Source organism: Lonchura striata, chromosome 15 (genome assembly GCF_046129695.1).
Source record: "Lonchura striata isolate bLonStr1 chromosome 15, bLonStr1.mat, whole genome shotgun sequence".
NCBI lineage: Eukaryota > Metazoa > Chordata > Aves > Passeriformes > Estrildidae > Lonchura > Lonchura striata.
Window position 1 is genome coordinate 5,073,189 of NC_134617.1, and position 140,708 is coordinate 5,213,896.

Sequence of the window (140,708 nt, forward strand, 5' to 3'; positions counted from 1 at the left end):
TTCTAGCAAGCTTCTAGGGAAGGCTGCTCCTCTTCACTCTCTGCCTTAAACTCCCCATGGAAAAGGGAAAATATCTTTGTTTCTTGGCTGCTCAGATCACTTCTTCCTACAGGTCCAGCCACTGCTCACTGTAAGTACACACAGAATCCAGTCCTGCAAAAGGAGCAAGGTCTCTGATTTCTGATTGCACAGGGATTGAGATGCCAACATGACACAAGCAAAATGAAATTGAGCCAATCAGCATTTCATGGTAAGTGCCCTGTCAGCAGGCAGAAGAGAGGTGGAGAGTATCAACTCATCCCCACAGCTCACAGGAAATCCTGACAGGCACCTCAGCCTGCTGAGCATGAAACACAATGCTTAAGATGCATCTTGGAATTTGAGATTTACTCTCAAGGGCAAAGTGTTTGAGTTCTGCTGAACCATGCCCAGCTTTAAACAGCGTGGAGAATAAGGAGCATCAGCTCAGCTGCTTTCTCCAGGAAAGATGCACAAGATCTGGGTCATCATCTGTCAGCAGCAAGCAGGGAACCTCCCCAGAGAAAATTAGGCAGAGGAGGACATTAGGAAGTGAAGGTAGAATAGTTTTGCAAAAAAAACTATTTTTGAGGAGGCACAAATAATCTCTCCAGAGCTCTGAATCATCCTACACATGAAGAAAATGGTGGATTTTAGTGGTACCGTGAGATGCTGAGTGGTCTTAACCCCTCTCCTAAATGTGGATCATTTTCTATCAGAACTTACAAATCTATTATTTCCATTTAAATACCTATTCTACAGGGGCAAAAACACAATTGGTAAGGTTTTATCCCTCAAACTCTCTCTCAAAGCACTGAAGAAAGGAGTTGACAGAAAGCAAATGACACACACAGAACCATGCCCATGCCTTGGAAACTCAGGTGTCCCCTGCTGAGGCTCTGTGCTGTGCCAAGCACTGCACACACAGCAGCAGAGGGAGTTGAGGATATCTCCATGGGGTTTGGTGCCTCCACAGCAGAGGCTCTCACCATGAAACCCTGGCAGTGACAGATCCTTTTCACACACAGCTCTTTCCTATTTATTACAGGGTCACAGAATGGCTGGGGTAGGAAGGGACCTTCAAAAGCCATCTAGTTCAAGCCCTCCCCACACCCAAATTCTTGAGATGAGCTTTCACCCTGGATATTCATTTCTACTAATGAGGCTCAGAGCCTGAAAAGCCCAAAGGCAGCAGAGGGAACACACAGACCCACAGCATCCACAAACACTTCCAGCAGCCAGGCTGGCATCCCGTGACCCCCTTGGGACAGGGAGAGCTCCAAAGAGAAAACCTCGACCCGGCAGCACTGACGTTATCAGGCCTCCAGCACAACATTAAATTAGAGGCTTTGCAGTCCCTCTAGGACCACATACTTTTATTTTTAATACAGCTGAGCTACACTTAAAATGAGGACTTGTAAAAGGAGTAGACTACTGTAAAAATAATTAATTTTCTGTACTCCGGATCAGAGCCGTAGCACTGAAGTGAGGCTTCTGGAAACAAATAACCAAAAAGCAATAAACTTATTAAAAATAAAATTCAGCTGCACAAAAAGGGTAAAATAGTGACCTGTCAAAAGTATGGTGCAGTTAAATTAACAGGTTTTCTGTTTTGCAAATCAAAGCAAATTTCCTTGAGAAATGGATATTTTTTGAACAAAGTTTTTTTTTAGGATGGGCACATTGGAACTGCAGCTTGACTTTTTGCATTAAGCAGACTTTTACTAAAGAAAGGAAGTTACAGATGTTGTTAGCCAGGAAAAAATTAAAGGATTATTTTCAGAATAGTTAGGCTTTCAAGACCTTGAGAGACATTGCCTGGCATGGAAAATGCTGTGGAGCTGCAGATTTCAGTGCATGGTGATGACCATGCCTTGAGCAGAGGCACAGACCCTGCTCAGAGGCGAGTGTCCCTTTTCCCAGCCTATTCTGTGCCACTGACAGCTGTGGTTTGCACCTCTGGCAGGTTGCAGCCAGGGCACATCCAGTTTATTCCAACCTCTGGCCCCTGCTTCCTGAATTTCATGACACAGACCAGCCATTTTCATGTCCTGTCATAGGAACCTCCATCAGGTTTCATCACCTATTCTCAGCCCCATTGTTCCAAAAATATGTGTACTTTGATTAAAATCCTAGGGTTTGATGGCCAGAAAGGTCTGGCTTTTCTCCCAGCCTGATGCAGACAGGTCAGAGATTCATCATACATCTATGCAGATGATGGGAAGAGTTTTGTACCTTTGAAAACAAACAAATCAGACATTTCCAAGCACTGCAATTCTTCAGAAAAACATCAGGCAAGAACTTAAAATTAAAAAGGCAGAACCAGCAATGGTTATGTGCACCCAAAACAGATCCATAATGGTGAGGGGGAAGCTGCCTCGCCCTCAGGCCTTGGAAAAATTCATCCAGTCCCTGGGGTTTTCCAAAGTGACAAGGTTTTATTTACCTAAAAGAGATGTATCCAGACTTTGATGAGCTCGTGCTGCTTTTTAATCTATCACTCAGGGAGCTGCTCTTGCAGGGAGCATTTGACACTGAGTGAGAGGCAGCAGAGCCTGGCAAAACCTGACTTGCCTGTTTTCACAGAGGCTGTGTTTGAGCATCCATCAGGTGTGCTGTGCACACAGCCCAGCCAGACTCTGCTCCCTGGCAAGTTTGGCAGACATCACAGCACTGTCTCTCACTCGGAGAGAGTGTTTTTTCTTCTCTCACTACACAGATGAAGGAGAAACTCGAGGAGACAGTCATCCTTCCTCCTCACACCACTTTTGCACTTCACAGTAACGGCGTTGCTGAGCTCTACAAAGTCTCCATCTTTTTCTTGCTCTGAATGTGGTAGGATGCAGCAATTTTATTCCACCTTTAATAACACACAAACTGGCATTTAATTTTTAATGCTAGCTTAAAACCCAGGAGGTTGCTGGGCTTTACAGGTGAAATCAATCTCCTCTTGGGTCATTTAAAGAGTTCAGGAGTCCAACACCACTGCTGGCAACTAATCCCTTCCTCCCCCTCTTCCTTCCTCTATCAAACACCCTTTGACTTTTGCTGGACTAAAGGCAGGGGTAAGGCCAGGCTCCTGGGGTACTGCAGGGGCCATAAACCAACAGGAATTAAAGCAGGATATCCATGCCAGGTTACTGAGCCCATTTCCTGGCCAGTGCAGTTTAGTAGCCCACAAGACACCCCCTTTATCTATAGCTCTTGAACAGAGCTTGCTGCTGTCCCTTTCTGGTCACTTGGACTTTGCAGCTCTTAGGATGACCTGCAGTCTGGTTTGATCCTACCTGCAGAGCTGTCTTGTCTAAGAAGAAAAAAAAAAATCTAATGTACAAAGGAATAGATAAGAACGTATTCCTGCAGAGATGAGTCCCTGAGGTTTTAGGGTTTCATGCACTACCAGCAAGTTCACTAGACTTGTGACACGGGTCCATACCTCCAGTGTTTTAAAACTTACTTTAGAGAACAGACTGCTTTTTCTACTCTTTGGATTTTCCAAAAGGAAAGATCAAGAGACTAGAATGGAAGAGGGGAGGGGAAAAAAGCCACAAATTGGATCAGCTCCAAGAAGATCAGCTACTTGTCAGCTCTGCAAAATAGCTGTTAATTTATAGAGGAGAAGTGTGCAGGTTCTTTCAGAGCCATACGTCAAAGCTTTCTCTCTATGATACCTGCCTTTATTTGGCCTTCATATTATGGACCAAAATGAATTTCTCTGGTTCTGGATAAACTGCACAAGGGTGATGTACACTGTGATTTATGGCTGCAAGTGCTTAAAACGCCTCCCACTAAATTTGTAGTGACCTTATCACACTATTAAAACCTGAAGTAAATAAGTGCACTGAGTAAAGGTTAACAACACCTCCAATAAAACAAACAGCAAACATAGGGGATAGGAGATTCTCAATCCCATTCCCAGCACAAACCAGGGAAGGAAATAGCTGGATGTCCTGGCAGCACCAGGGAGGATGCAGAGCCATGCAGAGATAGGGAATGTGGTTTAACACCTCAGCCCAGCAGCCCACTGAGCTTTGCTGTGACAAGTTTTCACCTCGGGGAGCCCCTGGATCAGGATCCATAATGAGCCCAGGCTGGGCAAACAGCAGCAGAGAGAACCTGCATCAAGCTTCAAAGCCCAGAAACCACTGAAGAGGACAGAGCAGTAACTTCTTATGGCTCTGCAGCCATAAGAAAATCCTTTTGAGAAAAAAAAACCAAAAAAAGCTTTATACTGTGGTCTGAAGAGAGAGTCATCACCAAATCCATCTCAGAGTCTCAATCAGAAGCTGAGTATTTTCCCTATAGTAACTGGTTTAGGTTTATTTTCTAAAAGACCATGCCCAGGTCATGCCTTCTATTGTCTCTGACAAAGATTTATAAGTTAGCAGATACCTAAATAAAATTAGTAACAGGAAGTAGAGGAGCACTTGAAGGTGAACAAATGCAGACACTGATCCAGAGAAAGAAAAGAAAGTTTTAAGCCACTGATTTGAACAGATTCTTTACTGGTTTGTAGAGGGAGACATTCTCATCTCCAGGTGCTCCTTGTTACAGCCAGATAACAGCAAAGTTTCCTGCAACTCAGAGCAACAGAATACACCTTGCCCACCAGAACTCTAAGAAAAACAATTTATTGAGGAGAAAAATATTTTTCACTAGAAATCCTCAAGAAAGGTGTTATAAGTTAAAAGCGAACCAATTTCTTAATGAAAGCTGAAGCAGGTTTTTCTATTTGGCTTCTGCAGTTAGAAATATTTTTTATTTAAAAATAAATTTATTTAAAAATAAATTCTCATTTCCCATGTCATGTAAATGTGAAATTCTGAAAGTTTCTCTCCATACATTAAAATGCTGGAATATAGCATTTAGTACTCCCAGCCTCCTTTTCTCTCTGATACATCAGCAAAGGTGAGTCAGATCATTAGAATTTCCTTCCTTTTTATTCCAACAGCAGTTGTGATCATAAATTCATTATTTTCATAATTGCTCCATTATAATTTAGTAACAGGTTCACATTAATTTCAAAAGTCCTACTATGAGGCATTATCCAAACAAAATAAGAAACAATTAAAAATAAATTTATCTAAACTCCTATTTAGAAAGCATTATCCAAACAAAACAAGCGATATGCAGCATGAAATTTATCTAACATCCTATTAAAAGTGATAACTTTGAGGCCAAAGAAAAAATTTTACATAAAAGCACACAAGATAATTGACTTTTTCTGCTGTGCTGTAGAAGCACAAAAGATAGCCAGTACTTAAATCAGACATGCTGAGAAGCCACAGGGGTTTTACACCCCCAGGGCAGATCCCAGCATCCCACCCAAGACCTCTCCTCCAGGCTGTCTCACCCTCCCCAGCAATTTTCCTTTAGAAATTCAGAGATTTATTACACCAGTAAGAAACTCACTTTTGCCAGGACTCCTTGGGAAGTTTCTTCCTGCTGCCTCCAAGTCTCCAGGTTAAGGAATTGCTCCTCTGGAGCTGCAGGGAAGCTCCAGGGGTGGTTCCTCCTGCCAGCCCCAGCAGGTAACCACAGCCTCACCTGGGCAGCTCCACAACCCCAAAGCCCCCAGCAACAGCTGTGGGGAGGAGCTCTGAGCACTCAACCACAAACCCTTTCCACCTGCTCTGACCTGGCTCCCTCACTCAGGAGCAGAGTTTTTCAAGGAGAAAATACTCTTAAAGCCAAGGCACCTGATGCTCCTGCCTGCTTTGTCCAGTGTTCCTGCACTCTCCTTGCAGAAAGCACAGCAGATTATTGTTTGTCCCCTAAGGCTCCCAGACCTTTGTCTCACCACCTACTATCTTGAATTTATTGCTTGCCACTTCAGGGAGCAGCACATAGCTGAGCCCTGCCTTGGGCTGCTCTTTTCACTGTCCCTCCATTGGGTTGTAGCCACTTTTAATTTAAAACCCTCATGATTTTTTTTTTTTTTTTTTTTTTTTTTTTTTTTTTGGTTTTAGCATGTGTTGAACTGTTCTTGCTGGAGAGATGCATTTTCCCAGCAGTAATGGAACTTGTATTGATGCAAAACCTTCTGTGTAACAAATGCATGGCAACCTTAACGTGTTTCTGTATGTCTCCAGAACTAGGTCATGTTCAGCATTGAGAAAAAAATGCTGCAGAACAGATTGCTGTCTGCCATGCCCCACAAGAGGAATCCACAGCATCATTTTACATGATTAACTTGATCTCAGTGTCCAGTTTTACATCTGAGGATGTGTGTCCGTGGTCAGAAACATATTAAAGCAAACACTTAACTCCACCCATCAGTTATCTCCTTCCTCAGCCTTCCTGAAATGAGTCATTAGCTGCATTTCATCTCTTCAGTTCCAAAATCCTCAAATTCAGCTGCAAAAATGGAACCCCTTTGATCTTAGATTGCCACTAATTCATAATTGATAACTCAGTCTGGAAGGAAAGGAAAAATTCGTCCCCATTAGTTGTTCCACTTAATATGTTCTGGTGCTTCAATTATGCAAAACCCAACTCTCAGGGCCTGACTGCTTTCCAGAATGTGAGCCAATGGAGGGAAGAGAAAAACCCAGATCGAATTATTCCAGCTGTAAATCTTTGTAATAGCATAGATGTCACGGGAGCAATACTCAACACTGAGCAATTCTGTTTGTTTTCCAAGCTGTTCCTTTGTTGAATTCCCAAGGCACCCATAAATGACTCCAGAGAGCTCAGTGGAGGACTCAGGACTTGGTTCTCCCTCCCTTATATTTTTTTGGTCAGGCCATTTGGCTGTGAGTTGTAATGACCCTTTTTGGCCCAAGGCATTAAAAGCCTTGGAGTAATATATGAGCTGGTAAGTGAGTAAGCGAAGAGGAATAATTAACACAAGTCATTATGCTCTTTATTTTGTAGAAGAGAAACTGTCACTTCTTTCTGAAGACCTTTGAATTATAAATGTTCAGAACATGAGCATGGTGAAGAAAACAGCAGTGCAGACATCACTGGGCCAAAGTGTGTTTTTTTACTGGGAGACTGACAGAAGCAGGACTACACAGCAGGGAACTCAGCTGAAAAGGCACAGATGCCTGCAGCACCTCATGAATAACCAGAAATCAAAGATATGGAAGTGTCTGTACCTGTGTTCTGTCACCCAGCAGGTTGCTGGGCTTAAAGAAGAATCTTTGGGCTTGCATTTCTCTCAGACAAAACTGTACAACCACGCAGCAAACTCCCAGGAATCAGGGGAAATTAAAGGCTGAAATTGCACAGGTGCTGGTCAAGATCAGGAGGATCACCTGTTCAGGACATTTGGTTCCATAGTTCTCCAGAATTCACCCACATTAGCAAAAAAATAAAAATAAAAAAATAATTAATTAATTTTCTACTGGCTTGTGTCAAGTTACTGATGGACTTATTGCTTTAGGAAGGTGGAAGAGTTCCTGGAGTGGGACCAGGAAAAGGTCTCTTTTCTGGAAGGCATCACAGCTTTTCTTTTTCAGGCACTTTCAGGATCTCCCCTCTTATGCTCACTGATTTTTGTACGTTTCAATCTCTTCCATACTTGTCCTTAAACCTGGTGAGCAGCTCTTGACACTGCTGGGAAGCCAGGGAGATTCAGAGTATGAGGCAAGAGCTTCCTTCCTGGAGTGAACTATGCTAAAGAAAAACACAATTATTTTGCAACAGAAATTCACATCTGCGCTTTTTTCTTATGTACAGTGAGTTTCCTACAGTGGCAGAGTAAAGTCAAAGGCTTAAGGCAAATGGAGGAAACATCTTCACATTGCATTTATTGGCAGAATGTGTCAAAGCCATCACATAAACCTCCTTGCATTTTCTGGTACATTTTAAGGGCTAAGCTATTAACCTCTTACAAGAACAAATCTATTGGGTTCTCCAGGCTTCCCTTGCTCTGTTATTACTTCCAAGTCTAAATCCTTTTGGTACTTGGAAATAGAGGGGTAGCCCGTGCCTTTTACAAGCAGACAGATGCCACTTGTCCTCACAGACCACCGCCTTGCCCCTCTTCCTTTGTCATGTGCTGCAACACACCTGCTCTTACCTTTGCACTCCTGGTATTTTCATTCTCACCCAAACTTCCTCTCATGTCTCAAGAGAAATGTATGTTCAGCCTTGCACAAGTCTGTGAGAGCAGGAGACTCTCAGCTGGCTTCCTTGGGCAGTGCAGACCCTTCCCCACCCTGTCCTGCAGAGCTCTGGCTTTGCTGGCACAATTTGGGATCCTGGCTTGTGGGACCATTGATCCAGGGCCAGTTCTTGCCTTACATTTTGCTTCTCCTGCTGTGTGTTTTCCTGTTGTTTTTATTTTTCACAGACACCTGGCAAAAGAAAAACAACCCTGCACCTCATAGACATTTTAATAATTCATATTCAACTTCAGTCAGTGGAAGTTTAATAAACAAGTACTTATTAGAATACAATACCTTCTTAAAGCAGGCAGTTTTTAGGAATGAAATCACAATAATTACCTGTAAGAATATGTATGAATAACAAACATTCAGTCCTCCTGTTTTCATTGTTTGGTTCATTTGCATGAAAGACTTTCCCACTGTTCCCCTTGCCTCAGTTTTAGCAAAGACTTTGCTTTTAATGGGACTGAATATTCAGCTGGGTTCAAACCCAAATTTTTATGTAAAGAAGCTACTCATAGCAACCAGCTCATCCTGGAATCCATTAAAAACAACAAGAGGGATTGGAATGAGATTATTTCAAGAGCTCTCTTGCATTCACAGGGAAACAGATTTATTGCACTTGCAGAGAAGCTCTCCCAGGCAAGGGAGATGCAGGTGATAACACTGAGTCCTCCTGGCTTTTCCTCTTGTCCGCAAAGCAAAACCATGAGGATTTCTGAGCTAATTTCATCCCTGGAAACCAGCTTGCCATGCACTGAGAGCCTGTTATCAGCACTGCCCGTTCCTGCAGCCTCCTTCCTTCAGCCCTCCCTCGGGATGCATTGCAGGTCCCTGTGAAATTCCACCTGGCACTAAATGGAAGCAAGGGAGAATACCACACAAAACTAAAATAAACCAGATGCTGCTAAGTGGCAACTACAATAAAAACACCTGCAAAAGCCAGGAAAGCAGGTTGAAAAGCTGACTGACAGCATGGTGCTGCTGCAAGGGGTGAGCACATCCTGACCACCCACCCTTGACCCAGCCACCTTCTCACAGGGCTTCAGTGAAATTTGGGCTCATCACATAAAAAACAGCGTGTTGACCTAAGAGCAGAGCACAGTCCAAATTGCAGCCTGCCACCTCAGCTGCCACCCCTCTGGGAGGATGCAGGCTGTGTTTTCATTCCAGGGGAGTTTTGTTTTTTTATTTCTCTCACTTAAAAATAGCTATTTTCATAAAAAGCATCTTTCCCGCACTCCCACTCACAGCAAGAAAATGGAAAGTGATCCAGAGACTTTAGGTTTCTCCTTCTAGCTCTTGACAGGGGAAATTTTCAGGAAGAAAAACCCTGCTTTAACAAGATAATTAATTGGTTTGGAGGACATATTTTGTGGAACTCTTGAATGGAAGAGAACACAGGGGCAGGAAAATGTTGACTTTCTTAACAGGGAAAATAAAACTTTTCTAAATCAGAGGCACACACACCCTGAGGCTGTAGCTGAATTTTTGAAGGGCAAGTCCTCAACTATGACTTCCTTCACTTGGCTGCCCTGCAGTGACCTCATGCAGCAGCCCCTGTAGAAGCCTTGAAGTCACCATCTCCAAAGGCACAGGCTCGGATGTGCCTCCTGAGCAGGAGCACATTTAACTCCAGGGCTGCAAACACAGGCCAGGTGAAGGAGCAGCATGTTCTCCTGTGCCGGGTAACACAAGGCCTTTCAAGCTGCTCTTCAAAGCAGAACATCTTCCTTCGGACCACAGAGCCACCGGCAGCTCCAGCTTCGGGGTCTGGGGAAAGGTTTGGGATAGAGGAGCCCTGATTAGAAGCCAAATGAAACAGGGTAAATTTGTAGAGGTTTTAAGAGCAAGTTTTAGTGTCTGCCATGTACCTTTAATTGCTGAAAGTCTGCTGATCCCAAAGGTCTGGGCTGCCAAACAAAAGTCACGGGAGTCAAGGAGGTTTTCTTTGAAGTCTTGCCTCTAGCTGCTGACAATTTGAATTCCTCAAACTAAATGAGCTGCAGTTTGGCTCTCTGTAGATAAAGGTCTCACATTTGCACCATACCCAAAGAGCTCCCAGAGCTCAGTCATTGCTCTGCACCATGCAGGTTCCTGCAGGAGCTCATCCCTCTGAAGCACAGTGGGGTCTTCTGGTGAAAGGCACAAAGTTCCATGTTTTCCTGCAGATCCCACACCTCAAGTTTGTTGGGGTTTTTTCTCTAAGAGCAAACTAAAATAAACTGAACATTAGCGGGGCTTAGTTCTGTAGCAGATCTTTAGCTGATATAAATGAACAGAGCTCTGACCCATATTCTTCATTCACACTTCTTGCCAACCCAGGCACAGGGAGTGAAACACAACCAGGAGGAAGACAGTTAACAACAAGAGCCTTGGCTTCAACAAGGTCAAGGACTCATCTTTCACTTTCATTTTGATAACCCTCATGCCAAATCCAGAAGATGAAAGAGGCATTTATTTCATTGTCCTGGAGTTCATTCACTCTTTGTTTTATAAGAGCCTGTGTTTTAACTTGGTGTTTTCTGCCAGCTCATTTTCCCTGGTGCACTGGCAGAGAAGCAGACCAGGCAAACACAGAAATCCCAAAAAAAATACTGACCATGTTTGGATCTAACCTACTTTGGGAATCTGGGATGCAGAGGAAGTTGAACTGGCTACCCAGTTCCAGCTGTTAAGAGTGCCCTGGCTTCTTTTAAAGCTTATTTATGTACAGATCAAACAAACAGACTTCCAAGCGCGTTCATTTAACTTTGATGCCAAACTTTGATGTCTTCACCATTTACAGTAATCATTTTTATGTGCATTTAATATTATTTTTTTTAGTCCAAAATACTATACATAAAAAGACCAACTTCATTTAAAATATGCAGCATTTTTGCTATTTGAAAACTCTGCATTTTTAATTTGTTTCTTATCAGCAGAGTACTTCTGGGGCAAGGAGAACATCAAGTTTTTAATGCCTTTCAGTTGATTTAAATTAATATTTTATGTTTTTATTCAAAAGAGCTGACTGATAGAAGGGTGCTGACATTTTTTTTAACACTCTTTCTCTGGCATGTGTTATATGCAAAGTAATGGTGATTTCTTAAATGTTTGCTGCTTCATTCCATGATGAGTACCCAGAATATAACATTTCCACACAGTTTAATGCACTTGGATCACTGCTCAAATGGCCAGGCTGGATAGGAAAGGGTTCTCAGTGTCTCAAGATTTGTATCTCAATATATCAAACATTTGTTTTAGAGGCAAACACTACCTTTGTGTGCTTGGAAGCCCCATCCCCTCAAAACAACAAAGCAGTGTTTCCCTCCTTGGCTCTGTGTCTCTGCTGAGCTCTTTTTGAAAAACATAAAAAGCCAGAAAGAGAAGAGTGAAACTTTTAATCAAAAAGGCACTGAATAATTTCCATTGCATTTAATAACCACTTTATCACTGTCTCTGGATGAAATGCTGTATTGGATTCCACAGCTGACAGGAGGCAGAGGACAGTCTTCAATTGGGAAGCTGCACCCCTCTCCTTTTAAAATCAATGGAGGAGGAGTACCTGAAGTTACCTTTTCAGTGCTGAATGCTTCCCCTTCCTTTACCCCAGGTAGCTCAGAGGCTGGTAGAAATCTGGTACCTGCAGGATGGAGCTCCGAGAGGATTCACTGGGGATGCAAACTCAGATTATCCCTGCTACAGAAATATCTGGAAAACAGGGAACTTAGAGGAGGACTGTAATCACACAGCCAAGTCCCACACAGCACAGGTTACGGTGGTATTAGCACCACATTTTTACAGGAAGAAAATATTATTGCCATTATCCATGAGGGCAAAGTACAGGGGAGAAAGTTTTTCTCTCTAGGGCAGATGGAGGAGGAGGAGAACAGTGAGAAGAAATCATTAGTAAAATAATTGGCTGTCTGCTTTGCACAGTTGCCACAAAATGTTTATGCTGTCAGTGCCATGAGGGTATTGACTTGCCAAAGTCACAGCTGTGCCAAGGAACTGTCAACCATGGGGGCTGCTGTTGCTTTTCACCTTGTGGGTATATGAAGCACCCCTGGGTCATCACTCCCATTGCCCTGCTTTCCCAAGAATCATATCAGAAAGATTTATTATCAGCCTCCTTCTGAAACCTAGGGTTTTGGCCTGCACGATTGCAATCAGGAACAACCATAACATCTGAAAATATCTCTGAAAAATAAAGATAGGATGCTGTGTGATAAAGGATCTGAATTAAGTTTGTGGAGGTTTGTTTTTTTTTTAAGTGAGCAATAAGTTGGAAGCTTCTGTGTCAGAGAACAAAAGACCTGTTGTTTTCTCCTGCTGTAGACAGAAAGAAATGTTAATATCCTACATTCAGGCAAAATGAGTTTATTCCAGGAGCGTGCTGGAGTAGGGCAGAAATGTCACTTTATTAAAGCAGGTTTTTTTTTGCTTTTCCACCTCATTTTCCAACTAACTTTAACAAAACACAACTTGAAGAAGGAAGGATGCCTTTGTTTTGTATCAAAGCAGATGGACGTAAAAAAGAACTCCTAAGATACCCAGAAGTGGTTAACTGAACACAGGCAATCATTGCAAAAATTCCATTGAGAAGCCTCCCTTATCAGCAAGAAATCATATTAAAGAAGGGCATGGTCTGGGAAGGAAAGATGTGCACCACACATAACTTACTCATACATTCCATGTGTAAAGAAAGCTTCTGAGAGCACCACCCTGAGAGCAGCTGCAGCTCCCTGCAAGTCCCTGCTGCTCTGGGGGGTGAGCACACTCAGCACACACCAGGGTTTGCCTCTCATGGCTATCTCAGCCCAAAGCCAAACTATTAAATTAATAAAATCCCTGTATACTAGATCAGGACACGAGAAGATTACCCGTGTTGCTGAGAGATTATCAAGTGAATAAATCTAGCATGTGATAGATAAAACAAATATCCATTAAAAATACAAATCTCTCAACACTAGGAAGAGAAATGCATTCCCAGCACAGACTCTGAAAGCCTTCAAAAAGACAGGCATATCCAGCATCAGAACAGATGGAGAAGATGAACAATAATTGCTTTCCAAGCATCCATCCCCACAAAAGCAGTGAGTACAGGCCCCCTAAAGAGACAGATAATAAGAGTAAAAGGAAAATAAAGAGTATCTCTGAAACACCTTGGACTTGATGAGAACAGCTGGGAATTTCTGCGATGAAGTGCGACATACTAGAGACAAATGCAGACACTTCTGGCTACTCAGCCAATATTTGAGTTGGTTTTGCCTTGATCTCAGAAATTTCCACTGACTTTTGGAGGTAAGAGAGGTGTAACTGCACCAAACTTCTGATTCTTGCTCTTGACTCCAATCAGCCCAAAGTAAATAATTTTGCCCCTTCCCTTCACTGACTTTGGAGTCCACCTTCCCCTCCTAAGGGCACCTAGTTCTGGTTGTTTCACACTCAAATTTTTCTAGATTCACCTTGGTCTAGAAAATTAAAATTGTCTTGCCATATTCACCTGTCAAGAGAGAGGGCAGCAGCACGAGACTTATTATTAATTATTTAATCAGCCACTTGTGGGGGTTTCTGGGCTCATGCCAGCTCTCCCTTCAGAGTTTTTGGACAAACAGTGTGAGGGGAAGGACTCCTGTGCACTCTCCCAAGCTGTTTCATTACACCTGATTTATAGCATGACACTCCTTGTTCTAGCCCATAACCTTGAGCTTGTAAACTACACAGGGGAAAATTTACTAACTACTGAGTTCATCTTAATGCACTGTTGGGAATCTTAAGTGGGGAAAAAAGAAGGGAAGGAATTGGGCATCAAGAGGAGCTGGTTTGGAACAGCAATCCTGTACTGGCCCAGTGTAGTGCATCTCACTCTGCTTCCATTTAAATAAAGTTTTCATTTACACAGCCAGCATACAGTAAGGACCAATGTTTATCTTGCTCTGAAGGTAATAATCAATAGGAGAGTTGTAGACACATTTCCCAGCTTATTAGCTGCACACATGAATGGAGTTTCCCACAACATCATGTACAAATGCCTTTACTCCACTCTTAGCTGGCATCAGAATTTGATTAATAACAGAAGACAGAAAACTGGTTTGCACTTTTCTATTAGGATAGAAAATTGTCACCCACATAGTAGACAAACTCTTAGCAGTAAAGGAGCGTAAACAGAAAAGCCCTGAGAGCTGGATCATGGGTGCCACAGGTCCTTTACCACACAACCCTTGGTGGCTGCACTGCTGTGCAATACACACAAGCACCACCCCAAATCCAGAAGTTATTCAGATGCTCTGCCCCACATTTTGTCATTGTTTTCAAGTGTAGACTTTTAGGTTCATTTCCTCAGTTAATACTCTTGAGGTGAGTGTCTAATCTGCCCAAGGTAGAGTTAGGCTCTCCTTCAATGGCAGCCTGCCCTCTGTACTGATTTACAACTTCCTTGAAACAAGCAGAGAGGGTTGATGTTACAGAGTAAATACAAAATAAATTCTGCATTTACTGACTATTCCCAAGAGATATCTTGCTCCTTACTTCAGTCTAAGTACTCAAAAGTCATTCCCTGAAACTTTCTCCTCAAGTCATTTTTGTTATGTAAGGCTCCAGCAAACAACTTGTGTGATAATTTCTGCCATTACAGGCTCTTACTTTGTTCAACTTTTAAATATTTTAAATTAAATGGCTGAAGTGCTGCTGGATAGATGTCACTCAGCAATAAAGGCTTGTTCTTTGAAGAGCCTGAACTAGGGGCCTTTCCAGCAGGACTGCAGCTCATGTGCTGGGGAATGTCACACTCTGTTTCTGTAGTTCACTGAGGACATTAGGAGCAACCTTATTTCTATTCAAAGCAGAATAGTGTTTGCAAATTACTTTCCAGCATCCCAGCAGTGGATTCTCAGAGGGACTGGCAGGAAGCAGTGATTCCTGTTGTTCCTTCACTCCAGTGACTGAAGGATTTCCCAAGTGACAGCACAGCGCAGAGACAGGACTGTCACACAGCTCCTGTTTGTGCCAACAGGGGATCACAGGATTTGTACTGCACAACCTTGCTGGAGCCAAGTTCACACCAGGTACACAACACAGCTGAAGCACTGTCAGCAGAACACACCTGTCAGTGCCCAGGTACCAGCTGAGCCCCAATGCAACCCTCCAGAGCAGTGCCCAGCACACACCTGGCCAAAACCAGCAGTACCCAACTGTCCAGTCACCAACTACACACTCTCATTTATCTTTCATGTTTAAAAAGGATGATGATCATTTTTTAACTACAATCGTGAGCACTTCTTACTCTACTTTTGATGAACCACTTCATTAACAACTGCCCAGAAGTCTTAAAAAGGAAAAAACAACCAACCACACACATCCATAAAGATATCAGGCTGCCTGACTAAAGTACTACTTTCTCACTGGATACTTCAAAATGTTTATGAACAAGCCCAACAGCAGGTTTACAAGTTTCTCCTCAGTTAAATCTCACATTGCTGAGCAGAGCTCACAGTTCTGCTCCCTTCAGATTTCCCTGAAGCCTCACTAACACCTTCACAAGAATTTGCTCCTTCTGCTGTTTCTGTACCACCAGCACAAACACACACCAGTGGTGAGTTTACAGTGCCCCCAGATGTTACTCATGAAATCAGCACCAAGTAGAGGCCTCATTGCCTCTCCATCCCTTCTGCTGACATTTTAAAACATTTGTTTATAATAAATGATCTGCTAAAGGCTTATTGCAGTTAGCATGGAATTTTGTGTCTGAATCTGTATCACACACCTGAAGTGCAGATGTACTATAATTACCATGAAAGCACAGTAGAATCAAACCTCTAAAATTTATAAAGATACAATTACATATAGAAATTACCAGCATAAAGCTGCGTCACTAGATCTCACTGAAATGGAAAAGGTTCAGGTTCCCAGCATTCTGATGGACCAACCACAGAAACCACTCGACATTCTTACCACCCTACCACAGAAAGGCTTGGTCCCTGCCTCCTCAACTCCCCCAATCTCCCATCACTCCTGTCACAGACACAGCTGTGGAGCTTCCTTAGCCAGAACCATAAAGATCAACTCTGGGTTATGCATGTTGAAGACAGCAGAAAATGTTACCAAGGCACAGAATACTAAAAACATGCCAAAAATTAGTTTTCCCACTTACTGTCTTGAGGAAGAAAACAAGAACAAGCAACAACCTTGCTTTTAAGCTGAAAAACTTTTAAAGCCCAGGTCTGTTTGTTTAAAGGACTTTCAGGGCCACCTGCAAATCATAAAGAAGCTGGAAAATTCATCAGTCACATTCTCACTTCTGTCTGTGGATTCATAACCAGAGTAATGATATCTCTAAGGATACAGCCTTCTCTGGAGGTCCAGAAAAGATCTGAAGCAAAATCTACAGCATGCAGGAGAAATAGGTACTGGAATAAAATATCTAGGAGGCAGGTTTTAGATATTTACATGTGTCTAAGTGTAATATATGTGAGTGCTTATTAAATTTGGATTATTTTGCAATTCTTTAGTCTTCTCCCAGATCAGTGATCCCCAAAAAGATTATAAACAATTTAAGTTTGCTAGAACTTGTAAGAGATTCACTGTGACAGAGGAGTGTAAGGGCAGCTGGCAGAGCCCAGCACAGCTGTTTATCACAGTACAACAGAAACAGTTCTTCAAACACACATCAGGGACTGCAGAGATAGAGGGTTTTATCAGAACACACCTTTCAGGCAAGTTACTAAATCGTGGCTTTACAGCAAGAAATGTGTTTGAAAGTGCACTGCAGAGAACCAGATTGCAAATATTCTCCCATTAATACTACTGAGCTCTCAATGTGCTTCTTGTGTAACTTCACTGTCCCCTAATACTCTAAACATCATGAAACCCTTTCTTCAGTAGCCAAAAGAAATCACTCTGTACCAACCTTTGTAAAGACAATAAAAATAACTTGTTTCCTTACAGGAACTGTCCCTTCCCCATCGTCCAATACTGATCAAAATAAACACATGTAAGAAAAGCTACCATGAGTTGTTGCAGTAAAAGGACCCAAGTGAGGTAAGCAAGCTATCTCCCACTCCAATGTTCCCAGAATAGAAAAGAAAGGTCTAAATATCAGACATTTGCATGTACAAGCAGCTGCTCATTCTGTTTTTATGCTGATGTTTGACTCTGACCATCTTGATTTGAAAATCTGACTGAGCAAAATGAGATTCCCCCTATCGATCTGTCTTCTTCTCTTCAGAGAAGTAATGATAAAAAATCAGATTGTTTTCAAAGAACTGAAAGCCTGATTTGTATATGCAACAAGCCATTCTATATTAAATCCACTTTCCTCAATGTTACACAAGCGATTTGTTCCCAGACAATGCAGAATTAGTTCACTCTTCACCAAAACAGCTTTTCTCCATATTTTACCTGTTACCTACAATGAATTTCCAGAGAGAACAGCCTGAACTCCATGCCTATATCAGATTATGAATGCCACAGGCAAAATCCAAGAACTTGACCATTCTGGAAGTTTTCACTGCTACCTCCTCTTTGACAAACTAAATATTGCCACCTACTGACTGCCAAAGCCTGAACTTCAAAGGATTTTTTTATTTCCCTCTCCCAGACACAATGTCCAAGACACACAAGGGTTGTTACAGCCCAGACAAACCAAAAATTGATGTCTGATATTATGAAATATTATTGTTACTCAGTTTTGTTCACTGTTACTTGTTTACTTCCAATGTTCTAACTACTTTAAGATGTCAAATTTTAGTCTGAGGTTTGATCTTGCAGCATAACTATCAAGCACATAGTTTTACAATAAAAGGCCCACCATACATAGCAGAGACACCAAGCTTTATAACAGCACCATGTGTTTGAGATTAGACAGTCCAGAGCCAAGCTTGAATGCTGTGGTCCAAGTAACTCAGAAAAGGTAACATCTGCTGCTCCAAGATTTTTCCATACTCCTGACTTGACAAATAGGGAAAAACCCATGATTTTTCTCACATCATCCAGCTCCAGCAATACCAAAGATATAACCAAACCATGACTTTAATTATTCCTTTATACAATTACACTGCCCAACACGAGATAGCTATACAGCCACTAAAGCATGTCACAGTGTGTGAACAAGGGTTCTGTTTCGCAGCTGCTGCACATACTCCTTTGCTTGCTCAAAGCCAGTCTTTGGTGGCTCTGGGGGAGGAGGAGGACCTTCCACCAGCTTCACAAAGTAGTGGCACCTGCTGATCCTCATCATGCCAAACATGCCCTTGCCGTGGCACCGCAGCCGCTTCACGTAACGGCCCCTGCCCGTCTGCGACTCCGCTGAAGGAAAAAGGACAGGGGAGAGAAGATTACTCAGTCAAGAACAAACTGCTTCAGCTGCAATAAAACACCTGTCTTGCCAGGGTGTTTTTCATGGCTGCTTCTAGAAAGTTAATTCTACTTGGGATTCTCCCCTCCATCTTTCTTCTGTTACATTTAGCCGATCACTGCTACAGAGGAACCCGTGAGCTGCATTAACGCTCTTCAGGAGCACCAAAAAGGAGAATTTAGAAAGCAGGCACACAAAGATAAATATGTGGTGAAGGACAAATCACACTGAGCACTTACTAGATTATACAGCTCTTCTGAAGGTGGTATTTATTTCACTGCCTTTCAGTAGTTTGTCTCATGAATTCCTGTAAGGCTTTACAGACTTCATTTTCCCTCCTTTCTCCCTTTATTGCATTCATCACAGGTATTTTCATTATCTGCACATCCAGTCCTGCACTACAGCTGAGCCTGCTTGTAGCAGAGGCCTGGAAGGCTCCAAAGAATTCTAATCAAATTTCTCTACAGTCCAGGTGACTTTAAGCTTATGAGGTCAGTTGAGTAAAATTTATCCCCTGTTAGACAAAATGGTAATTTATTTCTTTGGGCCTCAAAACACCTAAGAGTAAATATTTCTCTAACATTTTCTAGGCTAAAAAGCACTTTAGTTATTACAAGCTAATCCTGCAAACAATCTACAGACAAGTCTTTTTTATTAAGAAGTTTGCTGTCATTACCCATTTACTTTTATACTGTGTCTGATGGAAATTTAACTTTGATCCTGCAAATCAAGTTGTACCAGTCACAGACAAAGCTTCCAGCATCTCTGTCTGGCAACATTAAAAACTAGACACCATTTGTTTCCTATTGTTCAATCTTCCAGATTTGTGTAAAGGATCTTCCTCTTCAGGATGTTCTGTTCAACAGGGAGCAGAAATTCCACTCTGAGATGGATATATCTGTCTTAGAAATGCTGCAAATACGTGCCTTTAATTTTTTGGTAAAGTTAAATTTAGCAGAGACTGTCCTCTATTCACTTCTGGTGATTTCAAGCATCAAAATCTTATTAAATATAACACATTTCCACAGGTAGGATGACACTTTTCTAATGCACTAAATTTAAAAAACGTACCTATGTGTAAGTTTGATTTGAATTCCACATTGTGCTTTCTTACAGCCATTTCCTGTGCTTCTAACAGAACCTGTAAAAAAAGTTAAAGAAATGGAAATACTGAGGAGGAATTTAAAGAATGCTATTTCTTATCTCTAGATAACATGAAAGAAATTGCAAGTTTAAGTCAGTTACAGAAAAAGTATTTTATAAAGATAAAAACTGTTAAAAGACAAGCATCTTTTACATAAGGAAGCTTCCTGCATAGAATGAAAAAGCTTCAGGATGATTTTATTACATTTTTGGAGAGGAAAGGGAGTGGAAAAGATGTTTTCCACCAGCATTTGTCAGCCTTCTCTCCAGAGACCTTTGTGTAATTAGACATTTGACTAGACATAAATTCCAAAATGAACTTGGTCTATTCAATATTTTCAGCTAATACAGGACATTTCTTTGCCATAATTATACCAGAAATCAATGGTTCAGCCAAGAAAATGAGTAATTTGAGAATTCAAACTACCACAGTGTATTCAAAGCTTTTGTGCCTTTACAGAATTTAGTCGTCTCCTTAATAACGTCCTCCATCTCTTACAGTTTAAGAACCAAAGCACACAGATGTAGCAGCCATTAGTGACCAGGATTCTGCACCTTTTACCAGGAACTTAACACCAAGCACTGCTAGAGAGGACACCCACATGGAATTCATCACCATGACAAGTTAGAATAGCCAGCACAGGTGACCCCAACATATTCATAAGTCACAGCATCACCTGACTGCAACAAAACTGTGTTGTTAGAATGTGCTCCCAACAGGCTTCCTTGAAACACAAAAAGCCACAGAAGTAGAAGCACCTCCAAACTTATGGTAACAGATATTGATTTTCAAGTTTTCTGGAAACCAGGAGTGGTAAAGAATACTATTATTTACCTCTTTGATCACCTTTGCTCCCTTTTTGTCGCTGAATTCCAGCTGAGCAAGAGCCTGATCAATGGACATTCCTTTTATCTGCAATCAAAGTGGTAAAATTAACTTCTGCATTTACAAGTATTTCCTTTCTCTGATTCAGAAGACAATGCTTAAATTATACTGCCATTACAAAAACAAAAATACTGTCATTTCCTTAATTACCATTTCTTCAGTGTAATACCTGCTAAAGCAAAGTACAAACAGCCATTCCCTGTCCAGATCCATGCTCATCCCCAGGACTCTGCTATAAAGATGCTGATTAAACTGTGATTGAATGAGGCTCTTAAGACAAATACAGCAATTAAATTTTGCATTCTCTCAAGTAGAGCACAAAGTACTCTTTGCTTACCAGTTTTGCCAGATACCACATCTTATCTTTGCTGTATTTTATTTCCCTCCGACAGTGATATATTTCCTAGGGGCAAAAGGAAGTTAAAGGATGAGTAATTTTGCTGTGGAAACAGGAATGGAGCATCCATGTCTGCTCCACAATCTATTTTCTTACTAGGAATAAAATAAGAATGGCTCTGCCTACTATGAGAACAGCACATCAGGCATAGCTTTGATATTTGAAACTAATTGCACTAAAAAAAGGTATGGACACACAGGAAATTTTAATTTAATCTTATAACAGTTTATAAGCAGAAGTCCCTGAAAATGATAATCAAAAGGTTTATCACCATCTTTTCCTCTCATTCTCCCCACTTTAGAAGCAAAGCCTTCATTCAGCCTTAAAAATATTACCCTGCTGTCAACTCAACTTACTGGGAGAGCAAATTAACAATATTACCAGAATGAACTTAATTAGCTCTCGAGAAGTGAAGAGGGTTTCAAGTTTGATTAGCACAAAGAGCTGCCTCCACAGACCCATTTAACATTACTGCTAGCAGGGACCAGCACCAGCTGGTAGAATCCAACATCAATGCAAATGTGAAAGAGATGGAACTCTTGATAATCGGGTAAAACACTGATTTAATAAACAAGTCTGTCAATAGCTGCATTTTCACACACACTGCATCACTCCACAGCAGGGATTTCTATGTCCTAGGCCACAATGTTCACAAAAGCAATCAATAAATGCTCATGGCTCACAAAATACATGCCTAAAAAACCTCATTTCTTTTCAGATATAAATACTTTTACTTTGCTGAGCAGTGTGTCTAACGGAAGACACAACACATCCATTCCTAATGAAGAAAAATGCTAACAGTGGAATTCCAGAATATCAGCTCTTGACAGTACAATTTAGACCTCCTTGTAGTTCAGAAACTTCTACAGACAGAGGATGGGCCCCTCACAGCTTGAACCACACACTGAGAAGGTGATCAGCTCCCAGGAACTCAAGGCTCCAATGCAATTTAGAGATGGAGAGCATTCCAAGTGGTATCAACTTGTACAACACAGCCAAACTGATAAAATAAAATCCCAAATAATGAGCAAACAAGCTTTCAAACTAGTGCCATGTTCAGTCACCCTGTGCAGACAGTGACAATCTGCTCAACATTCTCAGGTGAGGGCATTCACAGGTGCATCCTTACAGCTGGTCTGCGAGGCTCTCCAGGCAGCTGGGGAGGGTAAACAATCCTGTTCTTCTTCTCCCACTTCCCAATTTTCTGCAGAGATGTGCTGGTGTGGATGCATGACAGAGGAAAGAGACTTCCCGATGCCAGCCACCTGCAAGGCAAGACCACAGTCTCAGCTGCTGAACACAAGGGTTCTTTGTCCCTGCCCAGTTTATCTGGAAAACTGTGAACTTGCTGTCTTGAAAAAGAGAACCAGCACATTTGTATACTCAAAAAATCAAACTATTAAATCCTTTATAGTTTATGCTGGAAAGGCTTTTTAATTCAGCAAGAAGACTCAAGCTTCTTAAAGGAAACCATGAATGTTGGTGTGAGATTCCACATGAAGTGTCCTCAGACTGTCACACAAAGTCACAGCCACCTCTGTTCTGATGCTCTTGTGGGGTTCAGAACTCTCACAAACCATTTTTACCTTTCCCAAGGTACTTTCCATACTTATTTAACTTTTACCAACAACATATTTAGCAGTGAAAATTTCTAGCTTTTCACAGGGCTCTGTATCTCAGAGCATTAGAGGTTTATAAACATTGTGACATTTGAGAAGAGAGGTGTTCTAAACTACTTCCGAAGCACAATTACGTCAATCCAAAAACCAGGGAGCTGATAGCAATAAATCAATTTTCAGGCAGTTTGCTCAGCTCAGATTCTGAAAAACCGAGCTACATTTTGCCCCCTGCTGCCTGGACAAAGCAGCAGTGGGCAGCCACTGGTGACTACAAGAAACAGAAGAGTTCCAGACTAAACACTGTGAGTTTTACTGAGCCTTGAATGTCTTGGTGTGTGTGGCCGTGTGCAAAGCATCTTAAAAACAACAGGCAAACAGAGTATGCCAAAAGGGCAGTGTACAGCATTGTTCACAATAATATGTGAGCAGAAATTAGCACAACACACATATTTCAATGTCATGGAATATTTCTTCAGGTATTTGCAGGGATGCAGCTGGCAATTCCAGTGCTCCTACAGCACAACTATGGGGTTCCTCCAGAATGAGGGGAAACTTCAGCAAGTGAGGAAAGCAGTGACTGGGAACAGCACAGATATCACATTACTGTGACCTGAACTATGGAGTCAGAGAAAATAGGGATGTCCAACAGAAAGAAGCGAGGAGAGAGACGCCTCCATCGTGGCACAAGCTCTGAATACACAGAAACATGGCACAGGGACAGAGTTCCTACAGCTCCAGGGCTGGGTGGGATGGCCAAGCCAGGGGACCCCAGAGCCCAGCCCCAAGCAGGGCAATGCCAGTCCCACTGCCAGGGTGACAGAGCCAGACTCACCTCTCTGGCCGTGCCCAGCTGAGGAGACCTCGTGCCCAGGCAGCACCTGAAGGGAAGGGAAAGTGAAGGAGGCATGAACAGAATGGTAAAACCACAGTATGGTTTGGGCTGGAAGAGACCTTGAAGACCACCCAGTTGCACCCCGTGCCATGGCAGGGACAGCTCTCCCATCCAGCCTGGCCCTGGGCACTTGGAGAGTTCCAGGGGCAGCCCCAGCTGCTCTGGGAAACCCGTGCCAGGGCCTCAGCACCCTCACAGGGAACAATTTGTTCATAATATCTAACCTAAACCTACTCGCTGCCAGTTTGAAGCCATCCCCCTCATCCCGTCACCCCAGGCGCTGTAAATATCCCACTCCATCACTCCTGCACGCTCCCTTCACACACTGTAAGGCTGCAACTTGGTCACCCCCAAGCCTCTCTTCTCCAAGCTGAACAACCCCAATTCTCCCAGCCTTTCCTCACACGAAAGCTGCTCCATCCCTCCGCTCAACCCGGCGGCCTCGTCTGCAGCGAGACCGTCCCGGAGCGGCGCCGCGTCCCCTCCGCCTCACCCGCGCCCAGCGCCCAGCGCGCCGCCATCTCCCCGGCCTCGCTTGGCGGCAGGGGCGCGGCTTGCGACACTTTGCGGCGGCGTGCGCGGCGCTTGGCGGCAGCGCCCGGAGCACGAGGGGCGGCCGGAGGGGAGCGGGGCCCATGGCGGCGGGGACGGGGACGGGGACGGGGATGGGAGTGCGGGCGCTCCCCGCCTCCCCCAACTGGTACAGCAGCCGCTGCAGCGATGCCAGCAGTGACGGCCGCCTCTTCGGCTTCGCGGCGAGGCACCGCGTCTGCCTGCTGGATGTGGCCGCCGCCGCCGCGCCCGCGTTCCACGGTACCGTCACAGCCTCCCCGGGCCCCGCGCCCGCAGGGGCTGCGGGGCCTCCCCGCCAGCGGGAACCGGGGTGGGCGGGCGGGATGCGGGAGTGTGGGCAGGCCCCGGGTGCCCCGTGACGATTGCTCCTCGCCCTCGCTGCCAGGGGAGCTCATCGGGCACACGGACAGGATCTCCGGCTTCGCCTTCTGCCACTGCCCCGGGCAGAGCAGCCTCTGCGCCAGCAGCTCGGATGACGGCAGCGTCAAGGTCTGGGACAGCGGGACCCTGTCGCCGGTGCTGGAGTACAGCCTGCACCAGGTGGGGACACGGGACACGGGCACGGGGACAGAGGACACGGGCACGGGGATACAGGACACGGGACACAAGACATGGGGACACGGGCACGGGGACAGAGGACACGGGACACAGGACACGGGCACGGGGATACAGGACACGGGACACAGGACACGGGCACGGGGATACAGGACACGGGCACGGGGACAGAGGACACGGGACACAGGACACGGGCACGGGGATACAGGACACGGGACACAAGACATGGGGACACGGGCACGGGGACAGAGGACACGGGACACAGGACACGGGACACAGGGCTCGCACTCGGAGCACGGCGAGGCTGCTTTGCCCAGAAGGGAGCTTCACGCAGGTGTGATGGAACCTGTTTGGCGCTCCTGGCCGCCTCTTTGTTCGTAGCCTGCGGCGCTGCTCATCCCCGTCGTTCGCTGCTGCTTGCCAGCACAGCTCGTGCTTTGGGCTCACTGCCTTTTAACCCTGTGGGGATTCTGAAAATTCCCACAAATTGTACTGGTTTTGGACAAGTTGCAAAAGTCAGGCCTCAGAGGCAGCAGAGCTGCGATTTTAGCTAAGCAGTAGACATAAGATTTGTCAGCAGAAAAATTATACAAGAAGTAGAAAGTAGGGACAAATAGAACAATGGTAAGTGTATTAACACTTGACTAGAATAACTCCCTAAGTTATAGAAAAGTATATTTAACGGGATATTAGGAAGTTCTAAGCTTAATAATGGAGCTCTGTGCATTGTATCTTAAGGCTTACAAGTAGGTATTGTATTCGAAATAAGCAAGCATTGTTTTAACCAATGGTATGTGTGCTTATAGTGGTTGTATAGAACTACTGTCAGTATGCTTTTGCTCTGTGTGAGTGGTCAAAAGGCTTTTAAATTAAGTTGTAATATTGAGTTCTTGGTCTGCTGCCTGGGATGTGAGCTGCTGGCATCTTCCCATTGTCATATCCATGTAATGAAGCTGATGCTGGAAAATAAACAGCTCGAGGTGCATTTGTTAGCAGTCCCAGCTCACCTAAAGTGATCTCAGTAAATTGCTGCGGCCACAGGACAGACTAAATGTGTATTTAAAGAGCTCCTGCAGCTCAGGGGTGCCCATCAGCAGCTACATCCATCTCTAAAACCTGGAAGAACAGAGGCACTCAGGGACACAGCACAGTGCTGCTGGGCACTACTCACAGATGACGTCCTGCCTGTTTCTCTGTGTTCGGTGAAGTAAAACACCTTTAAACCTTCCCAATGCTCTTTCTTCAGAATGCCATCTCAGCACTTCACTGGTCCCCTCTTGTGAAAGATCTGATTGTGTCTGGTGATGAGAAAGGTGTCATTGTTTGTTACTGGTACAACAGAAGTGACAGCCAGCAGTTCTTCCCAGAGCCCAGGACAGTTTTCTGCCTCACCTGTTCTCCTCATCATGAAAACCTGGTGGCCATTGGGTAAATGCTCATTACTTAATGTTTTTTTTTCCCTTATGTCTTGTTTTCTACTCTTCTGCAAGAATTTAATTGTGAGGTTTTGCTACGTGGCTGAAAGGTAAATTTTAAGAGGTCTTGGTGGATGTTCTTTTAGTTTTGGAGTAAAACAAATTAGAAATAACTTTTAGATTAAAAAACCTGCAAAGGCAAAGAAATCTGTGAAAATGTAATGGTCCAGCCTGGCTTCTCTGTAATAGGGTGATAGTGACCCTGGAAAGAGCCTGAAAATCACCTTGGATATTATTCCACAAGCATCCAAGAATCTCTTTATTAATTTACATCTCTGCTTTCAGCTACAAGGATGGCATGGTGGTGATAATTGATATCAGCAGGAAGAGAGAAGTTGTGCACCGGCTGAGGGGCCATGAGGATGAAATCCATTGTCTGGCCTGGTGCCCTGTGCCTGGGGAAGAGAGGTTACCTGCTTGGCAGAATGAGCTTCAGGGTATGTGAACATGATTAACAACTTGTGGAGTATTTTTTAGTTCATGTAAGTGTCCTTCTAGAGGACTGAATTTTTTACAGAATGTTAGTAATTAGCTAAGCAACTGATAAGTTCAATAAAATATGTTCTGATATAAATCAATGTAATTTTCAGCTCATTTTTATGACACTTTGATTTTTAAAGCATAATGACATGACTTCAATGCTATTCAGCAGTTCCTTCAGAAGAAGGCAAGGTTCCAAATGGGGAGCTGACACAGGACACAGCCACGAGGAAAGGTTGTTACCTGGCCTCTGGAAGCAAGGATCAAACCATACGAATATGGAGCTCTACCAGAGGCAGGAGTAAGTAAGAGATAAACACTAACAAGATGTGGAATAGCTCCTGAACTACAAATTGCCTTTGGCCAGATTCTAAGCATGGAAGACTGTGGTCCAGAATACCAATATTTTATGAGGTTAATGCATTATCATGGAAATTATTTGATAACCACTGGTAAGATAGATAATAAGGATATCAGCTGTCACAGGTAGGATTGGGAGCACCATCTGGCTGCCTCCCATATTCCCATGATAAGATCTTGCTTTTCTTTTCCTTGCTTTATAATGTTGTTGAACTCAAGACAGTTTAGGCTGAAATTTTCCATGTCAAGTGTCTGCCTAAAGCTGATTATTTTGGAAAACTCACTTCAACCTTTGTTTGTGCTGAAAGCATGGGGAATGCAATTAAAGCTGCATGCTCCCAGGACTCCTCTGTCTGTTTGAGAATTTGGATGTGGTGCCTCCTGGTCCTGCAGGTGTGATGACTCTGAAGCTGCCACCCACCAAGAGGAGAGGTGGAGCCGTGGACCCGGCGGTCAAGGAGCGCATCTGGCTCACTGTCCACTGGCCTGTTGGCCACCCCTCAGACATCGTGTCCAGTGGCTTTGGGTAAGTGGGGCAGCCAGCAGCAGCTGCAGACTCAGTTGTTCCTACTGAAGGAAGAGCTGAGTACTAAAGACATCCCCTTCTTCCTTCCTTTCCAGCGTTAGAGGAGAAAACAGGCCAAGAGTTAGAGTTCAGATGTGGAGAAAATCACTATTTGTCCCATAATTTGTCTAACAATCTGAGTATTGACTGCCAATAGCACTAATTGTGGTTTTGCCCATCTACTGGGAAAAAATGGCAGTTTTCAGGTGGAGTTTGAGTGTGTAGCTTTTAGAATTTATTACTCCTGTATACTTGCAGTATATAGTTTATATAGGGCCTGTGTTGTTCTTCTGAAGTGAAAAATTTAAATAAATTTCAATTTTGCAGAGGAGAGCTGCTCTTTTGGAATTTGACCCAGCCTGGCAAACGCAAGTGGACTCTTCTGGGATCTTCAGAAGGACAAAACCACTCCAGAATTGTGTTCAATCTCAGTTCTGTGAAGCACCAAGACAGAGAGCTCCTTTTTTCCATTTCAATGGACAGAGATGTAAGAGCCATTTAAAAATTAGCATAGGAATGCCTCTACAATGCAGCTTGAGTGAGTGAGACTAACCCTTTTAGGGCCAGTTTTTCTCTAGAAGTGGGTTTATTTTAGCACTTTATAACATCACTTCTTGCCGTTTGTTCTGAGCACAGGTTGGGTATGTTTCTGTTAGTTTATAAACTTAATCTCTTACTATGTGAGTGAATGCTTATGACATTCTGGACTTGAATTGTAAGCATTTAATGAATGGAGTTTTACACTTCTTTTCTTCTGTATTTCACTTTTAAAAGGCCTGGTTTTCCTTCTTAAATTCATTTAATTGTATAAATTAATGCACTTATTTTTTAATGGGCCTTTTTTAAAAATCTTTGGTTTTTTACAGGCAGCAGAGTGTTTCCTATTTTGAAATTGGAAGAGAAACTTAGTAAAATATATTCATTATGTCCATTCCAGTCTTGCAGCTACTGCAGCCCTGTGCCATGGAATCCTCTGGGTGCAGATCACATCCTGCCAAGCCTTGCATTTGACTCTTTGATTTCCGTGTCTTGTCAATCACTCTGTATTTAACAGAACATTCCTTGTTCCTCAAATATTCTTCAGGTGAAATGTTGGGATCTATCAACTCTGGACTGCAGCTGGACCATGCCCTCCCTTGGAGGGTTTGTCTACAGCCTTGCTTTCTCCCCCGTGGACACGGGCAGCCTCGCCATCGGGGTTGGGGACAGCATGATCCGAGTGTGGAACACTTTGTCCATCAACAACATTTATGATGTTAAAACCTTCTGGCAAAGCATAAAGTCCAAGGTTACAGCGGTAAGTGTGCCTTGGATTCCTTTTTTTTTGTCCCCTTATCTCTTTTTTTCACTCCATTTTTTTTCAAGTATGTTTTTCTCTCTCTTTCACTCTAAAGGTTTGTCCCATCTAAAATGAGATAAAGCCACCTTGTTCATTTTATACTCAATTCTTTCTGTATACAATACATTTTAGGATCTGGCAACAAGTTTTTAGACCTATTTACAATCCTAGAAGCTTGCATTTAGGTCTAGTGGAAATAAGCTGAAGCCCAGCTGGCTGTTATGTTACTTTCTCACTTTTATCCTCCTTCATGATTCTTCCTTGCTTCACCCATGGTTGCCCTTGCTCTTCTAGGAAGTTTGACAAATACAAAAAGCCAATACAACCAACATAGTTGCCTTCAGTTGGGGTCTAACCACTGGTTGGTCAAAAGCTACTGCCTGGTAAAATAGCGGGCAGCTAATTCTGTTTTGTAAAGTAGGTATAAAATAGCATTTTAATCATTTTAGTCCCTTGCATCTTATCCCATCATAACTGGAAGGGAGAAAGCCTTTGATACTCAGAGCAGAGTGATCAAATCAAGTGGCTGTGGCTGGAAGGGTGGTGTAAGGTCCTTGCTCATCAGTTTCAGTGTTTTCCTTTTGTTTATTATTTAGCAATAAAGTCTTTGTAGCTTAGGTCATTTTGTGTCTCTTTATGTTTTTCTTGCAGTTATCCTGGCATCCAACTAAGGAAGGCTGCTTGGCTTTTGGAACAGATGATGGAAAAGTTGGCATATTTGACACTTTGTCCAGCAGGTGAAAAAGTAGCTTTCAAATGCATTAGTGTCAGATCCTGCTGGTGTGTTACCACTCTGGGGTGCTGTGGTCTTTCCTAAGGGATATCTTTACTGATAGGAGTGAGATTAAATTCCAATTAGTCAAACAATTGGCTTTTCAGTGCATTTTTTCATTTTCATCATGTCTGTGAACTTCAAAGGTGCGCTTGCTTTAAGGTAAATTTAAAATGGCATGACCAGAGATCAGACTTTACCCAGGAAGACATTTTCTGGGAAGGAGGAGCAGCAGGGAGAACAATTATGTTAGAATTTTAGTAGTGTCCTACAGGAGATGTTAAAGAAAGCTTGGTTGAGCCGTGGCTTTAGAATGTTAGAGCACCTGTTGTTCCAAGTCTCTTGCTTTGATTTTATCTTCTTTTACTTTCCATTTGCTGAAATGTGACTGCCCTTGCTTCCTTATCTTCCTGCCCAGTGCTAAGAACAAGCCACCTCAGATCTCCAGCACTTACCACATGAAGACAGTGTACACATTAGCCTGGGGTCCTCCAACTCCTCCTCTGATTTCTGGTGAGTCTTGCAGCACCTTGTGACAAAGCAAGATGTCCATGCAGAGCACACAGATGCCAGGAAGCTGCTGTCCCCTCCCTTCTTAGGAAAAGGAGCTCTATTTGCTAGTGGCAATCCTTTCCAGCAGCTAAGAATGTGTTCTGCTTGAGGAGCTGTTAACAGTTTTGCAAGGGCACAAACTCTTGTGGTTTTTAAATTCTGGTACTTTCAGCAAATAGGTTTGAGTAGTGCCCCACACCTCTGGGATTGCTTCAGGGAATTACAGGCCAGGAATTTCACAGACTTCCTGTAGCAATTGCACCAAATCAAATACTGGTTCCAGAGTTTCTGCCGTTTGAACATTAGCCTTTCTTACACAACTTGGATTTTTTTCTTTTAAGGACCAAAACTTAAAGGGGATTTTATTGGTTTTGTGCTATGAGGGATTTGTTGGTAGGAATGAGAGCTCCTTTTAGAGGGTTGTACTGTGAGAATTTCCTGCTGCTGAACCACAGGCAATTGAAGGATGTATATTGCTTTTTGAAATAATGCTTTGATTTATATTGGAAGATATTAGTTCTGTGAAGAGGGATGAAGAACAGAATGTAATTAGCACTTTTTCTCTGTCGGATAGGAGAAGAAAGTGAACAGCCCTCTGTAACTTTATATAGTTGTGCTGGAGAAGGAATTGTTTTTCAGCACAATCCCTGGAAGCTTAATGGAGAAGCACATGACATCAACAAAGTCATCAGAGACACCAATTCAATCAAAGTGAGTATGAATTTGAGGGGTTTTATGGATTCATGGTAACCATGCCACAGTTTCCATGGCCTTGTAGTTGTAAGTTTCTGATTTTGCCTTTTTGATGTATCTGTAACAAAAAAACTTTGTCCACAGTCCTCAGTGTCCACAGGTGAACTTCGGTGACACTGACTCAAACTATTTAAAGAGTTTATATATTTGTGTCTGAAGAGGGTGGTTGGTATTTTTTTTTCTCCTGTGTCAATAAGGCACATCTTTTTCTGGAATCAGTTGCTTAATTTTCTACACTGTGATTTACTTGGGAAAGGTAAATGGAGGGTAGAGTTTGTGCTTAGAATTGTGTACGGCTGTTTAAAATAATAAGAGATTTCCAGATTCAAAACACTTGAAATTTTATCCTGAATATATCCTGGCTTAGACCATGTGGTAGGCATGCATGAGTTATTTACCTCAATTCCTTTAATTCCCTTGCTTTGACCATGAACTTTTTAAAACAAACTTTTCATTAAAAAAAACCATGTTTTTGCAGGAGGCTGTTCCATTGATACTGCAGCCAGTGCAGAGTGGCTGGTGATCACCGAGTACCTTCTCAAGTGTGATCAGTCATTTCTTAGTTGAAAGTATAAAATAAGTGAAGTGGGTTGGATCTTCAGTTCATTCAAGTCAGCTGAAGTCAGTCCAAGGGTATTGATTTGTATCACTTGGGTTTTGGCTTCTTCCTTGAGTTAAGACTCTCTGGGGTTTAAGAGTAATGTCAGAGGCGTTGAATGATCATACTGAGGCATCTGAGTTTTAAATTGTAAGTTGCTTTTCTCTGAATTCAAATGAATAGGGATAATTATATGTAAACTTTGATTTCTTTTGAAGTGTGAAAGAATTTGCTTGCAATGTCTGGTGCTTTCTAAGGAGTGTAAGGACATGAAACATCAATGCCCTACTGTAATCCAGACAAAACTTCAAAATATTTCTCAGAACTAAACCAAGCATTGGTTCTTGCGTCAGTTATTTCAGTCTTAATTGCTCAGGTTTATGTCACTGTTACAAAAGCAATGGACACTTTTATGACTCTTCATTTTGCAGACTAATTGCAGCTCTGTCCAGTTGCCAGCTGGATTTGAGATTTAAGACTTTTAGGCAATAATTGTGTCTTCTTTCTGCAGCACAAGCTGCCTGCCCGTACAGAGGTCAGCTGGAAACCAGATGGCAAACTCCTGGCTCTTGGCAATGAGGATGGGTATGTCCCACTTGTGGGTAAAGGTGCTGGCTGTGCTGATCTTGACTGCAGTCACTGTGGTGAAGCAAAAGTACTTTTTGTTGCCCTGGTTTGTCTCTGTTCTTTCACTGCTGATGTATTTGAATCATGATAATATAGAATTCCCTTCTGTTATTTATTGTAGCTGCTCTTGGCATAGAGGATCCTCATTATCACATTAAATTCTATTTCAAGGATCCACTCATGGTAGACATGCACTTTTGCTGATCAGTGAAACCAGGGTTTAAGCTGAATCCAGAAAGCACAAACTCAGTTACTCTTAATTCGCATGCTCCAATTCTGCTCATGCTAGATAACAAAAATGTTCCCATTTTCACCAACTACTGAAATTCTTACACTGTTGTTCTTATATTTCAGCTCAATTGAAATATTTCAGGCACCAAACTTGAAGTTGCTCTGCACTATCCAGCAGCATCACAAACTGATCAATGCCATTCGTTGGCACCATGAGCATGGGACCCAGCCAGAGCTGAGTTACTTGATAGCTTCAGGCTCCATCAATGCCACCATTTATGTGCATAATCTGAAGAGTGTTGTAGGTAACAGTTTGCAGATTATATTCCAAATCTTGGCATCTTTTTTTGTTTGTTTGTTTATTTCTGTTTTGTCTTTCTGGCCGTCCTTAATAATTTTTATTTTTTCTTTCAGAGAACTCTTCAGAAAATCCTCTGACAATAACAGAGCCTTTTCGAACTCTGGCTGGGCACACAGCTAAAATCACAAGTCTTTCTTGGAGCCCCCACCATGAGGGAAGATTGGTGTCTGCTTGCTATGATGGCACTGCACAGGTATTTGTTCAGAGCACCTCAGAATTGTATTTCAAATCATCCATTCCACAGCTGATCAAAGAGCAAAACTTGGTTTGTGTTGACGCGCTTCAAGTTTATCCTTGCTAACCATCTGCTCATTCTGGATACGTGATATGCAGATTATTGTGATTTGTGAATTGATTTGTAAGTCTAGTCATTAAGGTTTTCCTATTAGCATTTTTGGATCCTTAGAAAAGAAAGATGTTTTGCAGCTGTATCAGCGCAGATAAAGGAAGTGCATGTTGGTGTTTGAAATGCCCCTGCAAAATCCAAAAAGAGAAGTTCCCACCTGTGCAAATCATGAGAAAATGCAGAGTATTAGGTGCAGAAGTGACTTTGAGTGATTGCATTTCCTTCTTGTTGCCAAGGTGTGGGATGTGATGAAGGAAGAGCCACTCTGCAACTACCGAGGGCACCAGGGCCGCCTGCTGAGTGTGCAATGGTCACCAGTGGATCCAGATTGTGTTTATACAGGAGCAGATGATTTTTCTGTTCACAAATGGCACATCTCCAAGCAGGAACACACACGGCCTCCTCAGGGTGAGTGTATTCTAACAGAAGATCTTCCCTGAAGGTAATGTTGGAGCTGGGACGTGGGGAGTTGCCGTGTTGAAATGATGCAAATTCTTGTGCTGAGTTCCAAACCTACCTCTTCCTCTTCAGGAATAAACTGTGTCTAGGTTTAAATTGAGTGTCCTTACTTGGAAACTAAACATTGATCCTGAAATATGGGCAGTTAATACACTAAAACTTGCACCTTTTACAGGCAAAAAGAGTATAGAATTAGAGAAGAAAAGAAGTATACAGCCAAAAGTCAAAGCCAAGAAGAAGAAAAAGCCTGTAGGCAAGAGCCCAGGCAAGCAGGATGCAAATGATGCCATGAATGGAGATGACAGCATGAAGGAAATGCTGCTGGAGGAAAATGGAGTGTCAGACCACGAAGGAGACAAAGAAGTTCAGGAGGCAGAGTTGGCTGATAAAGTCTCTGTGACTGGTAATAATCAGATCATGTTAATTCAGTGTTTCCCAGACTGTTCAGCACTCAGAGCATCACCAAGTTTAATTTTAATGCAGATTTTCACATTGTTTGCTTTTACTGAAATTGTCCACTGAAGGAAAAAGGCTCTAGAATGCCTTTTATAATTTTCTAAACTAGTCTGGGACTTAACTGTCTTCAGATAACAAGATTTTGGCCTCATGGACAGAATTACTATGTTTGGCTTGAAACAATGTCATTTTTGATCAGCATTGATAGATCTTATAATACTGATGGATCCTCATTAGTGTCTCTTGACATTTAGCCTTCTAAAAAAACAGTTCTTTGTTTTCTTCATATTTCCTTTCCCTAAAAAGCTGTTAAGTTCTATGGCAGAGCAAAGCTTGGTTTCTGTGTATTTCAAAATTATGTAACAGAATGTGAATGTGTATGCATTTCCATTCATTGCTTTGCCTTTTTTTTAAATCACAGTGTCCAGGGATAAATCTTCATCTGCATGTGATTATTCTTCATTCAGCTTGCCAAAGCCTTTTGTGACCCAGAAAGCTGCTCCTGTGAAAAAGGATACACCAAAAGAGAAACCAAGTTAGTATGTTTCAGGCATTTTTAACAGTCCTATATCAAGGCAGAGTTCCCCATTCTAGACGTGTTTGACTGCAGCTTCCCTTCCTATTTGACACCTAATTAATGCCAGAGAAAGAAAAGGGTGCTTTTGAAATAATTTGAGGGGTTCTGCTGTAACTGCAGCAGCAGTGACTAAAATGTGTCTGATTTTTCAGCTCCTGATGCCTCTCTGAAGAAGAGGAAGCCTCGTTCTATTCTGCCCTTCAGCACATTAATGGATCACAGATCAAAAGAAGAATTGCATCAGGACTGCTTGAGGCTGGCTGCATGTCTGAAAACTAAAGGTATCAGTATAAAATTTAAAATACTTAAGAGTCAGGTAATCAAAATCAAGTGTCCAGGGACTTGACTTCAACCACAGCACATTTTTTTAAATCCTCACCTTTATCAAAGAGTGTGACTTGGTGTGGTATCAACATTAGATCTGAGTGTTGACCAGCAAATTATTAAATCTGCTGTACAGGAGAGAAAGACAGAAGTATTTACCAGCACTTGAGTGGTGCAGTGACTTGGCACATTCTAGTTCCCAGTTTTGTGTCAAATCCTAAATATTCATTCTTCTTATCTGGTTTAGATAATAACAAAGATGTGTCCCCTGACCTCAAGGATTGCATCCACCTGGGGCTGTTCACAGACAGGGATTCTCTGCACAAGATGATTGATATGGAAGGTAAGTAGCATAAAGAATATGTCCACTCTAACTGTTATATTCAAGTAGAAAACAAATTGGGGAAGATGCTTGAGTTTTCTTTACTGTGGATTACAGTCTAGGATTAAGAATGCAGCTCTCTGTGAGAAGAATATACATCTTTTTCCCAGATGGTTTTTAAACCTTTCAGATGCAAACCTGCTTCATCTGAAGCTTGAATGATTTCCCTTTTGCCAAGCTATTTTTGTGTGACAAATGATGCTATTGCACTCATGCTGATGGGAAGTGTGTTTGCTTCCAACAGGAAAGCACCACTTGGAGAATGGGCACGCAGAGCTCTTCCAGCAGCTCATGCTATGGAAAGGAGACATGAAGAGTGTCCTGCAGGCAGCTGCTGAGAGGGGGGAGCTCACAGACCAGCTCGTAGCCATGTCACCCATGGGTATGTTTGCTCTTGCACCACATGAACTGGTGGAATAGGCTGCCAAGGGTCCCCTCATTCTGGTGATTCTGGACAGAAACTCAGGAATTAGTCCTTTGTGAGATGATTAGCAGTCCTTACAGCATGCTACAGTTAAGTTACTTTACTGGCTGTGAAGTCCTGCAGTCATATTCAAGTCTTAGTTTTGCCCTGCTTCATTGATTTGTGTTATGATGGTTAAGAAATAGAAACTAACCTGGGGCAGAGAGATACATGTTGAAGAAACCAGTGATGGTATCACACAGGAATTCTGCAGTCATAAAACTGTTTCCAATAGTGTTGCCTTCTCTTTTGCAGTTGGCTACCAGGCCTGGGTTTGGACAGTGGAAGCCTTTGCCAAGCAGCTGTGTTTTCAGGAGCAATATGTGAAGGCTGCCTCCCATCTCCTGTCCATCCATAAAGTCTATGAGGCTATCGAGCTCCTGAAAGTGAACAATTTTTACAGGTTGCTGTATATTTATGTTTAACATTCTATCTGGGTTTTGGTGGGTTTTTTTTTGTTTTTTGTTTTTTGGGGTTTTTTTTGTGGGGTAGATTGAGCATTTTGATTCTCTCTTTGCACACAGATTAACTTTTCTGTCTGGTTTCCCTATGTGCATTAGGGAAGCAATTGTAATGGCTAAGGCCAGGCTGCGACCGGAAGATCCAGTTCTGAAGGACCTCTACACCAGCTGGGCAGCTCTGCTGGAGAAAGATGGTCATTATTCCATGGCTGCCAAATGGTGAGTGCTGCTGGGGAGAAGACAGAATTGGTTCCATGCCTCAAACAAATTGGATTCTTGGTTTTGTAGCAGTTGGAATCTGTTAACTGGCCTGGTCATTGGTTGTCTGAGCTGCTTTCTGAGCCTGATCTCACTAAATTTCCACTAATGTAGGTAGGAAGGAGAAGCTCCAGAGAGCAGATCAAAGCAGAAAGTCCAAATGCCATGTTACATGTAGAGCCATCACTTTCCACAGACATTACTGGCAGTTTTTGAAAGCTAGTTTAGCAAGTCTAAGATTAGGTTGTCTACAAAAAGCCTTTGTGAGATTTCCAACTTTTCCACTGGAATCATGCAGTGCAGCAGTCCATCTTGAGCTTCTTGAAGCCTTAGCTAATATTCTGGTCATTGGGTTATCTTGCTCCAGCTGGAGTGTTTTAACTTTGTGACTACCAAAATTACTAATACCTCATTAAATATTTTGAATGGAGTAGTGTCCTCTGCTTGATGCTGATTTCAGTTCTGGCATTTTTGTGGGTATCACACTTCTGAAAGGATTTGAATGAAACCTAGTAGGGGTTTGTTTCCCACTAGGGACAAACAGCTGCATATAACTTTTGTCTCCTGAATCTGTTTCTTTTTATTGCTCATCCAAGCCACTTGTGGCATGCAGACCACCAGAGATTTCAGTCCTGACTTTAAGGCTGTGTGACTTCCCCTTTGTGGCTTTGTATCAGATTGTTCACCATATGTCTGTAGTAAACTTTGATAAGAAAAAGTGGTGAGAGCTCTGAGAACCTGTGGAAAATCCAGGCTCATCCTCATCTGTGTATTTGTGCTACTGTGTTGCAATACAATTCAAAAACTATTTTAGTACCAATCAACTTGTTTTGCTTTTATCTTTTTCAGTTATTTGGGAGCTTCCTCACCCTATGATGCAGTCAAAGTGTTGTCAAAAAAGGGGGATGTGGCATCTCTTAAAACTGCTGCTGAGCTTGCTCAGATATCTGGGGAGGAGGAGTTGTCAGCAACTTTGTCTTTGAGATGTGCCCAAGACCTGCTATTATCCAGGAACTGGGTGGGAGCTCAGGAAGTCCTTCAGCAGCATAAAACTTTATTTGTGAGTTTGGTCCTTTCCTTTCCTTTCCTTTCCACCTTCTTCAGTGTTGTCTCTCTCCAGATTGACATAATTTGGCACCACTTCCCATTTTTTAATAGTCCGCAGGTGCTCCTTTAGGCTGGTTTTGCCTCAAAATATTTTTCTAGGAGTACATTGGGTGGCCCTATGGCATGGCCATGGTAGGGATGCATGTAGACTCTGTGCTTGTGATATGGGAGGTTGTAGAGAAAAGTGGGATTCTTCTTTTAATTGTAATACTGATCATAAGAAGAAAGAAGTACTTGCTTTTTGCATTAAAGGAACAAACGAGCCAACTGGAAGTCCAGCTGCTGGAGGCTTAAATTTGAAATGTTTTTGTGGACTGAGAAGCACATGGATACCTTGGTTTGCTCTGAGGTTTCCTTCTGATTTCCCTTAGGCTCTATCACCAAGAATCTGCCACCAGGCATGATGTTCTGAGTCACTCTACCTGCTGTGGTCAGCAGGGGATTGTTTTTCTTGTTGCAACAGCTCAGTGCTTGTTTATTTTCCTCCTTGTTAAAGGGACAAAGACTGGTTTTCTGCCTGAACGAAGTGCTCTGCAGCTGCCTCAGTGAGAGGAATCCCTGTGAGCGAAAGAGTGCCGTGCCCCCCTCTTACCACAGCTGGGAGCTCAACAGAGAGGCCCCATTTTTTGACATGGTGACAGAAGTGTGGCAGAATGTGCTGGGCATGGACACCACTGAGAAAGCCACATGTGCACAGGAGCAGCTTCGCAGGATTGAGCATCCTCCTTCAACCAGCAACACACACCCAAAGCAGGTAAATGGATTTTGATATGTGCAGGCACAAAACATTACTTGGAGATGGGCAGTAAAGCCAGCCACTCTGTGGTGTTGCAGCAGCCATTCCCAGGGAAGTGATGTCTGCACCCTGCTGCAGGATGGAGTTTTAGTCTGGGAGAGAGATGATCAGCCTATGGGACAACTTTGTGTAGCCACCAGTTTCTGTGTAGGGTAAGAACTGACATAGGGTGTTTGGGGTCAGCACTGAGGTCACTGAGATGTGATGGACAGAGTAGTCTCAGCAATGACTCAGAGTTTGTGTTGGAGGTAGGGCTGCTTGTTGTCAAATTAGTTGGCAAGGTCTGTCCATAGACTTGTTCTCCTGCAGCTCTTCTCTGTGACCACAGTGAGTCACTGCTCCCACTTCTCATCTGTTTACTAAGACACAGGCAAACACAGTGGCTGATTTTACAGCTCCAGGTGATGTAGAAATGCTCTATCTCCTGCTGAAGGAGATTTTATAAATTGCATTGTCACTAAAATTGCTTTTGGTGAAGTCATGTGCTTCTGGGCTCTTCCACAGTTGTCATAAGCTCACACTTTGCAATGAAACTATTAACTCTCTGTTGCTCCCTTTAGGTGCTTTTCCATATCTCCCATGACCTGGCCCTCGCAGCCCTGAGCTGTCACTTGGGTACGTGGGATGAGGCAGTGAAAAGTATTCTTGGGGCTGTGACCCGCAGTTTTGATGCTGGGAATTTCACTCTGATGCAAGAGATTTGCAGTATCATCCTTCCTGAGGGTGAGTCTCTCCTTCTGGCTCTTCTGGCACTGACAGGGCTCTTTCCTGCCAGCACAGCTGTGTACATTAATGTTCCTAGGCTAAATAATGTCTGGAAGCAGCAAGACATAGGCATATCTGTGGAAGCTTGTGGAATTTGGCAAGTGCAAAGGCCACTGGGCAATGAAAATTCCTGACTGTGGAAGGAAGCTCAGCTGTGTCACTTGGTGTGAGTGATGTAGGAAACAGTGAATTCTCTTCTGTGAGGGAGACATAAGAACGCTGTTTTCATTTCACATCACAGCAACACATACACCAGCTTGTCCTCTATTCTCTTTAGGTTATGCAGTGCATTTAGTTTGTGGCTTGTGATTATGTGACTCTTGTGCTTTACAGCTTGAGGCCAAGGAAATTTGTTTTAGCTGATAAGAACATTTTAGCTAGAACAGAGTATTGTGTTCACAAAGACGCCAAAGATGTTTTTGTTTTCATAGTTTGTGCACTGCTCTGCCAGCATCTTGAGTAAATCCCTGATTAGGGTTTCCAGGTTCATTTACCAGATTCTGCTCATTGTCTTTGGAAAGTTCCATGAATTATTTGTAATCCTTTTCTGATTATTAGGCTGTGATGACCTGAAAAACAAACTGGACAGCACAAATTCTCAGAGTATGGATGCCTGCAGGAGTCTGGAGGGCTTTGTGGCTTACAGACTGCTCTATGACCTGTGGTGGCACCCACCCAAAGACTCCCTTGGCCTGCAGAAGGCTGTGTTGGGTGCTGTGCTATGTCCCAGTGAACAGACAGCTCTTGAGAAGAGCTGTATTTCAGGTGACCAGTCCCCTGAAGAAACAGTTCAAAGTGCAGCTGAGATGGGTGAAAATCTCTGCAGTACAGCTGAAGTTCCTAAGAGTGAGACACAGAGTGACTCAAGAACTGATTTAGTCCATGTGGCAGACAGACAGTCAAAACTGAAGGGTTGCCAAGTGCTCCTTTCAGGAGAGATGGCTGCTTTGCAGAACACCCAGAGAGACATAGCTGAGGTCCAGGAGACTTTAGCAGAAATGATCCGCCAGCATCAGCAGCAGAGGAACAATCTCCAGGAAAACACAAATGGAAACACCCAAGGAAGCAACCTGGAACAGAGTTCAGAGACTGAATCAGACAAACCATGCTCTGACAGCAACGAGATGAATTGGTAAGACTCAGCACAGGGATGAGTGTGTCAAAAAGTGTTGCTCTTTTGTGTGTTTGTGCGAGAAATTTCTTGTTTTGCCTGGACTGCCTCTAATCTCTGGCCCATCATCCAGGAACACTTGAATATACAGCTCAGAAATCCTGCATTTCCCCTGGGCTGAACCACCACATGCATAAGCTCAGTGCAGCTGAGTATTTCTGTGATGCATGAGGTGTTACAGAAATAAACAGGGCAGCTTGAAAAAGGGAGGGTAATGAAAAGACTAAGCATGATCTAAGAACATTGGTTTGGGACTTTGGCAAGAACAAGCTAGAGCATAAAACACTCAGCCAGTTCTCCTCTGTGCTCCTTGTCCAGGGGGGAGGCTACAGTTACCTAACAAAAGAGTTACTCATGACACCTGCTCTTCTCTTGGCAGCAAAGATGAAGCAAAGCAACCGGTCACACTCCCTGAGCTCACAAAGCAGCTTCTGAAAGCGAAGCAGAAATTAGCTGAATTCCCAGACAATTTAAAGGTAAGTTTTCAGAAGAGCCATTGCAGTTCTGAAAAAAGTCATTCTGTAAGGGCAGCCTTACCACAGAATCCCTTTCAAACAGAAAGGATCAGTGGCATTCCTTGTGATCCAGTGGCAGTTTTGAGGGAGAACTGACACATGGCAGCAGGGTGTGTTTTTCTTTCAAGTATCATTTTCCCCATGCAATTGGAAAGCACAGCTAAAGCTACTGTGTGGCAGAACTCAATGACATATCCTGTATGGATCATCCCATGCATTTTAAGAGTAATCCCTTGCTACTCATGTACGAAAAAAAAATTATGAACAATGAAATCAAACATTTAAGCTATAAAATGACCTCTATAGATTAGGAACTGTAGAAAGTACACATCACACTTTCAAACACATGTAACCATGGTGATTGGGCAAGAGGGGGCAAACGTGGATAAATGTGAATAGAAAACGCACCTGTTCTGAGAATGCTACAAAGCAGTATCTTTACAGAGCTGCCTGATTATGTTGAACAGCTGTAATATAAACTGCAGACATCACCTCATGATCCTTTTTTTGCAGGTCTTCCCATTCCCTGACGTGCTGGAGTGCTGCCTTGTGCTCCTGCACCTTGGATCCCAGTGTCCTCCTGAGCTGCAGGAAGAGGCTCTGGCTCTCCTTAGGAAACACGGTGGTGCTGGTGTTTACAAAAAGGGTGGCAGGAGCTTCCTGACATGACATTTGGAGACCAACCTGTCTCCCTTGAGCTGCCTCCAGCTACTTAACACTAAGGCTGCTCTTTCTTCAAGTGAAGGCTTCTTTTGATGGCTGTGGCTGTTACTGATACAAACTGTCAACTTTATACACATCCACATGTGCTCATACTTATTTAAGGAGACTGTTAGAAAACTGAAAAGCAGTAGAGCGAACTGTTATAACTGATTTTTGTATAGTTTTTTATTTGTTGGACACTATGCTAATGAAAGCTCTTGCTATTTACATGCAAGAGAAGGTTTTGAGCAGCTGTGTAGTCTTTCAGCAGAGGAGGAAAAGTAGCTGCCCTCAGGAAAATCAATGGTTTCTGTAAGCAAACTGACCCTTAGGCCAGTATTGTCCTAAAAAGCATTGTGAGTTTATTTTCTCTCCTTTAAATAAAGTCTTCTACCACCATGAATTGGTATTTAATTTAATGTATAGAAATGAGTTCTCTAGAATGGTACTATTCCAGAAAGTGCCAAAACCAATCCTGGATTTTGCAGTCTTGAACATGCAGTATTTTGACCAGTCATACAGCTTACTTAGAGGCTTTGTTAGAAAAAGTAACTTCTATGAAAGGCACAAGTGTGCATAAGCTTCATTGAACACAGCATCTGTCTTAGTAATTTTTAAAGCAAGGTTTTAAATGTATGGGTATGCTTCATGAATTTAGAAAGATTCAAGTACAGTAAAGATTATTGTTTAAGAATTAAAAGTATGGATTTTTTAGATCAAAAGCTGTTCCACATTCTTCCAGCCAAAATGCAAACTCAATCCTGACAGATTTCCTGCTTCAAGCTGAGTAAACCCTCAGAACAACTTCAAGAGCAGCAGGTGAAAGCCAGGGGTTAGACTGAAACAAGATCCTGCTGTAGATGCGTTGCCACCAATTTGCATTTGCTAAATTCTGTACAAAGCTCCTGAAAACCAGGCGGGGGAGCCAGTGCTTAACCAAAATGCCTTCCTGCACTTAGAGCAGCAACCACTGCAGTTTAGATGGAGCAGAAAACTTGACACACGTTTGTCCCTTTAAGTGGCCACTCTGCAGTGCAGGAATACTGCACCAGACTGAGCTGTGCTGAGAGAGCAGCAGGGAGAGAATAAAACTCAGCTCTTCAGGTCAGCTTTCCTCAGCTACTGCACAATAAGCTCAAAGACATTTTACTAAGAGCTACCCCAGGAGCACATCATAAATGATAAAGGAAACAAACGAGCACCTTCAGGCATGTATCTCCCAAATTAAGATTCCAAAGCCTCAACTGTGGAAATTCTAGTGCTCAATGGAAAATCCAAAACAAAGCCTGATTTACAAAAATTTATTTTACAAAAAATAAAAACTAGTCTATACAAACATTTCAAATACCAGCTCTAAACTCAACTCTTTAATATTGGATTAAGCTTGTTCAAAATGCCAGATGAAGCTTTGAAATTTTCTGACAGGTCCAAAGTGGTTTGTTCTTTTAAGAAATGTCATTACAGAGCTTTTAAAAAAAATACTATAGAATGTGTTTCAAAGTCAGAATCCCAAGTTCTTCATCCTCTTAACTGCTTTTCGGGTGTTTACAATGCAAAAAACCCAGAAACTCAGGGAAAAAAATCAGAAACTGTTTTACCTGTTAAGTATATTGTAAAATTAGGGGCTGGAGAAGCAGGGGGGAGAAGAGGAACAAATATTTGTCCATGGTGACGTAGTTATGTTGCATGAGAAGAATAAAATTTGTAGGTTTAAGATGAAGAAAACTGAACTTACAATATTGGTTCAATCCCTGTCAAAGGTGAACTTTGGGGCCTCTGAATGTATTTCCAGAACGGTTCCTTAATACCCGTAAGAACAAAGCTGAAGCTTAGCATGGGTCAAAGCAGTAACACAGAGAATTAGAAACTAAGGAGTGCTGATCAAATCAGCTCCATTAATCTCCATTCCCTCTGTTGTTAAAGCAAATCTCTTGAGTATTTTTAGCTGCAAGGATCATTTTTAATGTCATCTGTACCCAAACCTCTGCAGTGATCAAAGGGAGCAATTTCCACAGACAAGAGATAAAATAAGCAACACTTGAGGTGAAGCTGTCACCCTCACAACATGCAGAAGTTTTAAAACAAGCTTTATAAAACACAAATGGTAAATCTGTGTGCGTGTCTGCGTCCATTTTCACTGCATTTCCCAACCTTCAGCTCGACCCGATATTCTACAGGTAAATCTTCCTTGCAGATTCTGTACAGTAAAAAGAGGAAAAAAACAGAGGTATACACAATAGATTCTGTCCTTTGCCCTTGGTATTAAAAATATAGCAAACCACAAATGCTGGCTTTAGGAATTCAGTCAACTCTTCTGGGTTTCAAAGGAAAATGCAGCTCTTCAGCAAAACTGCAAGGCTTGGTGCAGCCTGTGTACTGGAGATACTTTTTGTTTGAGACACTGTTTAGGGAAAATGGTTGAGGACAGCAGCTGCCAATATGGTAAACATGTTCTGCTGAGGGGCACCGCTCATCACGGCTGCATGTTGTTGATAATGGCCAAAATGCTCATTTTCTCTTGGGCTGAGTCCACATCTTCATTTTGTTTCTGAGCCACTCCTGTGCCAAGGCCATACAGTCGTCCGCAATACTTTGCATCATCAATTGTATCCTCAAAAAATAACTGCAGATTAAAAAAAAAAAGAGAGAGAAACAGGTATTGTTTAATTGTGGCTCTAAATCAGAAAACATCCAATGTTAATTAATAGCTCATTTGAAATCTGTCACCTCTAACCAAGATGGAGTCCACAAATTAAAATAAGCACATGAAAGGCAAGTAAACAGATTAAGTCTGTGCCAATATCAGCAATTCCTATTCCTGATAGTTTGAGGTGTGATGGCTTCAAAAATCCCAAACCAAAACAAATAACACGTTATACATGTTGACATTTATGGACAGAAAGTGGAGAAGGAAGAACACTGCAGTACCTCTTTCATTCTGAAAAATGCCATTCCTGTGAGAAGAGAGTCTGATCCTGCCTGGTGTTGTCGTCCAATTCGTTGCAAATCCAGCTGATCTGCCACTTCCTGAAGGCCACCCTGCAAAGAGAACAAGAGATTTTATTTTAGAATATTTATCTCTTACCAAAATTGCCACGTTTCTCCAAAACACAAGGGCAAACAGTATAATGAACCAATGCAGATCCCAGTAGTACACACACTCCAGTTGTGAGTGAAACACACTGGGAAATGGTGTTCAAGAGTGCACAAATAACTCTTCTCAAATTTAGGTGCCTTCTTTTCTTGTAACAGATACTTGAGATAACTGTGGGTACATTCATAGGTTGCACATGCTGGGCCTTTCCCTCCCTTTACTCAAGGCTGTGATTCAGTAGATAAATTACTTTCAACTCTCTTACCAGTTAATCAAGTCACAGAGTATTTCACGTAAAAGAAATACCCTTGCACAGGAAACATAAATATGCTGAATTATAATTAGCATCTGATACACAAGAAGGCTGTGGCAATGTCCTCTTTACAATAAACACATTGCTAAGTCTGAAACTGGGGAGGGCAGTATCCATTAGACACAAACTGTGTCTCAGGTGTTTCTGTGTCACTACTGACTTTTGTACACATTCCATTTTAAGACAACGTACGTAGCAGTTCTGCCACTTGTATTCCTGCACATGCACAGTGCTGATACCCATCATCTGCTTGCTGGGGAGATAAAAGTACCTTGAGGTTTTTGCAGCTCTTCATTAAGTACTTCACATCATAGATGGATGGGAAGAAAAGGTTTAAGATATGAAAAAATTCCTGTTCCTCTTCTGGTAACCTGGAATCTGTCAACAACTTCACCATGTAGCCAAAGTCATAACCACTGAAAACAAAACCACAGAGAAACCAGGTAAGCAGGCAGGACCTATAACCCAATGTACTAGTACCTTCTTTTTCAACAGAATTTTACTTACTGTGCCTTTCAAGCCTTAACATTTTCTGACATTCATAAAACTCTAGATCTCAGCCAGAACTCATCCTGATTTTCTATGTCAACATAGGACTTTGGGATGCTCCCCAGGTGCCCTCACTAGCCTTTTGTGGAACAGCTAAACCATTGGGAAGAATAGACAATCCTTCCCACCTGCGTATATTTCTGCAGCTAAGGGCAACACAAAAAAGCAGGAAACCCTGCAAGTATCTGTTGAAATAGAAGGAGGTGGTGGCAAGTCCTTTCGTTTGTGATGCCATGTTGGACCAGAGGTTTCCTGATCAAGTTGGTTGAAATGCTACAACGAGAATGCTTAACCACACAGGTGGAAGTTCAGAGCACCACCAACTTTGTAAGGAAGAAGAAACAAAATCTTCTACAATACATTTACTAAGTGCAGAAATAACATTTCAACTTCTTCAAGAGAGGGAGACTAACAGCAAAAATATTCACAAGCAGTCAGGAAGTCAGACCATGAAGTGTCCTTACTTCTTAAACTTGGCCTTCATATCTTGAAGCTTATTTTAAGAACTGCAAGACTGCTCATTTTTCTCCTTAAAATCTGTCAATCTCCATAGAAAATGCAGAAAATTAAGAGGAGATTTAGCAGGGTCAGTAAGCATCCAGACCCACCTGTGGAAGGACAGCCATTTCACACTGTCACTGAGGACGACACCCGACGTCATCAGCAACTCGGCAAAATGCAGGGTATCAATCCCTTCTTCCTCATGCTTCTGGAACTGCAGCCCAGAACTGGCAAGGAGGTCTATGGAATCCTGAGAGTACATGTCTTCCCTGAAGGAAAAAAAACAAGCAAGTTTGCACTCAGGGTGCTGCCAAGACAAGCTCATTTTAGAAAAATTCTCCCCACACTATGTCAAGAATTGGAGTAACCAGTAGGATAACTCCCGGTTCCAGTTTGTCTCTCTAGAAATTTCAAACTGGCTCAGTTTCAATACCACTACTGCAGACTCCTACATCCATAATAAGCAGTTCTGTGATCAGTCTAACTAGTTAACTCGTTAACACTACCATTGCTAGTGCAAATTCTAAAGATTCCACCTCCATAGGACTGAAACTGACTGTTTCGAACAATGTCCCTTCTGCAAGGTAAAGGGAAGCACCACAGATGAGGCCCAGAGGAAAGGGGAGTTCTCCCAAACAGGAAGATGTGCAGCTCTAAAGCATTGGCCAGCATTCCAGTCTACATTTTTCCTTTTCACTCCACAGCATGTACCACCTTATCAGCACTTCGCTTCCATCTCTGGGAGTAAACAGAATTGCATCATCCTTGACTCAAGAAGGACAAGAATCATGTGTTTGGTGGAGAGCTGAGCAGGAACCTGACTTCTTTACTGGTTTGTGTCATTTGAGGGAGAGAAAACACATAGAGCCAAGTTCTATCAATATGATAACTCATATTCATTTATGACAACTCATAAATTAAGTGATCACAGAGCCACTTCACTCTGATTTCAATACTTGTAAGAAGCTCACAATTTGCGGAGTAAATAGTGCAACTTTTGGGGTCAAGAACTGGATGATCTGCACATAGCTACAAATTTTTGTAATTCTTTCCAATAACAGTTTCATAAAAATAGATTGATTTCCTCTACGTATGTGGTTTTGCCAGATAAACCCTTTCTTTATTTCCAGACAGCTTCAGTGGTAATTATGCTGAGTTTATCTCTATAATTACAGGGGAAGGGATAATGAAACTTGTTTCAGCTGCAGCCCAGGATATTACAGTATGGAGGAGACAAGAACTGCCACACTCCATTTAACAAGATTCATTCTCCTGAACAGATGTGATGATTACACCAACATGTTTTTAGATCCCAGCTTATACTTAAGCATGGATCTGTAAAGACGTCTTTTTCTTTTTGATGAGACTAGCACATCCATTTATTTTTAGCAGAAAGAGATGGAGTTTTACATAGATATATATATAAATGAAGTTTCAAACATTGTTCCAGGAAAAAAAGGCACACAAAATTATTAAGAGAAAAGATAATGAGGATAGAATTTTAGCATGGCTTTGACTTCCAGATACACTGTTAACTCCTGGCACTCCAAACTAGGTTCCCACACAGTCTGTACTAGAATCTGAATCCTTATTGCTCAGAAGCAGCCAGCAGTGATGAGCACATGGACACTGGTATTTGCCAAAGGAAAGCATCACTCCAGCAGAAAGAACAGGAAATTAATGCCAAGCCCAAAGACTCACGTGAGGTTGAATTTGAAGTTGAACTGCCAGGTGTTAATGCCAGAAGGGTATTCCCCCTTCTCATTTGTGAAAGTCAGGCCCAGCTGGATGATTTTCAGCAGGTCAACGTTACAGCGAAGGAGCTGGTACTGATAATCTATGGAGCTGCGGAATTCACCGATTGGCCTGACAACGACTCCAGGGAACTCCGTGTCCTGGCAGAGAAGGGAAAACTGAGTTTCACCATGGATTCTGTCAGCAGTCATTATTACCACTCTGTGAGGGCAGCCCAGACAGTGAAAACCTTCACAGCTTCTGAGGAACAGTCAATGCCCACATTAACAAAAACTGCTGTCAGTCAAACACACCTCAACAACAGCAGCCACCTATCAGATAAAAACCATCTGTTAGGTGAAAAACCTCTTACCCAGCCAGTGACTGTGTGCAGTCTGTGCTGAACACCAAACTGCCGCTGTTCCTACCCTCAGACTGGGTCACTGAGCTTCTGCTGACTACACACAAAATCTTTCACAATGAAGCCAGTGCTGTGCACCTGACATAATCTCTCCCTTGCCCAAGAAGTTTATCTGTCTACTCATACAGCACAGTCACTCAAACAAACCCTAAGAACACCTCCAGTGAGACTGAAAAGAAGCAAAAAGTTCATTTCCCATTGACAAATGTTAACAAAAAAATCATACTCACTTCCACAGCTGAATTTGACACCAAAATCCCCCACACTCTGCAAAGGCACCTGTCTTTTGCCACATTTTAATGAGGACTTTTCAGATTTTGAGGTTCAGTGCTCCTAAGCAAAGCTGGCAGAACTTACAGTACCACAGCTAAAACCAGTTCTTTATCTAACACACTGGGGTGCTGCCAAGCAGATACAGACTTGTAAGAGCAGGAGGAGATTCCTCCCACCTAGGGGAGATTATGCTCTTCTTAAATAAAGCTTTCTGAACATATTGTCTTATCTACAGCCAGAATATTTTTCTTCCCTAAGAATCAACATCTGCCTTCATTTGAAAGGAGGCAGCCCAGCTGCTAGCAGTGACTTGCAAGCCTTTTGACCACCACTCCCATAGCATCATCTATAATCAAATGAAGAAAAACATTCAAAGGACAAACACACTGGTGGAAAAATAAGGATTTAAACCCAATTGTTACTTGTTTAATTTTCCTGCTGCACAAATGAATACACTCTGAATAGCTAAATATTAAATAAATTCACGTTTTTAAGTTAGTCTCCTTCTTCCCCTTCTTTCAATCAACCCATACTCATCACCGCTTGTATTAAATTCTGAAAAGCTACCAAACAGCTTTTTATTTTTTCACCTCTTTTAGTTCAAATTTTCAGGGGGTAGGAAGAAACATTTCTCACTCAAGAATCAACTTAGTCCACAACCCCAAAAAATCCCTTGACTAAGGCAATTAGGTCAAGTATAAAACATTTACCATGGCAATGTAGCTGTAACTCAGAACAATCTCCCGAATTTTCCTCATCTCTTCCTCCAGGTTGTTGGCCCATACTTCACAGATAACCTGGCTGTTTTCTGCAAGGGCTGCTGGCATCTTGCAGGGACCAGAAAAAAGGCAGCTGATGCTGAACTCAAATGACAGTGCAGGATCACAAGCTGTGCAATCTTATCAGTGTGCTGCATTAAAGAGATAAATAAATAATGCTTTAAGTGAAGGAAGAATAACATGTGAATAAATGAGCTGTAGGAGTCAGTCACACTACCATTTTCACCTTCAAACAACCTGTTTAAAGTTTACACCAAGTTTTCCTGCTTTATCACTTTCTGTGAACATGCTGAATGAAATCAAGAGCATTTGTTCACAATATAAAAGTAGATGCACAATCAACAGTCCAGTAGAATCATTACTCCTATCTTCCTTTTCCTGGCATAAGCTTTGACACTTAGGGCACAAGACGTACAGGCAGGGAATCCTCATCTGTAACTCTCAACCCTCACTCCAGGGATATTTCTCCATCCCTGGAAGTGTTCAGGGCCAGGCTGGATGGAGCTCTGAGCACCCTGGTCTAGTGGAAGGTGTCCCTGCCCACAGCTGGGGGGAGGAATGAGATGATCTTGAAGGTCCTCTCCAATCCAAACCCCACTGTGATTCTATGATGAAGACAATTGTTTAAACACAGTAACAGAATGCATTAGAGAGAATACTCATTGGATGGAGTTTCAAGGGGTAGAAATATCTAAAGGGGGTGCTAAGAAGATGGAGCCGGGCTCATCTTCGTGATGCCAAGCGACAGAACAAGAGTCAATGGGCAGCAAGTCATGCACAGAAGTTTCCTCTGAACATGAGGAAGAATATGAGCAAAAACTGTGCAGGGACCGGGCACGGGAACAGCTTGCCCAGAGAGGTTTTGGAGGCTGCCTCAATGGAGATTTTCCAGAATGGCCTGGACACAATCCTGTACCACATACTCTGGGATGACCACACTTGAGCAGGGAGGTTGAACCAGGTAACCCACTGCGGTCCCTCCCAACCCATTCTGGGCTTCTTCCCCCTGGGCTGTGACTCGGGGCACACTGCGGCGGGCTGTTCCGGCTGGAACCACCGGCAGCGCCAGCAGCGCCCCAGCTCGGGCGAGCCACCGGCTGGTGCCGCTTTCCCGTAATAAAAACCCCGGCGAACCGCCGCCAGGCGTCTGCGAGCGGCCTGCGCCAGCGCAGGGACGAGCGCACCGCCGCGGCGCGGCCCGGGTCGCCTCAGGGCCCCTCACAGCCCGCGGGCGGCCGGACGCGGCTCAGCGCGGCCGGCAAGCGGGAGGGCCGCCGCCCGCCGAAGCCCAGCGCCAGGCGCGGCCCCGCAGCCGCGGTGGCGGTGCCGGTGGCGGTGCCGGTGGCAGTGCCGGTGGCAGTGCCGGTGCCGGTGGCAGTGCCGGTGCCCGCCCCGCTCCCCGGTACCTCCCGGCAGCCGCGGCCGGGACGCGCCGCTCCCGCCCCGCGCCGGCTCCGAGTGCCCCGCCGCGAGGGGCGGCGCTTCCGCCGCTCGCGCCGCTTTGCCTCTCGCGAGACGTGGCGGAGCGCGCGACGGGGCGGGTACATCTGCCCAGCCCACACCGGCTGGTGCTTCCCCCCCCTCCCCCCGCTCCCGCAGTGGGCTCGCCCGGGCTCCCCGCGCTGAGAATGGCGGGCGAGTCCAAACTCCGCGGGCGGAGGGGGGAGGGATGAAGGAGCTGGGTGTCTCCGCTCCCTGAGGGAGGCGTCGCCATAACGCCCGCCGGGGCTGCGGTGGGCTTCCAGCATGGGGAGCCCCCGGCACCCCGATCCCTTGGGACAGGGGCTGCGCCGGGCCCCGGCTGAGCGTCCCCGAAAGAAGCAGCGGCCGCCCCTCCCTGAGCAAGGGGAGGTGAGGGGGTCCCGGTCGGGGTGAGGCCCGAGCCCCCCCGGGCTCCCAGGCCGCGGGCGCGCAGGGTGGGAGCGGGATGAGGGTTTGTGTTCCAAGGGGATTTCCTGAAGCTGCTGGCCTGGCACGCGTTGCTCCTACGGTGTAGTGCGTATTAAGCTTATTAATGGAGCAAGTTCTGCTTCTTCCTGCAGGGGCTTAGAAGTCATTTAAGTCCCTACTACTACACCTGCAGACTTATAGGCTTCTGTTCCAGGAGTGGAATTTACATTACGTTAGCAACAGAAGGTTGTAGCTGGTAAAGCAGATACTGGTTGTGTAACACGGCTTTGCTGGCTGATGCTGATGGTACATAGGCAATTCATTTGGAAGCTCGTCTACTAATTAAACTTAGATCGTATTTCCTTTATTTTAGACTGCCGTCCTTCTGGACGGGGTTGCATCTTTTGTAAAATATATATTAAAATATAAATAAAATATATAATCAATAAATTATATACCTAGATTATAGATATAGCTGTATATCTAGATAATATATAGATATATATAACCTATATATCTAGATATATAGATTATATATCTATATATATATAGATTATAATCTGCATCTATAAAATATCTCTAAAATATGTGCCTCTATAAATATATATGTTCTGGTACTGGATTGTCTGCCCACCATATGGGAGTCTTTCCCTGAATCTCGGCTACTTGCCCAGCATTTTGATCAAAGTATCTGGAAAAGCAGATATTGGTATCTTTCACACATCAGACACCATTCAATGTCTCAGGTTTTATGTTCATGCCTCAGCAGAAATGTTGCCGTTAGAAAAGAAGAGGGTTTTTCAAGAGTTGCTGTGTTGAGTGACCTTGCTGCTGTCAGCATCTTGGTACATTCCCTTTATTGCGCATTATTTTGATTCAGAGTTTTATCTTCAGGGATGATAGAAAGTTACTGTTTTGCCTTATCTCTGCAGTCTCTGGTGTTGTGCAATTTATGCAACATGCAATATGCTACACTGCCAGAAAGTAACCACCTTTCTTCCTGTGGTCATTTGAGTCTGGGGTTTTGTACAAGGAAATCTGTGTTGTTAGCAGGTAAATTCAGCAGGCTGGATTACAGCACCCTGTAAATATAAGATGAAATTTTTATTTCCCAGAAGAGTTCAGAGACATTTTTCTTGCTCGTAAACCTGGTGCTTGAAGGGATGTTGAATCGAGGGGAAAAGGGAGGATGCATCTCCTCAGGCCACTGTAAATATCTGTGCCTTGGTACTGTAATAAAAAATGTTGCAGGCAATAATCACCTGTGATAAATTACATTTGTAGTGTGTAAAAATTTGTCTGTAAAACAAAGCTGTTCAGAGATGTTTGCAAGCACTGGAGACACAGTTTGCTCGAAGAAATCAGAATTTTTTTCAAACATGACATGGCTAATAAAGATTCAGAATAGCTGGAAGAGGCACCCTGCTCTTTAAAAAGTCCCATCATTTCTGTATTTGGAGGTTACCAAGGTTGCTTCCAGCTCCAGCACTCCAAAGCAAGTCTTGAAGAGTCCTCACATCTACATACGAGTGTAGAGCTGCATTATAAGGTGGAATAAAGGTCTTTAGCTCAATGTTTTCACACTGGGCAGCTGGAGCTGCATGTCCTGTTGTGCCTTTTCTTTAGAGCTTACTCACAGCACCACAAGAAACCTTCCTTGTGGGAACCCTGAAAGGTGAATTTATGTTTTCCTCAGCCTTCTGTTGTTCCACAAGTGCTCCCAAAGCACTGCAGTGCTAGGTGGTGGCACACGTGCCCTGGCAGAGGGTGAGAGATCTGGTTCAGAATGCAGGGAATTAGGCAGTGGGTGATGTGTGCCAAGTTCAGATTCCTCTTCAGCCTTTTGAGGAACTATCAGTATGGGCTTGTCCAGTCCCCTGAAAGATACTTCATAGATTTCCCCCTGATGTTCCTCTCAAACAGTGAAACAACCAGTGCTTATTACAAAAACTCTGGGGAGTGAACAAAGTTGTGTTAGGAAGTGTCTGATCAAAAAGCTTTTTTTGCTGAGAAGGAATCAGACTTCTTGCATGGCTCAGCAAAGATTGCAGCAGCATTGGAGTGTCTGTGGCAGAGACACCAGCGCAGGGCAGCCAGCAGGCAGAAGCAGCAGTTTGATCAGTGACAACCTGTGCTAGACACACAATTGCAGCAGAAGTTCAATGGCACTTACAACCCTATGACTAATGTGCTGAGTTGTCCCTATGGGTATGAATATTTCAGAGATCACCCATGCTGGAATTGAGCAGTGGTTCACAAGGAACACTGAGGTCTGAAATTCACTATTGGCTGTTGGTTGAACAGCCCTCCCCCTGCAAGCTCACATCCAAAGATCAGTGAGGACGTTATCCTTATGGCACCCCTCTCTTGAGATGCTCATTTCCACTTCCTCCTCTTCGTGAGTAAATAGTTTGAAGGAATCACATTCCTCTCTGTTGAGCCTGCTCTGTGTGATAAATACCAATTAGTAGCAACAGCTAAGAACTACAGTTTCTGTCCCTACCAGGGAATAGTTGGAACTAGGCAAGAAAAAGTGATGATGGAAGCAGTAACAGTGTTAAACACTGTTCACTCTTGCAGAGCTCTCTGCAGTTCCAGCTCTGCTGGAACTAGGTGTTACTGAGAAAAAGCATGTGTTGCTTCACCTGAGAAGGGCAAACAAGGATAACTGGGAGGCAGAGGTAGTATTCCCTGTTTTTCCTCCTGTGAAAAATAGATCTGGAGAGTTATGATAGTAACACGCTCAGTTCTCAGAGCTTAGTTTGCAATAGGGCACTATTTATGGGCTGAGTAACAGATTGGGGCCACATTTGCATAAGAAAGATCGATGCCGCTGTAAATTACATCTTGCTCTCTGCAATACCATAATTACACACTTTATGGTCTGTAAACAACATGCTTAAAGACAACTGAGCCCAAGTACATGCTAACCTATGTGTGTCTTCATCTTAGCCATGCAAGCAAAGCCTGTTACTGGTTGAGGGCACTGTGTAGCAACAGAGTTGGAGTAATTTTTAGATTTAGTACAACAGGATTAAATCTGGACTGCTGGGTTTTTGCCAAATTCCACAGTAACCCTTACTGATTTTAACAAATACCTTTGACCCATTCAGTTGCACTGGCAGTAGCTATTTTGTGCTCCAGCCATGAGTTGGTGAATTATAAAAACTACTTACTTTTAGGGGTGTTGGTGGATTTTTTGTTCTCAGGTACAACGATGAAAAACTTACCTGCAGAATCAGTGTATTCCACGTGCTTAACTGAGTAACAGCATGCACATAGACATGGGGAACAGTGCCAGCACTAACAGTGACATGGCACTGGCTTCACATGACTTGTCTGGGAGGGGACAGGCAGCTCCTGCTTGGAAACACACCCCTATTGCCCTTGCCTAAACCCTCATAAAGTTTCGACAGGAGATGTGAAAAGTGAGGAGCTGAACTCTGCTCTGAACAGACAAAAAGGACCTCTCCTAGGCTACCATCAGGCAGGTGGTGAGAAAGAACAGGCAGCCAGAGTTCAAGGGTGCTTGAAAAGATATGATAGAGACTTTGAGGAAGTCATTAAAAGGCAGTGTCATGTCTGTGTGAAGTCCATTGTCAGCTTTTCTAGGAACAGGGGTTCCCCTAAAACTGTGCAGTGCTTGGTAGGACATCAAACACCACTTCTGGTCCTGTGTCTCTCTACACAGAAATGCGGCTGTTCAGGTGACCAGGTAAGTGGTCCTGTGTTTTTTGTTCTGTATGTTCTGTACTTCTGTGGATAGTCACAGCCTTTGTTCTCCCAGGAACAATTTTCCACTGTCTGTGCCATATAAAGGTTGATTTCAGTGAAGTAAGACCTACACCAGAGACTTCAGGAGGAAGGCACAGGGAATCCCAGGGAGCTGGGGTGGGCAGCCAGTCCATCACCTCAGATGGAGCTGTTCTGAGCTGTGTCTGCCGTGCACAGAAGGACGCAGTGCAGTGGGTGCAGTACAGGGAAGGGGCACCTGTGCTGCCTCAGCTTGAGGCTTTCTGGGCACCAGAAGGAAAACAGAACTGCAGGCATGGGGCATAAATAATAATTTACATGTAAACAAAAAAAAAGTAACAAATACAGCAGGGTTTTTTTCAGATTCTACTCAGATTGTATTGAGCATTATACTATGTATTATATTGAGCATTTTAAAACATGACTTAGACAAGCTAGCTTTTTTACAGTACCAAAAGTGAAAAATTCAGTGAAAACAAGATCTATGACTTAATGAACAGTTTTTGGGCAAATTAAGTTACACATGGAAATAATAATATTAAAAAATGTATTACAATTCTTGATTGACTAGTGTATGTTTCCCCTTTAATGTCAAAAGACTGATTAGAAAGGCAATTACTTTTACTCCAGGGTTGAGAATTTGCTTTGGATCAAATTTTGTGTTAACTAATTCAAAATAACGGGAAAGGAACTTTTTTTAAAGCAGTAGTAGTTATAGCTGATATTTGGAAATAGCTACAGGCAGCTGAGAGCTTCAGTGGTTGATTTGGGGCTGTAAAATATGCCAACATGAGAGCAGTGCCAAGCAGCTGAATGGCTTTTTTGTTTGCTGAAACAGCCATGGTTACATGAATGTTTTTTTAATGTATTTGGTGCATTCTGAATGAGGAGAGACATTACACAATAAAAAAAGAGTAGGTAATGAGATGTTGGGGAAAACCTACTCCAATTTTTTTCTGGGTTTAATGTAAATGTAAAATTTTATCCTGAAAAGTGGCTTAATAAAGGCAATCTTCTGAAACAGAGGGTAAGCAGATGTGGCAGCTCTGCTTTGAACTGGAAATCTTTGCCCAAGCCAGCCTTCTGTCATAAATTGATAATTTTAAAAAGGGTACTAGAAATGTGATTGTAATTCTGACTCTTTACTAAATGCAAGAATATGTAACTCAATCAAGTAATAGCTCCTTCTTCTAAAAACTTAAAGCAGTCACGTTTTCTACAGTGCTCTGCTCTGGAGCTCTTCACATGCAAAGGTTCAGCAGGTTTGAGTCAGCTCTGCTGGATGGAGGAACCTCTGGAGCATCAGCCTTCCAGCTCAGTGAGGTTCCCCTTTCACATCTGCCTCTCCTCATCTAATGTTGTCTGCTACAAAGTCATCAGAGCAGAATAATCTCTTTAACCACAGAAAACTATGGCCAGCACTATTTACTTTACTGTCCCAGCAGAATAATTGGATATTGCTCTTCTCAGCTCCCTGCTGGGTGGTTGTAAAGATAGGGATGTGCACAGCCTAAGAGCAAATAATAGGAGTTATAATCAAAAAAATTCCAAGTGGAAAAAACTGACAGTGAAGGTTGTCAAATACTGGAACTGATTTCCCAGAGAAGCTGTGAAATCTCCCTCTGTGCAGACACTCAACTGTTCAAAGCTCTGAACAACCTGTTAAGAAAGCTGGAATGGAGCAAAGCCTCAAAGGAATGGATTATTCAAGCCTGACATATTTCAAGCTTTAGTAGTGTTTTCGTGGAGGCAGTGGGCACACCTGCCCTGAGAGGACCTGTGTGACAAGATGGACACATAGTGATGTTATGTAACAGATGTGATTAGAAGCTCTTTTAAAAATTAAGATCTATTTAAATTTGGCCTGTGGCCTGGTATTTATGCTGTTCTCTTCAGGCTAGCAGATTATTTTTGGTTGTTTCTTATGGGCATTCTTCATCAGATATATTAGAGCTCAGGTGTATTTTATCAATAAAGATGTGGTTGGCAAGCAATATATGAGAGGAAAAGCAAATCCCACAGACTGGCTGTGGTAGCTCATGAAGTGCAGTAGTGAGGAGCTCTGTGTCTGGGGAAGGACAGAAAGCCCTGGGACCCTGAAGGTTCCCCAATACATTCTCATTTTAAGCAATAGCACCTTAGGGCACCTCTCACACTACCTTTTTTGGCCAAGGGAGACAAAGTGAAATTGGATTTGGTTTCTTTTTAAGACTGCTACCAAAACTTAGCATTTCCCTTAGGAGTACATCCAGCCCTAGTGTTGAAATATAGAGTTGGGAGTTGCCCTCAGGGTTTCAAGTTTCAAATCCCTTTTGGCCTTATTTTTCTTTTTTCCTTGTCAGAACTGTCTAACATCAGTTTTTTCCACTAAAGTGTGTGGTATGGTGGGCTGGCCTTGCTCTTTTGCTGTGAGTAAGCAGGAAGGTGTCTAATTTTACTACCTCATTCCCTTTGACCTGCATATTAATAGGTAATGTAACAGAGCTTGGAACACCTGTAAATAAAGAGTTGTATTTGTAAAAACATACCCAGAAGGCTATAATTTCAAATCTAAACCTCCTGACTAATACAGGATTTCTTTTTGACAGTTTATTCCTCCTTTCTGAAACGCTGCAAGCCTCCCAAGAAGCTTCCCTCCATTATCAAGGTAATAGAATATCATCTTCCTAATGAGTAATTTTCAAACTGTTTATACCCCAGACAAGAACATTTGAACCTTCTCTGTGCCTTTGTATTTTAGGTAACAGTTTGCCTATGCTTGAATATTCTGCTGAGTAGGGAAAGCAAAATGGATGAAGTTCTGCAATCCTCAGTAATCTGTCTGTCATATTATTAGAAGTTGTGTGTTTGTTCTTAAAGACCATGTGAAACCAATAAAATATTAAGGAATATTTTGTTAACTTTTGCTAATTATATTTGATTATAGGACTGCAGAAATATAAAAACAACTATGCAATAATCCCTAAGACAGCCAGAACATAGCCTCAAATACAGAACCCTTCATGGCTATGGCCAGCAGTGAAGTCCCAGCAGCTACTCAAACCTTGGGTTTGCTATATTTTTAAAATTTCTTTTAACAAAACCATCAACAAAGGGTCAAGGCAGAGCCAAATGCAGGGAGATTCATTATGAGATGGCCACATGCCCACTTAGGACTTTAACTCTCTAAGTGTCCATAGTAGGACTTGAAGCAAAGATTATTTTCTTATTTAACATGTTCTTAAACTGTAACTCAGTTTGAGAGAAGGCTGTGGGGTTCTATTGTGTTAACTCTCTGTGGCCCAAACTCATTTTGTTTTCATCCCTGTTTGTTTAATTGCATGTTGCCATTATGGAAGAACATATATCCCACATTATAATTTCCTTACAGCTTGGGAAGGGCTGGAGTAGCTGCCGGGTGCTGCAGTGTATTCCTGGGCCAGATCAAATGAGGAAGTCTTACCACAACACACCAGTGACACAAGCAAAAGCTTTGGTTTTGGCTGTTCTCCCATTTTCCTTGTTATCCTTGTATTTCTGTTAATCTTCTGGGACACTACTAACTCCTCAAGGAATAAGGGCATTTTTCTTCTCAAGAACTCAGCTTTGCTCCATGGCCAACACGTGAAGGATGGAGGAGGACAGGACATGGCACAGAGAGTAAATATTTTACACTTTTAGCACTGAACTGCAAGTGGATGTGATTTGCTGTTGTCTGCATCATATTTTGCCATTATCCAGCTGGCCAAGGTTCACTTACTTACATCACCTTTTATTTCAGATGGAAACAGACTCTGGATATTCCTCCACAGCTGAGCTGCAGAAGCAGGTAAAGGCTCAAGCTCATCGTTTGTCATGCAGGTGCCTTGGAAGGCTGAATGTGTTGAATCATCTTCTAAGAGATGTGACAGACACATCCTCATTCCGAACATTTTTGCATAATTAGGAGCTCATCTCTTATCTCTAAAGCAAAACTACCCTGGCATTTTTCCCTTCCAGTGGACTGCAGCTCCAGCAGCAAGTGGGGAAGGACCTGTTATCTATGCATTCCTGGCAAGAACCCACCACAGTCCCCCATAAACAGAAGCTGTGCCAGCTCACAGAGTGGTCCTCAGAGTGGTCCTGCTAAACTCTTATGGCCAGCTGATGTGCCCCAGTCTCCTTACCTTGCCAGCAGCAACCCTGTTCTGCACTTAAGGAATTTGCCAACTTCTACAAGGACTTTAAGAGCAAGAATCCATGAATTAGTTTGGAAACTACTGTGCTGTAGCTGTTGGCATGAGGAGAAACAGGGTATTAAGCACTTGGACTTGATGAACAAGATTTTTTTTCTATGTAAACTTCTCTACTTCTACATTTCATGTAATTATAGTATGTGGGATTCATGTAATCACTTCATCATATGCAATAAAAACATAGCCTCAAAACAAGACACTTTCTAGCCAAAGGGCTGTTAAAATACCTGAAGTGCTGAACTTTAGCTCCTCTCTCTCCTGTCTCAAAGCAGGACATGCTGTGACTACTAGGGGTTACAAAGGTTTGAAATTCTTGAGCTGAAGGATGTTAAAGCAACTAAAACCTTATTTGGGCTAACTGGAAATTCTAACACTTGTAAGACAATTTTTGTTTGGTATGCTCTTCATCCCAGGAGAAAAAGGATTTATAAGATACGAGTCTGTTAAAAAGCTCAAAGCTTTCTACAACTTCTTTAACCTTTATTTTTCTAAAGAATATGTAAGTGATGGTCCAGGGTCTAAAGATTAAGAAAGTCTTACATCAGCATACATGGGGCATAACATGGATGCAACTGGAATTATGAAACTGCTAAGACAGCAGATCTCTAGTCCAGGATCCAGCAGGCACTATCTGATGCTGGAGGAGAGGCTTTTGCCAGCCTGGCATTTGCACTTCAGTACCCCCAGTAATAACTGTGGCAGCTGATTGCACTGCTCTCATATAAACCCATAGGGTTCACAAATATCAAACTGTAGGGCAAAAGTCCTGTCAGTTTCTTCCTCCCCTATTTGCTTTTTAGATTAAAAAAAAAAAAAAAAAAAGAAAAAAAAGGAGGTGAGAGGTGATGGGAAGAAATGGTTTGTTTGTTTTAATAGTGAATGTTTCAGTGCTAAAGCAAAGTTCTGTCCTGGGACAAATAAATATTGCTTGTAAGTCCTAGGCCACATTTGATGTTCTATGACTGTTACAGAATATAAAAGCCATGTAAAGGGGATTCCTTTATATTGCATTACCCTAAATCACCTGCATTTGGCATTTCTCAGAGCTGCCTCTCTTGTTTGTCCTCTCTGACAGGAGGTGAGCAGGACAGCAGCTATGAATCACACTGTTTTCACTCCAGTCTGTTTGTGCAGCACAACACCATAGTTAAAAAACAGGAAGGAAGAGGAATGAAGAAGACAATAGCTGGTTATTATACTATTGCATTGATTTTTTAAAAAACATTTACATTGCAGATAGATATAATTCATATTCACTCATGAAAATCAAATTAATTGCACTTCAGAACCAATTCCAACTTGGACTACTATAAAAGACAGAATGTTAATTATAAATTTGTTGTGTATTTGCTAAACAACTTTGTTTGGAATATTTAAATATTCAAATATATTGAATACTGCTTTTTGAATATACTTATTCCTGTTAACCAGGTCATCTGAGCACAGCAGTTCTTGACTGCTGTGGGGAGAAAACTCTGCAACCTGGGAGGGAGAAAATACTGAGGGAGGGAGGGAGGTGCTGAGATGGAGCACCATTCCTTATTGCTCAGTGTTCCTTTCCCACTGCTCTGAGTTATCCAGAACCTATAGCTACAGCCCTCCAGGTACTGAGCAGTATGCCAAATAAAGAGGGAAAAGAAATTAGTGGTCCTTTCTCTGCCTTTGGTTATTCCAGCAAAATTCCACATCAGTCATGCACCAGATCTCTGTAAGCATGACAGATGGATGATTATACACAATATCCCACAACAGCTTTGTTATTGTGTTCTTCAGAGTGTGTGTGAAACAAAACAGGCCATCACAGGACTGCCTTCATCATTTCAAATACCAAAAGTGCCAGGGCAGGACGCAGCAGCACGTGCTTACTCTTGTTGCTTCTCACAGGGAAAGAAGCTCTCGGATGCCTTGAGGATCAGTGCCTACGTCTTCAGTACAGGCCTGCTCAGCTTCACTGCCTTAGTGAACATTGCTTCTTGGTAAGAATGTTCAAGCAAAGCAGCTTGAAGAGAAAATTTTCTGTGGAAAGGGGGAAAAGTGGATGAATACATGGGCAATCAACCACTTGTTATTCCCACAGGTTTATGCAATATATAACTTTAGGCAATTTCTGGCAAACAGCATGGTTGGAGTTCTATGACCATATGGAGGGAGATGAGTGGACAATCTTCCTCGTTGGTGAGTTTTAACAATGCTTCTCAGGAGAAATCATCCATGTGTTACATATAAAAGGGAGACATGGACAAGCTTCCCAAACTCACTAATTCTCCCTCTGACAAGCACTGGCTTGGAAGGTACCCACAGGTGATGTGGTGCAGCTGTTCTGCTTTTGGATATGGTCACCATCAGGACCCTGTGCAGATTGAAAATCTGATCTTTTTGCTGCTAATGAAGTGGCTTCCCTGTGAAGACACTTTGCTCCTGTGGCAACTGAATGACTCAGTAGAACTAATTACTAAAAATGTAAGTAAGTTTAGTGAATTCTACTCTTGTAGTACTTACAAAACTCTTTCCTGTGATTAGCAGCTGGTGAACAGAGCTGGAAGAACCTTGCCAGGTTCTAGAGCAAGTCAACCTTATCCTACTTGGGTTTAAAAGCAACAGAGGCCTCCCAGCCGCCTAGAAAAGCCTTTTCTTAGCTTCAGTTATGTCAAGTTTCAACCTCTGAAACATTAGTCTGCTCTGACCTCCTTGCCATTCTTTGGTCTTACCTGGATGTCAGAATTTACCAATATTCCATTTCAAAGCATCTTGGGGCAGGGGACACACACTTGGCACATCCGGGTCCCAGCGAGGTCCTCTGGGTACTGTGCCAGTGTATTTTGTTTCTGATTTGCCATAGTTCCCAATTCATTCACACATCTCTGCCCTTTCCTCATGCCACAGGGGCTGCATTGGTGCCTGCACTTGCTTTCTGGGGCTTCAATGGAATCCTTCTGGTGGCTGATGTAACGGGAAAGCCAACTTTCATTACTCGCTATCGCATTCAGCTGGGCAAGAATGATCCTGTAAGTACTTCTCACTCTGCCTTTCTTCTGGCTAAACACTTCCTGCAGTCTCTTAGGCCAGGAATGGGGAGAAGAACCTGTTAATGCTCTTCTCATGCAACCAGATAGGATTCCAGGAGGATCAAGTCAAATCTTGTATACCCACTGCAGGGAGAAAGGCAGATCCTGTTATGAGGCTACTGATTGTCTGCTTGTTAAAGAGCTGATCCCAAAACTAACTACCTACCTACAAATCTTAAAGCTTTTCACCCTTCCAACTAAAACTTCTTTCCTTTTGTCAAGTCCTGACTTCTCTTTTGCAGGTGGACAGAAAAAAACTGTGGAAAGCCATCTACACAGCCCTGGGTAATCAGCTCTTTGTCTCCTTTCCCATGCTTGTGCCCATGTTCTACATCATGAAATGGTGGGAAAACACCTTCAGCAAGGAATTACCAACATTCCAATGGTTTCTTGTGGAGCTAAGCATTTTTACTGTAATAGAGGAAATTCTCTTCTATTATACACACAGGTGAGCTGAGCACAGGAACAGGTGCTTGATTTTCCTCCATGCCTTTAAATTTATATTCATACCCTACAACAGCAATAATCCTCATCCCTCTGTTCCACCAATCTTGTATTTATTTAGGAAATCTTACAGGTCCTGAAATCCACCCTCACAACATGAGGCCTTGGTGCTGCCAGTAACTGTAGTAAACAAAAATGAGTAGAATTTTAAAGGTGGAACAGCTTAAAAGCTAAGGAAGAAACAGAACAGGCAGTTTTCCACAGAAGCTGTAACCCAGCATTCTTTAAAAAGAACAAGACTGACCATCCTGAAAGACAAAAATCTCAAGGGTCAGTGTCTGTTCCCTTGTGCAGCACCTACAAATCAGAGCCTGACTTCCAACACTGCAGGATTTCCAAACACTGACACCAACATTAGAGGACAGAACTAAAGCAAGGAAGACAAAAGAAGCAAGAAGCAACCACAGTAGAAGCAGAAACAAACACAGTACTCTCAGAAATCTGTAGGTTTCCCTTTAGGACAAATTCACCCAAAAAATGTGAATGCCATTTTTTACCAAGAACCCATGGAACTGAAAATTCTGATTCTTTGACAGTTGCCAGTAGAAAAAGTCAAAACAATGAAAGCATAAAGTGAGTCTTCCCCTAATAGTACTCTAATATTTTAGTAAATAAGTAATTCAGGGACTTTGATTTATGGGATTTATCTGGCCTGAGTTTATCATAAGCCAGCAACCACATTAATTGAATAAGGGCTCAATACAAAGAGAGCAAAGGAAGCAAGGTGTTCTACACTCTTATTGCCAGCTGCTCTGGAATCTTAATGTTAGAGGAGACACAAGCAAGTCCCCTGCAGAAATTCTATGTTCTGTTAGTACTTTTCTGCAGAGTTCAAAACCTGCCTTTCTGTTTACTCTGCCTAGGCTTGTTCACCACCCAGTGCTGTATAAGCACATTCACAAGAAGCACCACGAGTGGACAGCCCCCATCGGTGTGGTCTCCATTTATGCTCACCCAATAGAGCACATAGTAAGTGGATTCTCCCATGGTCACCCTCCAGTTGCTGTGTGGAGTGTGATTTCCATGGGATGAGGTGGAGTGGGAAGAGAAGAAAATATGCCCTTAGAGGCTTCTTCTTTAGGAAGAGGAAGCTGAGCTGCATTGCCAAGAAGCTTGGCTCTTGGAGGCTTGCAGTAATTGTTTATACTGGACTCCAGTAGCTTTCAGAGCACAGATCCAAGGGCCTCCAGTAGATAAGGAACTGACTAGACAGGGCTTCCCATGAGCCCCAAGAGGACTGGGAGCACAGACAGTGCTTTCAGCAATAGATATGAGACAGCCTGAATGATCCTGTGGACTTGGAAATCTGTCAGGATTTTTGTGGTTGTTGCTGGGATCAGTGCTTGCAAGGAATGTATTCCAACACCCCTCCAGCTGAGGCTTCTCAGGAAAACACATCCCACCTTCAAAAGATTACACTTAAAAATTCTATTTCCTGTTCCCAATAGTCCTGACCTGCTCTGAGGGTCTCCCCAGCTGACAGTCTTTGGACAGCATAATGATTGAGGAGCCCAGCTGAGCTGTGCTGGGACATGCAGCTGGGTCTGGGCAGCAGAGCCTTTTGTGCCACGGGCAGAGCACAGTGAAGAGATGCAGCAGGGTTTGTCACATTGCTGTGTGTGTCTGCAGGCCATGCCCTTTTGCAGTGAGGTTTCCCAAGAGCAGATTCAGCATTATTTCAAGGTGAAGCTGAAATTCACACCTCAGAGTCCAGGGTGATTTACTGGAATCATGCTGTACTCACCCAGGGTTTGGAGTCATGTCTGACTTCTACTGCAGGCTTATGGAGTTTGGGCTATGACAATGGTTTGCTGTAGTAGATAGAACTCGCTTATCTCTATTATTACGTTTTGAATGATTATGTAACTTTAATTAAGGTGTTGGCAGAGAGATCTTCCCTTTATATTGTTTGCACAAAACAAACCGGTGTGATGGATCACCAGGTGACAATTCAGCTCTTGGAGGAGAGTTTGCTGGTAGTGGACCCATTAATGAAGTACTTACTTCTCATTTCCAGGTCTCCAACACTCTGCCTGTCATGACTGGCCCAATGATCATGGGATCTCATATTGTTTCAGTCTCAGCATGGTTCTCCATTGCTCTTGTAACAACAAGCATTTCTCACTGTGGCTACCACCTGCCCCTCCTGCCATCTCCAGAGTTCCATGATTTCCACCACCTCAAGTATGTCTGGGCACTGCTCAGCTTTCCATTCTCCTGCCTCTCTGCTGGCACCACTGGCTGGGGAAGCTCCTTTCTGAGGGTCAAGTGGGTTTGCCTAACTCGTGCACCAGCAGAGCAGTTCTCCAGTTCACCTGAGAGCAGGCTGAGTGCTGCCAGTTCTTAGAGCAGTTAAACTGGAATTGCAGGGGATTCCAGCCCTGTTAAGGACAGTTAGGTTCTTCCTAGAAGTTCAGAATACAGTTCATGTGATCTAAAGACAGAGCTAGGACAAGTCACACAGGTAAAATAAATGAGCCTGCCTGTCTGTCCCTCTCCTCCCATACACTGGGATTACTAACACTGATCAGATTACACTTTCCCCAGACAATCACCATTAACCCCTCCTGACAGATATTCTCAGCCTCCTGTGCTGAAGAGAGAGCAGTTGCAGGAGACTGTTCAAGGATACATACCTGAGCAGTGGAGAAGCATTCCCATCTCCCAGTGTGCACTACATTCAGACATGCTGCCCAGAAATGTCTGCCCCTGCTGCAGAACCAGCCCAGGGACACTTCAGTCACCACATGCCAGGACACAGATCACTGCAGAGCTGAGACACTGTGGGTGCAACAGCTGTGCCAGCTGGAAGCACATCTGCTCCATATCCCAGGACAGCCAGGTCTTGAGAGCACGTGGGGCATGGTAACGTGGGTGTCCAGTGCTCCCCCAGCTCTGAGCTGCCCAGGACAAACAGCTGCTGCTCAGTGCCACCATTTCTGGGCAATGATGGCACCAGAGAGAAGCTGCACAAAACTCACCCAGGCTTTGACAGAGCTGCCAGGAAGACTGGTGCAGCTATGGACATTAAATCCTATAGACATTATCTGGGCTCAGAAAGGAATGGAAAGGGCAAGGTAACCTCAGTAACTTCAGTGATGTTTATCTGTGTTTGGTTCTCAGGTTCAATCAGTGCTACGGAGTGCTGGGAGTGCTGGATTTTCTGCACGGCACGGACAAAATGTTCAGACAGACCAAAGCCTTTGAGAGACACAAGGTCCTGCTCAGCTTCACACCACTCTCTGTAAGCATCCCAGACCCACCCAAGAAAGATGAGTGAACCAGCCCAGCAGCTCTTGCTCAGCCTGGTGATGAGCAGAGTGAGAGACAATGATTTATGCCAAATAGTATTTTAATCAGGAAACAAATTCTTGTCCACACATAATAAATTATGAAGCTGAAGTTAAATATGCTGCTTTGGAATGACTGCACTTTGGCTGCCATTGTTTTCTACAACATTCACAAAAGAACCTGTTCTAGAAATCTATTTTTAAAATGTAATGGTTTGTTTCTCTGTTACTTGTACTGTCCCTTGATTCCAGCTGCCTGTGTATGAGCCAGATCTGTTCTGGACCACATGGTTCAGGGGTTTTCATTATTAAGGTTTTAGCACCAGACTCCACAGCTGACGATTTGGCCTCTCTTGTTGGCACTCACTCTATAGAAACATCAAAGTCACTCCATCTACGTGTGATACAATTAAACGAGCTTTTGTGACTCAGAGTCACTGGGGCCACTTTAGGAACACCCCCCTGCACATGCAACAAGGGCCTGACCCTGTGAGCAGTTATGCACGGGAGGTGGTACAGGGCTGAACTGGGGCTGCCACAGGCTCATCGCTGCTCCACACAGCGGCACACAAAGGGAGTTTCCCCTCGTGGGACATGGAAGGAGAGCTGGGAGCTGATGTGCTTCATGGCATCAACTCCTCCTGCTGAGTCTCCCCTTGCTCTGAGACACAATCAAAATTCTGATAAATTCCAGAGATTTTCCAAGGAAAGCAGAGTCCCTGCTGTCCTAAGCCATGTGGAGATTAAGGAACCCCTGTAAGAAAGGACCCAAGAAAGCAGCCCCCAGAACAGTATGCACAAGTACCCACAGACCATCTGAGACACACTGAATTCTCTCAAGGATCTCCCTAAATCTCAGTCCTGCCTGGGGGCGTGGAACAAAAGCACATTTGTCCCCAGTGCTAGAGCAGCTCCTCGAGGAACAGGCACACAGGGCTGACCTGTGCTGCACTGACCATTGGGTCAGCCCAGCTCTACCTGTGGAGCCAAAGTCACTTCCCCTGCTCCCCTCTGGTCCCCACAGCTGCACCAGGATGAACCCAGCCCAGCCACTAGCCACAGTTCCCTGGGGAGGGCAAGTCAGCAGAACAGAAAACCCAGGCACCACTGTCTTTTGAACTTTTTATTTTTATACATTTTTTTTGTATTAAAAAGGAAAAAGCATAATTACCACAAATTACAAAGGACTAAAGCATTACTAGAATAATGAATCACATCAGCCTAGAAAGCAGATACTCTGAATAATATTAATGTTATAATACAAGCTCTCATTCAAGTATTTTACATTTTTCTCTTTTCCTTTTATACGTGATCATGATCCTAGCACATGGGTCAAAGATTATGTACTATCGACAGAGATGGATCATGTACAGCAGGCCGTATTAACAAGATTTTCCTCCCAAGTGATATATGGTCTCTGATGAGTCATTTTAAGTTTGTTTCTACTATAAATGCAGCTGAAGAAGGTAGCACACACTCTCTAGTTTTGGGAAACAGAAGGCTGAGGTTGGACACATAGGGTTTGAGAAGGGCCAGCACATCGAACCATCACCCTTTAGCTCCAGGCGAGCAAGCAGAAGGCTGCACTCGCTGGGCTGCAGCTCAGTGGGTGTCTCTGAGCCACAGATCCAAAGGTTTCCAAGCCCAGTGGGACCAGGACAGGCTGGGGGGGAAGACAGGGAGCAAGGCTGCACCAGGGAGGCTCGAGGGACCAAGTGGTGCCTCGAGAGCACCACTGGCACAAGCCACGCTGGTGCAGGGCTGACACCTGGGGAGAGCAGGAGGACAGCATGGGGAGGAACCCCAGCACACTCCATAGGGGCTGGCTGGCACCCAGGGCACTCCCTGCTCCTCTGGAGCTTCCCAGCAAGGGATGTGCTTGTCACAGGTACATCGGTCCTATGTTCAAGTGTCTGCAGAAAGTGAAACTGTAAACTACTGGAAATGCTGCCCTCCAGCCACCCGCTCCACACCACCGAGATGAACGTTTGCTTAGAGAATGAAAAATGAAAGAAATTCTTTTATCTGTTACCTGTATTGGAATCTTTTAAAAAAGTCACTGAGGCATTTAACATCAAGTGTAACAACCCTCTCAAGAAGAGCCCAGCATCCATTTCAAACAGTGAGTGACAAGTGACATAACCAGCCTCAGAGGCAGGAGACAATAAGCACTGCAAACACAGCTTGCTACATTTACAGTTTTCCTTTTTTTTTTTTCTTTTTTTACTTTTGATAAAATATCTGGGAAGGCATTAACAGCTAGAAGGCCCCCTCTGCACTGCCATGTGGAACGTGGCAGGACGCTGAGGTTGAACACATCAGTTTGTTACAGTACAGCAATCAGTCCCCAGCAGATGCTGAAACTCAGGGACCCCAAGGGCTACAGTGAGAAGGTGCCACCAGAGGTGCCAGGGGGGCATCAGAAGAGATGGATAGGCAAAACTAGAGCAGCAGCATCATTATGTTTTAATTTTTTTTCCCCAAATGAGCACAGCAAAGCAACAAAACCTCATCAAAAACACACCTTCCACCTCCACTCTGACCTCACGCCACAGCTCTGTACCTGCTGCAGCCATCTGCATTCTCAAGACAAGTTAACCTCGGCAAGGAGGACCTCCTGAGAAGAGGGGCAGGATGAGGAATGCTCTCCTGCCTCAGCCTCCCTCAGCCTTTCCAAAAACAGCTGGGGCTGCCCCAGGCTCTGCCAGTGGCTGGACACCAGCACCAAGCAGCCCCCGTGGGCTGTGGGACAGTCAGCACTCACAGGAGCACGTGTGCAACCACTCAGTCCTCTAAAATTCAAAAAAGCACAACACATGGTGGAGGCGAGGCATCCAAACTAAAAGCAAGGCCCAACTCCCTCTGCAGAAGGGCAAGAGCTCCCTCAAACGCAACCCCCCTCTGGACAGATGTCCCTTTATCCAGTGGGGACACGAGCCTTGCTGCAGCCACTCGTGACCCAGCTGGGCACAGACCACGCACCTGGGGAGCTCCCTGCCCTCTGCCAGCACCCACCCTGGCACGGAGCAGGAGGGAGCAGCTCTGTGCTCCCTTCCCTGCAGGAACACAGGTGTGAGCCAGCAGCAGCTGCCTCGGACTGTCACATCCATCTTTGCTCTGTCCTGCCACTGCTGTCCCATGGACAGCTAAACAAGGCACACGGTCCACAAACCGGGAGGGCACTGGGACCACTGGGATTGCTCTTCTGACCCACCTTCCCCTGGGTGCACACACTAGTGTGACAAACCATTGACTTGGCAGAGGGGGAAGGGAAAACACTTCTATGCCAAGACTAGAGCCTCAGGATCAGAAATTAAAAATTATTTAAAATCAGTATTTTCAGAAATTCTCTGGGAAATGTCTTACCTCTTCCACAACCCAAACAATTCCAGTCTGCTCTACAAGCAACAACTCCATAGCAGCAGCTCATCCCTCCCCATTTCCTATGAATTTGTTGCTGAAACACAGACAATTGGCTTCAAGAGAGCCACGCACACACACCAACGAAAGGAGCGCAGACAGAGCAGCAATGATCACCTGTGGCACATCCAGACCTGCCTCCACTTGCAAACAACCAGCAACACATCTACAATGTCCTTGATTGACTCTCCAGCCTCCTCCTTCCCAAATGTGGGACAAACCCGCCTATTATAAATGTAACCTCAGAGATCTGACTCCAGCTCACAAGAGGGGAAATCCAGAGATAACAGTCACGGCCACAGCACTGTACAAGTGTTACTTTTGCCCATCTTGCCCAGTTCCCACAACCCCAGAGCACTGCTGCCGTAACGGAGATCCACGGCCTTGGATGGGCTCGCCTGCTGCAATCAGGCCTGTGAGTGGTACCAGCTGCAGGTGACATGGCAGGGGTGGAAGGACCAGGGCAGGATCACACCACCAGGAAACAGCCAAGCAACAGCTCCCCAGCCTCTCAAACCCAGCTGTGCTTTCAATTCTAGCAGCAATTCATGAAGCCTCTCCAGTCGGACCAGCCCACCTGCCCCACAAAGGTGGCATCCTGGAGGCAGGGTCACTTTGGGACGTGATGGCCTCAGCCAGAACCCCACAAACACCCACAGCCACTGCTGATGGACAGCTCAGCCATGCTTCCCCTCTTGCTCCTGCTCTCAGTTCCTGGCTGCTCCCACCCACCCTGCAGCCACACAGGGACAGCCCTGGAGAGATGACTCCTCCCAGCTCTGGATCAGCTGGATCCCTTGGGAAAACACTGTTCAGTACCAGCTTGTGACTTGGGAGAAAGGGCAACCCAAGGAGCTGCTCCCTTTGAGCGGTGCATCACGTGCCCACTGCACACAGGAGGACAGATCTGGAGCTCACAGGGACAGAGCCACAGCCAAGCCTGGTATCTCAGGGATCCAGCAGAAGGAGCATGGTGGCAGCAAGGCAAGCAGGTCTGACTGGAAAGGAACACAGCTTCCCAGTGCTACCTCTGGAGCACCTCCAGAGGTAGCACTGAACATCTCAGAGATCTCACACCTGACACATGCCCCTCACAAAGGACCCAGCTCACAGCCTGGGGAGGGTTTGCCTGCCAAAGTCCACCTGGTGCTGGGTGTAAGGATGAATCAAGTAAATGCCACAGCAGCTCTGCAGTCAACCCCTGCCTCAGCTGAGTAAGGAGCTACACACGGTGTCAACTTGGCCCTTGGAAATGCACAGGGACTGAGCCCTGAGTGGGAGACTCCATGCAGGTGCCTGCCACAACACAACACACAAGGAAACCCAGACAAGAGCTCTCCTGTGCCAGGCAGCTCCTGCTCACCCCTGCACAAGTCCCACCAGCAGCCCTGAGCCAGTGACTGCTGTGGACAGCTTTCCCAGGGCTGCCTCACTCCCTGTCAGGCTACAGCAGAAGCAGCCCTCGCTCCCAGCCAGGAGCAGCCCCCCAGCTGCTGTGACAATCCCCCTGCTCACTCCCCAGCCAGCTGGAAGCACAGACAGGAGCAGAGCCACCTCCTGCCCAGGGAGGACTGGGGGTGCGAGCAAGGCCACGACAGAACAGCCGCTGTGGTGGGGACAAGGCTGCCACAGAACCAACACAGGGCTGCGACTACGGCGTGACACCGAGCCTGGGCTGTGACTCGGCCCCTGCCCAGGAGGCTCCAAGCGAGCTGCGGGGGCAGAGGAAAGGCCGCAGGGAAGATCAGCTCGGCAGCAATGCCGTGAGGAGTCTCTGGGCCTGGGGGGAGCCGAGCCCAGTGCACCCCAGGGTGCAGGATGCCAACAAGCCTCCCCGCTCCAGCTCCACCATAAGGCAACTTTTTTTTGTGTATTTTTGGGGTTTTTTGTTTGTTTTTTTTTTTCTTTTTTTTTCTTCAGTAATATTTCCAAGGAAGAAAGCAAAGGGGGATGTGTCTTTTTTTTAAAGAGTTTTTCTGTTGTTTTAGAGGGGTTTGTGGGATTTTTTTTCGTTATGTCATTTTTTCCAAGGGAAAAGGAAGAGAAAAGCTCCTTCAGCAAAGTCCTGTCTTTGCAAGCGATGGGCATTCCTGGGGCAGCGGGTGCACCGTCCACACAGGCTTGAGTCCAGGTGCCTGCCAGCCTCCCAACCAGCCATCCTCGCAGGAAGGAGTCAGAACGAGCCTATCCTTGGCAAAGGTCCTTTGGTTGACTTCCAAATTGTCCGTGACAGAAGGGAGAGGTGGACAGAGGGAGAGCCAGACCCCCGGGAAGGTGAGGACGCTGGGGAGAAGGGAGCGGGAGAACGAACAGGGCGATGCTCCTGTCAGAGGTCGGTGTTGGAGAGGCACCGCCGCACGTGGGATGGGAGACGCCAGCCGGGTCATGGAGATCAGAGGCTCCGCAGCATCGTCACACGCTGTGGCTTCGGTCCCCCACTGGGGAACCTCGCTCCTCCAAGCTTCCTGAGCGGCTGCCCCGCGATCCGAGGGGGACACAGAGGGGACTCGTTGGGGCCACACAGAGCAGACTTGTTTTGGTAAATCCAGACGAACTTCTAGCAATAATTTAAAACTTGATATATATATATAATAATAAAAAAATCTCCCCTTTCCAACCCAGCCAGAACACATTTCTTTTGAAGAGACACTAAGACATGAGTGTGTGCACGGGAGGAGAGAGAAGGGAAAGCTTGGGTCTGCTGGGAGCGGGTCTGGCTCTGGTCAGGGTAGTAATAGCAAAACGGTGTTTTGGATGCAGATCGTCTTTGCTTTCCAGCCACAAGAGAAGAAAATCGTGTGCGTTGAAGTTTCTCCCAAGCAGCCTATTCCTGGGAACCCACCTTGCAGCTCCTTTCCTGTCCCACCCCCTCATGTCTGCTCTTCTGAGCCATTCCCCACCAACCCACCCCACCCCTGGCAGGAAGCGGACGCTGCAGCCTCTCTACTTCCCCACTGTCTGCGACTCTGCAGCTGATGGGGCAGGGGATTGCTGGCTCAGGTTTTTGGCATCCTCTTGTGCAGGCTGGCTGGGTGAGGCGTGGGCTTGGCTGGATGGGCACTGGCTGACCGTTTTGCTGGAAGACTGGGATGGGTAGCGCTTCCTGCCATCTCCCCCGGACGTCGTAGGGTATCTCTTGTGTCCACCTTCTTCCCCCATGGGTGGCTGGAAGAGAAGCACCCCAGTATCAGCACAGACTCCTGCAAATGTAGGTGCCCACCCCAGGATCAGGAAACAGCCTTCCTGCAAGCCTGGCCCACAAGGAACACACACATTCACTCCAAGCACTCAGATTCCCTGTCCAAATTTCCTGCTGCCAGATTGGACAGAAAAACTGACTGACTCCCACAAACTGACCACAGTGGTGACAACTTGCTCTTGTCACCTGCTTTCCACACAGAGGCACAGTCCAGAAGTTTGGGAGCCAAAGCTCCACACAATGCACCACTCAAACCATCAAAGCTCTCTTTCCTCCTCCTTCCTCACCTCACCAGGGAGGACAGGCTCACCCAGCTCCCTCACCCCACACATTCCAATCCCGCAGTTTGTTCCCTGGCTGCAATGACTGGCAGTGACAGTAGATGTCACTGCCCCCCCTCCTGCCACCTGGGGACCCCCAAAATCCTCCATCCTCGGAGGACTCTTTGCAGGGGCCGTCAGTGTGGCGCAGGAATTGTGTCTACTCACATCTACTCGGAAGTCCTCGAGGCGCTTGAACTTGCTGAGGTATTCTTGCAGTTTGCTGTTAATGTCCAGATTTTTGGCTTTGGAATATTTTAAGAAGGCCCAGAACTTTTCCAGCCCATAGAGCTGCCCTGGAGGGGAAAAAAAAAATCCAGATGTCAGCAAGACAAAAACCAAACGTGACATTTTCCCTCCAGGCTTCCCCACAAACCCTATTGTCCTGCTGGTGGGCACAGCCTAGGCAAAATGGGACACCTGGAGGGAAGCAACCTACATCAGTCCTGGGCAGCCCCAACTTGGGATGTCCCCAGGCTCAGCTGGCTTGGTGGTGACAAGGCTCAGCCACTGCAGGGCACTGAGAAATCCCACAGGAAATGGTGCCTCTACAGGAATGCTCTGGCAAAACTGCAGCCTCCCACTGCCCTCCTCCAAGCCCCAGTAATCTTTACGATGGTGATAGTCAACCCTCTCCTGTGAAATGAGCAACAGGACATCCCAGTCCTCTACCTACAGCACTAGGTGGTTTCATCAAAATGATGAGTACAGAGGCTCAGAAGGACCATGCAGCTGAGCTATATCCATGCCAACCCCAGGGAGCCAAAGGAGGCACCTACCAGCTTCATAATCCTTGATGGTCTCTTCTTGGAAGTCCTTAAATATGTCTGGCCGGAATTTCTTCTCCAGCCCGTAGCTGTAGTATCTGAAAAGGCACTCCAGACCGTACCTGGGAAGGGAGCAGCACATGCAGCTCAGACACTGCTGCACACAACACAGGGCAGCAGCAGGAGATAGAACAACCCCACACCCACCTTCAAGCAAGACAGAGGCACTGCCTTAATTTGCTGTGAGCCCTGCAAAAGGCCAAACCCTTAGAAAAGGCCCATACTCTTATCACTTTCCTCTTACCTGTATCCCTCCTTCCCATCCTCCACAGCAAGTTGCTTGAACTCCTCATACATTTTCTTGTTGAAGTGATCTCGGAGGAAGAAGGACCAGAAGCGGAAAAGCGTGTTCATCTCCTGGGACTGACCAATGCCCAGTCGTTTTCGCTCTGTTTGGGGAAGAGGGAATAATTACAAAGCCAATCCTGCCCCAGGGAGCCAGGGGCTCACGTGCAGGAGGGCCCTGTGATGACACCCAGCCCCAGCAGAGGACACCATGAGCACAGCCCATGCTCCCCACAAACCATGGGGATACAGCAGCTACCAGCAGGGCTGTCCTGTAGAACCCTGTCTGTGTCCATCCCTGCCATGCTCCTGTCCCCAGCAGACACCCTGTGCCACCCCTCAGTGCAGGGTCCCTACCGTTAAGGCAGCGCCGCCGGTACTTGTGGTAGACGTGTTGTGTGAAGCCGTTCTCCTTGAGCAGCTCGTGCGAGGGATGCTGGAACTTGGGCAGGGACTGCGGGGTGCAGCCATAGCTCCCGACGGCCGGGGTCCCCTCCGAGGGGCTGGAGCTGGGTGTGAGAGACTCCTGTCAGCACCCTTCCTTGGCATCACCCAGGAGAGGGGGGGGGGGTCACACTCTACCCCACCTGTCTGTTGGTCCCACCCTTGCCCTGTCACTATCCTGGGTTTGGGACATGAGCCATGGAGCAGTCTACTAGGAAGGTGACCAATGTTTCTAATCAAGTCTCATCTTGCTACTCTCCAAGGCCACAGATTTCCCCCAAGCCTTTCCAGGAAGGGTAGGTTTGACTCCTGTCCTTTCTGCAGTCACCTAACAGGAGACCTCCCCTGCAAGACCGGATGCTGCTTTCCCCTTCCTTCCCACACTCCTTCCCTCTCCCATTTCTGCCTCCTGCATGCCTGTCTCTGGTACCTGATGGAGGCAGTCCGGGGCCTGTGCTCCCTGGAGTCCATCACCCAGCCCACGTGGCACTCCATCGGAGGGTTCGAACTGTGCCTCGTCTTCCTCTTGCGCGGAGTCTGCAAGACACAGCGCATCACAGATGTGTTCCCCTCCTCCTCAGGCCCCAGCTGGGAGCCCCCGCTCCCGTCCCCCAGCCCAGCCTGCTCCCACCTTGGCATCTATCGTCCTGCCCTCTTTCACCACTGGGTAGAACCGGGGCGTCTGCGTCGGGTCCTTGAGCTGCGGCGTGCGCGGCGTGCGGGGGGTCCTGGCGTTGCGGTAGTTGGGCGATTCTGGGACGGTCGTGGGCAGAGAGCGGGCGATGGTGGAGGGCTCAGGGACTCCGAAGAGCTTGTTGGCCAAAGCGTCTGTAGGTACTGCAGGGAAGAAAAAGAAAACCCCCCCGTGTCACGCTGGGCTCCGGGCACCAAGCGTCACCACCAGCAGCAGATGGGAAGCAGCAGGGGCAGAAATGCAGGGACGCATCCCAGCTCTCCCACACGAGCAGCCTGAATTCCAGTTTGGCCAGAAAGCCCAAATGCAAGCAGCAGATGCAAAGAGCTCCCCACAAGGTATCTGCTTCCTAGTGGTTAACAGCAGCAACAAATCCCTCTCCCCAAGGACGCAGCCCTGGTGTCACACAGGAAAACGATGTCCAGTAGGCAGCTGCCTTCCAAGTACTCGGAGAGGCTCCAAGAGGAAAGCCAAATCCCAGGAACTACACCCAAGTCTGCCACGGTTTCCTCACCACACTGGGACACCCCTGCTTTTGGGCTCCTCTTCCAGAGCCCTACAGCATTCAGCTGGGAGCATTAATCTGGGAAAGATGCAACTCGGTATATTCTGTGAACTAGATAATCCATCACACTTGTGGCCCCAGCTCCTTCTCCCCAACTGCTATCCAGCCTCCATGAACCTGTCAGCATGAGAAACCTGCACAAAGTCGGTCCCATCATTCATGCCCCATCTCTTACCTTGCTGGAACCTGGGGGGACCAGGAGGGACTTCCTGGTTTGGATCCACGGGGGGCTCTGGGGTCAGGGTGTCAAACTGCTCCCTGCTGATCATATTCACCTTCTTGAAGTTCTCCACCTCTTGCTGCATTGGAGGAGGAAGATGGTGAAGAAACTACTCACAACCATGGCTCTGCCTGAGCAACAGCCACAACACTGGGCCCCAAGGGCAGTCAAAGGGCCCGGGTGCCCAGAGGGCACTGGCTGCACAGGGGTAGAAAGGGGAGATGCAGCAGACAGAACACTGGGCACTGCACAGGCCACATCTGAGCCACCAATGCTGCCAAGCTTTCAGGGATCCCACAGGCAGCTTCACTAACCAGCACCTGCTTCTTTCAGGCTTTTACCAGCCAGGTCAGAGCCAGTGCAGTAAAGCTCAACATGAGCTCAGTGACCCATTTTTGGCCAGGACCCCCTGCCACCCTCCTGTGTTGCTAGAGCACCCCTCCCCACATCCTCACAGCCATGCTGGAACCGGGCACAGTGCTCCCATGGATCTGAAGGATCCACATCCCAACACACATTGTCCCTGTCACCCTCCAATTCTGTTACCCTAGACAGCAGCACTGCTTCAGCAATGGGCCGGGTATCAAACTTGGAAGCACTGAGCCCAGCTGGGAGCTCCAATAAGTCATCCCACCTCACAGCCATGATTTCTGTCACTGAATGAGTCTAGGCAAGTCCCCAAAAGTGAGAGTCACCAAGTTAGGACCCAAACATTTCAAAACAGCAGATGGGCTTTCTATAAAAAGCCCATGTCTATGCAAACTGACACCAAAATGAAGAGCACAGGCCAAGTGCAGCCCAGCCATCTATGAACCTGTCCCCAACACACGTAGTCTCCAACAGTCTGTGCCCAAAGCACAGGGCACTATGGGCAGTGCAGAGACGCCCAGTTCCCCTCACAGACCTGGCCCTGCCAGCTGAGATCCTGGCAGCCAGCTGAACAATGGGCCCCATGTTCCAGGTCACCTCACTACTGGCACTTTGTTTACGTGGCTGTAGCCTCACGTCTGGTAACAGCGCTGTGTTTATCCCCGGTATGGACAAACACGATGCTGGGAGCCAAGAATCCCAAACACTGCAAGAGGACTAATCCCAGCTTAGCTCTTCCCCACGAGGAGGCTGTAACCCACTGCACTGCCCTTTTCACCCCAGCCCAATTGCTGCACACAAGGCTCCCCACAGGCCACACGGATCCCTCCCATCCTCGGATCAGCCGTTCTCACCTTGATCTGAGAATACTCTGGCTCAAACTGCTCTGTCCACAGGTCCTGCTCATAGTAGTACAGCCCATCGTTGATCACCTTGGCCAGCTCCGAGCTCATTTTAGCCCTGGAGGTGTGGTTGCCAGTCCGGTCCCCGCCGGGATGGCGGCGCAGGTACGGAGGGGTCTGCGTCACGATGAGGATCTTGTTCACGTCGCGATCGTCGATCTCGTAATCCGAGTCCTCGTCTGACCAGTCGGTGAAGGTGTTCTTGCGGCCATCCATCTGCTCCATCTCCTCGTCGAAGAGGAAGTCGAGCTCCTCGGGTTCATCTTGGTCCTTTTGCTTCTGCTGCTGTGGTGTCTTTGACTCCTCTGGTTTCTACAGGTAGGGGAGCAAGGGTGACACAGGGTAAAGACCACACAGCGAGACAAGACCCACCTCTTGCCCCTTATTTCTTTACCCCAGCCCATCTGGGGAGAACACATCATTTACACCACTGAGGAGCAGCTCCAAAGGGGCTCAGATGGACACAGGAGAGACTGGGACATCACTCCCAACAGACCCTACTTGACTGAAGCTGCCCATGTATGATCCAAGTCACCCCAGTCACTGGGAGACTCCCAGTCCAACAGCTCCTACATCACTTACCTTGGGCCTGGCTGGGGAAGGGCGGGGTCTCTTCTTCACTTCAATCCATGTCTCTGAATCCAAGTCTGGCAGACTTGTAGACAGGCCCTTGGGCATTGTCTTCAGGTTACTGACCTCCTCTGTTTTGGTGGGGACTGGGCTGGCAGCACGTGGGGAGCCTGGAGCAGACTCTGGAACCAACAAGAGCCACAAACTGCTTTAGAGGGAGGGAGGGAACCCAGGGGTGCAGTTACAAATTACCCAACCATGCTGGCACCATGGCACAGCCTGCAGGACTAACTGGCATACAGTGACCACAGTTAACCAGCACAGTGTCCACAAGTGCTAGAGTGGGAATCTCCAGTTAAAGCTATGATGGCAGGGGTGGCCACACAGCTTTGCAGGTGACAGCATCCCAGACACACAAAGCCCTAAAGGTGCTCCGCTGCTCTCTGGGAAACCTTTCCAGGAGAGTCTGGACCCAGATCTTCTGTCAAAACTATTACGAAGCACCAGGATCCTTCATGTGGGCTCTCAGGCCCAGCCCTGGGCTCCTGCCAGCCCCTGTGGGATGAGGTGACAAGAGCATGGGAAGCCCATGAAGGACAGAAGACCCTTCTGCAGCACTTGGTTGATGGCTTCACATCTGCTGCCCACTTTGTGCCCAGTATCTCCTCACAAGGATTCACAAGCATCCTCTGCTCTGCCCAGCAGCTGTAGACTATTTCCAGGCATGCCAAGAAACTTTCAGCAGGACTGACTCTCTCTGAATCCCTTCAGCCCTAACGGAGGACAAGCTACATGCAGTCTCTCACATCACCCCATGTCTGAAGGCAGCAGCAAGTCCTCTCTCTCCAAGGACAGAGCCCACACCAGCTCCCACCACCAAGCAGAAAGCCACTGGCAGAGCCCTGCCCTAGGAACACTTCTGACTCTCAGAGTCTCAGTTGTGCTGCAGTCCCAAACCTCCCTCCACATTCCCCCAGTGCTCACCAGTCTCTTTCTGGAAGCTCTGCCGGGGCACAAACTCAGGGCAATTGATGAACTGTGAGAAGTCTGTCTGTGTGTAGTCTGCCATAGGAGGGCCAGGCAGAGCCCATTTTTCTGGCTGCTCTTTTCTCCTTATCTTCTCATCTACGATTTCCACCACCTTGCTGTCCTTCAGAGCCTGGAACCAAGCAGTATTTGGTTAACTTAGGGTCTTGCTTTGGCATACTGAGGGGGGTCAGCCCAAGCCATTCCTCCCTGGGAGAACTAATAGGAGGCAGGAGCAAGTCAAGGACAAGGGAAGGCTCCACTTGCACCTCATCCAGAGTGAGCAGGCATTGCACAGGGGCGATGAGAAGCAGAACAAGGAGGAAAGGTCACCTCTCCTTGCCCTCACCTTGATGATGAGGCTGATGTCAGTGGTCAGCGCCTGCACGCGGTGGAAGCTGGCGATCAGCGTGATGGGCAGGAAGCCGTCCGAGTCCATCTTGCGGCGCAGGAAGAAGTCCCGCTCCAGGTTGTCCACGCTGAAGTAATATTCTCTGCATGGACAACGTGCCAGTGAGAGGAAGCCCCAAACCACCGTTCTCTGGGCACCCCCAAGGAAATAATCCCCCCACACACACACTGAGGGGAGCAAGCCTGGGGAGCACAGACATGCCTGCTGCTGGAAGCAAAGCACAGTCAATGGCTCAGCTCCAACCCTTCCCTTGGGATTGGCTGCACAGTCCCCACCACCCAACAAGGACAGGAGGTGGTGCTCACATCTGCCTCTTGATGTAGTCCTTGAGCAGCTCCTGGTCCACGCTGTAGAGCTCGGCACTGCTGATGTTGTCGAAGTAGTAGGTGATGTTGCTGGCGTACTTCTGGGTGCGGGAGCCGTCCGAGCCCTCGAATTTCCGGTATCCATACTGGTAGTCAAAGTGCCCTGGGGGACACCAGGGTCAGCACAGAGCCCCTGGGGTCTGCACCCTGCCAGACTGGGGTGGACTCCTGCACAAATACTTCCCTCTTCCTGGGGACCCCTTGGAAGCCCGCAGTGGAGCACCCACATCCCTCATCCTGCTCTCTGCCTGTGCCATAGAAGAGGCCAGGAGCCCTCTTACCCAAGGGTAACTGGGCAGCCCAGCTGACACATGAAGGTCCTACACTGAAGCTGCATAGTGTTAGCACAGACACTGCCCAGTCAAATGCCAGGGCAGGTGCTCTTTCTCACCCAAGCCATGACCCCTGCTTGGCTCTCAAATGGCATAAAGTCCTCACAGACTATCAACATGCTTCAATTCCTGCTCACAGAGCTAGTGCAACAGGCAGAAAACATGAAAATGAGCTTGGCCTGAGTAGCAAAAAGACATCTGCTTTTATGAAAATACTAGTATGAATTACTTGTTTTGTTAACAGCAGATCAACTTACCAGCTGGAATGACCTGCCACAATATTCCCCTGTATCTCTGGAGTGCTCTGTCCTCCCCAGCCCACTTTAGAGCCCCAGATCTCTCAGGCACACAGACACAGAGCTCTGCCTGCTGTGTCACTCTCCCTGCAGCCACACGAGCACACACACGGTGATCACCTCCTCTGCCACGGCCACGGCCCCTGCCCCGGCCACGGCCTCGGCCCCGGAAGGTTCCTCGCACGGCTCCTCCCTCGCTCTTCACGCTGGAGGTCTCGTCGTGGTCCTGCCAGCTGCGCTCGTGCTTGTTGTCGGGGTGCCAGCCTGCAGCAGGGGGAAGGAGAGGCAGGAGGGGAGTTAGGGCATGACAGCACCTCCCTGGAGCAAGCCCACTGCTCGCAGGGAGCTTGCAGAGCCCTCTGAATGCAGGGCAGCTGGGCACCAGGGCTTGCTCTGCCCCGGGCCGGGCCAGGAGCGGCTCCCCAGCCCGAGCCCCCACCTTTGAGCTCGCTGCGGTTGTTGGAGGGGTGCCTGTGCTGCTCGTTCTGCCGGTTGTTCCGAGAGGCCGTTTTGTCCCTAGGCACCTCTGACTTCATGTCTATCTGCAGAGGGACCCACTTGTGTTTGTTGCCTGCAAAAGGACAGGGTTTGGGTGTGACACAGGTTGAGAGTGCATCTGCTTCCTCCCCCATAGCCCCCACACATGGAGGGGAGAAAGCAGCAGGGCCTTTTGGACGGACCCTGTCCTCTGACATCCCTCCAGGCCTCATTGCATGCAGAAAAGCTCTGACCAGGACTCTGAGACAAGGAGGGACATGAGTCAGAACTTGCCTGTGGCAACTGTCACAGCACTTGTCCTTCCTCTGCCCCTTTCTGCCTGCCCAGGCTCAGGCCAGACTAAGCCCATGTGTCAACCACAACTGATGCAGCCCAAGGTGAGGGGCTGTTCTGTGACACTGTGGAACACACAGGAAGGCAGGCTCCTGCCCTGCCCCCACCAAAATGACACCTGAAGCCTGCCAACACCTTTTCCCACAGCTGTCCCTGCACTGGGATCATGTCCTGAAGCAAGGCTCCCAGGGAAAGCAGAGGACGCTTCCAGCTGTCTGAGGGCTGGAAAGGGGAGGACAAGCTGAGCCTGGGGGACTATCCCCACCAGCTCCTGCCTTACCTTTTTTCTTCTGGGCTGACTTCTGGTTGTCATCATCACCATTCTTCTCCTCCCCAGACTCATCCGATTTGGTTTTCAGGCTCTCTTTGCCATCACTCCCATCCCCCTTTTCCTGCTCTTTCATGTCTTTCTTGACAGGCAGCTTCCGAAGGGACGGTGCTTTGTGTGGCTGCTGGAGACACACCAGTGCAGCAAAATGTGAGAGGTGGGAATAGTGAGGAGCTGGAGGCAGAGCACAGCTGTCCCAGCTGAACAGGAAGACTCTGCCCTAGGCTGGGTGCATCCCTGCTCTGAACCTCCCAGAGCTGTCCTGCTCCTAGGGAAGGGCCCATGGCTGAGCAGGGCAAGGGCTCATTGAGACACCAAGATGGGCTGACAGGGAGACCTCGTGCTCATGGATGGGTTTGTCCTCTAAAGGACCAGACTGCCTCAGTGACAAAAGGGCGAGTGACCACCTTGCTCTGACAGACAGGCAGGAGCTAGCAGAGCAGCATCCAAAAATAGAAAGGTTTCAATGACACCCATGTCCTCAGCAGGGAGGAAGGGCTGAGCCCCTTCAGCACACCAAACGTTTCTCATGCATTTTCAGTTCCTCCTGTGGAGCTCCTGACTTTGGCCTGGTCCCTTCCTGCACAGAGCAGCCCCGAGGAGAGCAGGTCTGGGAGCTGGCCTACCTGCTTCAGCCAGCCCTGGGTTTAGAATGGGCTCCAGCTTCCCAGAATAGCACTGAGGGAGGGAGGCAGCCCTAAAAGGAAATTCCCTGCACACTATTCCTGGCTGCCTCCGAACTGACACTCAGCACCCCAAATGACCTGGCTCAGCCAGTGCTTCCAGAGGGATAGGGAGGTCTGCAAGGGCCACATCCTGCCCATCACAATGGTTCTGTGTTCTCACCTGGACGCTCTTGTGGGCTATTTCTCCAGGTGTTGGCCAATTTGTGGCATCACCAAAATCGCCAACCTTGTTCCAAAGAGAAAGGTCCTGTTAGTGCACGAAGCTGCAGGTGTTCCCTGCAGCAGGAAGAACACTTTCCACCCATTGCTGTCCCAAAACCAGGAGGCTGGAGGGGGACACCCACACTGCACATATACCACCCCTCTCCCCACCAAAGCAGGAACCCTGAACTAATTCCAAATAGCTGCAGCCAAACTTACGTCCATCAGACATTGTCCTGCAAGGTCCCAGGCTCTCACTAAATATTCTGCCCTAGCAGCAGCAGCGTTTGGCAGGAAGCTGCCCAGGATAATTCACTCAATTACAGGCACCATCCCTTGGACAGGGAAAGCACTCAGCTTATGGCACTCTAAATACACCTGATGCAACTGCATTCCACTGAAGAAGCTCTTCCAGCTAGTGGCAGCCACAGCCAGGCACAGCCCCAGTCAAGTGCCCAACTAAAACCACCATGTGCTGCCAACAAAGCGAGGGCATGGTTTCAGAGTGGCTGAGAAAATTCAAGCAGGTGAAGGGAACTCCCTCATTCCAGTCACCCCATGGGCACACAGGGGAACATCAATGACTTCTCTGCTGAATAAATGACCTGCTCACTACCATCATTTCTATCTCTTTCGGGTTTCAGAGGACCTGCAGAACACAGGAAAGAAGCCAAACAGCTGCCCAGGCACCAAAAGAATCACAGCTGGTCACCGAGTTCATCTGGGCACAGAAACTCCTCCTTGCCCTTGTGAGATTGCTATTTCTGAATTAATTTGGAATCAAAGATTTTTATCCCTCAGGAGATTGCATCTTTACATGCAGGTGCCATGCTCCTCTGCCCAGGAGGCAAGTTTCCTGGGAAAACCAATTCCAGTGCAGGGCCATGCCTGTTTCACAGAGAGGAGCACCATCCATCCCAGGGCCTTCCTCTCTCCAAAATGGAACAGAGAAGTAAAGTCCTATCAAGTTGCAGATACATCTCTACTGGCTGCTGGGAGCCAACACCAACAGCTCCTGTCCCCAGCTGTGCCCCAGAATAAACTGTCCCTCCATCATCACCCATTCCCTGGAACAAATTGCCCTGGTTCCTCCAGAGGAGTTGCTTTGTCTGACATCCATTTCCCTGGCTCTCTGTGTGCCAGGGAGGAACAGACTGCACAAGGAAGGACAGAGCTGCAGACACACCACTGTCACACCCTGCCTGCACTGCAGGGCTGGGCACGGGCTGGGCCCACAAGGAATTTGGGGTGTCCTCACAGCAGATGAGAGGTTTTCCACATCCAGGACTCCTCCAGGTCCCTCCCTGTTAGAGGGGAGATAATAAGGTCTCCCCTGACCTAGCTGGGCAGAAAACCAGTCACAGCAGCATGCAAGACCCTAAAATGCTGAAGGGGAGATAGAGAACAGGGCCAGCACATCAGCCTCTCCACAACCAAGCTTGTGAAAGGAGAGCTCTGCTCCCCAGACCCTCGAGAGGCTCATGCAGCACTGACAACTGCACCAGAAACTGGGGGCCAGCGAGAGGAGAGCAGGCACAGCCTTTACCTTGCTTCCTTTCCTCTGTCTCGGGTTGGCAGCCCTCACCACTTTCGCTGGAGTTGTAAGTTCTGCAAGAGAAGGACAACAAAATGTTAAAACACAGCTGAGGGCTGTGAGTGGGAGTGTTGGCTCTGGAGAGAAGTGGGTAGGAAGCAAAGCAGCTCCCCCTTGAGCAAAGGAGGGCTACCAGGAAAAGGTAAACAGAAAACATAGCCAGCTCCTGACTTGAGTCTCAGAACTGCCCCATGAAGATCAGAAAACTCCTGACCAATCCAGGTGGCCCAGAGATGGACTTTTAACCCATCCTGCTGCAGCATGGCAGTCCCTGCCTTAGCTCTGCCCTCCCCAGCCAGGGAGCAGAGGGGCAAGGAGCTCAGCTCATGCTGCAAAGCACAGAACAGCAAAACAAACGTGCCCTTGAAAAGCCAAGACCCATCACAGCACCGTGAGGCCACTGCTCCCCAGGGAGCAGAGCAGGGCTCTGACAGAGAGATGCAAAAGTCCGTGGCTGCTGAATCCTGGTTTGAAGTCAGGCATCCCAGCAAGCACAGTAAGTTCAAGAGAGGAAATGTACAGAGAGAATGAGCCAGACACATCAAGCTCCTAATCTGCTACTGAATTTAGGCACTGAAGCACCTGTGGGGTGTTTTAACACATCAGAGTGAGGCTGTTGGGGTTCACACTACCGCAGACTTCACAGCAAGTCAAGTTCTCAACCTCATCATGGCCCAGCTTGGCTCCAGCTCACACACCACCTTCTCACAAGCAGAAACAAGAATTCACCTTGCTTTGTCCCTCTGGTCTGGCTGCAAGGTCTCTGATCAGGCTCACACAGGGCACAGAGTCTGAGCAACAGAGCAGCACAACTCTGCCCAACACAAACCAGCCCCACAGGGATGAGGGTCTCCTCCAGGATGCTGGTGCTCCACAGGGGGAGGAGAGCCCAGCAGCCTGTGCCAGGTGCCAGCCTCCTGCAGCAAGGATTTCTGCTGACTCACTGGCTTTGTTTAGAGGAAAAGCAGCCCTGACTGGGGTAGGAGGTGAGGCTATCTGGGGATGCCCCGGGAAACACCCTGAGTAGCCTATTCAGCTCTGCTCAAAGCTGCCTTTGATCTCCTTCACAAGGCTGGACAACTTTGCCTGGATGATCAAAACCGGTCCCCTTCTGAGCCTCGAAACCAGTGATTCATCCTGGCCTTGCTCAGAGCTGGAGGCTTTGAAGTGTCAATAAAGCACAGTCAGACATGGCAGGACAGAGCCATGTGCACTCTCCTTCCCCAATTCCCATCTCTATGGCTCCTGCATGGGGATTTCAAATCCAGAAGAGTCCAAGCTCTCAGCTGGATCCCTGAACCCTCCCCTTTTCCCCCGGCACCTCCCCAACCCACCTGCAGTGCCTCCCTTCATGAGCAGCAGCAGTCCCACGTGTCCCTCATTCATTCCATGTGCACTTCATTGAGAATCCTGGCTCCACAGGCACAAAGCTTGCCACAGGGCTTTTAAACCTCCCTGCTAGTGTAGGAAGAGCCAGCGCTTTCAAAACAGCCCCCAAAATCCTCCACTCAACACCCACAGATGTCACCAACTAAATATAGCTTCAAAAGGCACCAGGAGCTACAGCACAAACCCACAGCCAGCCCGGTTTTCCAAGACACAGAGCACCCAGCCTGCTCCAACAGCACTGATGGAACTGGCACAGCTGATCAGGCTGATCTCCGGGGCTGGGGGACAGCAGGGACAGCTCCTCTCCCTGCAAGGATCCCACCCAGGTGCCTGCTCCCTGCACAGCACAGCCCCAGCGCTCACAGCAATGGCATCCAGCCCTTTCCTCCAGCTGCTTCACCTCCGGAGCCCTCAAGGCCATAGATATTCTTGTGCTTTTTTTTTTGGGAACCTGTCAAAGAGAGGGGCCTCACAAGCAGCAGTGAAAGAGGACGAGGGGCACAGGCTGCAGGGGCAGGTGCCACAGACTTCATCATCTCTGCGGGGGAGGGAGGAGATTGTTTGAAACAAGTTCTGCTGCTTTCCTTATCTGCAAGATATGAACAGGGATCCCTTATCTCGCTGAGGTGCTGAGAAGACTAATTAGCATTTGCAGAGCGCTGTGGAACACAAAACATAAAGCAAAGGGCTGCAGTCCAGCAGGCAGGGAAGCTGTGAGCATGGATGGAGCAGAGATCCAGCAATTCATGGTGGAGACCATACTAGGAGATGGAGAGGGTAGGACTGTGCTGGTGGACACATGGCCAGACACAGCATTTGCTGAGCCAAGATCATGGCTAGCAGAGGCCATGCACGCCTGGCACCCTCCAGGGCACAGCAACATAACCAAGGGCACCAGCAACACATCTTGTGGCCTTCAGCTGAGAAGAGAGAAGACCCCTTGCAGGAAAACCTCATGGCATCAGCCTGGGAAGTGGAGAGCAAGTGAGTGCTGCTCATCCCATGCAGGAGCTCAGCACGAGCAGTGGGGGACACTGGATACTGCCTTGGTTCACAGCCGAGCCTTTAAAAGCTGCTGACAGATGTCTCAGACCTCTGGGTGTCTCACAACTCTCCCTCTGCATCTGTTTGGTGGCAGTAAGTAATTTCAGCTGCACTAGCAGTGCCTGAGCACCTCCTGAGAAACAGGGCCTCTCTGTGTGAAGGGGACAGACAAAACAGCTGCAGCAGGAGCCAGGGCTTTAGTGGTGTGAGGCTGGCACGGGGACAGCGGGCAGGGAAGCAAGGAGCAGCTCTGCCTGCGGCCACAGGGCAGATGCTGGCACAGCCAAGAAGAGAAAAGCAGGTCTTGAGTTTTGATCTGCTGCCTGCAGCCACAACCTGATCATTTGTCCAGGCAAGGGGTTGCCCAGCCACGAGGAGATTATTCCTTAGCAACCAAGAGGATGAGGCATAGGTGGGAGCACCCACAGCAGCTATCCCAGCCAAACCCTTCCCGAGGCTGTGCCACAGCCACAGCATTCCCTGGCTTTGGACACTCACTCCCAAATGCACCTGACAAACACCAAGGGCAAAGCTGTGCAGACACCTCGTGCCTTCCAGCTGGCTGGGACATAGAGCCCTGGGGTGGGAGGCTCACAGGGGCATCCAGGTGAGCAAATGCCTCTTAGCCTTGCACCAGAACCAGACAGCCAGAGTGACAGTAGATCCATAGCTAAATGTCCTTCCACCTCAACAGGGACATCTGATGTAGGACCACTGAACTCAGCCAAGGAGACATATCTACTACCTTATCTGGGAAAATGAAATCAAACACCCAGCAACTGGTTTTCTGCCTTTCCTTGCATCCAATGGAAATTCTAATGAAATTTTAGGCAAGGTAAATGAAGAGAGGGACTATATCTGCAGTGCTGAGCAGAGACCTGGCATTACTGGAGAAATATCTGTACATATAGCAAGAATGCTGTAATGTCTGCTCCAGGTGTACCACTCATGTGCAATGCAGACAAGGGCTCCAGCAGCAGCTGGGACAGCCTCAGAGGGCAGCCCAGGCTCCCAGCAGGAATGCAGTCCTCAGCTCTGGCACACTGTCCCTGACACAGCATCCCCTCCTTACCCAGCAGCCAGGTCGACAGAATGGAGCCATCCTGCTCCCTGCTCCACAGCCTGGCACCTACCAGAAACTGCTGATAAAGGTGGTTCCAAGCCAAGAGCCTGGACTTTGTGCTGAAGAGGCTGAGGCAGGGGCGCATGCTCTGTGATGTAGGTCCTGATGGGGCTGCAGGAACCAAACCAGTATCCCCAGTTTCCCCAGAGCCCTGGCAGGAGCTTGAGGGTGCTGTATGAGACAGACAGCCACATGCCCAGCGGTCCACCAGGGTCCACTTCACTCTTCTGTCTCCAAGCAATCCTCCCTCCTTCCCACACTCCACAGAACACTGGTGGCACATGTGAAGACTAAAGTCATAACCAACACAACAGGACACCCGCTCTGGCATCAAGGTTTTTAGGTGAGAAAGAGCAAATGCAGCTTGGGCAAAGGTGAGCTGAGAAAAATGTTTAAAAATGTTTCTGTGTGGGATTATCTGTTTTCCCAGGAGATAGGTAGCTCCTTCAGAGTCATTTTGTGAGGGCAGAAGAATCCCTCCTAGGGTGCTGACACACAGGAAAGATGTGGTGAAACGGCACCAACCCTCAAAGAAATTCCCTTAAGACAGCCCCAGCAGGCAACCCGCCACAGGCAGGCAGACCAGGACACCACTGTGGCTGCAGGAATCCCCTTCCTGGCAAAAAAAAAAACAACTTAGGGAGCCAACAGAAAACAGCTCCAAAGGTGCATTCCCCACCTTCTCAACATGGGAAACTCAGGCCATCAATCCTGTCCCTGTCCTTGCTCCAGGCCTCAAGGAATCTCTCTCAGGGTGACCTGATCTGCACAGCTGCAGGGGCATGACATGGATTTGGAGACTCTCCTGTGGCACTGACCACTGTCCATTAACTCAGTGCAGCACTTGCAGTCTGAGCCTGACCAAGCCATCCGAGGACACAGCTGGTGAACTTCCATGTCCACCAACAGCACACAGGGACATTTTTAGGACCAGTCCTGCAGGCCAGATATGACCCAACAGTCCCTGCTCCCACCAGCAGCCTGCCTCTTGCAGAGAGTGACAAAGCTCTTTTCTTTTTGAGTCCATCCCAAAGAGGACCCCCTGAAGTTACAAGCAGAGAAATCTTGGGGGATGAGCAAACACTTCATGCCCCTTTTGTGGGTGCTGCACCTATTTCTGCATCAGCAAGAGGCTGTGGTGGGCAACACACTCTTACTGTGAAGGGGCTGGGAAGCAACAGCAGATGGGAGGGGACCTCAGCCTCCCCAGGGAGCCATCTGGTAGCACCCCTGTGTGCAGAGAGGTGCAGATATAGAAACCAATCAGCAGATCCACCCTGCCCTGCCTCCCAAGGAGCTGCTCCCAGCACAGCCTCAGCCTGGTGCCAGAGCTGAGATGGGAAACGCTGCTGCAGCTCCACACACAATCAGAAAAGCCTGGGATTTATAGCACTGACTGCTTGGCATGCTCTCGCATTTTGCTGAAGGCATCACAAGGCACACAAAGCCAGAAAGGTCCAGGACAAGCTCAGCCCACAGACTGCACCTCCTCTAGGAGGTTTGCAATGTTTTACAGCTCTACCTCCCCCCGAATCTCAGTGGCACATGAGTGAGCAGAGGGGGAAACAAGGGAGCACTGGATGGAGTTCTCCAACAGCTTTAAATGAGATGTTATCACAAGGACATCTTCCAGCACAAATGCCTCCACAACAGGGGCTCCCACCTGCTCTTGGGGACTGCAGAGAACTACAGCCAGCCCCAGCACTCACAGCATGTAGTCTCACAGCTCCCACTGGGCAGTGCTTGGCTTTGCTTACTAAGGTAGGAGGAGTATCTGCAGCACCCCAGCAATATCACAAGTTTCCTGTATGTGCAAGAAAAACTGCAGAAGAATGGCCAAGGTCAGGACCAAGCAGAAGACTGGATCCTTAATGTGGATGGCTGAGCAGGATTCAGGTTTGTAAAGCACAGGGGAAGCCTGCTCAGCTGGAGCAGGAGATAAGCTGCAGGTACCATGGCTCAAAGCTTTCCAAGCAATTTTCCACAGCTCCTCAGCAGAAGCTCCACTGTACAAGCCCTACTGTAACAGCAATGGAAGCAAGGAGCTGCCTACACCTCTCTGCAATGTAAGCTCTGCAACTGCTGCAAAGATCACTCTCTAAAAATAACTTCAAAAAGGGCATCTGACAGCTCCACGGAGAGAACAAGAACACTCCCACCTGGGTGTCCTAGGCAGCTCCAGGAGCTCAGGAGTTTGACCTGGGAAAGTGCAGGGAGGTAGAGCAGGACAGCACTGCCACAGGCTGAGTGTGGGCATCTGAGTTATAATCCCAGCTCTCCAAGACCTCACATCCCTCAGCTGATAGTCCTGAAAGCCCCGGAAGAGGAGGAGCAGCTCAAGACATGTGCAGAGCCCACCTCTGCTGAAGCACAAATGGGCACAGATCCTCACAGAGAGCAGGGGCTCCAGTCAGACCACAGCCCTCCTCAGGGAGCTGAGGAACAGCAATGTTCCTTTTAACACATAAACTGCTACAAGCTCTACACACATGCATTATCTACAGGGTCTGACATTTATTTTCAGAGCAAATGAGGGGCAGGGAGGGACTGAACTTACCAAAAGTGCATGATCATCTTCACGGCAGCCTCTCAGTCCAAGACAGAAACGCTTCAACTTCTGAGCAGCTACACTCCAGAGGAGCGGGTTAGGAAACGTCGACAAGCATTTCTAACATTAACACTGTCAGTGAGGGCAGCCTGGATTCTTCCTGGCACAGACAGCTACTATTAAAGGTAGCAAATGAACTCCTTCTTAAGGGCGAGTGACATCTTTCCACTGCCTTTTCAAGCAAACCTCTTCCCTGAAGAGGATTTCTAGGAAACTCCTGACATACAATCCATGCTCACAGCCCTGCACACGATCCCTGAGATGCCAGGCACACACAGAATGAGACGCACATGAACCACCTCCCACCCAGTTTTCTACAAAAAAAATGAATCCTAAACTAAGGATTCAATCCAGGGAAAACCAAAGGGTTCCCAGAACCAAGAAGCATGGCACAGGGGACACAGCCAAGGTCACCCAGCTGACCAGACTTCAGAAACTGTCAAAATGAGGAAGCTGGGCTGGCTCAGGCCCCCACAGCTGCTGAGCCACTCTGTTCTCTCTGAGCACGGAAAAGGTACCCACCACCTCTGCAGGAAAAGCTACTCCAGAACCAGTGCCTGACCCAGTACATCTGGTGCAAACACATCTCCAGCTGGAGGAGCATGTCACCAGCAATTCCTCTGCCAGCATGGAAGGCAGAAAAGCCTTCAAGGACAGCTGCAAACACTGTCAGGTTAAATGGTTCAGGGACAGGGGCTGGAAAAGCCGGCAGCGCTGCAGGGAAAACACCGTGTCAGTCTGGGCCCCTGAGAAAAGGCAGGAGTTGATCCAGCTGCTGCTCTGGGCACGAGGCACAGCAAGGACACCTCAGTGCTAGGACTGGAGGCCACCTGAGGCAAGGCTGCAGCAGCCCAGGGTATGCAAGTGAGCCAAATCGTGGAGGAGATGGAGGGTCAGGCCCTCTTCCCAGCCATCTCAGAGACCAACTGATAGTTCACACCTTAAAATCTAAAATCAGTGGTGGGGGAGAGGGAGGGCTGACATGGACAGGAACTACAGAGCAGCACAGGCAGACACTAGGCAGGACTCACAACTCCTTATAAAACAATAAACCAACCCAGCCCACTCACCTTTGGGGACAAATGATTTGCAAATTAAAAGGGGGTGTCCACCCTCCAGGAGGGATCAGGAACAGATTCCCAGTTTCCTCTGCTCCCGTTCACCTCTGCTGCACGGTTCTGCCTGTTCTGCCAGGCTCTAATGAAAAGCTAGTTAACAGTTAATTATTACCCATTCAGACACACGATCCCCTACTCTGCCGGCTGGGAGGGATAAGACAGTCACGTGATGCAAAAATCCCGACCTTATGAAAGCACAGGCGACTATATTTAGTTGGAAAAACGATGACCTAGCGAGCCTGCTCCTCCCTGGCCCCCCCTCGGAGGGGCCAACCTGCCACATCCCAGTATCCTACCTCCACGGCACCTGGAAGATCTCATCCAGCAGGAGCTGCAATACACAAAACAGGGACACCTGGCACGGCAGCAGGCCCTGTGTGAACGTCCAGGCTATCCCGGGTGGAGGGGCCAGGCCAGCACACAGCCCCAGCTGGGGGACCCTCCCTCCCCATCCTCAGCGCTCTGCAGCAGGTCACCTTGTCAGCAGCAGAAGCTGATAAGCACCAAGAGCAACAAACAGGGGCCTAGCCCAAGGTCCTGGACCTTATCTTGAAAGCAGGAGGCACACAGGGAACCTGACCAGTGTGACCAAGCATAGGAGAGCATTCTGCAGCAACGCTCCAGCTGCTGGCTCCTCCATGCCCAGGGCTGGTGATGCCCAGAGCTGGTGACAGGAGTTTGACCCTCTGGATCAGTCTACCCCTCACTCCTCAGGGCTGGGTGACCAAGACAGACACTGGTGTGCTGAGAAGGGAACAAGAGCCAAGCAGCACCACTGCTGCAGAGAGATGGCCCTAGAAAAAAGATGCAACAACAAAATCCAAGAGCATCGCCTGCTCCGTCTGCAGTGAAAGAGCTTCAAAGCAGAAGAAAAACAAAAAGCCTGAGGAACAGACATCATTAATCTCTTGACATCAGCAGAAGGGTGCTCTCTGCCTGGATCCTGCTGCGGCCGGCGAGCCAGCGCAGCGCCCGAGGCACGAGCGAGAGGAGGTCACTGCACCGCTGCCGAACCCGTGCTGACACCATCCCTTTCATGGCTGTCAGCCTCTTCTGCAGCTGCATCTGGGGACTTGGAAGCTGACAAAACCCTTCTTAGGAAGCATCTGGTACATCTCACTGTAAATATTTAACAACAAAAAGACAGGAATTGAGAGCCAAGCGCCTGCAGAGACCCTCCAGCTCCAAGCATTCACACTGTCTAGGAGGAGACTGTGCAGCTCCTACAGTGCCAGTGGAGGGGGAGACGGGTTGTACAAGGCAAAAGTGTGAACTCTGCACAAAATATGCCTCTGGAAAACCTGTCATCTCAAAGAACAGAATGGGTTTCCAGAAAGGAGACTGTGATGTAATTCAAACAGCATCATTCTGAGTTCCTCCCGCTGTGATTCCTTGACCTTCCTGGCTACTTTGGCAGAGGCATCCCTGCAGGACCAGAGTGTCCCCTGAGAAGTGGCCACTTGCTAAGTGACCACTTAACCTCGCCCTCAGCCTGCACAGCTGCAAACCTGCCTCCTTGACTGCACAGAACAAGAAGAGACTGAACAGCAGCTCAGCTTGTGAGGTCAAGGAACACAAAGCCAGCACCGCATAGAAATCCAGCTCCATCTCCTGGGGCAGGTGAAAGTAATAGTGATTTGGTGGTAGGAGCAGGTGCAGCGAACTTCCCCAGGAATTTAGGGAAGTCATAGCTACACTAAGCAGGATGTCTCTGTAAATGTGTTGAAGTAATCTTACAGTCTCATAACAACCTGGATTAAACTGAGCACAGGTATTGGGGCTTCCTCCTCTTGGTGAATCCAGAGCATTAAAATCATGACAAGGCACTCAAATATCCCTGTGATCTTTGAGAGCAAGCAGAAGGGCAGCTTTTTGTTCTACTTCAGGATTACTGCACCTCAGCTGAGCTGATTTCAAGGCATCCTTTTACACGCAGAAGATGCACCATCCTCACTTATGCCTCCCACATGAAGCAAGATGCAGAGACATTCCAGGTTTTTCTAAATAACTGATATAGCAAGTCTGAACTTCCTGGGTTCACAATCACATTAATCCTGCTGCATAAACCACTCTCTCTAATAAAGCTAATTCCTGTGCTACAGGTGCCTGCCTCCCATGTCAATACACAGCATAAAAGAATACAACACCCTAATCAGACTAAGTCTTCCCAAAGGAGTCAGGAATAACCAATTACAGAAGAGTGCAACCTAGCAGTTTCCTAATTTAAAAATCCATCTCCCCTCCTTTTATTTCTAAAGGATTAAAAACCAGTTCCTTGCAGTGGTAGTATCACCCTCATCTCTTTATGGAAAACTTCACAGTGTTTAATTCAAAGAGGCATTTATGAACTCAAGAAAGATATCTCAGACACTGCTGACAGTTGTACAAAATGATCAGGTCAGGGTGCAACAGATGAAAAAAAGTCATCAGGAGTGTGAAACCAAGACAGAGCATCACTTGCTGCTCTGTTGAACACCAGCGCATCCACAACTGCACCCTGCAGTCAGCTCTGGTCTCTGGAATTCAACAAGGGCACAGGGCTGTTACAGCTGCTCAAAGAAAAGCAATTAAACCATCCAGAGGCAGCTCCTTGAGAGGTGAGACTAAAAAGGCTGGCTTCCTCCACCACGGAGAGGAGGAGGGCTGGCTGCAGCATGTAGGAGGCCAGGAGGGCACAGCACACTAAGCTAACAGGAGAGCCACTTGAAGTGGCAGAAGTATTCCCTTCCAGAGGAGGCAGAAAATTGCACATAGTAGCAAGTCCTTGGAGCTGAGCAGCATCGGCTGCTTGGCAGAAGAGTTTGGTGTTCAGAGTAAAGTCCTCCACAGACATCCAGCTGCAAATGTGCCCTCCCAGTCCTCCTCTGCAGCAGTGGGAATGTGAGAGTGTGTCCCTCAGCTCACCAAGCCCAACTTTGCATCTCTCAGGGGTGTTGAAGTCTCTCAGCTTTCCACCTGAACTCCAGATCACATGGTTTGCAATGGCTCCTTCTGAAAAGCACCCTACAGCTGCCAAATCCTGGATGTGGGAGAGGAGGGGACTGAGGCACTGCTGTGCCAGACAGAAGGAAAGTGAGGCCTCTCTTCAACAACTGCCTTATTTGCAAACACTGTTAGGTAACTGGGATGCAAACACTGCCATGCCTCCACCTCCACGGTGCTCCCACGTGACATGGGGATGATCCAGCTGAGGATCCAGGCTGAGGGCAGGCTGCCACAGGCATCCCTATGCTAACAAGCAGGAACATGCTCTGGGGCACACTATAGCTACTGTGCCTACAAAAGGGCTGAATTTTGGCTCAGGCACCCCTCACCTATGCAATTCCCAACCCTGATACTGCAACTCAGCATCTTCCATCACTCTGCTAACCATCTCCTTGAGAGAGGACCAACAGACTTCTCATCTAGAGAGGAAACCAGCCATGCAGACACACCTGACTTCAGAAGACAGCTTAAAAAACAGACCCCTGATTACATGTGTGGGAGTTCTGGTGACCAGAGTAAATTAACTCATTCAATAACCGCAGCAGTGAAAAGGAGGTGAGGGAGTCAAACCCAAGCCTCAGGAACGCAGAACAGCTCTGGTGGTAGGAGCAGTGCCACTCTGCCTTTGCCTGCTGCCTTCACACTTCACTGTGTTTGGAGATACCATGGCTTCCAGATAAGCTTAGTGCATGGGAAGAAAAAGCATGGCACCAACTTTAAGGCTTTTCTGGAGAAAGGTATGAGAAAGACTGCAGTGTCCTGTGCAGCTACCATTTAGAGGAATCCTGTTTCAGCTTTAACTTATCTTCTAAATAACAGAATCGTAAGAAAAGCCCCAAGCTCTGTAGGTAATGTTTTCTACAACACTGCTGACATATAACAAACACTTTCTGAAGCGCTATCATCTGCTGCAGACACACACTCATGCCCCACCCTGGAGGCAGCTGTGCAAGGTCCCCAACCAGCTGGAGAACAGAGGATGGAGTAGTGCCAAACAAAGGACGTGTCTGAGTTCACAGCACAGGCAGACAAAACCCAACACCCAAAGAAGATAGATCTTCAGCAAGGTGGAGAAAAGCCTCCTACAAACTCAACAGATGGGAATGCTCTTCAAAACCCTAGTATTTCACTCTTACATGTTAAGATAGCAAGAAAATCATGAGGGACTTACAAATAGGGAATCAAAGCCTTAATCCAGTGCATCTAGTTCTACACCACGGCTTTGGTAGCTGGCTAGAGCTCTGGAAATGCATCCACAACTTCCATCCCTCTGTTCAGTTCAGCAGCCTGAATTACTTCAATGTTGCACCAGACATGTTACACCAGACCACTCTAAACCAGCGAGTTATTTTCCCTGAAATCAACTTTAAGACACCAGAGCTGATTTCCATACTTCCAATGCCTCCACCATCAACAGTGATTTATCCTCACACCATCCATGAACTGGTGAAATGGGATCCCATGCAAAACCAAAGATGGACATCAGAGTTGGACACGGTGACGTGCCTGGGGTGACACAAGCCTCAGTCAGGCACTGACTTCCATTCCCAGTGCCTTTGCTATGGCACATCCCCACATGGCAATACAGCTTTGAAACATCAGGCTCTCACTGACTGATCACTGCTTAAAACACAAACATTTCCTTCAGTCTTGGCACTTCCACAACATCAGCCTGGATGAAGAGCTTCTGGCAATTTGGGAAAGGCAGGAATTGAGATTATGCATATTTGCTTCTGAAAACTACATTACTTCCTGATTTGAAACCTCCATCCAGAGCAACCTCGCTATCCCAGCAAGGCTGCACACACCACTGGGGCCAGGAAGTTTTTTCTTTGCACTGATGGCAACACAGTGAGCAATTTGGTTGTCCTTAACAGCAGTACTCAACAGCAACACACAGACTACAAGCCATGGGGGAGGTCTGTGTCTTCCCAAAATACTGCAAATTCAAATATATATCCTCAGGTTCACAGACACATCCATCTGTATACAGGTAACATATAAACAACAACAATCTGAGTTATATTTGCATCTTGACACATCAGTGTTTTCAATTATGTGTGATGAGCAAGACCTACAAGCTCCCAAACTCCTTCACCCTGGACATCCAAATTTGCTATGCTACAATGGATGGGAGCAAAGAACCTTCCAGCTGTTTAGTCATCACTACATGAAAGCATAAAAGATGTCACTGCTATACAGGAATGACCAAATAGTAGAGGTTTGTTTAGGAAGTTCTTTTGCTTTGGTTTTCGGGTGGGGTTTTTTCGGGGTTTTGTTTGTGGTTCGGTTTTGGTTTTTTTTACATTAATGTCCATTGCATATTCCAGACTGTACATTGCATGTACCAGTCTTGTACATCTAGTTAGCTCTGACTCTGAAGTAAGAGAAATGCAGAGAAGGAAAGGGAGAAGGAAGTTTGAAGAGCTCCATTTTTTTTTTAAATACATACCAGACTGGCCATCAGTTGGAAATATATCTGTAAAAGAAAAAAAAAAAAAAAAATCAGTATTGGTTGCAGCTGGAGTGCAAATCATATTTAAAAGGTCTTTTCTCTCAATTTGTTTGCTTTAGCTAAACAGAGGAAGTATTTTCTTAGAATCTCAAGTTAAACATCAATCCAGCTTGGAACCCACCTCAATTCAACCACTTGTTGTGAGAAAGATTTTGAAGGAGTCTGTTTACCCGAATGTGCTGCTCTCATAAATAACCTTCTGGATTGGTTTCTAGCAGACAGCAGTGAGCAAAAAAAAAGGTTGTTGAGATGTACAAAGACCCACACAATGAGCTACTTTGGTGGCAGCACACACTCCTCCTGAGCAGCAACATCAGATGGAAATCTACAGAGAACATCTAACAGGGAGCACAGGTGGAAGCCAAGGCAAAAGCCAAGTGAACATTCTTCTCATTGTCCTTGGTTTTGCAGCCATGGGGGACATCAGCAGCTGTGCCTGGCTCTAACACAGCAGCTACACCAGACACACACCCCCATCACCAAATGGACACCCAGGGCCCTGGCACATCACCCATCACACCAGGAGAACCCCTTCCCTTTCCCAGCTCAGGAATCAGCAGGCACAGGCCACTGCACAGGACAGACTGAGTCTGGAGGGTTCAGACCCCAAAACAGATTATGTAACCTCCCCAGTCCCCCAGGCTCTTTCCAGTTGGAGGTACAGGAGGGCCTTCTCTTGGAGGGCCTTATGTATTTCTGAGATGTTTATTTAAGTAGTTGGAAGGACCAGACCTAATTTAAGGAGCACACAGGACAGTGTGTGTGGAAACCCCCGTTGATAAGGCTTCTCCGGAAGATATGAAAATTACTTTTGAGAGAGCAATACATTATGTTTTCTTCAAGGATCCTGGAAGAGGAGGGGGAAGGAAGGCTGCCAGCAAGGCAAGGTCCTCCTGGGACAGGGGCAGGCCCCTGACTTCTGCTTATCAGCTACCCAAAACACACAATCAGCTGGAAAGTCACAAGAGTTTCAGCAAGGACTACCCCTCAAGCAGGGCAATGCTCTCTGGCCTGGACTCGGCTCATGCAGAAACAGCAAAAACACTCCCCTGCCAAAATAACTTATATTTCTCTTCCTTTTACTTGCACCACGTTCAAAGCATTCTCAGGCAGGGATGCTTTCATCCCACATAGGAATGGGAAGAGCCAAGCGGAGCAAAAATACCCAGAAGTTAAATCAAGACTCTCTCTACCATTATTACATAGTTATGGTCTGTGACCATTTGAAGGCATGATATCAAGGACAGCCCAGCACATCCAAAACAGACTCCAAGCAACAATTTCAATCCTTTGCAAGCTGCATGTTCTACTGCAATCCTCCACCAGCCCACATCCCTAATGCATTTAAATATTTTGTATTTCTGTATGGTCACTGAGGAGTTCAGGCTTCTACTTCAGCAAGCTGAAACACCCTGTACTTCACAGAATCATAAAATTGTTAAGGTTTGAAAATACCTTTTAAGATCTCAAGATATAATTTATTTTCCTACTTGGGCTTCTCTACAAATGAACAAGGTGGTATCACTGGTATCCCACCTATTTGGATCAGCTGTACCAGATGCTACCAAAAACCAAAATAAACAACAGCACCACAATGGTTGATAAAATAAATTCCTTTGTGCCAGCCAGGAATTTAGCAAAGCCAGGCTTTGGCAAACGCTCCCCTTGCTGTACCCTGAGGGGTGCAGTTCTCCAGTCTGCATTCCTGCAAGGCCATCCCACCAACTCTTCATCAGAAACACCACAGCAGAACCAGCCATTCACACCAGGTCCAGGCTCTAGACACCACAAATGCCACCAAATCAGGCACAGCTGCAGGTGGCCCCTCAGCAACATCTCCTATCAGACGTGTCACCACCACAACTCCAGACTCACATTCCCTCAGCTCACTGCTGTATTCCCCACTGCCCTGCTCAGCTCTAGATGCACAGCAAGGTTCTCCTGGCTCCTCCTGAGCTCAGCCATGACTCTAGAGCAGCTTTGTCACAACATTTACTGGAAAAGCAGTGACTCTACTCAGTGGCTGAGGTCAGTAGAAAGCAAGGACCATGTGTGACAGCTCACATTCACCTCAAGAGGCTTGCCAGGGCAACTCCTGTCAAGGAAAGACACATCCAGTGCTCAGCCCCCTTGTCTGGGAGAGACTGCCCTTGTCCGACTCATCACACCTGTGAGTAACAGAGTTGACTCCAAGCTCTCCAAAGCACACTGAGAACACTCAGCTTGCAGGCAGCTTTCCCCAGAGCTGAGAACAAGCACAGAGCAGTCTGCAGGACTCGCTTTGAAAAATGGGGCTGCTGGGAGGACACATCTGAGGCAGGGCTGGTCAGGGACCAGCAGGCACAACGACCCTTTGGGACACCTTTCTCCCCTGCAAGCACAAGTGACTAAATTAGAAATTAGCCTGCCAATTAAGGGCAGCACCTCAGGTGCCCAAGAGAAGTCTAAATCAGGCAGAGCTTTCTTTTCCCAAGAAAGCCATGGTAGGGAAGCAGTCAGAAAGGTATGTGGCCAGCAGGTAAACCCCCATGGCTGCTCTCCGAGGAGCCCATCTCCTACACTGCAGGACTGAGGCTGCCTGTCCAGGTCTGTTCCCTTCCCAGCCCTCCCAAGGCTAAAACTCAAACACAAAGAACGTAGGCACAGGGACAGGTTTTTTTGCTCCAAGTCCCAACATAGACAGGTGAAGCCAGCAAACCAGCCCCACCAATTCCTCTCCACACACACCTGCTACCTCCCAAGGCACTCTGATGTCAGGTATCCCCGACACTGGCCAGATGCTGCAGGACAATGCTTCACAGCAGCTCTCCACCATCCTGTCAGCCACCAGCTCAGCAGCAGGCAATCCCTACATGGGACCCAGGCAGTCCTGCCTGCAAACATCCTCCCAGCCATGCCCAGCCTGCCCCCCAGGCAGCCCAGTGGGAAGGAACAAGAAACAACAGTATCTCAATGCAAAGGAGCAGACCCTACAGTCTCACACTTCCTCCTCCTTCCTGCACACAAGACACTTTTGTTTCTCAGCATGCACCCAAAATCAGAAAAAAGTGGTGTCTGAACAAAGGGACCTGCAGTCACCACGGGAACCAGTGATCTCTTCACTGCAGCACCAGGTACTCCCCAAGCCTGACCACTCTCCTCAGCCCTGTACAGAATCCATGCAGCCTACATCATCTCAACAGAAAAACACATTCTGTGGATCTTCCTATTATCAGCAAAGCAGGGTGGAGGATGGAGTGACGAGGAGGCGGTCAGGGGTGTGTATGGCAGCTGGCAGGATGTTGGGACAGGCACAGAGCATCCCTTTCAGGACCATCAAGTGAAGGTGCAGATGTGGTACAGGGGTGCTTGCTCTGAGCACCAATACCCAGAGCTGCTGAACACAGCCCAGGAGATATAACTAAATTGAGGGCAGTTGTCCTTATTTTAGGTGGTGCTGGGGGTGGATCTCAATTTCAATTTTTGCCTGATGGTATTTTTACACAAAGGAGAAAACTATATACTAAAATGGGGCATTTAAAGAGAAAAGCTGATACATCCACACACATACCCCTTTCCCCAGGGGCTATCTGGCTACTTCTGCTATTCAGGTATCTGGGACAGGTCCAAAAAAGTCACCCCATTTATGAGCCCCCATCTCCCCTCTGCTGCTCTCTGAGGAAACACGCGGCAACCACGCTCCTCTGCCAGCCACGCTCAGAGTGCTGAATCCACAGGAAGCCTGTCTTCCCCAGCTCAGGAGCCACAGCCGGGAAGGGACCTCCACCCCCCAGTGCCTGTCCACAGCCCCCCTTTTCCAGTACGGACGCTGCTTCCTCCCTGCAGGGCCCGGGAGGCAGCGGCTGAGGAGCAGCTCATTATCCCTGACGCAAGAGAAACGCTGACTCGTTATTACAGCAACCTGCAGCCATAACTGCCGAGGGGCCGCGGCCGCAGGCCCAGTGCCAGCAGGAACCAGCTCCCTGCTGGCCCCCCACCTCCCACCATTACCCTTCTGCTCTCCCAACGGGAAAAACGAGCTCAGAGTGCTCCATGGCACCTGCCAGACACCAAAGCACACTGACCAGCGTGCGCTGGGTGAGGGCTGTGCACGCGCAGGTACCAGCACAGCGATGACAGCCAGCTCTCGGCAGAGCCCAGTGGGACATGGGGCTCATCCACACCGCCACAGGAAGACACCAGCCGATTTGTTCTGGCTTTTGACCCGTGAAGTTGTAACCAAATCATCCTCCACGTTTTGCAGACAAAAGACTTGGATGTCAGCAAAAAAAAAAATGACCTCTCCAAGGTCACCGGGGGACTCGAAGCAGGGACGTGACCAGAACTCGATCACAATGGCTCGAAAGCTGCAGGGCTGCACTGCCTGCCCAGGAGAGGGACTGGGGAGGGAAGTGCTGCTGGATGGCAGGATCGATTGGCATCTCTCCTCCTAACCTGACCTGCAGCCCAGCAGGGACGATCCAGGCACGAAAAAGGTCCAAATTACATAGTCCAGCATATACTGAAAAGAGACCAGAGCTGCTCAAATCTCTTCTCTGGCCCTATGCAACATTTCAGTTCAAATCTCTGTCACCTGGCTCTCCCTCGGAGGCCACGCAGTGCCTGCACAGGTTCCTGAGACAGTTACAGGCCTCTTCAAAGCAACACCCCGCAGAAAAGGGGGTGAGGTCTGCTAGGGAAAAGCAGCAAAGCAAGAAACCCTAAACCCAAAGATTAGCATGGCCAATTTTATCCCTCCCAAGATCTTGTTTGCTTCCTGTTCCCCTCCTTTGTTACCTGCTGAGCAGGATTGGGGAGGGTCCACTTCTCAGTCACCCAGATCATTCCAGCTTTTTCCAGCTGCCAGGTCCATGCTAACACCTCCCATGCCTCTCAACTTACTGTAAGATATTTACCCCCTCAAACAGAAGCTGAAGCATGAGACGGATGGGTCAATCCTAACATGATGCTGGCTAGGTCCCAAGACAGCACTAAGAACTGTGTAAGAGAAACAAAAAAAAGATACTGAAGAGTTTATCCCAAATCCTCTGCAAGGGTATCCAGACTACCAGTATCTGCTAAGGGGTTTTCTGTTCCCTGCCCAGAAAAAAAGGTTAGATTCATTCTTAGGCACCCCTATCACCTACACTGGGCTCAAGAGCTGCAGCCAGTGTGAGCTCTAACATCAATTTCCCACATAGAAACAAATGCTCAAAATAGGTTTTCAGTGTATAAACAGCTGTGCATTCGGTGCAGTTTAGCTGTGGTGCCCCTGCTATCTTCATGTGCTTAATCACAGAGTTTCAAGAGGAACAACCCTAGGGAAAAAAATCACCTATTCCAAAATCAAAGTGTTATCTGGGATAAGTCCCTAACTAACGCCACATACTAAATGAGTACCTCAGTGGTGATGCTTAGTGTCCTCCAGCCCGAAGGGAGCAGTGCAGACCCAGCAGGGCTGCAACACCAGCTGAACACACAGTCACCAGCAGGACCAACACTGCACCTGGCAAAAACACCTTTCAGAGATCCACATGGATGGAAGAAGGTCCAGGGCTCTTCTCCAAGCACCAAAGATGCCAATGGGGTTCTTGGGAACCTGACCAGAAGAATGAGAGCTCTCCAAAAACAGTCCTGCAAATTCAACACTCACATATGCACAGGCACACAAGGAATAACTGGAAGGTCACAGGCTGCTGTTTCTCCCATCCACTTATCAGTGCCTGCACTGGAGGGAACAAACACTGGGTGTTCTCTCCTGTTAACCCCTTCCCCTCATCTCCAAAGTGCAGAAGCAGCAAAGCACCGCTGCTCCAGAGCATGAGTCTCAACATTCCCAATCATTAATTCAACAAGGGGCATCAGAGAAAGTCCAAGGCAACTTTAAAGATGCTTGATTACTCTTCCCATGGAGCAGCTGGTGGGTGACCCAGCTCTCAGCATCACATTCTTTAATCACCAGGAAGCCTGGAGTGATACCACTTGAGGCCTTAGACCTTCCAGGAAAGCAACCCTACATGATTCTGGTCCAAATGATCACAGTCACCCTCACCAAACTGCTCTTTAAGCCACTGGATATTGAACAGACACTAAAATTTCTGGCACAATCAAGTAAAATACATGTCTCAAAGACTCTTGTTTAAATACAGGAGTCATTTTGGGGTGGCCGAGAAGCCAGCTGGATCCCACACTGTGGAAACTGATACAGGATGGTGTTTCCCTCTGACAGGGCTGTCACACTCAGAGCTGCAACACACTTTTCTGCTTGCACATCAAGGACAGACCCAAACTCCAGAGAAGCATTGCCCAAGGACAGCTTAGCAAGTAGTGGGCAGGACAGATCCATCTCCATACAAGGGAGAATCCATTAATGTACCCAGAAATCCAGCAACTCCATGAAAGAGGATCCCAGTCCACCCCCTCAAACCTCAAACGGACCAGTATCATGGCAAAGCCCAACAACATCAGGCAAGGATGCCATAAATCCCTATGAAAACCCCAGAAACTGAAAACTGCAAGGCTCTCTCTACCTTTGGGCTGCAGGCAGAGGGCTGTAGGATACGCAAGGCTGCACAGCGAAGACGACATAATTAAATCTCTTAACTGAATTACAAATCATCAGACACAGTCTGAGGTGTTCCCTCCCTCTGGCCCAGGCTATCTCCTTGGTTTTAATCAAGCACAGCCATTCCAATCACCCTCCAAACTCCATGCTTGCTTGGTTCCACTCACTGCTGACAATTACATCAACTCAGATTTCACCTCCAATTGAAGCTAAGAGGGTTATCCTACTGCAATCTGCCATGTCTCCTCCAAATCATCTCCACAATTGTCCTTATGTTTAATTTTAAAATTTAAAACCATGGTGGCATTTACAGCAAATTCCTCCCTGCATATATGCAAATGTCACATTCATCATTCCACAGTTAAAAAAAAAAAAACAAAAAACAAAAAACCAAAACACAAAAACCCCCAAAAAGCCAGCAACAGTGAGCTTGTAGAGACTGGGAAACCAAAAGAAAAGTCCCCTTTTTGTTCAGCTTAGTGAAAGACCCTCTGAAGTGGCAGAGGATTTCTGAGCACTCAGAAGATGCATGGAGATCATAGCTGGTATTCCCCTGAGCTCTCAAGGATGAGCTGGGAGTTGGGAAGTGAAATTCAATATGATTACAGTGAAATCTCATGCTTTGTCACCTGAGCACATGGTGGAGACACCTCCGTGATTCGCTCTTCTCTATTGCTGGGTGGAACCTTGCACACAAATCCCATCACTCTTCTGTTTCAGTCACAGAAAAAACCTGATCACATTTTTGGGATGCGCTTCTCCACATTTCCTGGTACTACAGACACATCATTTCTCAGCATCACACATACTGGTGTCTCTCCTTACACTTAATTCTTCATTCTGTTTTTCCCCTCTACTTTTCCCCTTCACACAGCCTTGCAGCTGACCTGCCAACCTCAGCCCACCTGGAGGTAACAGAGCTATGGTAAAGTGCTTCAGTCACTCCTTTAGGTGTCTCTTTTTGTGCTGAATGAGGCCAAGAGAATTGCTTTTTGTTATTGTGGTTGTCTTTATTTTCAGTAGGCTCGTTCTGTGAGGTCAGGAGAGCTGACACAGACTTTTTACTACTTGCAAGTGTAACCTTTCCAGTTACAGCAAAGGCATAAAAATTGCAGAGAATCCTAAGGGTCCTGCAGGAATAAACTCAGTGCTTCTTTAGCAAGATAAAATAATAAAAAAAAAGGAAGATGTGACCTTGGAGAATCCAAAGAAATTAATTTCCTGTAGTTTAAGTGAAAGCTGGCTTATCAAACATTTGAGTGTTTTTTATTAGCTGCGAGTTCTCACTATTTTATTCTGTCACTAGCTTCATCATCTGCAAATGTGCAAACCAGACAGTTTGGTAGCTAAGACTTGGTAAAATAATCACTCATTTACATCACTGACCAGAAGCTTTCAAAAGCACAGTCATAAAGAAAAACAAAATAAAGGCTGTGTGATTTAGTGTGAAGGCTGAATATGTATCACTGAATATGTATCTACTTTAAAGACAGTGCTCAGTATTTAGTAGCATACCCACCTCTAAGTTACCAGGCAGGTAAAACACCAATCTCCCCACACACCTTTTCTCTTACTTTCCCATCAACAAAACTCTACCCTTTCCTCATTTTTGTGGTTTTTCCAATTTCATACTTGTTTCCCCACATATTCAGCCAGGAAAAAAAAACTCACCTCTTCTCTCAGTTTTTTTCACACTCCTTAAAAACTACCTTATGCAGCCCTGAAAACCCCTGTTCTCTCCATGCATTCACACTGCAGGCGAGTTAAAGAAGTCAGATGACTGGCAGGAAAGGAGAAGCAGTAAGAATCCCCCCGGCGCAGCCGTGCCCTGCAGACTGCAGAGTCACTCTGCAGGAGCTGCACACGCCGCCGCTCAGCTGGAAAAACTCAGCTGGCAAAACGTGCTGAGCGCTGTGCCCAGACAGGCTCCGAGCTGTGCCCCCACCCCCGTGCCAGGGAGAGCGGGGCAGCCGCCGTGTCCCACCTGCCGGACCCAGCTCGGGCTCACACAGGTCCTCCCCCAGCAGGAAGGACACACAGCACATTTCCGCCCCGTCCAGCTTCTCAGTCCTGCTTTAACTCTGCCTCGTGTGTCAAGGACGTGTGAGGTTCACAAGCCTGCCCCAGCTGAGCCCCCATTTCTCCCGGCTGCCACGGTCACCAAGGGATCACAGCAGAGCTGACAGAGATCAAACGAGTGACACTGAGGAGCACCAGAGATGCTTCTCCTCCAACATCTTCCTCGTGGGGCAGGGATGCCTCTCCTGGGCCCCATCAGCGGCCAGGGCTGCTCTGGGGAGCAAGTTGGGAGTGGAGAGCAGCACCTGCTAGAGCAGCAGGTTGCAGACCTGTTCCCAGCCACTTCAAGGGGTGTCCAGCAGGAAGCAAATGTGCTCCCCAGGAGCACAGGTCAGGGCACGCTGTGCCTGCCAGCACGCTGTGAGTGTCACACGTACTCTGGAGGAACCAGAGAAACATTTTCTAGATCAAAAGAGCAAAGGGCATTTGTGTCACCTCTGAATGTCACCACAATTGGATTGAGTGGCATCACACCAACAACCACTCTCTTTGACCACTTCTTAAGGAAATTAAGGTTTCCACCTGGCTTGCTGTGACAGAGCACCCAACCCAGCCAGGGCCACCATGGTCATTTCCAACACACCATCAGTCTGCAGCAGAGAACTCTACCAAACTTTATGGTTTGTCACCACACAAAGGAACAAAGGACTCAAACCCACAACATAAAAATAAAATCACAACCATGCAGAGCACTGAACCCTGCTGCATGTTCCCCTACAGCCCTGAAACACAGCCCTGGAAGTGTCAAGGGAAGCTTCTGGTCCAAGTCAGCTTTGCTCCAGAAGGACAGTGAAGGTAACTCACTGATAAAGCAGGTATTAGATCAGCCAGTTCCCAGCCTTTCCTCCCTTCTCCTTGCATGTCTCAGCAGAACACCCCCCAGCACATGTGGCTTTAATGCTGCAGGAAGAGCTCTTGATCCTGGCAATACCCACAGCGAGTGTCAGATCAACACTGGGCAGAATGACCCGCTAAGGATGGCTCCAGCAGCTCAACCAGCACCATCAGCCTGTGCAACACTGAACCCAGCAGAGCCACAACACATCACACACCAGTTTGCTCGGGAAAGGCAATCCACCCCCCCCACACAAACTTAAATGTGTGCTCTGATAGAGGAAAGTTCAATTAAGAGGATCTTCTGGGAACCTCCAATTACAGGATGAGCCTCCCTTTAGAAACATGTTGATACTTGACCACAGTTTCCACAACCTTTCCCAAAAACAAAAGTTTATCTTGCACAGCATTAGAATTGCTATCAGCAAACCTATTTCCACCAAATGCCTCGTGCCAGTTTTTGTTCCATAGCTGTGCAACATTCATGTGCACACCCACTACTCTGTTTGCCAAGCAATCCAACCCGACCCCAACCCAAAATTTTCCCCACACAGAAGTCTGGTAATTTATTCATTCAAGGCCAAATTAAGTTGCCATTTGTTCTGGTCACCCATTAGCATTACCTAAATACGCAAATAGCTAAGTTCTCCCAGGACTGCACCAGCTTCTTTGAAAGCCTTATTTTCCCTTTCCTCTGACCTCAAGTTGTGCAGCTGCATCATCTGATACAAGATATTCAGATTAACCAGTTATTTCAATGCAAGGAGATAAGTCTCCCAGCTCCATTCAGATCTCACTTACAAGGACCTGGACCTGCAGAATGAGTGGAACCAAAGACCAATTTCAAGTGAGGAAAGGAAGAAATGCAGAGCTGGCCATGCCAGAGACCACAGAGTGGATCCAGAGATCCACCCAGAGCTTTAGCCAACCCCAGGAGACAACTTCTTGGCCATGAAAAGCTCCACCTAGACAGCACTATTACCATGGGAGAGCTCAGCCGGTATCACCAAGGTTGCATCACCTCTTTCCCCAAGCTCCCTGTGTACACAGCAAGCCAGGGATTTGTCAGAGCCAGCAGTGTGGAGACTCAGGCCCTTGGTAGGAAGTTAGCAAAGGCTTCAATAATGCTAAGATGACCAAAGGATAAGTAACATATTAAATACCATAAGGTAAATGTGTATTGCGGTTGGGAATGAACAAAGCTCCTCTGACCCAACTGGACCTAGGGAAAGAGCACCTGTAATAACTGTGAGGGTTAAAATGTTCAGTCTGATCTCAACAGCAAGAACAGCTTCCTACTAAAATGCCCATTCCTTATTTTGCCAAACAATCACAACCACAGAGATGGTGTTGGAGATTCATTATAGTCTCAAGTATGTAAAGAGCAACCTAATTCTATCCAAGTCTGCAATTGGCATTGTCCTGAAGATAATTTCACACTGTTCAAGCACAGTAAAAAGATCCAGTGTCATAATTTGGAAGGGAGAGCAGAGCATTGCACCCCAGTGCCCCCATTTCCAGTCCTGCTTTCTGGATTCAATTTGTCTTCACATTGGAATGAAGTCCCTCTGCTGCCCCAGTCGTGGTGGAAATCTCCATGGCACAATGAGCAATATGAAAGTTTAAAAGAAGAGCTGTGAGGGTAAGGAGATGGCTGGAGAGAATCCTTCAGCCACGCCTTGGACCTGGCAATCTGGAACTGGAGGTCGCAGCAGAAGCAGGCGCTGAAGCCCAGCAAGCAGGGCCAGTGAGTCAGCTCCCAGGAGCTGTGCTGCATTCCCCAGCCTTCTCTGCCCGAAACAAACAGTGCAGAACAGGGCAAAGGTCCAGCACAAAGCTGAAGGGCAAAGGTATGTGGGGGAGGGAAAACACTAAGCCTCACGGTTTTTTTTGGAGCAACAAGTTCCAGTTGCCTTCATCCTCCCCAATAAGATGGGAAGAGTTACTCAAACGTTGAGTTGTGGGATTGAACAAAAACAGGAGTTTGGAGAGAAAACTTGGGGTGGTGGAAGGGAGACCTCCTGCTGCGATAGCAGCTCTGCTGCAACAGCCAGAAGAGCTCCACAACTACATGCCACGACAGAGTGAGAATTGCCCAACACTTTGGAAATAGGTGTGTGCAGGACTACCAAGCTAGATACCTGAGCAAGCAGATGTGTGTGTCTACTCTGAATACGAAGAAATGCCAATGGTAAAGCAAGCTTCCCATCCATCTTATCTCCTGTACTGAAGGCTGATTTCAAGGAAAGCCCTATGGGGAGTTAGTCAGCAAGGGGTGAGATGCTAATGAATCTTCCTTCCCTTGCCTTCTCGTAAGTACCGGTAGCCAAGTCAGACTCTGCTCAGGCATAAAGCAACATGCACTCTCAACAATAGCTCACCCCTGGTGCTTGCTGCTAGCAACTAAGGTGTGCCTTCTTGAAAGTACTGCTTATCCACCCAGCACGTTTGCCAAACAGCATGCAGGAAACTCTACTCAAGAAATCAAAGCACCTCCTGCATCTCCACTAGGAAATACACCTCTTCCCCTGGCCAAGAACTTACAAGGAGAATTTTAAAAGTTAGCCCAGGCAAAGCTCAGCAATTGCAGTGCCAGTCATTAAAACCTGCATGTTCTTACTTCCAAGATGTAAATGGCTTTAAAAATAAAGAAGTGCCAAGTGCCTTGATGCAACATTTCTTGAAATGCATCCAGCAGGTTTTCAAAACGGGGTGCTGTTAACACCTGTCCACACCAATGCTTGCATCAGCATCAGCCCTGGTGCAGGGCACAGCGGAGGAGTACAACATGTTCCAGAAGGTCGAGCTGTTTTAACTGCAAGCCACACTTCTCATCTACAGAAGAACTGAAGAAAACACTTTGAATTTGGTTTATAGCCAGTAGTGCAAAGCTGGTTTTGCCAGAAAACGTTTCCTTCACTACTACAGACACACATACACTACCATCATGTGTCAGTCAGGCTGCTGGCTGCATTTATTTACATGATAAGAAGAGAACATGTAATAATGAGGGCATGGTCACACAGACCTTGCTACTAGATCATTAGAGAGTAAAAACGAGGCATCATTACAGTTCTGCAGTGTCCCTCACAAGCAGTCAGCAGTGTCAAGTACAAGCCCTTGCCACACAGGACAGGACCATGTGTACTCAGGACTCAAAGGATCCCCCTTCTCCCCTGACAGGAACACACAGGAATTAAAAGGTAATGTGCATCTTGTCAAGAAACCATGAAAATTTTCTGGTGTGCCGCTCCAGAAGAACCTCAGCAGTATCACTGACATCTAACTCGACCTAATGGTTGCCCCACTTACTGCCAAAGCCGTTGTGCTTTTGGGAGGTTAAGAAGCAAGAAGAGGCTTCACTTCAAGAGTCCTCCTTCCTGAAAAAGCAGAAATGTTTGCTCGAACATCCCATTATATTACAGCCTTCACTGCCAACTTTGAGCATAAAAATACTGCAGCAGGTAGGCATGGCACAAACTTCTAAAGGTAAATCCTAATCCATGAGAAAACGATCCTGTTCTTCAGTCCCTGTGTCAGGCCCCAAATGCACTCAACTAGCCCAGCAGTGGCGAGTCAAACAGTTCAAAACAAGCTGGTATTTCGACCACCTGGAGGTGGTGTTAAGCTCTTCCCTATCCATAGTCCAACATGGACAGCAGAAACCCACCAAGATCTTGCAGGCAGCTGTTTTCCCTGAGCTCAATGCTTTTATTTTTCAAGCACCAATGCCAACGCAGGCCATTGCAGAATGCAGGGACACCTAAGGAGAAGGTCTTGTCCATTAAATCTGCTCTGTGGGTCTATAATTAATATAATCATTATAAAAAAATTAGGGCTTTCAAAGCCTGTAAAACAAGTCACAGAAGGATCCCTTTATCTTTACAGGCCTGTCTTCACTACGCTCTCTGGTCTCCTCACTACCTCTGGTGGATCAGGGCTGCAAACATTTAGTATCTCCAGCACACAAGCATTGCACTGGGAACACTGCTGGATTATGAGCAAAGGCCTTGTTAAGCTCTGCTAAAAACCCAAAGACTTACAGTAGTGACTTTCCAGAGTTCAGAAGCTCTCAATTCACTTCAAGCATAGAAAAAGAGTGGCTTTCCTTGGGTCATCCTCCTGGAGGTCACTACAACATCACAACAGGGCAACTCACCTTACCAACCGATTCTTTCACACAAATTCACGCTCCAGATCTTTTTTGTCAAGTGTCTGCCAAAACAAATCCTCCACCCAATGGAATGAAGACACAGTATGAGCCTGCAAACTCTACAAGAAGGCACCTGGGTGCAGGGCTGCCAGGCAAGGTCAGCTGCCAGCCTGCCTCTCGTGGGAGCTCACCAGCAGTGTTTATTTTACACGTTTTCTCTTCTGCTAATGAACACGCAGCAAAAGAAACAATGGCCCAAGAGAGGAGAAGCAGGCAGCAGCACTGGGGGCACTGCTGGAACCAGTTGCTGCCACCAAGCGTCCCAGAACACACCACTAACAAATTCAATTTTTAAACACCTCTGGGAATACAGAGACAACTGTGCTGGGCCCAAGGACAATTTTGAGCGCTGCCGCATTACTCCCTTACCCTACAACTGCGTGGACACGCTAATGACACAGCCTCACTCTCTCCCTCAAATAATCATCCCAGGAGTTGCAAAGGCCCCCTGCTTGTGTTGGGCAGCTGCATCGTTGCTGCTGACTCTGACAAATCACACACGTTTGCAACGGATGAGGCTGGTAATGAATCTGGGCACTCTTTACACAGGAGACTCAAACAGGAACACTCAACCTTGCAGTTTTGCGTTTTTTTGGTTTATTTCTCGGGATCGTTATCTCAGAAGTCATCACAATAGAGTGTAACCTTCACACAAAGGAGCGATGTGACCAGTTTTGTGTCATAACGCACGAGGTGAATGCAAACACCAACGCTACCCTGGATTTCCTTAAGCTTTGCTTATGTCCATGACTACAACGACAAACCAAACAATCCAAACACAGACTTCTACCTGGCACGATTAACTTGTCCTCTTAACTTCCAATTAAGATGACAGCTTTCCAGGTAGAAATTGCAGAGCTGTCCATCTCCCAAAGATCAATAACTCGGATGAATCACCATGCTAGGTAGTAACAGTTCTTACAAAACACTGGCATGTACAGTAATTGGGAATCTGACGGCACATATGGCAGCGTGATTTCAGAGCTAACAGAGACAGGTAGAAAAAGATTAAGTCTTTCCCAAACAAGACGCTTAGTGAAAACTTCTGCGGTTTTCCCCTACTCCCGATTCACTTGAAGCAGGTACGAGAGGAGCGCAACACCCATCCCGACAGGCGAGGAAATGGTGTTCTGCAGCTTCAGCCTTTGCTGACGACAGCAGCGGGTTCCAAGCGCGATTTGGACAGCGCAGCCCCTCCGCTTCCCTTTTCGGGGACCCCCGTTCTGCGCCGCGCCCGCAGCCCGGGGCAGCGCCCGCGCCGGGCAGAGCGGCGCTCGCCGCGGCCCCGCCGCCATGAGTCGGCAGAGAAAGGCGGCGCGGCCTGCGCGGGGAGCCGCGGCCGCGCACACGTGGGCAGCGCAGGCCGCGGCCCGGGCCAGGCCCCCGCGGGGGCGGCGGGGCCGCGCTCCCGGGGGAGCCGCACGCCGGGAACCGACCACGTTGCCGGCGCTGCTGCGGCGGAATGCCGGGAGCGGGAGGGGAGGGGGGGCCGCGTGTCCGCCGCCGGGCCCGCCCGCCACCACCACCGCCGCCGCCGGGCCGCCGGCCCCTCCGCCCGCCGCCGCATGGCCGGGCCGCGCTGCTCCCCCCGCCTCGTGGCCGCGGCCGCGCCGCCGCCCCCCCGCCCCGCCGGGCCCCGCAGGCCGCGGGCGCGGCCCCACGCCGCGTGTGCCGCATGGCGCGGCCGCCCGGGGCGCGGTCGGCGGCGCGGCCGGGCCCCCCCGCCCCGCTCCCGGCGACCCCCGAGCACCCACCGGGAGGCGACTGCCCGTTCACGGCCGGCGCGTTCTTCGTCCAGGGGTTCACCTTGGGCGGCGGGGCCTCGATGAACTCCCGGCGCCCCGCGCCGCCCGCCTCGCCGCCGTCCTCCGCCTCGCCGCCGGCCCTCAGCAGGCTCTCCTTCTCCTGGTTGTTGCTCTCCTCCTTCTGCTGCTTGGCGCTGGGCGGCCTCGGCGCCGCCGGCCCGCCGTCGGGGCCCATGGGCGGCTCGCCCTTCTCCCGGCCGCCGTCCTGCGGCGGCTTCAGCACCAGGGCGCGCTCCTCGGCGGGCAGCAGCGGGGCCGTGCCGGGCAGCAGCGCCTCCACCTGCGTCGCCATCTGCGCGCCCCCGAGCCCCGCCGGGAACCCCCCGACCCCGGTGCCGCCGCAATATGGAGCCGCGCGGGGACCACGCGACTGCCGCGGGGGCGCGCACCGCCCGCCCGTGCGCGCCGCCGGCGAGGGGAGGGGCGGCGCGGGGCGCGCCCCCGCGGGGCGGCCGGCGGCGCGCACGGGCCTGATGCAACGCCCGGCTGGGCCGGGCTTGAGGGAGGGAACCGGGGGGTTTAAAGCGCTCCGGCCCCTTCCCGACAGCCCGGACCCGCCGCCCGGCTCGGAGAGGCCGCGTTGGGGCCGGGGGAACCGCTGCCGGCTCGGGGAGTACGGGAACGGACGCGCCGGTGGAGCCCCCGAGCCCCGGCCGGCATCAGCCCGGAGCCGAGGGGTAGGGATGCTCTCGGTCACCCACGCCTGGGGATAACGTGGTTGGAAAGTGCAGCAAGGGACTCGGTGCGTGTCCTGGGGAATCACGGAACCACAGAAACGGCCGGGTTGGGCCGGCTGGTCCCACCTCTCTGTAAAAACAGGGGTTGTCCCAGAGCACATGGCACAGGATTGGCATCCGGACGGTTCTTGATCATCACCAGTGAGGGAGACCCCGCAGCCTCTCTACTCTCTGTTCCAGTGCGGGTCACTGCACAGTAAATAAGTTCTTCTTTATATCCAGGTGGAATTTCCTGTGCATCAATTTTTGCCTATTGCATGTGTCCTATTGCTCAGTACCACCGAAAAGAGCCCTGCTCCATGTGCTTGGCTCCTCCCTTTAGATATTTATGCACATTGATGAGCGAGAGACCACTTCTCATCTCCTGTGCCCAGCAAAACCTTTGTTTGAATAGGCTAAAATATTTAATTGCTCTCTAGCTGATAGAATGTCACTTGCTCATCACCATCATTTAATATTCCTGGTATTTGTCCTCAATTCTTGCAGGCAGCAAGACAGCGACTGCAGACCGTGTGTGTTTGCGCACATGAATTATACACATTTAAAAGGCAGCTTGCACTGCCAATACCATTTAGCACAACCTGCCTAGTTCACAGCAGCCCTTACTTGATGCCTTTTTTATTAAATGCAAGCTTCTCCCAGCCTCTTTCCTCATCACAGCGAGCACACCACTCTGCTTCTGCCTGGAAAGGTTCATCTGGAAGTCCCAGCATGTCCTGCAGCCCCAGGGACACATCTATGCAATCCCTGCAGGAGACCCGTCAGCATGACAAGGCACTGAAGATGTAGCTGCCAGCTGCTGATGCGTGGAGAAGGATGAAAAGCTGATTTCACTGTTGGAAGGAAAGAAGAAAGTGAGAAACAAACATGAGCTCAGCACAACATTTGGAAGGGCAGCAGCATCATGGTGGATCCATAGAGGGAGTCCCAGGCTGTCAGGGATGCTCCACTGAGACCATCTCTGCTCTCTATGTGCCCTGGTACCCAAGCTCTTGGCTCAAAAAATACCCTCCTGTGCCACAGCCTTAGGGATCACCAGCAGTTATCCCAAATCATTCAATAATTTGGCCACTAAAATTCCAAAAGGAACTTTAAATATAACTTCAGAAGAGAGGCTTGCTGGCCTGGCTGGCTGAATACCTGAGCTGCAGTAACCCAAGCCACATCCTGTGCTCCTGTGCCCGGTCCCTGACATGCTGGGGGCTCCTCATGAGTGTGACTTGGAGCTGCACAGCTTCCAGCCATTCTCCCACCTACACCCTCTCTAGGAGCAGGTCCTGGCATGGGGAGCACAGCTGGGTGAGGAAGGTGGCTGCAGCCAGGGGACCTGCAGGCCGTTGGTGTCCCTCACCTGTCCCCCAGCCAGGGTGCAGAGTTCCAGCTCGCTCCCTGTGGGACGCTGCTCTGCTGCCACGTGAGCAGGAACGAGCCCGCGGTGGCCAAGAGCCAAACTGGCTCCAGAGCTGCCAGGCAGGAGGGAGCTGGATGAGTCTCACCCTCATGCAGTGCCCAGCCAGCCCAAACCCAGGCAGGTTTTCGGAGTTAGAAAATAAATGCATGAGCAAGGGTGAGGGGGGAAGAGAGGTGTCCGTACAAGTTTCTTGAATCAGCTATAGGGAGCATCACCTTGGCAGGTCAGCTCTCAAACACCCATCCATGGCCAGGGAAGCTGGGTGTGCACCACCTCCAGCTGCTGTAAACACGCTGGCCATGCCCAGCAAGCTCCGTGTGCTCCACTCCTCCCTTGGTGTCCTCACCTCTGCTGGACCCACCTTCCCCTGCTCTGCCCAGCGTCCACTTGGATATTCTGCTCCTCCCTCCAGGGGCTTGCTGAGAGGCAGCCAAGGAGTCTCCACATTTCTGCAGCACAATTCACTGGGAAGTAATCCATCTCTGCTTTCCCCAAATGCAACAAAAGCACCTGATTGGCATCCCCAGTCCTGCTTCTCTGCCTCATCCTTCACCCCAGATGTGTCCCTGTGCCTGCCCAGACCACATCAAGCAGCTCTGGGTGCTGCCTCCCGGCCCTGTGCTGGCCCTGCGCAGGCTCTGAGGAAGCAGTCTCCAGGGAAACTCCTCTGCTGAGCAGTGATTTGGGCAGGAGCTCCCCACCTCCCTTGCTCCCTGTACAACAGCTTATTTATTTCTCCCCGACTGAAGCGTGGCTTGCATATTTATCACAGACAGCCGGCTGCTTTGGTGCTGGCCTGGAGGTTTAAAGATGCTTTGACGGTGGCCATTAATGCCTCTGAGCATCTCTGGGTCTTGCTTGGCTGGAAAATCCCCAGCTTCATTTCTGCTGGTCTGGCAAGCTCACCTAGAGGCCCAACCTTCCCTTTGGGAACAGCTTTAGTTCAGTGGCCTGGAGCAAGGCCTGTGCATGGCGGAGCACAAAGCAGCCGATGTGACTGATATGCTCCTTAACTTCACTATCCTGTTTGGCTGGTAGCTCAGCCCCTTTCTCAGGTTCCACTTGCCTAATTTTGTCCAGCACTGTGGCCACGAGGTCACCGTTAAAAGAGTTTCTTTCCTACAGTTTCACCTTTGCTCTAGTCAGGTCCTGAGTGCTGCTCAGCATCTGCAGCACACTCCTGATCACACCTCCTTTCCCTGCATCCAGGGCTGTGCAGACCTCGCAGTCAGCTCAGATGTGATGTGTGCTTCCCAAGGGAATTTTCTTTTCCCAGCACCTCCAGACCAGTTTGCCTGCTGCCAGTGCTGGTCACGCTGTTCCCTGGTGAGATGCCCAAGCTTTACACGTGGATGGCAGAATATTAAGGCTCAGGCATCTTTAACGCTGTGCAAAAGAGGATTGTTCCAGGAAAGTCCAAGCTTCCTATCCTGAGTCATATGCTTTGACTTATTTATGTGGTTGTTATTGCTCCATGAACCCTGCCAGGCAGAAACATTGTCAGGGACAATGCACACAAGGTTGGGCTGACTTTCCTGCAGCAGCCCTGCAATGCTGCCCTCCAGCAAACCCAACTGCCCCTGAGGGATGTCAAAGTCCTGCTTCCAATGGACTTGCAAAAGCAGTCTGACCATCCAACTGCTGGTGCCCACAGGGAAAAGCTTTTCAAAGGACACCCACAGCTCATTCCTAGAAGAGAAGCGTCTTCGCTCTGAGAAGAGGATGGTATGTTGGTGCAGAACCATTCTCAGGACTCTGGGCCAACAGTTACAACCCTCACATTGAAATGGGAATTTTTAATTTCAGAAAACCTGACAGTTTCCCACTGAAAAATACTCAGCTTGCCCTGAAATTCTTCACCAGGGTAATCTGACCCCACCTTTTAAGTCTGGGTGATATTCTTTCCCACAAAACAGTGGAAGCCCAAATTCCCGTCCCAATTTGCTGTGCCATTGGTGAGTGGGGCTGAGGGCAGGCTGCCAGCAAATCCTTGTGACTCTGCCATGGCAAGTGCCTCCAACCAGCAGACACCTATTAGTGGCACATAGTGGCCATCACAAAGCACTTGAGTACTTTTAAAATTAAACACCCAAACCTTTTTTTCTACTACTCAAAATATCCACATTTCAACCTGCTTTAGCTCACAACCAGAAGAAAGTGCCCATTCCTGCAGGTTTCTGCCAAAGTGAGTGCCAACATCCCCCAGTTTAACCATATTTTAGCCTCTCCTTGCCCCATGTTTTTAACCCCAGAGCTTCCAACCCTGCTGTGGAGTGAGGGACCATGCACTAAAGCACAAAGCACAGCCAGAGCAGATATCTCAGCTCCTGCACTTCTGCTGCCAGGGCACAGGGGTGAGAACACACTGAGTGCTCCAGACAGCCCCATATCTATCTGCAGCCATGTGATCCAGAGAGATGGAAGACACTCCCTGGCTCTGAGATTAATTCACTTGGACCCTTCCAGCAAAGCATATGAAGGATCAGCGTGAAGAGTGAGCGCATTCCCACCAATAAGTAATTTTCAACCTGTGTAATAAAACAGCAGACACTAACGAGTTCCATTCCATCCCCATCAAAAAGTGCTTTCACTTAGCAGGGCTCCACAGCCCAGGGGCTTGGTGGGTTGGTGCTGCAGCCCAGCCAAAGGCACTGTGCTCTCAGGGCACTCTGCCACGCCTGGGGTAGGAACCAGCTCCCAAAGCTGCTGGCCCCTCGCTGCTTCCACCCCTGCTCTGCACGCTGGGATGTGGTGCTGCAGATGTGTTCATGTCTGAGAGTAGTGCACCCCATGGATTTTCCTGGTGCTAGGAAGTTAGATTGAAATGTGAGCAAATATCCTGTAATTAAAATCTGAAGCCTGTTATGCAGCTTTTGCATGTTTTTAATAAGTGGGTTGGAGGAGGGGATATCTAATGATATATAACTGCTTTTATCATCACAACTTTTCCCTCAAAGAGCCACACTTCTTGTAGAACTCCCCCAAAGCCAGTAAATAATCTTGACTGCTTGAGAAAAAATTCCCCATTTCCTAGTTATTGATGACATGGGCTTTGGAAAGCAATACCTCCTCTAGAACACAATTTCTCACCTTGTAGATTTTGCTGGAGATATATTAACCCAAGGTTTCTTATGTCCCCTAAACCACTTCAATTTCCAGGAGCATGTGAAAACATGACATAACTTGACCACTGAACCTGATATTTTCTCTGAAGGATATGTACCCTCCATGCCACCCCTCTGCCATCAGGAATTTCACCAGAAATATTTCAGACACTTCTACAAAAAGAGATATAAAAGCTCTACTATCCTTGTTCATGATGCCTTAAGCTCCACGTGCTTCAGATGAGATCCTGCATCCTTCCCAGGTCTCAACCACCCACAGCAGTGCCAGAGGTCCCTGACTCAGCCCACCCAAGGATGTGCCATTGCTATGGAGAATTAAAGCACACTGGCAATGTGCTGTGATTCCCAGGAATTTGTATTTCCCTGCCACCAGCACTGGCCAAGGTCATACATCTTTCTGCCTTGTGCCTGATGTGCAGGGAGGCACCAGCCAGGGGCTGCTCCACAGAGCTCAATTAATTCAAGCACTGGCAGCTTGTGCAGGTGCCCTAAAAGCTCCCAAAGACTCAAGGTGAGAATCAATAAGATTGATGGGTGGAATTGCTGGGATATTTTCCTCTACACATCTAAGGATAATTAACAGCCAAAATGCTTGGAGTCAACCACCAAAGTTATGAAATACTAAATCAGAGGCAGCTCCCAGCAGCTTCACTCGCTCCCGTTGCAGGTTGTACATTCACAATGAAGCCATCAGCCACACACAGCCACAAATTCTCTCTTTTCCCCTGGGACTTCTGCTCCTTCCAGTGGCTGGTAGTTATTTAAATATTGTTTTACCCCTCTGCAGTCAAAGCAAAGCCCTGGGCTTTGCCATTCAAATCCTAGCCTGACCCACAGCACAAGGACATCACTGCTGGGTGTTTCCCTGGCAGGCAGCATGCTGGGATCTGTGTGTTGCACCAGTAGGTACAGATCCAGCAGGTGCTGTTCTCCTCCTTGGACAGCCAGGGAACTGAGAAATAGGGAGAAGATAAAAAAATGTTGCTCTTTTGTGTGCAAGAGTTCAGATTTCTGCCCCCCAACTTTTCAGGGCACTGGGCATCCTATCACAATACTTTCCTTTCCACTTTTGCAGCCACCTTGACTGGAGCCAGGCACAAGCAGCCAGCAGTCTGGACTCCAACAGGCCTCGTGGGGGTACCAAAGGAGGTGGAACCAGGCAGGAACCCCATCAAGAGCCAGTTTGGAATGGTGGAGCTGAGCTGCCTGGCCAGCTGTCCCCCACAGAGTTCAGGTCCCACAGAGTTCCTGTGACCCACAGCAGAGGGTCAGCACACACCCACTCCCTATCCAGCTGGCCCTGAGCACCAATCATCACACCATGAGTGACAAAGGACCCCAGGAGGGCACAGCACCTCTCTGTGTCCAAGAGCTGCACTGTGCACTTAAGCAAAGGGGCTGGAGCAGGGGCAGCTCCATGCCTGACTCTACTTGACCCCAGGCATGACTAAATGATCCTCCTTGAACCTTGGGATGTGCTGTGTGGGCCTGTTGTACTCCTGGTATCACGAGGCTCTTCCTCTGCTTCATATGGAGCTCCCATCCCTGCTTCCATTGCAGGGAAGTTTCAGTGCTGAACAGGTTTTCCTGCCTTTTCTCCCCATGCTATGACTTGGGAAGGCTCCATCCTGCACAGATGCTCCCCCAGCAGCCAGCACAGCTTTCCCATGCTGCTAGCACCCAGGGTGCATGGAGGGGATGTGGGGAGCATCTCTTCCTCTCACCTGTGCTCTGCCTCAAGCCAGGCCCTCTGCCTGTGACTCCCACTCAGCCTCGCCAGATTTGTGTTTGCTTTCCCAAATATTTTACTGGTGCAAAAAAACTGCTGTGAACTGAGTTGTGAGCTGAGTGACCTCCACCTCTGAGCTGAAGCCCATGGAGTGAGAGAGGTGATAACTTGGAAGCAAAGCAATGCCAAAGCGTAGAGCAACATACCCCAGTCCTCCTGACCCCCTGGCAGTCTGCCCTGGTGCCACCAAGTCAAGCTGGGGACAGTCCCCAGTAGCCAGGATGCTGGCACTGCCACTGCACCCGCCCCAGCCTCTGATAACACCCTGTCAGCAGCTGACCAGCCAGTCAGAGGTAAAAGGGCTCCAGCAAAGTGCAGTGCCAGCACCCAGCCCTGGCCACCGCTGTACAAGCACGGCCCGTGGGACACAGGCAGGGGGATTAGGAGATCTGTGTCAGCAGTGGGCTGTGTACACAAACACAGCAGCTAAAAGGGCTCATGTTCATGCTCTGTCCCCAGGAATGGGAAAGGGTCGTGGAGGGCCGGACATGCGGTGTCTGTGTCAGTCCTCTGAGCCACGGGAGGATGGGACTGGGGATGGCAGAGTGAGATTGGCCTCAGGCACGGGGACTGTCCCCCAGCTCCCCTCCCTGCAGGGAGCCGGGCTGGCCATGGCAGATAATGCTGTAGTGCCTGGGAGGCTGCAGGGAACTCCCTGGCTCTGGAGTGGCCCTCAGGAGGGCCAGAGAACCTCACCTGGTTCTGGAGATGGGAGCAAAGGAAAGGAATTGTTCCACCGGTGGTTTTAAAAACTCAGCCCAGAGCTGTTGGTGTAGGAAAGAGTCATCGAAGTCAGCAGCTGCAATGGCATTCACCAGAGGATCTGTGAGTAGCCCCAGGATATAGTTTGTCTGCTTTCCCAGCTCCAGGGGCAAGCAAGACTATGGGATGCTCATGGACACACTCTTGTAAAGCTTCCAGGAGGATCTTGAGTCCACAGACCACAGAGAGCCAGTGGACCAGGAGCCCAGGCTTCCAGAAACTGTACTTTATGGCTTTATGCCTCTTCTGCCCCTGTACTTCCCAATGAGCTCCTGAGGTTCTTGACAGCTGAACAAGCAACAAGGGGAAAAAAGACCCACCTAAGGGACCTGAAACATCCTCTGTCTCCAAAGCTGCCAGGGAAAATCAGCATGGGATGAGAAGTTTGATTGCAAATCTGGGGATTTGCAGTGGCTAGGTTCTGCATTCATTTTTACAATTATATCAAGCAATATCAATTGTATCCAGTGATTGGAGAAGTCCTGAGGATGTTAGGTGATGGAGATTGATGGAAGAGTGACAATGACTGACCAAGTCCAGCCACGTTGGGTGAAAGGATCTCAGGCCAGAAGTGCAGAATTTGCAGGTGGATTTTGTTATATTTTGACTGCCCAATTTGGCAGTGATACAAGAGCTTTTCTTTGTCTGGTGAGAGGAACAATGCTGACCTGTAAGGGAGTCTGTCCTCCTGCCAGGCTCGTTGTTAGACTTTGAAGTTCAATCATGAGCAAAATAAATGCAAAGTGAAGCCATGTGCAGTCAGAGCCAGGATTTCTTGCCTGTGTTTCAGTCTGTTCAATTTTCATGCTTTTCAGCCAACACTGTTTGTTCCTAAACATGTTTTCATCTGACAGCAAGCAAGGACAGGACTTCAGAAGCCAGAGAGTTTATCCTCTTCAGAGAGAGACATCTTTCAGGTCCTCTCCATCCTCAGAAAAAGAACAAGGAGAAAAGCACATATTGCCCCTCTCCACTCTGGCAAGTTACTTAAGCTCCTGTTCTCACAGTGAAGGCTTGTCTTTGTTTCAGTAGAGTCAGCACAATGTCAGCACAAGACCATCCCAAGGTGGTCTTTCCTGCTCTCCAGAAACCTTGACAGCAATTTATGTCCTAAAGCAAGTGCACCCCCTAAGTCTGCCCAGAAGGAGAGACATCTTTACTCTTGAAACGGGATTTTTGTTGAGCTCGCTTCCAGTCTACAGCCTTATCTCATTATTTTGTAATTCCTCTCCTAAAGATGCAAAACCAAGGCTCGTGCCAAACCAAAACATCCCCGCAGTTTATCTGAGTGGGGAGGAGCATGTGATGGTGGCCCAGAGCCTGGAGCAGGACAGCAGCTGGAGCCTGGAGAGCAGCCAGGGATGGGTAATGCTGGTGGGCCAGGGACCTCCCCAGGACAGCACCACACAAAAGCCACCTTGGTGGCTGCTTTGGGCTTTTTCTCCTGCCTGGTGGGACAAGGACACCAGAGAGGGGCAAGCCCAGGGCAGTGTCCCTGCACACACATCTCTCCCTCCCTGCACCTGCCAAATCCAGCCCCGTTCCTCCTCCCAGCAGGTCCTGATGGGGTTTTTCCCAAATGCTGCCTCCAGCAGGCACCAGCCATCCTGCTCCACGTGGCACTGCAGCTCCTGTTCCAGCCCTGGCCATCTCTGCAGCTGTACTGTCTTAGCTGTTAATTTAATAATTAACTTTAGCCGGCCTCATTAAAGCACCTCCTGCCCTTCTGCACGTGGCCAGGCCGTGTTACAGCCACTGATAATCCCGGCCAGGGCCGGGGCAGGAGCTGCTGCTGCTGCTGGGCACGGAGCTGCTCACTCCTCAGACACTGCCCTGTCCTCCCAGGGTTCCCCAGCCTCTCCCCCCTCCCCACACTCTCTGGGGGCCAAACACTTCCATCTTCTCCCCTTGCCAAGCAGTGACAGATGCAGTGCAATTGCTCTTAGAGGACTACTTGGGATGGCACCATTTTGCACAGGGGAGTGGAAGGTGATTCCATGGGTCTTCCCCAAGTTTGGCATGTTTTGCCTACTGAAGCTGCTCTCCCGCAGCCCCTCTACTGTCCTGCTCAGGTGTGTTGTAGCCCAAACACCAGGAAAACCCCCTGAAAATTGCAGTGAGGTTGGCTGCTTACATTTAAACTTTTACTAACGCACTACATAACCATTTTTGCCCCATCCTGAAGATCTGCTGGCTGCTGGAGGGCAATCCTGTCCATCCATCCCACTTCCATGGGACAGGACAGGGTTTGGAGGCAGCTCCTGTGCTGCAGCTGCCCCAGGAGCAGCTGCTGGTGTTGGGGGGTTTGCAATGCCAGCACCAGAGCAATCAGGATCTGTCCTCCCCTGGAAGAACCAGTTCCCCAGGCAGCAGCAAATGGCACTTTCCCTTGGGCAGAGGCCAGGGACCCTGTCCTGCTCAGCAGGGCTTGGCAGATAGGCAGGCTGCAAGGCTGCCTACGTTCACGTGAAGAGGGAGATAGCACAGCCAGGCTCGGAGCCTGGGCCCTCGGAGAGGCCACAGGGATGGAGTGAGCCAGCAGGGCTTTGCCCATGATAAAAGCTCCAGCACCCCTGTGTGTAATCAGGAGAGGGCAGCCCCAGCCCTTAACTGCATCTCTGGAGAGCCAGGCTGGGTGGGGTGACACAGGATGACAGTGCTGGAGATAACTCAGCACGCCAGGAGACAGAGCTGGCAGGGGAGAGAGAGAGAGGGGCTGCCCTGGCAAGGGGGCATTTCCCACCATGGCAGGTGCTAGTGCAGCTGTGCTGGGCTTCCCTGCATGGTCAGTCCTCTGGGAACTGGCAGTGCCATTCTTGTGCCCTCTCCCTCAGCCTGGGCCTCTGCACTGGAACTCCCCCATCCCTGCTTCCAGGGAGAGGAGATCCAGGGAGATATTTGGGCTTGGCTCAGCACCAAAGGTTGCAGATCCTCCACCAGCAGCATCCCCAGCTGGTCCCAAATACCTCCTGTCCTGCTCAGAAGCACTTAAGGCTCAGAGACTCTCTTCTTGCTTGCAGCACCTTTCATGTTCCCCTGTGGTCAGACTTGGGCTTCTGGAAATCATATGGCTCCAAATTAGGGCCTGTTCCCAGCTTTGCAGCTCACACCATGTCTCTCAGGGCAGCTTGACCCCATTCCTGTGCCCACCCTCCTGGCAGGAGCTGCTCCACCAGTCAGGGCTCTGTGCTCTTAAAGCACACTATTTTTTTCTCACCATTTTTTAAATTTATTTCCTTTTTCTTTTTTTGCTTTTTGACCAAGCAGGGTGTTAGAGGAGCATGGCAGTCTGGGGAGGATGCTCCCAGCTCCTTGCCAGGGTTACAGTTTTTCCCCCCAATATTTCTCTGAGGATGGCACAGCCCCAAGCCTCCATCCAGCTAATGGTGCAGCTCTGGGCACTTGCCAGCCCTGCTCTGTGACTCAACAAAACTACCTGGCCCTGTAAACAGGCACCCCAGAGCACCCCAAGAATGAAGGGGGATGTCCTTGGCCCCCTCCCAGCCTTGCACTGGAGCCAGGTGCCAGGGGAGAGCTTTGGTTGGGGCCTTGGCCAGCCATGCTCTGCTGTGGGTTCTGGCTGAGCTCCCAGCAGATGGTAGGTGCCGTGGAAAACCCACTGAAAACCTGTTTATAGCTCCAACAGCCTTATGCTGTACTTTTCTCCTTTTTTTGGTTTTTTTGGGGGGGTTTTTTTTGGGGTTTTTTTTGGTTTTTTTTTGTTTTCCTAGAGAGTGTTTAGAGGTGAGAGGAGGTTCCCTCTCTCCCTGGTCCCTGGGGCTCTCTCCTGGGAGGCATTAGAAAATCCATGCAGTGGGAATTGCTTATCCTTTCCGGGAGGGATGAGACCCCGGGATGGTGCAGGCAGAGAAATGTTTGAACTGTCTCTGTGCCCTGCAGGGCCCTGCAAAGGCCGTGGTGGAAGCTTTGGGGCGGTTGAGGATGGGGAACAGCACAGATCCAGCTTAAATTTGCCTGAGTGCTTCCCCTTTCCTGCTGGGAAAGGAGCCAGGCCATGGCATGGTCAGGAGAGAAGCTCCTCGCCCCACCAGGAAAATCGGTTTGGAAGGAAATCCTGCTGCTGGCTTGTCCTGGGATAAACCTAGGAGTGGGGGAGCCTGGGATCAGGGGATGAACCCCGGGATCAGGGGATGAGGGGAGCCCCGGATCAGGGGATGAGCCCTGGGACCAGGGGATGAGCTCGGGATCAGGGGATGAGCCCCGGATCAGGGGATGAGCCCTGGGACCAGGGGATGAGCCCGGGATCAGGGGATGAGGGGAGCCCCAGGATCAGGGGATGAGCCCGGGATCAGGGGATGAGCCCCGGGATCAGGGGATGAGCCCCGGATCAGGGGATGAGGGGAGCCCCAGGATCAGGGGATGAGCCCGGGATCAGGGGATGACCCCGGGATCAGGGGATGAGCCCCGGGATCAGGGGATGACCCCGGGATCAGGGGATGAGGGGAGCCCCGGGATCAGGGGATGAGCCCGGGATCAGGGGATGAGGGGAGCCCCGGGATCAGGGGATGAGCCCCGGGATCAGGGGATGAGCCCCGGGATCAGGGGATGAGCCCCGGGATCAGGGGATGAGCCCGGGATCAGGGGATGAGCCCCGGGATCAGGGGATGAGCCCCGGGATCAGGGGATGAGCCCCGGGATCAGGGGATGAGCCCCGGGATCAGGGGATGAGCCCGGGACCAGGGGATGACCCCGGGATCAGGGGATGAGCCCCGGGATCAGGGGATGACCCCGGGATCAGGGGATGACCCCGGGATCAGGGGATGAGCCCGGGATCAGGGGATGAGCCCGGGATCAGGGGATGACCCCGGGATCAGGGGATGAGCCCCGGGATAAGGGGATGAGCCCCGGGATCAGGGGATGAGCCCCGGGATCAGGGGATGAGCCCCGGGATCAGGGGATGAGCCCCGGGATCAGGGGATGACCCCGGGATAAGGGGATGAGCCCGGGATAAGGGGATGAGCCCGGGATCAGGGGATGAGGGGAGCCCCGGGATCAGGGGATGAGCCCCGGGATCAGGGGATGACCCCGGGATCAGGGGATGAGCCCCGGGATCAGGGGATGACCCCGGGATAAGGGGATGAGCCCGGGATAAGGGGATGAGCCCGGGATCAGGGGATGAGGGGAGCCCCGGGATCAGGGGATGAGCCCCGGGATCAGGGGATGACCCCGGGATAAGGGGATGAGCCCGGGATAAGGGGATGAGCCCGGGATCAGGGGATGAGGGGAGCCCCGGGATCAGGGGATGAGCCCCGGGATCAGGGGATGACCCCGGGATCAGGGGATGAGCCCCGGGATCAGGGGATGAGCCCGGGATCAGGGGATGAGCCCGGGATAAGGGGATGAGCCCGGGATCAGGGGATGACCCCGGGAGCGCAGCCCCCGCTCGGCTCTGCTGCCACCTGCCGCCGGCAGCCCGGCCCGGGGCAGCCCAGAACGCTCATCCTTTCCTCCGAAAACCATGGAAAACAGCCCCTTTCCCTCTCTCCAAAAGAGAAACATTTGTCCTGCGGGAACAAAGGATTTGCTGGAAAACTAGCTGCCCGGGGCAGGGAAGCAGAAAGCCTCCTCCTGCCTGGCTTCACCCCAGAAATACAGCCCAGGAACACGCTGGGTGTTTGTTTCCAGGGTGTTCTCAGCAGAGCAGCGGTTGATACGCCCTGGCTCTGGCTGGGGCATCCCCGAGATAAGATCCGAGCTCGCCGAGCCGGCATCCGCGGCGCCCGTGCCAGCGCTTCTGCAAGAGCCTGTGTGTGCAGAAACTAATACCCGCGTGTGCAATAAATTTATACAAAATCCCAATTCCCAAGGGTTCCCAAAATAAGTGATTTTTTTGTTGTTGTTGTTTCTGTGTCCTCTGCTCTCGGGGCCAGTAAGAGCAAATTTCTTCCCCTCATTTCCCCAAATTTCAGCTCCACACACAACACAGCTGCTTCCAAGCCCAGCTGCGCCCTGGAGGGCTGGCTTGGCAGAAACCGGAGGTGGAAAAGCCCAGAGGTTCCGTGCCCTTTGCAAGTGTGGAGATAGCTTAAATTAACAGTTCCTAAACCCTGCTGCTCCCTGCGGTGCCTTGCACCCCTCAGGGATGGGAGAGCCAAACTCCCCAGACAGCCAGAGCCCAGCTGGGAGGATGCGCCGTCAGGAATGCGGGTTATGGTACCCCACGGCACCCTTCGTCCACAGCCCTGCCTCTGAGCCCCTTTGGGTCCCGCTGAGCCGCGAGGAGAGTCCCAGGAGCACCAAACACCTCCTGTCCCACGGCCAGCAGGCAGACCCGGCGGCTCTCCAGTCGCTTGCTCCGAGTGTCCAGGCGGTGGCACATGAGGACTGCGGCTCCACTCGGGGCTGGGCCATTCCTGGCTCCCGCCCCGGGGATGCTGCTGCCCAGGTGATGGCCACCCATCGTGGGAAGGAAATCCACACGGTGAACACAGGCATCCTGCATCGCTCCTTTGAGTTTTTCCCACTGCGGATGCGCAGGGAGATGCAGACAAGCTGGGATAACCCTCCTGGCCATCAGCTCCCATCACCGGCGGGTCTGACACTGCCCTGTGCTGCTCTGCAGAGCCCTCCCCGCGGATCCTGCCTCCCCAGCACTCCCCGAGCGGGGATACACGGTGGGAGGCACTGCCAGCCTGCCTGTGCTCCCTGTGTCTGGGAGCTGTCCCCATCCTGCCCATCGCAGCACTCTGGCTCCAGCACCATTCCCTGCCACGGCCAGCAAGGATGAGCTGGCAGGATCATCTTCCAAGTGAGGCAGGGCATTCGTCAGGTCTCCAGGGCTGTGGCCAGCACTGAGCAGCTGCCTGAAAACATGTCCAGGTGGCAGATCCAGAGTGGCAGCACACATCCTCTGTGCTGGGTTGGTGTGAATGCCAGCCTGCTCAGGGAGAGAGAAACAGCAATAGTTTCTCACAGTGGCTTGTGAGAATATTTAGGTATAAGAATGTAATAACTTGTTAGTCTAAACAATATGCAGAGTGGTTTTTTCCACCTTGCTTTTCTGTTCCTCACAAGGACAGTGTATAAAAATATGTTTTTATTAATTGACCGATCAAATAAAATGTGTCATGTCAGTCTATGTAAGCCAAAGTTTCCTTTCAATTAAAGCCTTATTTTCTTCCTTTTCATGCCATGTCTTTGTCTATTCTTGTGTCGTTCTTAGCACAAAGGTGTCAGGCTGGGTACTCCCCTCCTGTCTGCCATGAGGGTTCATGGGGGGCTTCCTGCTGGACTGAAGGTTTAGGACAGGAACATGGATCACAACTGTTCAACCTAGAGCATCCATGCCTGGCTGCCTGGCACAGGCCATTTCCTCTTCTAAGGAAACTGTTACAGCTGCAAAAAGAGGATCTTTCCCCTTAAAAAGTCTCTTGATCTTTCCTCCTGCTTGCTCAGGGACCACTCATCAGCCAGAAGGATGTTACAGCTGCTCTTGGATATGTTCAGCAAGGCATCACAGCATTAGCTGTGCTCTCTAGTTGAAACATTCATCCAGCTCCCAGGGCGACCATCTCTCTCTTCTCTGAAGTCCTGGTGGTGATCAATCATCCAGGGGAAGTGTGTGGCACGGTGCCATTTGTGGATGTTGGCACTGCCCAGGTGGAACCTCTCACTGCTGTCAGCCTGCATGGGTGTGACCCAGCGCTTGGCACTGGAGGAAAAGGGCTGGGCTGGGGGCAGGAGATGCAGATTGTGCTCAAAGGAGCGGGGCACGCACAGGTAACAGGTTTATGAACGCGTTGGATTGTGGAGCTTGAGCCAGCTGCTGCCTCTCGTGGTAAGTGCAGAAATCTTCCAAAGGATCATCAGCAAGAAGCATTAGCCGGTGTGATGGGAACCGTGTGGGGAGAAGCCCTGTAATGCCGGGGAAGCCTGCCCCCTTGCATCCCTGCACAGCAGAGAGTGCATCCTGTCCCTGCCTGGGCACGACGGGAGGCTTGGCAGCCAGATTGGCACAGCTCATACCTGATTCCCGACCTGTGCCATGACCACGGAATGAATCATCCATCCCATCTCTCTTTGCTCATACATCGCTGCCAAGCGGACACCATCCCCGGGCGCTCTGGCTGTGGCGGCACTCAGGAGAGCAGCCCGGAGGAGGGTGATGGGCACGAGTGGGAGCCCCGAGGCTGGCACAGGCCGAGGGGTGCATGGGGTGTGCCGTGCCAGCCCAGCCGGGGGCTGGAGCATCCAGACCTCAGGTCTCGTCCGACCGCGAGGGTCTCCGAGGGCTGCTCCGTGATGAACGGCCCGGCTCGCTCGCAGCAGCCGCTCGCCGCCGCGTTTGATGTAGGCAGCAGGAGGCGGCGAGGGATTTTCCTCCCCTTCTGGGGTTAATCCTTCCCTGCCTATCGCAGCCCTTTGATTGCAAAGCCCTGCAGATAAACCTCCTTAGTCACCGGCAGACTGCAGGCACGGACCGGAGGATGCGGGCAGGAGCGTGAGCTGGGGAGATGCAGTATTTGGGAGCTTTCCTGCTGCAGACGGGAACCGTGGAGTGCGTGTGCTCCTTGCAGCCTGCGAAAGGGCAGGAAAGTGTTTTTCTTTTGATTAATCTTGATTAATTCTGCTTATTTAACCAGAGATCTAAAGTAACATGAAAAGAGCCACGAAACTCCAAACGAGGACCGCTCCCCACCCTCTCTGTTTGAAGGAAACATTTCCAAAGTCGGAGCGCTTCAACAAATCAGGAACACACCCGCGAACATGCGGTTTGGGATTCGGCAATAGCCACACCACTCTGCTGCTAGCCCCAGCCAGTTTTCATCACGCACAGGCAGCCATAAAAGCCAGCCTAGAACAAGAGGGTTGTTTTTGCAGGAGTGGTCGAGTTTTGGATTTTAATAAGCCTCAGCTTCCACATAATTTTTCTCTTTAAAATGCTAAAAGGCACCAGCCCAAAACAAGGCTTAGAAAATAGCTTGAAAATTCCTGTAAAATAGCTTGTAAGTGTCTAAAAGCTGCCGAGCTTTGCTCTCTGGGCTTAGAAATGCCACCTCCAGAGCGGAGCCACAGGGGGAGGGAGGGCTTGGGGAAATCTCACTGGTCTCTGTCCCATTGCAGAGCAGGAGCTGCTGAGGGGACATTGAGTGGTCCAGGCTGTGCTGTGACAGAGGGGTGAATGGTTTGGGTCAAACGTGTCCAGCCAGTTAGACACAGCTGCTGGAATGGGGACAGCCGGGCATGCAGGACAAGGATGTCCTTGGTACCTGATGCCACGGTGTGTCCCCTGCCTGAGCACAAGCACCAAGCTCAGGGAATTAAAGCCCTTCTAAGCCCCACACCTGCACCTGACTGCCCTGCCACAGCCTGTGCAGCTCGGTTTTAAAATACCCATGACATAACCTGGCCCAGGCTTGACTGTCCTGTGGTCACTGAATCATTTGTCTTCATATCTGACCTCTGAGCTTTCTCATTGCAAATTAAGTTGATTACATTTTGTCCCAACTTCAGCAGACCCTGAAATCAGTTGATCACTGTTGTCTCAGAGGTCCTGGGAGATTTTATCATGTCCCTCTCCATTTACAGCTTTCTAGAGAAAACAAAGCCCATCTCTTTGGTCAGGTTGGGCTATCCACTTTGTCATTCCTGCTGCTGCACTGACTCCTCTGAGCATCTGCATCCCTCCCTGAGCTGGCAGCCCAGAGCTCTCTTGGGGGTTCACTTTGATCTGTGTTCAAAGCCAGGACCCCAATGCCCTGAGCACCACCTTAGGTCACTTGCTTTGAGGGGCTGAGGGGCTGAGGTTGAAGTTGAGCCAGGATGTCCCCCTGCACCACATCTGGAACTGGATGGACCAAGGGCTGAGGAGTCCTCAGAGCCTCATCACCACATGCACACTCACATCTGCATGAACATCTGGATGCCCAGAACCACGTGCTGCCTGTCCAGCTTTTCAGCCAAGGATTCTCCATCTCAAAGGTGGAGTGAGCCATCCCAGACTGGAGGATGCTGTGCTTCTTGACTTTACTGTTCCCAGTGAACAACACCCCACATTCCTCTCAATTGACGTCAGCAGCTTTTCATCTGCCCAGACTTTAATGCTGGGAACATAACATTTTTCACCCACCCCCCTGCCAATCATCCTCCCCTTCCCCCTGCTGTAGGATTTAAAGAAAGATCCACCGGACAAACAGCTCAGAGCCGGCATCTGAGCAATTAGAAAAGTGCTTTCTGCCAGCTGCTAGACTGCTCGTCACCAATCTGATGGGTAGACTAAACAGCAAGGACCTGGGCTGATCCCCCTGTGCTGCTCCAGCCTGGAAATGGGGGCAGCCGGGAGAGCGCAATGGTTTGCATCAAAACTGGCAGCGGCGTCCTAGAGGAGAAGGCCAAGGGAATCCTGTGGCTGCTTAGAGGAGGTGGTGGGAGGAGGTGGAGAGAGGGCTGAAAGGACTCTGGAGGATGGAGCCCAGGCTGTGGAAAGTGGGGAACCCCTGGACTGGGGTCACTCTGCTCCCTTGTGGCAGTCCAGTTTTGTATCACTCCTATTCTGTTGCCAAACCTGTATCCAAACCCAGTGTGCCAAGCCTGGAGCTTCAAAGGTGATTTTTTTTTCCCCTCTTCCTTTTGCTCTACAGACAGACAACACAGACTATTTCCCCCAGGGGCCATCTGGAGTAGCTGGCACCATTATCTGGGAGTCATTCCCTTATCAGGAAGATGATTTTGGCTTGGGGAGCCAGCACCTCTCAGGTGAGGAAGGCTGGGACAGCAGCAGCCCTGTTATAGGTTATCAGCCTGGCCACCCCCTCACCTGGCCAAGCCCCATCAGATAGCAGCTCTCAGACACCCCTGGGGTGATGGGGTGGAAATGGGACATTGCATCTGGGAAATTCCTGCTGCTTCATTAAAATAAGGAAAGGAAAAAGCATCATCTGGTCTCGGGTCCCTCTTGCCAGCAGTTCGCAGCAATGTGTGATTGTGCCACAGCAAATGCAGTGGCAGTGGTGCTGGAGAGAGCTTTGGCTTTTATTGCTCTTATCTCCCAGCTTCTGGAAAATCCCTCTGCCTGCGTGGGGGTCTGGCCAGGGACACGGTGCACACGCCACAGGGAGAGCAGCTCCCCCCTAAATCACAGCTTGCCGTGATTTACACACAGGCTCACAGGTTAGGTAACTGCAGTAAACAGAGTAAACAGACCTCCCTCTGGATTTATGGACTGGCAAAAGGACCTTTAACCACAAAAGAAATGTGCTTTCCAGCCCTCTTCTATCACCAGATCCCAACCAAAGGCTTAAATGCTTATGTCAAGCCCACAGAGCTCAGGATTTGGGCTGGATTCAAGCTATTCCTGCATCTTCCCTGCTACCCAGATAAGTCAACTCACAGTTCATCTCCCGTTCAGCTCCCAGCTGACACACACACATGTGATGCCAGAAGAGCCAGAGGCAGCAGGGACAGGATTTTTCTGTTTGGGGCTCAAAATAAGTGACTCTTAAATGCACACAACTCTCTTAAATACACCTGACTCTTAAATACAAGCAGACAAAGGTGTTCAAGTGCTCTGCAAAGGGGTTACTTCCCATTCCTCCCTAGTAGCTACCCCTGGTCAAGTGGGGAGCTTTGGCTGCTATCACTGAGCTAAACCTTCCCAGCACAAGAGCTGCTGTCTAAAGAGAAATTAAGGATGTTTTTTATATTTTCTTGGAGTAAAAGAGGTGTTAGATTTTGATGTGTTCTCAAATATCTCATGAGTTTTCCCCCTGTAGATGTGGAAACTTGCATAATGATGCTATTACTAACATTTCGTGCCAAAACAAAGAGTGCAAAATGCCTCAGGAGTCCTTTGCTAGCAACCTTGGGACCATTATTTTTAAAGTAGCACCCCCCAAACAAAAGCAGCTGGAGAAGAGGAGCCTGTCCATCCCCAGGCAGTCCAGCTCATGCCTGAGAACCTGGTCCCACCAGTGGCAGGAGAATGTCAGGGGGTGCCAGTGGTAAAACTAGAAAGCAGGATGAAAAATTTGGAAAATTTGGCATTATTAGGACTTTTTGCTTTGCTGTAGTCCTCAGCTGAGCCAGCCAATGCATCAGCCACACAGGGCAGCCCACATGGCTACCAAGGAATTCTCAGAACCCAGAGTTGCCCCTTCCCTTCATAGCCAGAGAGGGAAAAGCATCCAGGAAAGTACTGCTTTCCCCCCATCTTGCACATCTTTATTTAATTCCATTGAAACCAAGCACACATTTTTGAAATGGAACAATTTAAATCCATGAATTGTTCTGAATCCAGGAGAATTGCCAAACTTTCTGTTTTAATACATTTTCAAATTGCCTTTTCCTCCTGTCTTGGGGAGCCAAGATATGGCTATTTAATTATAAGCACAACCTCCATTTAAGAAACCCTCATAATGAGGCTGGCGTGGAAAGGCATCCAATTTTTCCATTGTCTGACTGAGGGGCTGGAAGGAGTGTGTTTTATCCCAGGTTTGCATTTGGCAGGGCTCAGTGAGTGACGCTGTGGGGAATGGACTAGAGGCAATCTCCATGCTCTGGGCTCTTTGTTATCCTGCCTGTTAGAGGGAACCAAATCCAGACCCTTTCCAGGGGAAGAGAATTTGGGCTGGCTGCTTTCTGCAGCTCACACCTGGGAGCAAAGGCATTGAATCCTCCATGGCACAGGATGGGAGAAAGGGAACCGAAAAAATACAAAAGAGAGGAGGTTTGGGTCAAAGGTAGGCCAAGAAAACTTGTGGTAAGGGAGAGAGGCAAGAACATCATTGCAAAAAACTTACATGGGCCTTGTGGTAGCTGCACAAAAATGTTTCCCTTGGCTTGCTTTGAGTGAGGAACAAGAACTGGCTCCTGGAGAAAGTAGCTCCATGTATGTTTGCAGCAGCTCAGCTCTGAAAACCCCTGCAAAAGCCTCCCTGAAGGCTGGGAAGACCCAGATGTGAAGGGGATGCACCATCATTTCAACACTGGGATGTCCTAAACCCAGGGTAGAGACCCTCAATGATGGAGCCCACCTTCCCAAAGGGATCAGGGTGTGCAGAGCCCACCCAGATCTGCTCCCAGGAAGCCAAATAGAAACAAAAGCATCTCCCTGGCACAGCAAGAGAAGACTATCTCTTGGAGGTGTCCCCATGGCATCAGGCAGCTGCTAACAGATGTGCTGTCACCCTGGCAGCGTGGTGACAGTCCCCCTTCACCTGCCAAAGCCACCCACTGCCCTCATCCCTTGGAGGGGATCAGGTTGGGCTGCAGGGCCACCCTGGAGGTGATGGAGCAGGGTGAGGACATCTCCCACTGCCCCTGGAGCAGGCTGTGGATCTGGATGTGCACTGCCCACCCTGCTCTGTGGGCATGTGGACAGGAGCCTGGCTGATGTGGGGGCGACACGTGGGGTGCCAGCACCCACCGGCAGGGCTGTGGAGGGCTCAGCATCCCCCGAACTCGCATTCCTGCCGGCTCAGGGAGCGCTGGGCCGGCTCTGGCTCGCAGTAAGCAGCCGGCCATGGTGGAGCCATGCTCATCCCCATCCATCATCCTTATCAGGCGGCGCTGGCAGCCCGGCGCTCCCTGGCAGCGGGGCCGCACGGGCGGCAGGCCGGAGCCATCGCCGAGAGCCAGGCGGGAGCATCGCGGCGATAAGGGCTCGCAAACAACAACAACAACTCCTCTCCTCGGCACTTCAAAGCGCCGAGCTGGCATTGCCGCGGTCACAGAGCCCGCGTGGGACACGGGCAGGAGCAGCCGGGATGGAACGGGGATGCGGGCGAGGAGCAAGGCAGCGTGCCCTGCTCTGCCATGGGCACAAGGGCTGCAAGCAGCAGCGCAGCCCCGGGCAGGGCGCTGCTCCACCGCCAAGGGCTCTCTGTGCTTGCAAACCTTCCCACAGAAATGGGCTCCAAGGGATTTGCCGGCAAAGATGTGGGACAATTGCTGTTCGCAGGTAACAGTCTCACAGCAGGCATAAAGGAGATTTGGAGACCGGCTTTTGGGAGGGAGATTTAGGGCTGTTCCCAGGGAAAGTAAGGGCCCAGACAGAACCACGCTCCACCTGTACACGAGATGCCCCATGAGAGTTACATTACCTCCTGCTTGCATTAATCGGGATTTTATTCCTCCGACGGTCCCGATGAAATCCGTGAGACCTCTTGTGGCACGAGCCGAAACTCCAGGCGCATCCATCAGGGATCGCACCGGGACATCGCCGGGTGGTGTCCCCGGCCCTGCCGCTGCCACCGCGCCGGGGGCTCGGCATTGCGGCAGCGGTGTCACCACACAGGCGGAGCCGGAGCTTAGGGGCAAACGGGGGATGCTTTGCCTATTGCGGTGTTTTTTCCTACTGCACTCCCGGCTCCACTGCCCCTTTCCAGCCGCCTCCGGGTGAGCCCTGTCACCTCCAGCTTTCTGCTGCTCGGAGCCCAGGCAGCCGTGCTCCTTTGCAAAGTGCTTTGTGTTCAGTGCTGGTGTCCATCAGCCCCGCTGAGCCCCTGGCGTGGCCCAGCGCCGCAGCCCAGCTCACCTGGCTGCTGGCTGCTCTCCTCACCCACCACATTTGGGTTCAGCAGCTGCTTTTAACCTGGACTGGGGTTTGTAACCACAGCCAGGACCAAGGGATGGGCGCTTATGGGGCTTCTGTGGGGCTTCCCCATTCTGCTGCCTGCTTGCACCTCACACCATTGTCACCATTCCTGGGTTGTATCCTGGGCTTATTTCCATGAGATCTCATGGCTGTGCAAGGTTGGACATGAGGGATTTTTTCCCTGTTTTTTTTTTCATCTGGGGCAGCACCGGGGAAGAAGTTGTTTTCAGTTGTTTTTCCTGTCTGGAAGGAGAATCGTGCTGTGCTCAGTGCAGGATTGAAAGCATCTCACTCCTGAGATGGTGTCTGGATGATCCAATGATGCAAGCTCCGAGGATAGAGACCTTGACAGGAGATTCAAGGTGTGTTAAAGCCAGGCTGTGGCTTTGGGGAGGACAGGAATGTGGAATGGAGAGATGATGATGTCCACTCACAAACACACCTGCATACACATATATTCATACGCGTATTAAACTCCAGCTGTACATACACATATCTAAATCGACCTGTGTCATCATGCTATTAAAACAAAATGACACATATTTAGCTAGCTGGTAATTGATCTTTAAGTTTTTTACAAGTCTCTTAAATTTATATAATCATTATTTATCAAGTGCTCTTTTATTTGTCAATAAAATTGCTCAGAACTGCAATTTCTATCACAATTTTATTAACTTTCTTTCCCCCCAAATTTCAGAGCTTGTTCTTTGTATTTTCTTTTTCTCCTCCTTCCTCATTTTCAGTAGATGAGAAGAGACTTAGGGAGCAATGGAATCCCCATCTACTTCACTTGAGTTGCATTTAATTGAAGTGGAACAGTTGCTTATCATTTGATCTGGTTCATCACAAATTAGAACTATTCCAGATGAAGGGAAAAGTGTTTATTTATCTCTATATTTTGTGGAGTAAAAGCCCTTTTCTCAGTTGCGTCCATGGGAGGTTTGGAGTAAAGTTCCCATAAGATACACTTTGACAAAAGGCCTCCTGATGCTGGAAGACTCATTCCCTGCCTCATCAGCTCCTCAGGAAAGCCATTCCCTTCCTCCCATGACCATGGTCTGGGCCTTCCTTGTCCTACTGCTACCCTTCCAGAGCCCTCCACTTTGCTTCCAGCAGTGACATCACACACCAGCCCCACGTATGGGCATCAACCACGATGCACCAGGATCATGGGCATGACCAACCCCTGAACAGCAGGATCATGGATGTGACCAACCACCATGAGCTGGGATCATGGGTGTGACCAACCACCATGAACTGGGATCATGGGTGTGACCAACCACCATGAATTGGGATCATGGATGTGACCAACCACTGTGAACTGGGATCATGGATGTGACCAACCACTGAGAACTGGGATCATGGATGTGACCACCATGAACTGGGATCATGGATGTGACCAACCACCATGAACTGGGATCACAAATACAACCAACCACCATGAACTGGGATAATGGAATATGACCATGTACCAGGATCCTGACCAACCACAATGTCCAACCACCCAGCAAAGCTCAGTGCCTTACCTTTTATAGCAGCTGTAGTGATGTCACAGGTCCCTGCCACAGCCTGGTTGGCTGTCAGGTGTTGGAGGAGTGGTGTCCCTGCTCAACCACCCCTTAAAGGGATGAAACCCCCCCAGCCCAGGAGCGATGGTCCAGTCTCTGCTGGGGATAGCCTGGCAGCATCCTGCTCCTTCCATGCCAGGAGAGCCTGCCTGCACATATACATACTTACATACATTATGATATCTTGTTTTAATTACATTAGAGCAAATGACTGCTTCCCCTATGGTTTATATCAGTGCTTTAGGTTTGTAATTTATCTTGGCACAGTCTAGACTGGAGCCACTTTGAAGCTGTTTCAAACAGGATGAGAACAAACAATTTTTCCAAAGTGGCTGGATTAAGAAAACTGGCAGCCATTCATCTTTGGGGGAAGGCTTGAGCTCTGCCAGCCTCCTGCTCCCTGCCCTGCTGGGACAGAGAGGTCCTAACCCTGCAGAGGGTGGGAAATGGCACTGTCAGCTACTGTGTGCAGGGGTGGTGACAAAGGGCACAGTCAGGGAGGTCTGCACAAGGAAAATCTCATTTATTGCTAATTATTTACACTGAGTTTATGCCCAAAGGTTAGAGGTGAGGATGGCTGAGCAGATGGCACTGCAGCAAGAGATGCAGCATCCACTGCAGGTGGGGGCCATGGTGCCCCATCCCAATCCCAGAGCACAGCTCCTTCACACGTTCATTGACACCTACACAGAGCTTTTCCTATGGACCTCACTGATACCTTCACTACAGGAAATCTCTCCTTATTTTCTTCAGATAAATGTAATCCTGAAAATGTATTGCCTAACTTCTGTAGTTTTGCCAAGATATTTTTTTATTAAAAAAAAAAAAAAAAAAAAAAAAAAAAAAAAAAAAGCAGCACCTGACTGCATCATTGTCTGGGAATGGTGGTTCTCTTCTAGATCATTGTTTTCAGGCACCCCAAAAGCTGAAGAGCTCATTTTAGGACAAGCACAGTAAAGGGAATATATCTCCCTGAGCCTTTCAGTGGGATTATATGGATGCCTCTGAGGGTCCCATGGTGTCCTCAGGGTCACCCAGACCTAACAGTGTCCCCAAGCCCTGCCAGAGATGGCTCTTTATCACCTGGGACCTGCAGCTGTGCCACAAAGCCAGCTCTGCACAGCAGCAGAGCTCACATGGAAACACACGTGTTTTCTATATTTTTCCACCCAAATGCCGTGGGTTTAACTATTCTAGCAGCACTGTTTGCTCAGCGAAAGCTGCCAAGGTTTATGACAGATCCTTCCTCCTTAAGGCTTTGAAATAAGACTGTAAACATGCTCGCCAGGCTGAGGTGTTACCTGTAAAGGGGGTTGCTCCCCTCGTGATGTGCCTATTGGCTCCAATTAGCACTGGCAGGAGTCAACCACAAAAAGAAGGCAAAGCTTATTCTGGGAGTGAACTGATTTATTTACATCATTTTCAAAGCAAGATGAATGTGGCCATTTTTTACTTTTTCTTTTTCTGTTCTTTATGAAGCACCAGGGAAAAACCTCCCTTCAGCTATCCCCTAAATAGCTGGAAGCAGGAGGATGCTGTCTGCTTTCCTGAAGATGGAAATTCAGCTTTGTTTATTAAGGGAGGAATAAAATCACCTGGCATTTTACTGGCCATCACCAGAGGGGGGGACAGGGAATCCTGCCCAGCCAAGCCCAGAGCAGGGAACCAGCACCTTGGCACCATGGGGCCAGGAGCCAGTGCAAAGGAGCTGGGTTTCCTCAGGATGCCACCAAGGTACTGTGAAAGCTTGCTTGTGTAGATGCTGGAGGAGCTTAGCCCAGGTAGATTTTGGCTGCATCTCATCCAAACCATCGCATCCCAGATTTACTTTGTGGAAAATCTGTGGTAATCCCATGAGGAGACAAATCTTATGGAGGGAAGCCAGGGAATGGGATAGATGAGGAAAAAACTGAGGAAAAACTGGGGAAAAAGGGAAAACTGGAGCCCTCAGCTGTCCTCGCACCCCACAGCACCACATCCTACCACTGCTTCAGGTTTGCTTGGCTTCATTCCCCCATCAGCACACCTGGGAATTCACCTTCATCTGTCAGGCTCCTTTCACCTCCTCTACTCTGCAGCCCAAAGTTGCCTTTTCTGTCAAAAGCAGCTGCTTTGTGTCACGGTGCTGTGACAGAAGGAGCTGGGCAAGGAGGTGTTTAAATGTGTGTGAGCTGCAGCCACCACCTGCTACCGATGGCACCTCTGCTCCCCTGGCAGGAGCTGAGTGCCACGGCCCGAGCTCAGCGCTGAAGCTGCCTGGTGAGGTGGCAGCTGACAACGAGTTTTTGGGTTTTGGAGGAGACTTCATTAGTGGTAACCTCAGGGATCTTGGATGGCAGAAAATGGGAGCTGGTTGAAATCGTTCAAGGAGGGCAGCAGTGAGGTCAGAAAAGGTAGGTGTGCTACCAAATCCTGCCCCTGTGGCACATTCCCTGTGTCACTGTGGTGGGTGGCAGCTGCTTTCCTTGCTGGGGCTCAGGATTCTCCAAGAGCACCAAGCCCTTGGCACCCTTTCTCACACTCACCAGTGAATGGAAAGGGTGGAGCACTGCTGGAAAATGAAAGAGGATAAAATCACCACTCCTTTGGGTCTGCCCAGGGATAAGCTGTGCCTAAGTTTCCCTGCAAAACCTGCTTCTGACACTGCTGCTCTCAAGGTAAAGGATAGACAAAGCTCAGCTCTGCTCTTGGGACAAAACAGGCAACGCCAAGCCCCAGCACCCCAAAACTGACAGCAGGCAAGGGCCAAGACCCTGCTTTGGAGCTGGGCTCTGCTCAGCAGCTGAATCAGCAAATAATTAGCAGACCCAGAGCTGAAGGATTAACATCCCTCTCCTCTCCAGCCGTCCAGTCCAGCTTAACCCTTTCATCCGAGCGTCTCCGAAGCCCTGAAGATTCGGGGGCTCCCAGGGGGAGATGCTGCCGTGGGGACGGTGTCTCGGGGGTGTCACAGGAGGAGTCTCCTTGCCTGACTGGTGTCCCTGTGGCAGCAGCAGCAGCCGGGGCTGGCTCAGGGTCGGGGCGAGCCGTCAGTCCCAGGGCTGGCGGCTCGTTTGTTCACCTCCGGGCAGCCCGATGACAGCGCTTCCCTTTGCTACCAGCTGCAAAAACCTGGCAGCTGATTTAGGAGAGCTCCCGGGGCCCAAAATGTAAACCGTTTTTCACCAGGAATGTATAAGCAAGCCATAAAATAGGGGATTTGAGTCTGGTCACATGGGACAGGCCTCCCATAAAATTGAAGCATTGATCTGTATTTTAGTGAGCAGCTTCGAAACTGCCCGGATGATTGAAGACCTGAGCTTTAACAAACTCTGTAATCTCCCACCATACATCTGAAGTGGCATGTTTGAAGTCCGAGGAGGAGTTATTTATATTATTTGTATAATACACGGTGAAAGGACATTAGCCACAGCTCGAGCACCAGGGGTGGGTATTGCTGCTGGGCAGAGGGGAGCAGCCCTGCGAGGCATCTCTCCTTGTTGGGCTGCTCCACGTGTGTGTGACAGCTGAGGTGGCCTGTCACCTCAGGATCTGGCCTTGCTGCTGAACACCAATGCCATCCTGGCTGTCCCCTGCGGCTGCTGGGCTGGGATGCATGGCCCTGCCCTGCTCTCCTGATGGGCATCATGTCTTTTCTGGCATGTGTCATTCCCTTCTCAATGTCTGTCACTCCCTTCTTGATGTCCATCACCTCCTTCCCAGCAATTGTCACCTGTTCTTGGCATGTGTCACACCCTCCACTGCATCTGTGTCACCACCACCGTGGCTTTTGTCACCCCCTTCCCGGTGAGTAACATCCCCATCCTGGTACGTGTCACCTCGTTTGCAGTGTGTCGCACCTTCCTGGCATGCACCACACCTTTCCCAGCATATGTCACCCATTTCCAGCCTGTCACCCCCTCTCCAGAATGGGTCACCCTGCTCCCAGTGCATGTCCCCACTGTGGGTGCTGTCCAGGCTCCACTGCTCAGGGAGTCCCCTCTTCTTGGCAAAGCCATGCAAGGAAAAAAACTATTGCCACCCTTTCCTTTTCATAGCCCAAACTGCCCTTGCCCATCAGCAACAACAACAACAAAAAAAAGTCGCAGAAGTATATATTCACTATAAAAAGTGTAAATTTGGAGGTAAGCAAAATTATTTATAAATTCTAATCAAACTCTAATCAGCTCAGGCAAAGCTGGGTGCCTGGAGCATGGGCTGAGAAAGTGACATTTAAAAACATGACTTGGTTTCCCATGTCTAGGAGGTGTTTCCTCTGTGCCCAAAGTTCACATTTCATGATTCGAAGGGTCTCAGAAAAAACTTGTTAAATCTGGGAAGTGTCTCCTCCAAAACCAAACCAGTATAATTGGATCACAGAAGTACATTACAACCTTTAAATGAGGCTTTTGATAGTTTTTCTGCACCAAACTCTCCTTATTTCCCCATGAGGTATTTTTGGGGAGAGCTGTGAAACCCAAACCAGTCAGTAAGTATGTGGGAAAGGGATGGTCTCAGTTTTGATGGAAGTTCCCAAAATGCTGAGTTCAGTGCCCTGCTGTCTGCTTCCCCACTGTGCTGGAAGGACTACCCGAGGCTGATGCAGAGATACCCAAAAATCCAATTTTTTTCTTTCCTGTTTCTCTCTCCTGGATTATCACTAATCACAATAATTAGTGATGTTATCATCCAAGTAACCAGCAACCCCTGGAAAACCTACAAGCCCCCCATCATGTGAGCCCCAGCTGGGGAAGGTGCACAGCTCAAGCTCAGCCCCACTTTCCCACTGTGGGCTTTGGGGGTGGGTGGAAAACAGCAATATTCAGCCTCTA

The 140,708-nt window shown here is 48.2% G+C and overlaps 5 protein-coding genes and 1 long non-coding RNA gene across 14 annotated transcripts; 2 read left to right on the forward strand and 4 right to left on the reverse strand.

Moving 5' to 3' along the window:
• Positions 1-17,676: 17,676 nt before the first annotated feature.
• MRPL22 (mitochondrial ribosomal protein L22) lies at positions 17,677-23,955 on the reverse strand. Its single transcript, XM_021552230.3, has 7 exons — positions 23,899-23,955; positions 23,346-23,391; positions 22,024-22,159; positions 20,835-20,900; positions 20,447-20,524; positions 19,540-19,609; positions 17,677-18,419 (listed from the first exon to the last, which is right to left on the reverse strand). Exons 1-7 carry the CDS (start codon positions 23,924-23,926, stop codon positions 18,208-18,210), a joined length of 636 nt encoding a protein of 211 aa, XP_021407905.1. The 5' UTR covers positions 23,927-23,955; the 3' UTR covers positions 17,677-18,207.
• An 85-nt stretch (positions 23,956-24,040) lies between these two features.
• On the forward strand, positions 24,041-41,831 carry GEMIN5 (gem nuclear organelle associated protein 5). 2 transcript variants are annotated; one of them, XM_021552140.2, is made up of 28 exons: positions 24,041-24,218; positions 24,364-24,518; positions 25,780-25,961; positions 26,294-26,445; positions 26,658-26,789; positions 27,242-27,374; positions 27,741-27,900; positions 28,498-28,710; positions 29,404-29,489; positions 29,943-30,037; positions 30,651-30,787; positions 31,939-32,012; positions 32,409-32,590; positions 32,700-32,839; positions 33,229-33,400; positions 33,627-33,854; positions 34,329-34,442; positions 34,637-34,765; positions 35,056-35,151; positions 35,435-35,572; positions 35,909-36,056; positions 36,214-36,333; positions 37,222-37,432; positions 37,976-38,233; positions 38,836-38,998; positions 39,599-40,172; positions 40,591-40,687; positions 41,240-41,831. In XM_021552140.2, exons 1-28 carry the CDS (start codon positions 24,041-24,043, stop codon positions 41,393-41,395), a joined length of 4,623 nt encoding a protein of 1,540 aa, XP_021407815.2. In that variant the 3' UTR covers positions 41,396-41,831. The 2 variants fall into 2 exon arrangements, with proteins under 2 accessions (XP_021407815.2, XP_021407816.2); XM_021552141.2 differs by having other exon boundaries at positions 26,661-26,789.
• An 882-nt stretch (positions 41,832-42,713) lies between these two features.
• CNOT8 (CCR4-NOT transcription complex subunit 8) lies at positions 42,714-50,585 on the reverse strand. Its single transcript, XM_021552142.2, has 7 exons — positions 50,499-50,585; positions 49,024-49,223; positions 47,587-47,780; positions 45,993-46,154; positions 45,107-45,251; positions 44,357-44,467; positions 42,714-44,051 (listed from the first exon to the last, which is right to left on the reverse strand). Exons 2-7 carry the CDS (start codon positions 49,138-49,140, stop codon positions 43,902-43,904), a joined length of 879 nt encoding a protein of 292 aa, XP_021407817.1. The 5' UTR covers positions 49,141-49,223; positions 50,499-50,585; the 3' UTR covers positions 42,714-43,901.
• Positions 50,586-50,786: 201 nt separating this feature from the next.
• FAXDC2 (fatty acid hydroxylase domain containing 2) lies at positions 50,787-66,019 on the forward strand. Of its 7 annotated transcripts, none has more exons than XM_021552148.2 (11): positions 50,787-50,963; positions 54,586-54,697; positions 57,324-57,382; positions 58,496-58,543; positions 60,834-60,925; positions 61,027-61,124; positions 61,833-61,954; positions 62,257-62,462; positions 63,382-63,487; positions 64,536-64,702; positions 65,642-66,019. In XM_021552148.2, exons 4-11 carry the CDS (start codon positions 58,496-58,498, stop codon positions 65,796-65,798), a joined length of 996 nt encoding a protein of 331 aa, XP_021407823.1. In that variant the 5' UTR covers positions 50,787-50,963; positions 54,586-54,697; positions 57,324-57,382; the 3' UTR covers positions 65,799-66,019. The 7 variants fall into 7 exon arrangements, with proteins under 7 accessions (XP_021407823.1, XP_021407824.1, XP_021407826.1 ...); XM_021552149.2 differs by having other exon boundaries at positions 50,787-50,943; positions 54,595-54,697; XM_021552151.2 differs by having other exon boundaries at positions 50,787-50,943; positions 54,601-54,697.
• Positions 66,020-66,916: 897 nt separating this feature from the next.
• On the reverse strand, positions 66,917-112,322 carry LARP1 (La ribonucleoprotein 1, translational regulator). 2 transcript variants are annotated; one of them, XM_021552108.3, is made up of 20 exons: positions 111,901-112,322; positions 96,414-96,440; positions 83,647-83,708; positions 82,060-82,125; positions 81,166-81,334; positions 80,494-80,625; positions 80,175-80,318; positions 79,367-79,529; positions 78,999-79,143; positions 78,608-78,782; positions 77,636-77,805; positions 77,006-77,365; positions 75,738-75,861; positions 74,935-75,140; positions 74,734-74,840; positions 74,217-74,368; positions 73,819-73,963; positions 73,527-73,636; positions 72,916-73,043; positions 66,917-72,393 (listed from the first exon to the last, which is right to left on the reverse strand). In XM_021552108.3, exons 1-20 carry the CDS (start codon positions 112,241-112,243, stop codon positions 72,172-72,174), a joined length of 3,150 nt encoding a protein of 1,049 aa, XP_021407783.1. In that variant the 5' UTR covers positions 112,244-112,322; the 3' UTR covers positions 66,917-72,171. The 2 variants fall into 2 exon arrangements, with proteins under 2 accessions (XP_021407783.1, XP_021407782.1); XM_021552107.3 differs by having other exon boundaries at positions 81,166-81,337.
• A 968-nt stretch (positions 112,323-113,290) lies between these two features.
• LOC110482767 (uncharacterized) lies at positions 113,291-114,709 on the reverse strand. Its single transcript, XR_002467453.3, has 2 exons — positions 114,461-114,709; positions 113,291-113,521 (listed from the first exon to the last, which is right to left on the reverse strand). It is a non-coding gene; the product is annotated as an uncharacterized LOC110482767 (long non-coding RNA).
• Between the last annotated feature and the right edge of the window lie 25,999 nt (positions 114,710-140,708).

Bases quoted from the DNA above. Each gene is read 5' to 3' on its own strand.
- LARP1 (XM_021552107.3), bottom strand. From the start codon at position 112,243: ATGGCGACGCAGGTGGAGGCGCTGCTGCCCGGCACGGCCCCGCTGCTG. The intron at 79,144-79,366 runs GTGAGCACCACC...TTGTCCATGCAG, and splicing joins GACTACATCAAGAGGCAGAT to AGAATATTACTTCAGCGTGG. The intron at 74,841-74,934 runs GTGGGAGCAGGC...TGTGTCTTGCAG, and splicing joins GCAGGACGATAGATGCCAAG to ACTCCGCGCAAGAGGAAGAC.
- GEMIN5 (XM_021552140.2), top strand. From the start codon at position 24,041: ATGGCGGCGGGGACGGGGACGGGGACGGGGATGGGAGTGCGGGCGCTC. The intron at 26,446-26,657 runs GTATGTGAACAT...AATGCTATTCAG, and splicing joins TTGGCAGAATGAGCTTCAGG to CAGTTCCTTCAGAAGAAGGC. The intron at 34,766-35,055 runs GTATCAGTATAA...TATCTGGTTTAG, and splicing joins TGCATGTCTGAAAACTAAAG to ATAATAACAAAGATGTGTCC.
- FAXDC2 (XM_031506083.2), top strand. From the start codon at position 60,675: ATGATTATACACAATATCCCACAACAGCTTTGTTATTGTGTTCTTCAG. The intron at 61,955-62,256 runs GTAAGTACTTCT...TCTCTTTTGCAG, and splicing joins AGCTGGGCAAGAATGATCCT to GTGGACAGAAAAAAACTGTG. The intron at 64,703-65,641 runs GTATGTCTGGGC...TTTGGTTCTCAG, and splicing joins CATGATTTCCACCACCTCAA to GTTCAATCAGTGCTACGGAG.
- CNOT8 (XM_021552142.2), bottom strand. From the start codon at position 49,140: ATGCCAGCAGCCCTTGCAGAAAACAGCCAGGTTATCTGTGAAGTATGG. The intron at 47,781-49,023 runs GTAAATGTTTTA...CTTCTCTGCCAG, and splicing joins GTTACAGCTACATTGCCATG to GACACGGAGTTCCCTGGAGT. The intron at 44,468-45,106 runs GTACTTTTATCT...TTCTCTTTGCAG, and splicing joins AGAGCTGCAAAAACCTCAAG to GGTGGCCTTCAGGAAGTGGC.
- MRPL22 (XM_021552230.3), bottom strand. From the start codon at position 23,926: ATGGCGGCGCGCTGGGCGCTGGGCGCGG. The intron at 20,525-20,834 runs GTAAGCAAAGAG...CTTTGATTGCAG, and splicing joins TGTGGTATCTGGCAAAACTG to ATAAAAGGAATGTCCATTGA. The intron at 18,420-19,539 runs GTACGTTTTTTA...TTTTTCCTTCAG, and splicing joins CAAATCAAACTTACACATAG to CGGAGTCGCAGACGGGCAGG.